Raw genomic sequence first — 134,689 nt, forward strand, 5'->3', positions numbered from 1 at the left:
TCAAATAGCCCTAGTCATTTTGTGGAAATAAAAAGTTAATTACTACATCACACTGTGATTTGGAACCATTATAATCCTATAACAACTTTTCTACATGGAGGATAGAATAGGCTTTTAAAAAAGCAGTTTCTTGGTAATAAAATTTAAAACCTCCTGGGGAACACAGATTTCTGTTTAGTGCACTTCCTCTCCTCTATCAGTTACCTCAGAGTTGTTTTTATTATCACATTTCTTTTACAGTGTAAGATTTTCCTTCCCATCTGGGCTTACGATTGCTAGTTATTATCAATGTTGAGACAGAAAAAAGTCATGTAAATTACTTGGTCAGAGGACCTCTCAAAGGACTGGAAAACAGATTTAGAATGGAAAATGCCAGACTACTTTAAATTTAATTAACTTGCCATATAAATGTTGAAAAACAATTACCAGATCTTTAAAATTTCAAGATCAAACATTAAACCACTTATGTGTCAGGTGCTAGATTAAAGGTTTAAAAGATTCATTTTCTTTGTTACACAAAATTAATTCTCCTTTAATGTGCTTTGTTCTTATAATTTTGTGATTTATCCATGTGCATTTAAACTTACCATAATTTTTTCTTATTTTATTGTAATCTCTTTTGTGGGCAGGGACCACTGCAAATCTTTAATTGTGCCAGATGTCTCTGACAAGTGAATAAATATTAGTTGATTGAGCCACGAGGACCTGTTTTCATGATTGCCATCTTTCTTTCTTTCTTTTTTTTTTTAAAATATATTTTATTGATATTTTACAGAGAGGAAGGGAGAGGAATAGAGAGCTAGAAACATCCATGAGAGAGAAACATCGATCAGCTGCCCCCTGCACACCTCCCACCGGGGATGTGCCCGCAACCAAGGCACATGCCCCTGACCGGAATCGAACCCGGGACCCCTCAGTCCGCAGGCCGACGCTCCATCCACTGAGCCAAACCGGTTTTGGCAAGCTGCCATCTTTCTACACATAACAATTATTACATTTTTATTCTAGCTTTCTATCTACATGGGCATGAGTGGTCTGAATGTGGGCTGGGAAGTGTGTATAGGTGTGGACTATGACATCACTCTATTTTTAAAATACTTATGCCCCTTTTTACATATATATCATACATATATATGACATATACACATACACATAAATATACATACATACACACATGAATCTATATGTATGAACCATGACCCATACATTGTTCATAGTAGTAAATATATATATATGTATATATATATGTATATATATATGTGTGTGTGTGTGTATTTTTTTTCTTTCTTTCTTTAAGTGCAGGGATTGTCTTTTACCACTATGAACGATTCAGTGTATGGGTCATGGTCATACATGGGAGTTGTTCAAAAAATGTTTGTGCCTCTTGAATAGATGAGAGGACTCTGCAATTTATTTTCTGTAATCTCCATGGAACTGATTTGATAATAGTTAACATCCTAATAATAAAAGTTAAAGACCTAAAATCATCCAGGTCCTCCTTGAACCTAATGTGTGTCTCTCCAGAATCCAGTGATGTTCTTCACCAAGCCAAACTTACTGTAACCATAGAACCAACCCAAACTGCTCCTGTCCTGTTTCTAACAAGACCCGGAACCAAAGTTTAAACCTTAGATACACCACTTAGGAGCAACACTTGTGAAACACCACTCAGGAATAACTCTTGTGAACCCTTAACTGCTACCCCTCAAAACCCTGCCCAAACCCTGGATTGGGGTGATGCATTGGAGCCTTGGATGTGAGACTTGGATGTGTCACTTGGATGAAGAGCTAGAGAGTACTTAGTGTCTTTGCAGTATGCGATATTCTAACTTAGAAGCTGTAGAGCAATTAAAGAAGGTCTTACCTATTATTTTTTGTGTGGTTGATACCCTGCCTCCTTTTTTGAAATGTTTGAACGTATTGGATCTGATGCTAGAAGGAATGCCAGCTAAGTTTAAACCTTTCTTAGCTTGTCCATATCCAAGGAACTATCTTTTGTTAGAGGATTCTTTTAAAGTATAAGAAATCAAAAAAGAAATGGCAGCTCTGCTGGAATCGATCTAAAATGCACTGCTATCACCAGTCCTACCCCTGTCAAACATTAAATTAAGTTTATGCCTTGATCTATCTGCTATTTTTACTTGTCTACCGGACATGAACTTTTGGATGAGGAGTATATAACACTCACTTGAATGTACAATGCTGGGCCTAGCATTGGACTTGGAAGAGATGGAGATGAATGATTTAAGTGGAAGTCTTTGTAAGTCTGGTGTACAACAAACCACTTAGCATACAAAGTATATACAGAACTATGTCTGAATGGACCTAATTTTACCTATAAAATCTTCTACACCACTAGTGGTTATGAGTGGGGCAAATAGCTAAAGTATACGTTTACTCTAAGTATAAAAGAAGATCTAATGAAAACATTTACCTTCTAATCAGAAAGAAAATACATTAAAAATGAGAAGAATGTAAGAATGGTTACATGTACAAGATTTTAGGACAATATCTCCACCTTATCACTATATATTTCCGCAAATAGGTATCACTTATCTCATGGGAACATCAAATATATAAATTAATTGAGATTTCAGAGGTTAAATGCAACATAAAATAAAATATCATTTGAAAATTATAAATCCATGATTAACTGAACAATAAATAGTTGTCTAATTTTTGCATAAATTAATTCAATAAATAAATAGCATAGCAGCAAGCTAAAGGCCTGTGATACACTGATTAACAAGCTTATGGATTTTTTTCTATATTCCTTATTTAGAAGAAAGATGCAAAAATATTAGGTAAAAATGCCTTCTATCTCAGGTATTACTTTTACACCATATTACTTTTATAACCACTGTTATAGTTCTAACAGTGAATAGAACCAAACAAATGTTAAATGATATTTACCATATTATTTATTCACAGTCAGAGAAGTGGCCTCAGTCACTTAGGAAAGGATTTTGAAATGGAAGGTTGAGACTTAAGTATGACGTGTCTGATGAACTTACTGTGTGTTCCAAAGTATTAAATTCATTATATACCTTATTCACACAAAGTATAATGGTCAAGGGAGGAGTATTTATCCAATACAGTGAGGTAAAATATACAAAGAGTGGCATATGGTCTACTGAATAATTGAACACCTTTTAACTTGACTTGGCTTTTGTTGAACTGACCTATGTGGGCTACCTTCATCTGCTACTTTTCTACACAAACAACTGAAACCCTAATAGCTGACTCATTTGTTGGGTTAAAGCTGAAAGGGGTCATAGGTTTAATTCTCTCCCTCTCACACAACTGAAGAAAGTTAAGTCTATAGATGTGAAATAAAATTATTTTAAATATGCATTGCAAGTTAATAAAAAAGGCCATAGCTAAAACCTAGTTTCTTTACTTCCAATCCAGTGTTCTTTCCATGCTACTATCCTGCTTCTCCCAAGCACTTTGTTACAAAATGTTAAAACTGGGCAAAAAAATTTTCCTTGAGTTCCACCAGCATGGCTCAGTAGTTGAGTGTTGACCTAAGAACCAGGAAGTCACGGTTCTATTCCCAGTCAGGGTACATGCCCAGGTTGTGGGCTCCATCCCTATTGTGGGGCGTACAGGAGGCAGCTGATCAATGATTCTCTCCCATCATTGATGTTCCTATCTCTCTCTCTCGCTCTCTCTCTCTCTCCCTTCCTTTCTGGAATCAATACAAACATATTTTAAAAAATTTTCCTTGAATTATCCAGACCAGTAATTTCTAATGTTTTTAGAGCAATCACTTTCTTATTATGTTAATTATGCTGAGGCCTTGCAAAATATACATGCTACCTGTTTCTCTTACCTCTTTGTTTTTATTTTCTTTGTTTAAAGATGACACACTCTGAAATTAATTTGGTTTTGAGAACTGAGAAGTTTGAAATATTTCCAATGAAAGGTAAGCTCTTTTTGGTAGAGATCACATTTTATCACATGGTGCATAATAAATGTTCTCTGAACTGAAATAAGCTTAACCAAGTTTATATAATTGACAAAGACTTAGTGAAACATCTGCAAAATCACCCACTCAGGGAGTGTTTCAACTTTCCACTTTGGGTGGGTAGACATGGTCTAAATCGAAAGTAAACTAATCTGATTTATTGAACCAAGAATGGCATTGCTAAACAGGAACCTATTTATGGTTCTATCCTAAGTTAGGTTTTTTTCATTATTTGTGTTGTAATTGTTAAATGTAGTTGTGATACTGTCATGTTTCCCTCATTTTAATATAGCTATATTTTACATGATTTATTTCTGGCTGTCCTCTGGGAAGACTAATAATTCAATGTTTTGAATTACTTTACCTCGTCTCTGTTTTGATTCATCTTTTTGTGTCTTCAAAGTCCTTTCGCCTTTGAAGATACTGCAACTTCAAAAAAAGCTAAAATAAATAGAGATATACAGGCTCAATGCTAAAAACTTGGATAAAATGGTTATATTTTTCTTTTTCTTTTTTTTAATAAGTATTATATTCACAAGACTCTTATTGAGGAAGTCCATCCCTGTACTTCCTCCTTCTTTACCCCTCCGGATCCAGTGTGTGTGTCTGCTACCTATGTTTGATGATGTTGCAAATGAAAGGACATTTCTTTAAGAGAACAGTCTATCAGATGGGCCTTGAGACAGAGTTTGAGTAGCTAAGAATCTTGAGAACACAAGAAAACAGCCAGAACTCGAAGTCTTAGTGTTGGCCACAACTCTTCCAGGCAATTACCACATTGGGGACAGAAACATGTGAGCACTTGTTAAAACAAATCTCCCTGCGCCTCCACCTGAGCAACTTCACTCGGGATTTTATTGTTTGCAGATAAAGCTGTCCAAAGCAGATGCTTTATTCAGACAAACAAAGAAAACCAAATAAATGATGTGTTTATCTTTTGTACTCTTCCATTTTTATTTTTGGAAAGCACACGTTTTGTTTCCTAGATACATTAGTTTAAGTGATATCTCTCTGTTTATACATTGCTTTGTTTCCTGGTATTATTTCTTGCTAAGTCCTTATGGAAACATATGTAGGTTGTAATGCCTTATCTATGCTTGTTGAATGAATGAATAAAAGAAGAACAGAAATATGCCATGCAGATCTGAAACATTTCTGAGAAATAAGTCATCTAGTCCCATCCCCTAATGCTAGCGAAGGAGGAAATGAAAATCTGGAGAGGCTGCGTGACTTCTAACTTGATACATAGAAGGGGGCTAGTGTCCATTTTCTTCGATTTCCACTACCATATGTTTTCCGTTGGAAAAATACAACTACAGCTAAATTGATAGACTTTTTAAAACTCTTGACTCCAGGATTGAGGAGGTTCTTCCTTTAGTGCCTGAGCCTTTATGACCCTGTAACTGTCTAGACAGAAATATCTCTTAGCATAAGACTATGCAATAACCCAGAAATTCTACTTCAATATCTACCATAGAATAACACATGCATATAAGGATTCATAAAAACAAATATTTCAGCAATGTATATAATTAGAAAATCCTGGCAAGTACCTAAATGTTTCTGAATGTTTCTTTAATAAGTTTATTAAATAAACCTTAATATTTTTATTCTATGAAATACTATGCAACAGCTAAGAAGAATGAGTCAGACCTGTTTGGTAACAGCAACACAATTCTAAGACATTGTGCTATAAAAAATGAAAGTTGTAAATAGTTCTGGATCCATATCACATTTACGTAAAAGGCATTAACAAAGGGTGGAGAACGAATATGATGAATTCGTAATAGAAATAGTTACCTCTGGGGATGGCAGTGCTAAAAGTTGAAGGTGGCTTTCAAAGGTGGCTTGATTTCATCTCCATGTTTTAAACCTGTAAAAAATAGGATGCATTCATGAATTATTTGTGTAATGTAAAAAATGTTTCTTCAAAGCTCGCTATCCAGGCACATGAGAAGCGTGTCACTGTTTCCGGGCCGGCCACCAGCATTATGAAAACAGAGCTTACATACAAGGGGCTGGATCCTGAAGACCGCAGGGCTCTGAAGTGCTTGGAAGCACTGCGAAGAACGCTTTGTGCAACTTTTAGCAGGAATGGGGGTTTGCAGGACTCAGTCAGCCTGGGGTAGGGCCAGAGATCTTACATTTCTAACAAGTTCCCTGATGGTATGAATTCTACTGGTCTGGGGAATCTCACATAACGATGTACGTAATACTGATATTTAGGGTTAGGTAAGGTTAATATTTTTATTTGAAATCTGAGAATGTTTAGAGGTCACTTTCATCAACCGTCACAGACTAAAAGTATGGATGGTGAAAGTGTGTGGTACCATGCTAATATTTTCATCCATAAATTGTCCCTTTACTGAGAGGATTTGTTTACTAGAGTGAAACTAAATCTTCTAACAAGCCAGGCCGACTGTGTCTACTAATCTATGTTCATGGGTTTTCGGGTAAATACAGAATTCTTTCACGGATCTGTGCTTTTTAATTTTCTGTATGTAATTTGGATGCCCCAGATGGCTTGGTATGAACCTGAAGACAAGGTGGGAAAGAGTTGAATGCAGAAAGTTTACATGCATTTTCTTTTATAATAAAACAGAAATTTGCAGAAGCTGTTTATATATAACTATCATAGAAATGGTTTGTGGGGAAAAGGTAACATGTACCGTATTAGTTGTCTTTTAGTTCATGTAAAAGCTGAGATTCTCACTGATGAACTGAGAAATAATTTTCATTTGTCCCCTTTTTTGAGATGCAGCCTCAGTGTTGCTATTAGTGGTGACTTGGTATTAGATCCCTTGTTGATAATGAATAGCTTATAAAAGATAACATTGACAATTGTCAAGGTACTTCAAAAGCAAGAAGTTAGATTTCCATTTAATCCTAATTAAGTCTGTCCTTGTTTGAATCTAATGTAAAAAACCTTTCTTAATTTTAGAGAAGAATGTCAACATCCAGTACCATTTTATATGAAAATTTAGGTGTAAAAAGTTAAGGCAATAGAAATTGTCAGATCAGAGCTCCTCCACTAAGTTCTCCAGGCAAGTTTTCCCCTGAGAAAAATGTAAGTGAACAGAATTTCCCTTTTTTCTTTAAGATGTACTTCATGCAATCCAAAGTATTTACAAAATGTCCCTTATGTGCACTGAACTATTACTAAGTGTTTTTTTGGAAAAGCATTTATATGAAAAATGGAACAAAACTAAAAGGCAAAAACAAATTACAAAACGGACTTCTGCTTCTAAGCAGGAAGGTGGAATAGGGACCAGATTTGACCTCCTGCCTGAAATTACTTAAAATCACCAGTACAAGAAAATCTTAACAGATAATAAATGTCATAGTTTGTACATAGGACAAAGTACAATAACTTTTTTTAAAGTATTGAGGGGAAAATCCTTTCAACTTAGAATTCTGTATCAAAATCCTCTTTTTTACTCAAAAGGTGTGCGGAGCCAGCACAGCCATAGGTGAATGGTGAAGGATTAAAGAAGACAAACAAGATAATAAAGCTGGGTTTAGGTGGGACGCTGCTCTCTGATTAGAGAGACAGCACCACGGCCTGCAAGCCGAGTCTTTATTTTATAGCCAGATTCCGCAAGGCAAAGTAAGGGCGTGGTCAATACGTTTACAATGTTCTCATGGGTTTTGAATCTACTCAATTACATGCACCTGAACTCTATCAAGCCCACATCACTCAGCCACATGGGACCACAGATTCAGACCATAAGGTCAAGCTTACAACTATAGCCTTTGGCTATAATTGTGCTGGGACTTGCACGTGGCTTTGCCATGAGAGGATGGGGTGCCCTCTCATTAGTCCGAGGCTGGAACCTTTCCAAACACTCTAGCTGCTGTCCACAAAAAGGAATCTTCACTATAGAGTTTGGAATAAGTGAGGAGAGCATGGGCCTTGTCTGGTAAAGCTTCAGTCATTCCCTCTTCTTTCCTTCCAAATTTCTCCCTTCCTTACCTTATCAATATCTTATGCATATGTATTAATTGGTAATGCTAAGGTCTGACATGTAAAGGGCCTTTGAAGATGTAATGACCATCAGGAGCTCCAGATGAGATCATACTGAATGAATGGGATGGATCCCAAATCCAACAAGTGTTTTTTTTTTTTTAATTTTTTTTTTTAAAATATATTTTATTGATTTTTTACAGAGAGGAAGAGAGAGGGATAGAGAGTTAGAAACATCGATGAGAGAGAGACATCGATCAGCTGCCTCCTGCACGCCCCCTACTGGGGATGTGCCTGCAACCCAGGTACATGCCCTTGACCGGAATCGAACCCGGGACCCTTCAGTGCGCAGGCCGACGCTCTATCCACTGAGCCAAACCGGTTAGGGCCAACAAGTGTTTTTATAAGAGGAGAATACAGACAATAGAGAAGAAACACAGAGAATATGGGAAGGTGTAGCCTTCGCCTAAAAAGGAATTTGGGAGCAGTCAGTAGTAAATTGCAGCTATCCGGGGCTCTGAATAGGAAGCCAGAGCATATATCAATGATCACAATGGTGTTAAGAAGACTTTGAACACTAAGAAGGACACCAGAGTTCTTGTGAGGGAGGACAAGCCACCTTCTCAGGAAGCAGAGAAGAGCACCTTAATTTTTGCAGCAGTATCTTATCCATTCAATATGGGGTTTGAAGGACCTCCTTTTCCTTGTGAGAACTTGCAAGGGAAACTTGATAGGCATTGGTTTCTGCTTTGCTTTGCCCCAAAGTTGTCAGCATTTGCATGTTGCTTCCCCATCTGTTGATTCCAGGTGCAGATGAGAAAATTATGCAATTCCCACCTTCTCCAAACAGCCACCCTTGGATCGAAGGGCAACCTTATGACTCTTGGAGATCAAAAATCTCGGGGAGCGCGCGCATAGGTCGCAGGGTCAAGTTGCAGCGTCTGGGAGCAGGGAGCGAAGCGAAATTCCCGCAGTCACATCAAGCAAATTCTTAACAGAACCTGAGCAATAATCACCCAGAGAAACTGAGAATGGCCGGCGGACGGGGGAGGACACGGGTTCTGCGATGATCAGGGCTGGTTAGTTGTCTGTTAATGCGCTCGCAGGAAAAAAGAGTCCTGCACGAGGCGCCAGCAGGGAAGAGCTACCGCTGCGCCGGCGGTGAGAGCTCCTAGCGACCCGGGCCGCAGGCAGAGCGGGACTCCGCGTGGGAAACCGCGCTCGGAGCTCGGGGGCGGGTCCCTGCGGCCGCTCCCTCCGCCCCCGGAGTCACCGCCACCGCCTGGCTGCGCCTCGGCCCCACAGCTCAGACGTCGCCGCATCCCCCCCGGCTGTAGAGGCGGCAGCGAGCTGGAGCCCGCGCCGCAGCTCCGGGCCACCGAGGCTGGGCGAGCCCGAGCGCAGGAGGACACCTGGCCCCGGCTCGGCGGGAAGCTCTGCGCGCAGCTGGTGCGTACCCGGTGCAGGGGCGGCGGGAGAGGGTGTCGCGGGTGCAGGTGCAGGGAAAGGACTTGGGGAGTTGGGGGGAAACGGAGCCAGCGGGAAGGTGGTAAGTGCAACTTTCCATTTTTGCGCCCGTCGGCCCTGGCACGGGGGGAGGTGGGGGGGTGGGGGGCCGGAGGGGGTTCACAGCCGATGCCCCTTTTGCTTCGGGGACCACACCATTCACATGCACTTTTAGGGCACTTTTAGAGTGAAAGGGGGCGCTGGGGTCTAGGAACATAACTGGGGAGGTCTGGCCACCTACTGTTCGCCCACTCTGACCTGAAGGGGGACACTGGTGACCTCCTGTCCTAAGTTGCTGCGCCCTTCGCCCCTCGCGCAGGCAAGACCACGTCGTTTTCCTGGGGTTGCGCGTTCCCACCCCCAGGCAGCTGCTCGCGACTGCGGGGATAGCAGAGACCTGCGTGTCTTTAGCCAGGTCACCTCACCTCACCGGTGTGCTTTCGTTCTTTGATAAAATAGGGGGGTGATTAGACTGGATGATCCCCAGGGTCCCCGGCAGCTGTGGGATTTTACCGGAGCCTAGGACTCCGGCTGGCGCCAGGGAGACACGCGTACGTAACGTGGCCGCAGAGGCTTAGGAGAGTGGGGGGCTTGGGTCCTGACAGCTGCTGCTACCCCCCCCCCCCCGCCCGCCCCAGGAAGCTCCTGAAAGTGCCTCCCGGGTGGGGGTGAGTGAGGGGGTGAATGTTCCTTACCCGCTGCCCTGGCTGCGGCTGGCAAGTCCCTGCTGCGGGAGGCTGAGACCGACCCGCCAGTCCCATCTTCCCTGAGCTTATCCTAGGAGCGCAGCCCAACCCGGTTCCTTTGGAAAAGCGCTTGGCCTGAGTGCGGACACACGGGAAACATTTAAAAGTAGATAAAGGAAGAAACCAAAACACTGCAGGTGTTGTTGTTAGAGTCTGTCCCGGACTGGAAGGCGGAGGTTCGAGCCTGAGGACCACTTAAACATTCACCTGGGGGAGGGAGAGGGGGGGGCAAAACAAAAAACCTGGAAACTTATATTAATGCTTCAGATGCTGAAAAAGTATTGGATTAGATTTACTTTGAGTATTGCATTTCACTTTGTATGCATGTAGATTCAAAATCCAAGATGCCTTCTTTATTGACATGGCTTGCTACACATTTAAAAAAATTGTTCTGGGATTTACTATTCCAAAGCTCAGAATTCGGATTATTAAAATGAGATCTGATGGCCATAAGCTGACAAGAAGTAAGGGGTAGGTTCTGAGTCAAGGTTGGTTAAGACCAGCATTGTGAAAACCCCGTTTGTTTTCTGTTAGTATGTCCCCTGCTGGTCAATGATAATCAGAAATGTCAGAATCGTATTAAGAAAATAAGTTCACCTATATTTATTTTCACCATTAATTATAAAATTTTTTGCTTTATCTGTAGTTTTTATTAAAAACAAAAGTAATGTCATAGATATGCTTTATTTCCCAATTAAGAAATCATCTTAATATATCTTTCATAGAAAATCATACTTTTAATGGCTGTGTGGTGTTCTATTAAATTTTTAACTAATCCCTTTTGGTAAGTATGCAAAATTTCTCCAAGTTTGGTTTTACACACAATATCATAGTAGATAACTATTCATAATTTTATACACTGTACAGAACTATTTGATTATTTTCTTTGAGTAAATTTTCATAGAATTGCTATGTAAGAGCATATTCACTTTTTAAAAACTTGTGATACATTCTGCAAATTTTTTTCAGAAGTCCTATAGCTATTTCTACTCAAAATACCATTTTTATTAACATACTAATACTATGTCAACATTTTAAAATTTAGAAATCAGTGAGAAAAGAAAGCTCTTATTTTTATTTCTTTGGTTGCTAATGAGGCTGAATATTTTTAGTTGGCCAAAATGTTTAACAGATATTTTGGATTTACTTTTATGAATTGCTTTTCTATATTCTTTGCCTATTTTTTAATCCTTTTTTGTTTATTTGTTTCAAGAGCTTTTTATTCATAAGGATATTAACTCTGTATATCTATTATGTTGCAATTTTTGAATCAGTTGATTTTTGCCATTAACTATTTGGTGCACATTGCTTTGCAGGATACTTAAATTTAATTGATGTCAAAGCTGCTGTCAATTTCTTCTCTCATTCTGATTTTGTTAAGCTTGAGAAGGACTTTCCCACTTGTAAAAATATTCATCTACACTTTTTTAAGTACTTTTGATGTCTTATTTAATATTTTTACCCTTTGGAAGTTAATTTAGTAGGTTATCTAACTTTATAATTGCTATTTTTTAATGGCTAGTCATCTCAAATCCACTTGTTCCATAACTGATTCCTTCCCCACTAATCTATATATATAAAAGGCTAAGTGACCAACCGTCCATCTGACCATCCGACCAACTGACCACCGGTACATATGATGCGCACTGGCAATTTAAAAATACACGTTGACTTGCACATGCATGATATTTGTCCCCGTCTGACCTCCCATTTAAATTAATTCGAAGACAGTTTCCTGTGATGACAGCATTTGTGATGACTGTTAATAAATCACATGGACAAATTCTAGACAGAGTAGGGATATTCCTACCTGAACCCATTTTTGGACATGGTCAGTTATATGTTGCTTTCTCTTGAGTTCGAAGAGCGTGTGATGTTGAAGTTAAAGTTGTAAATACTTCATCACAAGGGAAATTAGTCAAGCACTCTGAAAGTGTTTTTACTCTTCATGTGGTACACAGGGAGATATTAGAATAAGTTTAATCAATTTCTCAGTCTTTGTTTTTATCAATTTTTTTTTTATGTCATGTTTTTGTTTTTATATCATGTTTTGTTCTTTTTATATCATGCCTTTGTTGTTATATCAGGTTGTTATTGTTTATATATTATTTTCATATACATTTTACTAATTTTCTTTCATCTCTGACACTTCTACAGTATTATAAAGGGCGAATAGCAATATTAAAATATTTCTTCTAATTAATTTCCTTTCAAGGTGCACAAATCTGTGTACCTCCTGTGCCCCTCACCCCTGCATCTCCTTGAAGCTAAACTCACTCATAGCTGCCCCTACCATCGTGAAGTCCCACAGACTTTCCACTCATAAGCTTTCCTGGCTGCAGCCTCTTTGATCGTCTCCCTACAATGCCTTGACATGCATCTGTCACTCACACCTTACCCCAGAAGTAAAAAGTATGCCATGTCCCATATCATAGCTGGTGGCTCTCCCTAAATTCCCACGTTACCAGTTTTGGAACATATCATATTGTTAGCACATGCATGATATTTGTCCCCGTCTGACCTCCCATTTAAATTAATTCAAAGACAGTTTCCTGTGATGACAGCATTTGTGATGACTATTAATTAATCACAAGGACAAATTCTAGACAGAGTAGGGATATTCCTACCTAATTTTCTAATGATTAAAATCTGTTTTTATCATTTGTCTACTAATTTTTCTTCTTTGCCTTGAAATATTATTATCCTTTGTGCTGCTTCTTTCTGATCTAATTTCTGCTCTTTACTCTTCCTTCAAAATCATTCCATCGTGCCTTTTGGAACACCTATTCAAATCACAGTACACTCCTCTTAACCTCCACTGTTTCCCCTAGTCCTGAAACTTGACTCTCCCCTGGGCATCCCACTTCCTCCTCTTTCTTGGTGACTGTTTATTATTTCATAGTTCATGAATCTCCGGGTTGGTCAAATGCCTTTCATGCACCTATATCCCATCTGTAGATCATTATTGCTCCACCATTTTACTCATCCCTGTTCCTTTGAGCCATCTGACTACACTATCCTCTACCATTGCTCATTCCTATTATCTACTCACCACTTGAAGAAACCACTCCTTCATTGAGCACTCCAGGAATTGATATACAGTTTTCTTCTCCTGTCCTCAATCTGGGGGACTCCATATCTACATCCAACGCCACAACCTATCAGTCTTTGACCTCCACAACTCAAGCAGTGACCTTCTCTTTTACTGCTCACCCAACCACTTCTGTAGCCACACCTGGGGCTTGCTATCATGTGAAATTGTTCCTTCCTAAAATTTCAAATTCAGAAACTCTCTGGGCATAGCATCCTATATATATTTTTGCACCAATCCAAAGATTTACACCTACACTTGTTCATTGGATTGGCCAATACTTTGACCCACCCATGCTCTTATTTCTTGAAGTCAGATATTTCTCAGTGGATTCCATTTTCATTACCACAAGTCAATAGAGAACCTAAGAATTCTGTATGCTTCTGGAGAGTCCCTTACCACCTTCTCCCTTACAACTACAGTAACCTCAGTCTCACCACCACCTGCCTTGATTCATCTATGACCTTATGACCCCTATCATCTTGTTTGTGCAAATTACTGCAAAATCCTTATACTTCCAAGAAGCATGATCAACTGTTTTGGTTTCCCTGGGACTGGGGTGTGTCCCAGGATGCCAGGTGGAATAAGTCCTTTACATAAAGACTTCAAATTTTTGAAAAATTTGAAATTCATTATTTTTTTACATGTCACCTTTCAAGCTATAAGTTATTAGTTCATCTACCGTAAAGTACAGAAGATCCTTGAATAATGTTATTTTGTTATAACTTTGATGAGATACTGTAGGATCTTAATTCTTACATCAATTATTGTATGGTAAAATTAGTTTCATTATACTGTATGTTGTCTTGCTTAGTCTCAGAACCTATCTATGATGTTAAGTGAGGATTTATTTATGTGATGGCTCTTACTGTTCCTCCTCTCCCCCCCCCCATCTCTCTCTCTCTCTCTCTCTCTCTCTCTCTCTCTCTCTCTGTCTTTCTCTCTTGCCCTTTTAATTTAGTGTGGCTTGAGAAACTCAGATAACCAAGTGCATTACTTAGGAATGTTATAGCTGCCTATGATAGAAAATCAGCATCAAATTGGCTTGAGGAGATAGGGAGAATTTATCAGATTTATGTAAACCAGACTTCAGTCACAGGTTGATCTAGAACTTGAAATTATTTTGTAATGACCCGATTTCTTTTTACTTTTTGGCTCTACTTTCTTTCAATTTGGCTTTATTCTTAGGCCCTGCTTAGTGACAAAACGGCTATCACCAGCTCCAGGTCTAACTTCTCAAGTTTAAATTCAAAGAGAAAAAAGTACCTTTACTTAGTAGGTTTGGCACCAGTCCTAAGATAGACTAACTTGCATCATGAACCCACTCTTTAAGCATTTGCTGGGTTGGAAAAACGTCCTAAGCTTGCTGGGATGGGTTTGAGTCACACACCACCTCTGAACTGATCACTGAGGCTACGGGCATATATGGAACTGATTTGTCAGGTCTGGCTCTCAACTTCATTCTGGGAAACAAATGAATCACATGGAGTGAAAATAGGAGGGTTGTCTCTTCAAAAGGGAAATGGATGTCGGGCAGGCAAAGTTTTTTAAAAAAATATATTTTTATTGATTTCAGAGAGGAAGGGGGTGAGAGAGATATAAACATCAATGATGAGAGAGAATCACTGATGGGCTGCCTCCTGCACGCCCTCTACTGGGGGTCGAGCCCGAAACCTGGGCATGTGCCCTTGACTGGAATTGAACCCAAGATCCTTCAGTCTGCAAGCCGACTCTCTATCCACTGAGCCAAATAGCTAGGGGCTGGCAAACTTTACTACCCTCCAAACTGGTGACAAACAGGTTAAAAACAAAACAGAGTCATAAACAGGCTCTGACTAAACCTGTAGCAATGTCTTATGAGTAAATAAGGTGAACATGATTAGTGTATAGGTTTTATGACATTTATTGTAACTGAACAGCAGTATTTTTTAATATCTTGATTCTTGACTATATTCTTTGTAGTTAAGTTGCAAAATAAGTAAGCTCTGTGTAAATAAATTTTGTTCAATATAATTCTGTTTAATCACTATTAATGGATTTTTTTTAAAAATTCTGGCTATTCAAATAATATTTTGAAGATAAATAATAAATAAAAAGTTAACATGCATATAAGCATAACCAATGGATAAAAGACACTGGGGGGGAGGGCAGGTAAAGGCATGTACTGGGGGGAAGGGGAGGGTGGAAGAGGTCAATGGGGGAAAAAAAGAGACATATGTACTACTATTTTTAATACTTCAAACAATTAAAAAAATGTAAAAAAAATAAAATAAAATAAAAGTAAAAAAAAACAAAAAAAATAAATAAGAAGTTAATCTTTCTTTTTTACATAAACATTTTTGGAGCTAACATTTATAAAAACATATCAACAGATGATTTGAGTGGTAATAGTGGAACAGATAACTAAAGTAGAAATTTAAAAACTTTGTCATGAGGCCAATTCAACTTTTAAGTAGTCATGTGAATCTGAAGTTTCCTAATCTCTTGAGATTCCAGTTTTTTGTCAACACAGTTACACCAGTATTTCTGAATCTTATTTCAGTTCTTCATCGTTAAATCAGTACATTGAACAAAGTACTTGCATTATTCTAAATAGAGTCTACAACTCCATATTTTAGTGCTATGTGTGTTCATTTATTTTTAGGTTCATTTCTGTGGATGCTTACAGATGTCCTTTATTTAAGTTTTTAATGAATTTCCGAACTCTATACATACCTATCTGAGATGAATGGTTACCTAATTCAAATAAGCAAATACTTATTTAAAAACACCCTCCTGAAAAAAAAAAAAGAAAAAAAAGCACCCTCCTGGATTTGGGTACTCATGTTAGTGATATGGTGCATATAAGAATGATTGACACTCCATCCTTTCTATAGGAAGCTTAGAATTCTATCCATTTGGGAGAGATGAAGGAAGATATTACACATAATAACATTTCTGCCAGGCTGACTGTCATGGGTGCCACAAAAGAAGTAAAAAGTGCTGTGGGATTTCAAAGGAAAGAGAGATAAACTTAGAAATTGATCAGAACGGTTTTATAGAGGATGTAGTAATTAGGATGGTCTTTGAAGGACGGATGGAATTTCAATGAGTGGGGGAAACATTCCTGATTGGAAGAACAGTGTGAACAAAGGTACAAATACAGGAAAGGAGGAGGCAGAGTTGTGTAGAATTTTAGAAGTGGGAGAAGATAAGGGTAGAAAGGTACATTGGAGCTGTAGTGAAGAATCTGAAACGCTGGGATGAAGACTTTAATGTTAAATTTGTAGCTAATTTGCATTCTTGAATGATTCTGAGTAGGGAGTTACATAATCAGTGGTGTACTTTATGAGTCAAAAAGTATATGGGGAAACAAGTATTTTGACAGTTTATGTGTAAATAAATACAACAGTTGTATACGTTTTTTGCTGATCTTATTTATTGCATTATTTCCTATTCATTAATTTCTCCTCCTATATCTAGCATTTTATTCCTTCAGCTTTGTTTTTTAAATTTTATTTCTCATTTACAGTTTACACTTAATATTATTTTGTATTAGCTTCAGGTGTATAGCATAGTAGTTGGACAGTCATATACTTTACAAAATGTTCCCCCTGTTATTTCCAGTACCCACCTGCCACCATGCATAGTTATTCCGATATTATTGACTGTATTCCCTATGCTGTATGTTGCATCATCATGACTACTGTGTAACTACCAATTTGTACTTCTTAATCCTTTCACTTTTCTCACTTGTCAGCTTCTCTAAAGATCCAAGGATAGAGTTTAAAGTAAGGATAATTCAAGGGTATCCCTCAGGGTAGGAACTAGCTCTGGTCTGATTTTTATTTAGTGACAGTGGGGGAGCATTCCGAGGAGAAATGTGTCTAAGTTATGTAACTAGTCACTTAGGGCCCTTGGCCTCCTGCTAGCCTGGCCCTCTTGAGAGGCCGTGCTCTGGGAGCAGCTGGGTCAGACTCAGTGCTGTTGCCTAGCAGTCCCTGAGGACCAGTCATAAGGGGTTGTTGCTGAGCAACCAGGGGCTCATGGTGGCACATCATCCCCCATGCAGCTTTATAGCAGTTTCGGGCCTGCCCCCATGGGAGAAGCAGTACAATCTGGCAGGGGGCCAAGCCTCCCTCAGAGGTACAAGGGTTGCTAGCAGTAAGTATTTGACCTCAGAATCTAAGTCAATAACTTATGCTCTATGAACCTGCAAGCAATGTATGGAATTATTGATGGAAATTCAATTAACAGTGAACTTGGTGCAAGGCAGGTAGTTGTGGCAGCTAGAGTTCTCATTTCAGGTCCTTTTCTTCCAGTTTCTTTCTCCTTCAGGCTGAGCTGCAACGTAAATTTTCCGGGTCAATGGAAAGTACTTTTTCTTTATGCCACATTAAATATGTAACTTTTCCTATTAACATTATTTAGCCAAAGCAAATATTTACATTTGAGAAAAGCCAGCAAGCTAACTCTGGCCTTGTCAAGTGGGCTTACAATGGCAAATTATTTGACTCAACATCAATGCAAGCACTTGCTGCTAATATTTGAGATACTGCTTTGAATTTTTTTTCTGTATAGAAAAGTCAAAAGATAACTCACGAGGACCACATCTTATTTTGTTTTTAATATTTAACCTAGTCCATAAATGACTCTTCGGGAGAGTTGATAACATGTCGAAACTAAGCAGCTCTTAAAAGGGGCTTGAGCTCTGCCTTAAGGACTCGGAGCTGCCGGTGTTGAGCAATGGCTTCTCCTGAAGATCTAGGCACATATTTGAGCAGCCAAAATTGAGCTCTTTCAGTATCTTGGGAATAGCACACAGCTGCATCTGAGGCTAAATTGTAAAGCAGAGAAGCATGCAACTGAGAAATAATGAACAATGGCCAGCTAGAGGGAAGTGGTATAGACCAGTGGTCCGCAAACTGCGGCTCGCCAGCCACATGCAGCTCGCCAGCCACATGCGGCTTGCGAGCCGCGGTTTGCCGCTCTGTTGACTAATGAGTTTGCCGACCACTGCTGTAAGGCATTACCCTTACCCAGAAGTTTTGACTTCAGGTTAAAGACATTAGTACATTATTAAAATGTTTTTTAAGTGTTTTTCCCTAAGACCTTTCTTATCTTCTTCCCTCCCACTACCTTTTCAGCTAGTACTTCTGGCCTTGGGTGGTAACTGTCTGCTGATCCAAAGGGTTTGGGAGCCATGACTTTGTGAGGGTACAAAGGGGAAGCTTCTTTGTTGGCACTGGATCTATACTCTTGTATAGGGACCTATATTCTTTAAAAAAGAAAAATTAAAATTCTTCTGAAGAAGTACATACAGGTTTTTGTTTTACACACACATACGTGCATACCCGCTCATGTACCTAAGTCATTCAATTAGAGTACTCCTGAGAAATCTAATAGTAATGGAACATTTAAATGTTTCTCTAAGATGCCTTAGTCAAAGCTACTTAATATTTAAAAGTGATTTCTTTACTAATTGTAATATATATATATATATACATATATATATATACACACACATATATATATAAAATTGGCAGGAGCATCCATTTACTGTTGTTATTTAAGAGTATGAATAAATCTAAAACATATTAAGTACAGTATGTGTCAGACATTATTCTGTATGACAAAGCATGTCATTTAAGCCTCCCAACAACTCTATGTAATAGGTACTATTATTTTACTTATGGGGAAGTCTAGTCCTGCCCAGAAAAGTTCAGTAACTACACAGTAAAAGATTTATAATCAGAAAGTGGACATAAATCTCACTTTTTTGAGAAACAGGTTTCTATGTGCTAATGACATATATCTATATATCCTTCTATATATCATATATATTTTATAATACAGGGCAGGCAAAAGTAGGTTTACAGTTGTGAATATACAAAGCAGTTTATTCTTGTATTATTATTTATTTGTAAATTATTATATTATTTGTTACTATTATTAACCTACTTTTGCCCACCCCTGTATAAAAATGGCATATATGTGACAATGATATATATAAATGACATCCATTGTGGAGGTGAATATGAATATGAATATAGATTTCTGTTTATACTTACATGTGAATATACTACGTATACTATATAGACTATATGTATATAGCATATATACAGGGTGGGGCTAAGGTAGGTTTGCAGTTATTCATAGGGAGAATAATACAATGATACAAGAATAAGCTTTGTGTTTTTCCATACTCACAACTGTAGCCCTACTTTTGTGCCCCACCCTGTATATACACTTTATATTGCACACACAGTATATATCTGTGTGTTTATATAAACCTGAGGCTATCTTCATGCGGCAGTCTTAATAATTCACAAACATTGTATTATGTCGGTAGGATTTGTATATGAGGCCACCCCAACCCCTCCGTGCTGCGTTCTCCCGCCTGGAGTGAAAGACTTGCTCCCCTATTGCCTTGTAGATGAGCTCAGGGAACAGAGTAAGCCTCAGCCTGGGTAAAGGCACTAACTCTCCTCCCACTGTCCGATTTCCATGACAACAAAGCTCCAAGGCAGTGGTCGGCAAACTCATTAGCCAACAGAGCCAAATATCAACAGTACAACGATGGAAATTTCTTTTGAGAGCCAAATTTTTTACACTTAAACTTCTTCTAACGCCACTTCTTCAAAATAGACTCGCCCAGGCCGTGGGATTTTGTGGAAGAGCCACCCTCAAGGGGCCAAAGAGCCGCATGGGGCTCGCGAGCCGCAGTTTGCCGACCACGGCTCCAAGGGAACAGGAAAGAGTGGAAGACATTAAATTTGGTGTCGGCTCATTGCCTGGTTTTCTCAAAACAGTACAACTTTCCTGTTAAGCCACTGTGATTTCATTTAGACAATGGCAGTGGGTTCATTTTCATGTGTTATCAGAGCATTTCCACTGTCATGTCAACTTTTACATTTATGTCACTAGAGAATGTCTTAATTGAAATCTATCTTTTATTATGAAGCAATTTCACATAAATAATTTTATCAGCAACATATTTCTACATAACTAAAATATCCATACTAAGGAAAAATAGCAAGTAAATGATAAACATTAATTTTGTATTTATGGAAAATAAAGCTATAAAATAATTTATTGAATCTATTGCAGGTGAAGTGTATAGTAATTTATAAACATAATCTCATGTAATCCTCATAATAACTTTGTGAGGAATGTAAGGAAGGTATGGCTGTTCTCTGTGATAAAAATGCACCTTGCCAAGTGCACACATTTAACTAGTGGGTGTGAAGTTAGGATTTGAGCCTAATTTTGTCTGTCTTTGATCAGTTTGGATAGGAAGATTTGGCAGGAGCTGAAATACTCTGTTTAGATGAGCAAACTATCTTTGTTTTCATCAGATTTTTATAATAAGTGATTTAAAAAATATATCTTTAAGGAACATATTATTCCATACTCTATAAACTCTACATAGAGATGGAACATTTTTATGATTTATTTAATGAAAAGCATAATACTAGCAAACAAGGAAAAAACTAATAAACGTAGCACAAAGAAGAAAATCACAAGAAATTCATTGAAATACTAGATACCCGGGACCCTTCAGTCCACAGGCCGGTGCTCTATCCGCTGAGCCAAACTGGCTAGGGTGCAATTGTATTTCTTTTAAGAAAATACACACACAACATATTAATTTAGGAATAGAGAAATGTTATGAAATTGTGAAAAATAAATTTCAAGAAAACAGAAAAATGTTAGAGGCTTACTATATGCCCAACTCCATCATTTATAGTTAGCATTCTATAAATTCCAGCCAATGCTGTACATTTTTAAAAAGACTAACATTTTAAAAATTCTTTATATCCTAGAAACAGTTCTAAATACTTGACAAATATTAACTCACTTAACCTTCACAACAATCCTGGAGATATGGACTATCATTCTCATTTTTCAGATTAGAAAGCTGAGTCCCAGAGAAGCTAATAAGTGGTAGAGCTGAATTAAAACTCAAGTGTCTCAACTTGCGAGTCTTTAATCTTTAAGAGTATAATATGCTGCCTCTCAAAAGTTACAATTATTTGAAAATAAGTGGCATCTTCTTTTTCTTAAAAAATGTATTTTTTACTACAAAATTCCAAGAAAATCAACTAAAGAACTATTAAAATAAGAGACTTCAGTTAAGTAGCCATACGAGAAAATAAATGTGTTTAAATCAATTGACTTTCCTATTACAGCTACAAACTGAAAACGATGCAGAAATCCCATTTATCATAGCAATGAAATATCACATGTATATGAATAAAATATGTAAGAAATGTACAAGAATAACTAAAATAAAACATTTTTCGGAGAAACACAAAAGATTAGCTGTAATGGAGATATATGTTGTATTCCTGGATGAGAATAATAAATATCGTAAAAACGTAGTGTCCCCAAATTAATTTGTAAAGTTAATGGAAGTCAATTTGAAACCAAAAGAGATTTTTATGGAGAGGTTGGCAAAATGGCTATTAAGATGCACCTGGAATAATGGACATCCTTATGTGATATTTCATTGCTGTGATAAATGGGATTTCTGCATCGTTTTCAATTTGTAGCTGAAATAGGAAAGTCAATTGATTTAAACAAGTAAGGGAAAATAAAATTTTGAAAATAAAGATTAATGGCCCTAGCCGGTTTGGCTCAGTGGAGAGTGTCGGCCTGCGGACCAAAGGGTCCTGGCTTCCATTCTGGTCAAGGACACGCACCTTGGTTGCAGGCTCCTCCCCGGCCCGGACTCTGATCTGGGCTCATGCAAGAGGCAACCAATCAATGTATTTCTTTCACATCACTATTTCTCTCTGTCTTTCCCTCTCTCTACCACTCTCCCTAAAAATCAATGAAACATATCCTCGGGTGAGGATTAACAACAACAAATAAACAGAAAATAAAGATTAATGAAGAAGGAACTTCTAATTCTAAGTATTAAAAATATTATAAAGTTACAATCACTAAGACAATATGGTACTTTTTGCTAAAATAGAAACTTAGGGGAGCTAAATCAGCTTGAAAATTCCCAAAACAGATTTAAGCAAAATAAAGATAGCATTTTATTTTACATTACCTGTATATGCGTGTTATTCATATGATATACAAATACATATCAGATTAATTAATTAAAAAAGAAAACATAATGAAACAACTGAAGGAAAATATATATTGGTGACTAATTTTATAATCGTGTCTAATATGACAGTAAAGGCAGAAACCATAGGTGAAGATTGTTAGATTCGAATATGGACATATTAGAACTTCTATACATAGAAAGGAGACTCAAGTTGCATGCCTAACAATGTGTTTGAAAGTCCTTGATGTTTGGGGGGATAGAACTAATAAACCATAAATTTCTGACTAATATTCCAAATGCACTACATTTTGAAGGCTTGCTAAGCAAAGCCCTTCCTGGGCTAGGACTCATGTGGTATTGTACCTGCTGCAGGCACAGAGCATCGCAGAAATGTCTGTAGGGTGAATATGTAGTATGTCCTTGTTAAAAATAAAGGTAGAGTTCGAGAGAAGACAATGTCTTAGAAATTAGGATTGTTTCACCTAAAAAGGTCAACTAAATTTGAGTTATAACATCCAGGAGAGTAAGGGATTTCAACTAGAGAGTTTTATACTTCTGACACGTGCCAGAGCATCTCATTTCAGTAGAAGTTCTTTACAACGTCATTGAGTAATACCTGAATTTTTATAATGCCTTAAAACATGTTATCACTAATAAAAATGAAATAATTCCAGTTTTCTGTCTTCAATTATGCAGTGGATACTTGGAGGGGAGTGCCACAATGATAACATTTGGAGAGAAGTGTTTCCCGTTTTAAGGTAGAGTATGGTGCAGGAAAGATTGTTTTCTTAATCTCCCAGCGTAGCTCTGCTTTTTTAATGCTGGGACCCCAGAACAAGTGGGACAGGAAAATGTATTATGGTCAATGAACAATGAAATGAAGAGAAAAAGGTGGTTTTTGTGTGTGTGTGTGTGTGTGTGTGTGTGTGTGTGTGTGATATATCAGCATGGACTTTGACAATTCACATGAACACTAACAAAACAGTGATTTTTTTTTTTGTCTTGGGCTCTATTAGGAAAATTACTAGACTCCAAGTCCCAAAATAGCTCGTGAAAAGAGTAACCAGCAGGCCCATGAACTTCCTAGTCTTCTTGTTTATATCCATTCTGTCTCCATGTCCATTGGCAATGGGTTGATTCGTGGCCACTGCTGTTCCTCCTGAGGCCCCTCACTCTGTTCCAGGTCTTTCTGCTAGTGGTCCCTCGGCGGACATGGGCCATTCCCACCCCTGCCTCTGTCTCATCTGTGATGCCCTTTAGTTCCCACGATCAAATTGCCCAATGTTCTGCATTCAGCCACGGTTCCCCTCCTCTCTAACCTGACCATTGTCCTTGGATCAGGTTTGTTTCTTCAACTCTTTACCCATCAACTCCAAAGAGGTTCTTCCCCCTCTGGCACAAGGACCAGGACTCTTAATAGGTGGCATTTTATCATGAAACTTAGAGGTCTTGGTGCTGGGTGTTGGCTAACAGCCATCATCAATGCTCTTTTTATAAGAATTCATGAAGTTATATCCTCTGCAGATCTATCCTGCTGGCTCATGAGACATACCTGGAAATGTCTGAATTTAAATAATAATAAATATTATTATAGAGTTTAGGCCCTAGCTTCAAAACCCCCCTAACAAATACTAGTTTAAGCATGACTCTTTATTTGTGCATAGATATATATTTAGTTTATATATTATTGACCATCCAGAAAAAAGGCCTAGAGGGAGCCAAAAGAAATGTGCAAAGTTTTCTTCTCATGAGTAATAAAAGCAAAAGAGAGGCTTAGACATTTTGTGTTAAATAAGAATAACAAAATCAAACAAGCACAAACCTAGAGATAAAGAAATAAGTCTTGTTAATTTTCATGCTAGCCCGGCTGTCACTTTCTGAAGACTGTTAAAGAACTATTTGAAAGTGCTGAGTTCTGGAGGGTACAATGGGTGACAAAACAAAGAAAACAACCAACAAAAGAGCAGAACAGACAGCCCTTGCAAAGGAGAGGAAAAAATATATACGAAGAATGGAGGTGGTCATTGACAGTGTACACTAATTGGTAGTGATCACAATAGAATCTTAATGTTCACAGTGTCTGCAAACTCTTTCTCTTGCCTTCGTTCAGTAAGTATTTATTGAGCACTTCCCCCGTTTATCCTGTGCCGGCGCCCCTTCCCTCTTTCAGCCTGTGCCAGCACCCCTTCCCCCGTTGACCCTGTGCCGGCACCTTTGGGAGCACTGAGGATACAGTGTAGATGCTTTGCACTAACCCAGGGTTTGTGAACTGGAGGTGCGGACCAGGAAGAAAACACAACTGACTACAGGTCTGTGAGAGACTGAAGAGAGCATCATGTCAGGAGTGGCTGACTGATGGTTAGCACTTGGGGAAATCTTAGGGATGATATGCTAACTTTGTTCCATTATATGAGGAATATCACCTGTTCGGTGTGGTTGAGAAGGTAAAGCTTGGTTGAGTGGATGGGAATGAGAGGAAGACACATTTTTATTTAATCAAAGAAATGGCTGCCTGTAATGATAAGAAGCTACCTCTGGTAACAGAGATGGTTCCAGAAGCTTGGTACCACTAGGAAGGAATGTGGCACAGGGGATATCTATGGGGTGGTGACAGGTGAGGATGGAAGGTTGGTAATGAACTCATCCCTGAGGACAAAGGTTCCAGGTTATGTTATTGAGCTCATTCATGGGAGGGACTCCCCTGATGAGAATGTAATGAAGGACTCTCAGGTGCTTTGGAGTTAAGCCGACCAGCTTTGCACTTAACGCTTAGACCCAGGCCAACGTTCTCATCTCTGAGTCTTAGTCCCTACATCAGAGAAATGGGGATAGTAATAGTGTATATCTCACAGGACCATAGTGAGAATTGAATAAAATAACGAGTGTAAATGAACTAATGAAAAATGTTTCACCTATAATAGGCATGCAATAATTGGGACTGTTATGGGGACCTGGAGTCTCATCTTGGGAAACACTTAGACTGCCTCAAACAATCCAGAAAGTTAAAATGATACCCATTAATGTAGTAAGTCCCGCTCTCCCTGTCCCGGGGTTTGTAAAAACAAAATCTTTCTAAAACGTGCAGTGAGAAATTGTAAGCACATGACATTAAAAAACAAATTGGGCCGCCTGGCCAGCGTGGCTCAGTGGTTGAGGGTCAACCTATGAACCAGAAGGTCACAGTTCGATTCCCGGTCAGGGCATGTGCCCAGGTTGCAGGCTGGATCCCCAATGAGGGGTTGCAGGGGGTGCAGGAGGCATCCGATCAATGATTCTCTCTCATCATTGATGTTTCTATCTCTCTCTTTCCCTTCATCTCTGAAATCAATAAAAATATATTTAAAAACCCCAAAACAATTTGGGCCAATTGTTGCATTTTGTTAGTATTTGCTTATTTGTCTGTTCTGTTGTTGGAAAGATTCCCTTTTTAGCTCAGTCTGTATCTCTGAATTATGCTAGGGGACCTATATTGTCACCCTCCATTTGTTATACCAGGAAGGATATGGGACAGTGTGCAAGGACCTGTTCAAAGAAAGCCTGCTCATGCACTTGGATGAATTTGAGTTGCTGGGGCTTTGGCTGTGACTAAGTATCTGTGTTGCAATCCGTTTCTGTGTTTTAGACATGTTGTTGGTATTGACCATTGAAGAATTTGAATTAGCCATTAAGAAAGCCAAAAGGACCTCCGGTGGTTGTGCTATAGCCTGGTTATGCCAACACGAGCCAATGAAACAATTTGTGATTGCCTGTAACATCAACTCAAAGGACTGGTTGACTTTACCAGCTGCAATAAATGAGCCATTTCAATACTCTGCTCACTTTCCCAGGTCTTTCTTGATTAGCTCCACCTTCTCTTTGATTCACTAGTCCATGTTCTGTTTTATATTATTGTATTTATATTTCAGACATTTAAACAAGACAGAAGAACAAAGAATAAAATCAACTCCCACCTCTCAGAATTGACACTCATTTTATTTTATAATATTTGCTTAAAGTATTTTTAAAGAAACAAAATCCTACAATTAGTTAAGTCTCCTTTCAGAAGCATCTATAAATTAGTGTATATTGTTCCAATTCATTTTATACGTTTGCCCATGTATTTATGCAATCGTTTGAATATTTAGTCCTGGTTGTGTTTTAAATTTTACAAAATATCACATTGCTTTTTAACGACACGATGTTTTTGAGATCTGTGTAGTTATATATAGTTCCAGCTCTGTTCTCCCTGGTGAAATGTCTGTTTTCCTTGATAAGACATTTGCTATTCACATCTGGTGATCATGGATGACAGGATGTTATTGCTGGAAGAGTTAGGAGAAAACATCATTCTAATTTATGTCTTTATGTATTGTCAACACTGAGAACTTTTGAAAATGACAAAAACTAAGCCAAATGGGAAGTTGGGAAAATGTAAGTAAATTAGGACTCTCCCAGGATGTCACAACGGAGGATTAGCCTGCATCTGAAGAAAACAAGGTTGTGGGAGTGAAATGACTTGCTGAGTAGCACAGTGGTTTAATGCAGTCCTTCAAATACTCAGCCCAAGTCTCTAAAGCAAACAACTGCTTGGGGTAACATCCAGAAGATATATATCTTTCCAGCCCATTGTTTTTTTCATCATGCTCTTTCTTAAGTTTAAAAATGATGTAGAATATGCATAGCCCATGGACATGAGCAGTAGGGTAGTGAAGACCTGGTTGGCGGAGGGTAGAAGAAGCTAGGAGGAGAGGGGTAAAGGGGGGAAATTGGAGATATCTGTAATACTATCAACAATTAAATAAAATATTTAAATCCCCCCCAAATAAAATACTAAATATATATATATATATATATATATATATATATATATATATATAGAGAGAGAGAGAGAGAGAGAGAGAGAGAGAGAGAGAGAGAGAGAAGTAAGATAATGGATTCTTAAGGATACCTCATCAAGGAGATGCCTAATATCCTGCCTTCAGAATGTCTAGTTACAGTATGGCTTTAATCCATCATATTTTTCCTTATGCTTGCTTTCTCCCTGCTCAGATAAATCTAATTACTGCCTCTTTCCACTGGATAAAGTCCCATTTGTTGCAATAGGTAGCAAAGTGTGGCCAGGTAAGTCAGGTTTCCTTGGTGATCAGAAGTCATCTTTTTTCCACTTATTTGTCAGCTTAGCTTTGCCCTAGTTGTCTTGATAACAGCTGGCTAGCTAATGAATGTGACATATCTGTGTCTGCAAGGTTTGGGTGTGCCAAGATTGTATGGGAGACAGAGAACTGACTCATTCATTAACCAGGGGATTTGGTTCCAACTCAGGTCTGCAGTTTCCTTTACCAGGCCCAATCTCAGGTGTTTTTCATAGGAGGGTGATATTGTAATTATGTCATTTATAGTACATGGAGTTAGTGCAAATCAGTCATCATTTCATTTTTATTTTAAATTTCTAATACAGCTCCTAGGATCAAAAGCCTTGCAAATAATTTTGAAATTTCACTAATTTCAAATTTGTTAATATTTTTTAAAGTTGTTTTATACATTTATAAGATAAACAAAACCAGTATTCTTGACTGCCTGCTGGAAATATAATTTAATTGCTAAAGTACTCTATGTAAGATAAATAATACATTGAAAGTAAAGATTTAGCATGTGTTAAGTATCAAGTACCTAATTATGTACTTATAAAATTGGGGTAATTTGATTATTTTACAAATAAATTCAGCCTGTAAAATCCTAATGTACAGAGGGTTGAGAACACGTGCTATTTTTGATTGATGTCAACCTTTTATTCTACATTGTACATAGCATAGAAATTGTAACTATAGTCATAAAAAATAAAAATCCGTTGGTGGGGGAGTATAGGTGCTTGTGGTTTTTTTAAACACAACCCTAAAAGTCAAGAATATAACATTTGAAAAGATGAAACCATTGTCCAAAATCTGCACATGAGCTGATTTTTGTTATTTGTCTCTGATGATGCATCTTTAAATTTCTGGAAGACATCATGAATACTTTAGCGCTGATTATTATTAAAGCCATTAGTGTATAGCAATTCCATATGCGGAGGCCTGGCTGCTGCAGGGGGGTTGAAAGGACGATGTCCCTCAAAGTCATATAAACATTGTCTGTCTGTGAACGCTCCCCTTTGGTTTAGTTTAGTTCGTGGTTGTATGTTATTTGTGTGTCATGTGCAACATGGCTTCACTTTGTGAGCTGCCCGCTAGGGGGTCACTGAAAATGAGCCACTTCACTTAAAATTTATCCTTTATATTAGCTTTTGGTGTTTAAGTATTTAAATGCATAATATAGCTTAATCACATCACATCAATTTGTAATTTCAACAAGTACACTATTATAGTTCTTTGACTGTTTCTCTTATGGCAGTTTACTAGCCCATCATATGGGAGTTTGTAGAGGTGAATGTTTGAATGACAAAAGATTTTGTTGAAAGAGCACTGAACGATGTAAGTTTAATCTCTGTTCTATACCTTGCTTCACCACATGAGTCTTATGAAGTCATTCAGAGGTACAGAACGATGCACTGGATCGAATCACTGATTGCCACATTTGAGTCCCACTTATTAGCTGTTTAATAAATGCCATTTATTAACTGTTGGTCCTCAGGCAAATTACTTCACCTCTCTGTCTCCAGGTTCCCATCTGTAAAATAGAACTGACAATAGTACCTACCTTATAAAGTTATTAAGAAGATTAAACCAGTCTCTATTTGTAAAGCACTTAGCACAGTGCCTATATGACTGTTTAATAAAACTTTAATGTGATGGGATTTCATTGGATTTGATGTCTCTAAGAGTCCAGTTTGAAGATTCCATTATTTTAAGTTTCTGTTTCTTGCCTTTGTTTTGAACACACCTTTAACTTACTAAACTTACGCTGGTGAAGACATTGTTTCTATGCAAAGTGGTAGTGGCTATATGTTTAACCATTGATACTTTTTTGTCATTTGTTTTAACTTAAGGCTCATGTGTAACTAAAAAATTGCTTTGAAATCTAGGCTAAAATCTGTATATGGTATCTTATAGTTGTGTAGATGTGAGAAACCCATAACTGGGCTTGGAACTTGTTTTCACATTGTGTGGACATTTTGTTTACCTTCTAAAGGCTTAATGTCACTTATTGCATTTTTCAATTTCTGTCTTTATAAATATTCTATTGGATGGCAGTCTGTTTGGAAAACAATGCAATGATTGCTTTTCACCTCTGTAGTGTCAGTGAAAATATTTCACTGTTTATCAGTTTTCTTTAGAACAGGTTGGTACACGACTTCTATCTTTTTGTCTTGTCACACACCCATAACTCTTTGTGAAACAATCCACAGTCTCTTTTACTTGAGCTTGATAGCTGTGAAGTTGAAATATTTTGTAGGACATATAGCAGTCTTACTTCAGAATAAGAGATTGGTGGTAGATGGATGGATTCGTTTGTTTGTCAAAGACAGGACGTGCCCACCAGCGTGATAGAGACCATTGAAACTGGAACTCATTCCAGCTGATGGGAGAAAGTCCAGCCAAGATAGTGTGCTTATTATTTAGAGAGAATGATGACGGCAACAGGAGGAGGCGGTCCTGACAGGCAGGGGGTAGGAATCCGGGAAAGCCAGCAAGGTATAACAGATGGTGTCCCAGCTTGTGGGCAGGCCCTGGTGACACAGAGTCTGGAAGCAGGCACTAGATATCCAGGCAGATAAACAGAGAGTCTGATCACAGATAGTGGGAGTCCAGGGTTGGGACTGGGGCTGGGGCCTGATATTCAGAGGCCTATTTTGGAGGGAGTTGGAGAACATGGTAATCAGTGAACGGGCACGGACTTAATTTGGTGTGAAGTGAGCCCTTTGATCAGAGGCAATGCTGTGTGGAATACCATGATGATGAATTTTGGTATTCTGTAAATGTGTGGATGGTAGTTTTGGCAGCAGTAAAGAAAATTGATATCCAGAGTGTCTGCTGCAATACGAATAAAACTTCTCCCTTTCCATGATGGAAGCAGTCCAGGATAATCAATCTGCCACCAGATAGCTGGCTGATCATCCTTGTGCATATTGGGAACTCAGTGTTGTATCTGCTGCTAGCAGATTGTACACTCAGCGGTGGCTGTGGCCAGATCCACCTTGATGAGAGCAATTCAGCGTTACTGAGCCCATGTATGATCTTCACCTCGGCCCTGATGACTATTATTCATATGCCCATTGGGCAGTGACAGCAGTGTCTGGGGAAAAGACACAGTATGCACAAAATAGGTCTTTCCATCCATTTAATTATTAAAATCCTGCTGTGCTGAGGTGACCGTTCGGTGAGCATCCACATAGGACACATATATGTTTATATTCTTTGCGCATTAAGAGTGGTCTGTTCACATCTACACAATGGAATACTATGCTGCTGTAAAAAAGAAGGAACTTTTACCATTTGCAACAGCATGTATGGAACTGGAGAGCATTATGCTAAGCGAAATAAGCCAATCAGAGAAAGATAAATATCACATGATCTCACTGATATGTGGGATATAATGATCAACATAAACTGATGAACAAAATTAGATCCAGAGACAAATGGCAGGGGAGGTGGGGGTGTTAGAGAGCAACCAAAGGACTTGTATGCATGCATGTTAGCATAACCAATGGACACTGACCCTGGGACAGTGGGGGCTTGCCCGGGGTGGGAATGGCTGAAGGCGGGGCGGGGTGGGGGGTGTCAATCAGGGAAAAAGAAAACATATGTAAAATTTCTGACAATAATAATAATAATAATAATAATAATAAAGTGGTCTATTCATATACTTTGTCCCCAAATTTTCACCAAATTTCCAATTATTTTCTTTCCAAATTACTGACTGTCCAGTCATGTCATTGGCCACAGCCTGTAAGTTAATACAGTTTTGTACCTCAGGCCATTTCTCTCTCCAGTCAAATGAACAGCTAGAATCATTGTCCAAAGTTCTGCCCCCTGGGAGGATTTCCCTTCACCATTGTCCTTCAGGATGTATGACAAAGGGCTGGAATGCAACAACTGTCCACTTTCAGGTGGTGCTCACACATTGTACAGAACCAGGCTCAAGTTTTCTCTTCCTCGGTCAGCTAGCTTTAGGGAACTCCCCCTGAGGCAATAGTATGGGCTGGTAGAAGGCAATGTAGTAGGAGAAGGGGCCATGGGCATTTGGGCCACTGTGATCAATTTCCTTTCCCCAGTGCACAGTGACCTCAGTAAATAGTTGTTGCAGGCCCTTTTGGAGAAGGCTAGGAGAAAGGTCAACAATGTGAATTTTTGGCAGTATGGCAGGTTTTCAAAGTGAGCCAGCTTTCCCTTCATTTAAGGGGCTCTGGGTCTATAAATAAGGTCAGGTCTATGAATTGACTGAGAGGTTGTGACTCTGTTTTGATCATTCAAAACAGGCATCTGTTCAGTTGTTCTGAAATTCATATGCTTATACAGACCAAGTAAGAATTTTTTAAATTGCCCATCTGATTATTTTCTAGGGACACCATAATCAACTAGCCATACCCTTGGTCTCTCTTTACAAGTCAGACTATTCTGATTATTGCTTTGACTCTGCTGTCCATTATAGTAACCACATCTACCTTGTCTTTGGTGATTAAGGGCTGCAACTTGGCCCCTGCCACCCAATTATCCCTATTGCATTCAGAAATCCAAGTTCAAGGCAGCGATTTTTTACTGTAATTTCTGATCTGTAGAGAAGTGTGACCACAGAGCTCCTCAAGGATGCTGGGGCTCTCTTCACAAATTCATTTCTTTCAGGATACTCTAGAGGTAGGTGAACAGGTCTAACATGATAAAGCCACTTTAGCATCTATTTTAAAGTATACCAAGGTGCTCAGTTTTGGCATTTTGACTTCCACAGTGATCCAGCACCTTTAATATCCATGTACACACTTATTCCCCAGATAGGTTTCTGTCTGTATAAACTGGAAAAACTATGCAGGTCTTCTGGCATTTAGCACACTTCCTCATGGACTATGCATCTCACCCTTTCGGATCTACCAGACAGAGTCTAGCTGTAATTCTAAAAGCAAAGAGGGTGGCACTGTTAGCTCCCAAGGAGACTCAGCATTGTCTTTCAAGGTAGGGAGAGGCTAGTACAAGTTCTTCAGGCAAAGCAAGGGTTAACCTCCTCAGACAGAAGTGAAAAGGTGCCTTTTACTGGCAAAGATGACTCAGCAGAATTTAGGGGTTTGATATATTCAGCTTCTTTGGGATTTTTCAGATGTCTCTATTCCAATTTTCAGATCCAATTCTTTCCCACCCAATGCCCTCACTTTAACAAAAGCTGTTCTGCAAGATTGGGAATTCAGTTTGTGTTGTAATTCAACAATTTAGAGGATAAGTTTGGGGGTTTGAAATCTCAATTCTGCAGCTACAGGAAATACAGGCTTCTTTCTAGTTGGACATAGAAGCTTTCAGTCATTTATATAGAGCTTGAGCTGAGAATGTCAAGCCTTGAGCTCATTGTTTTAGTTCCCTTCTTCTATAGCATAGTTAGGAGGAACAGGCCAAGGAAGACATGATATGATTATGGTTTATGTGATAATGGAGGCTGGTTAGGCAAGTCCAAAATCCATAGGACAGGTTGGCAGGATGGAAAATTCTGGCAGGAACTGAAGCCACAGTTGATAGGTGGAATTTCTTCTTCCTCAGGGAAACCACTGCTCTGTTCTTCCCACTGATTAGGTTAGGCCCACCCAGATTATTGAGGATAATCTCCCGTATTTAAACCAATTAATCACATCTGTAAACATTTTTTACAGCACCATCTAGATTAGTGTTTGAATAACTGGGGACTAGAGCCTAGCTGAGCTGACACATTAAACTGACCAGTCCAACAGCTAATCTTGTGACAACCAGCACTTCCCTCTTTTACTAGGTGCCTTTCCCTGCTTCCATTTACCTCTGTCTTATTTTATTTAAAATATACTTTATTGCCAAAACCGGTTTGGCTCAGTGGATAGAGCGTCGGCCTGCGGACTGAGGGGTCCCGGGTTTCATTCTGGTCAAGGGCATGTACCTTGGTTGCGGGCACATCCCCAGTGGGAGGTGTGCAGGAGGCAGCTGATTGATGTTTCTCTCTCATCGATGTTTCTAGCTCTCTATCCCTCTCCCTTCCTCTCTGTAAAATATCAATAAAATATATTAAAAAAATTTTATAAAATATACTTTATTGATTTTTTACAGAGAGGAATAGAGAGCTAGAAACATCCATCAGCTGCCTCCTGCACACTCCTTACTGGGGATGTGCCCGCAACCAAGGTACATGCCCTTGACTGGAATCGAACCTGGGACCCTTGAGTCCACAGGCTGATGCTCTATCCACTGAGCCAAACCAGTTAGGGCACCTCTGTCTTATTTTAGAGCAAATAATTTTGGTGCCTTCGGCCAAATTCCTTCTGTTGCCTCTCCCAGGCTTTCCCAAACTCTAATCCCAAAGATCTGAGGATATGGAACAAAAATGGAAATGGTACTTGCTGTCATGGGAATTAATAGTCCAGTAGAGAAGACATATAATAAACATAGAAATAGCTGCTAATTGTTATGAATATTATGGGGGAGGGGTAATGTGGATTGTTTGAAAGCATAAACTTACTACTTATAGTGCTAACAAAAGTAACTTAATTTAAAAAAAAAATTGGATAACCGATATAAGAAAATTCATAGGAAAATAGTCATTTCAGGTTTTACTCTTCTATTTATAAAACATTGAGAAACATTTATGTCTGTCCAGCTATAAGGCCTTGAAACTTAGAAACTAAAGAAGGTGCTTGAAATTGCAAAATTTGAGCTCAATGACATAGTATTATATTTTTGTATTTTTTGTCTTCCCTTGATAGTAATTTATCTTATATGGCATTGTGAGTTTTTTGTTTGCCTGGGTTTGTAATATTCTTAGGAATTGGGTTTTTTTCTTTCTTTTTAACTAGGAATTTCTGGTTTAGCACCTGCAAATATTTATACCTAAAAACAATTGGTTCTTGAGCTATTGTGTGTGCCAGCAGAATCTGACCAGTGTAAGGCGTATCGCCATTAAAGATAACAGATCCAGAAAGTCTGATGCATAAAAGAATATTGTGTTGCAGAAATCATATCATCAAGCTTTAAATGATCTTTTTAAAAATAGCAACAATAGCATAAATCTCATTTTTATTTTCAGTAAACCAAATACTAAGACTTTAAGCATATTTTTGAATAATTGGCAAGTATCAGTTCATAGGGAATTCAATGAAATTTGTTTACTTAAATAGATTTTATTTTTATTTTTATTTTATTTTTTTAATAAATCTTTATTCAGATTATTACAATTGTTTCTCCTTTTCCCCCCCATAGCTCCCCTCCACCCAGTTCCCACCCCACCTTCTGCCCTTACCTCCCCCCCCACTGTCCTCATCCATAGGTGTATGATTTTTGTCCAGTCTCTTCATGAACCCCCCATACCCCCTTTCCCCCTGAGCATTATCAGTCCACTCCCTTTCTATGCCCCTGATTCTATTATATTCACCAGATTATTCTGTTCCTCAGGTTTTTAATTCACTTGATTTTTAGGTTCACTTGTTGATAGATATGTATTTGTTGTTCATAATTTTTATGTTTACTTTTTTCTTCTTCCTCTTCTTTAAGAATACCTTTCAGCATTTCATATAATACTGGTTTGGTGGTGATGAACTCCTTTAGCTTTTTCTTATCTGTGAAGCCCTTTATCTGCCCTTCAATTCTGAATGATAGCTTTGCTGGGTAGAGTAATCTTGGTTGTAGGTTCTTGCTATTCATCACATTGAAAATTTCTTGCCACTCCCGTCTGGCCTGCATAGTTTCTGTTGAGAAATCAGCTGACAGTCGTATGGGTGCTCCCTTGTAGGTAATTAACTGTTTTTCTCTTGCTGCTTTTAATATTCTCTCTTTGTCTTTTGCTCTTGGCATTTTAATTATGATGTGTCTTGGTGTGGTCCTCTTTGGATTCCTTTTGTTTGGGGTTCTGTGGGCTTCCTGGACTTGTAAGTCTATTTCTTTCACCAGGTGGGGGAAGTTTTTGGTCATTATTTCTTCAAATAGGTTTTCAGTATCTTGCTCTCTCTCTTCTTCTGGCACCCCCATAATTCTGATGTTGGTACGCTTGAAGTTGTCCCAGAGACTTCTTACACTATCTTCAACTTTTTTTTTTTTAAATAAATCTTTATTCAGATTATTACAATTATTTCTCCTTTTTCCCCCCATAGCTCCCCTCCACCCATTTCCCACCCCACCTTCTGCCCTTACCTCCCCCCCACTGTCCTCATCCATAGGTGTATGATTTTTGTCCATTCTCTTCATAAACCCCCCATACTCCTTTCCCCCTGAGAATTATCAGTCCACTCCCTTTCTATGCCCCTGATTCTATTATATTCACCAGATTATTCTGTTCCTCAGGTTTTTAATTCACTTGATTTTTAGGTTCGCTTGTTGATAGATATGTATTTGTTGTTCATAATTTTTCTCTTTACTTTTTTCTTCTTCCTCTTCTTTAAGAATACCTTTCAGCATTTCATATAATACTGGTTTGGTGGTGATGAACTCCTTCAGCTTTTTCTTATCTGTGAAGCTCTTTATCTGCCCTTCAATTCTGAATGATAGCTTTGCTGGGTAGAGTAATCTTGGTTGTAGGTTCTTGCTATTCATCACATTGAAAATTTCTTGCCACTCCCGTCTGGCCTGCATAGTTTCTGTTGAGAAATCAGCTGACAGTCGTATGGGTGCTCCCTTGTAGGTAATTAACTGTTTTTCTCTTGCTGCTTTTAAGATTTTCTCTTTGTCTTTTGCTCTTGGCATTTTAATTATGATGTGTCTTGGTGTGGTCCTCTTTGGATTCCTTTTGTTTGGGGTTCTGTGGGCTTCCTGGACTTGTAAGTCTATTTCTTTCACCAGGTGGGGGAAGTTTTCGGTCATTATTTCTTCAAATAGGTTTTCAGTATCTTGCTCTCTCTCTTCTTCTGGCACCCCCATAATTCTGATGTTGGTACGCTTGAAGTTGTCCCAGAGACTTCTTACACTATCTTCAACTTTTTGGATTTTTTTTTTTTTGCTTTTTGCTTTTTCGGTTGAGTGTTTTTTGCTTCTTTGTATTTCAATTCTTTGACTTGATTCTTGTGTTCCTCTATTCTGTTTCTGGGTCTCTGTATAATATTTTTTATTTCAGTCAGTGTATGTTTAATTTCTAGTTGGTCCTTTTTCATATCTTCGAGGGTCTCGTTATATTTATCGGCCTTTTCTAGGATATTCTTAAAAAGTCTTATAACCCTGCCGAGACCGGTTTGGCTCAGTGGATAGAGCGTCAGCCTGCGGACTGCAGGGTCCCGGGTTCGATTCCAGTCAAGGGCATGTACCTGGGTTGCGGGCACATCCCCAGTAGGGGGCATGCAGGAGGCAGCTGATCGATGTCTCTCTCTCATCGATGTTTCTAACTTTCTATCCCTCTCTCTTCCTCTCTGTAAAAAAATCAATAAAATATATTTAAAAAAAAAAAAAACATATTAAAAAAAAGTCTTATAACCGTGGTTTTGAATTCTATATCCAGTCGTTTGTTTTCCTCCATTTCTTTCGTTTGTGATCTGATTCTTTGACCCCGCATTTTCACTGATTCCCTGAGTTGGTAAGGTAGATATTTGTGCTAGGTTTCCAATATGGCCCAGTGGGTCTGCTTCCCCAGTTAACCTGAGGTGGACACTCTTGGTGCACCCCTTTGTGGACTGTGTGTACAGCCTTGTTGTAATTAAGTCTTGATTGTTGTTGGTATCACTGGGAAGAATTGACCTCCGGGCCAGTTGGCTGTAAGGATCAGCTGTGTCTATGCTGGGAGAAGTTCGGTGCTGGAGACAGCCTTATAGGATTAGACTTGCCAAATTGCAATAGCCTCTGTGCTCAGCTTGGATGGGGTGGAGTCTCAGTCTTGGCTTCCTGTCAGCCTTGCCCTTGCGCGCATGTGCGCTTTCAGTCCTCCGCCTTCCCCAGCTCGAGTCTCCGCCTGAGAGTCCAGACTCCCCCCACAAAAGCGTGGGTCCCCAGGGGCTCGCCTGGAACTGGGGTTCAGTGCAGTCAGAACTGGGGTTCAGTGCGGTCGGGGGCTTCCTTCCCCCTTCCACCAGAGAAAGTCAGGCAGGCTCTCAGCCGCCCTTCCTCTCTGCGCGCACAAAGACCATTTGCCATACCTCCAATTCTCTGTGAGCTTTTCTCTTTCCTTCTAGTTGTAGAATTTTCTCTCAGCCAGCTTTCCTGTGGTTCTGGGTGATAGACGTTTTGTCTTTTAGTTGTAGTTTTGAAATTGTTGTGCGAGGCAGCAGTTTAGGTGCTTACCTATGCCGCCATCTTGGTTTCTTACTTAAATAGATTTTAAATATAGTACTTGAATTTGAGAAAAATAAATTTGCCTAGCTATTGTGGTAATAAATTGTTCCTATAACATCACAAAAAGCTTCTTAGACAAACTGATTTATCAGTGCTGAGATTTGTTCCTGTGTGTGTCAGCTGGCTGGTCTCACTCCTTTGACCCTGGCCACATGATGCAGCAGGACCACCCAGTTACAGCTTTATACATGCAGCCTGCCAACCAGAAGCCCAGCTGGGAGGAACGAGGGAGCAAGGAGGTTGATGGAGATGTTGGGACTCTTGCTGGTGGAAGAGAAGGGAAACAAGAGCATCCCAACACTGTAAGATGTGATATTGAGAATGTAGAGGTAGAAATGGCATGTGGGTAAAAACAAATCATTTATCAATGAGGACAAGGTCGCCGGCGATCCACATGTTTGCTCCAGGGCACACAATGTATTTGCCATGTATAGCTTCACTGGGTTCACCTCTTCAAATAGGCTGTCTCTTATCTCTTCCCTAATTTAGATTGTTCTTGAGTTCTCATTATTCTCTAGCAACCGATTTACCCCTTTAATAGCCTTCATGAAAACTGTAAAATATGTATTTGATCACTTATATATGTTCTATAATCTCCCTTAGTCTTTAGGTTCTTGTCTTTTTTGTTTACCACATTACTCCCCCCGCCCTCCCACACACACTAGCTTCTAGTTGTTCAGTACAGAGTTGTTAAATAAATAAATGACAATGAAAGCTTTCATTTGGTTGCTCTTGGCTTTTCCCTTTATCCAACTTAAACGTCTAACATTGCTGCTCTGGGCTACTTAGTTTTCTGGAGCTCTCATAAAGGTCACCCAACTGTTCAGAAATGCTTGTGTTTTTTTGTTTCATTTCATTTTCTGGAGTGGTTATTCAGTTCACTTGCAATAGGTTTTTGTTGGTGATTGTTTACACCCAAAATGAACCTATTCTTCATAATTTAGTACCTTGATTTGTGTTAAAGTCAATAGTTACTTTTTATTGATACCAATGACAGATGTTAAGATGATATTTTGGAGCTAATTTAGCGTTAGTTTTCAGGGTAATGTGTAGAATGCATAATGAGGGGAATTTATGAGAGGATGATTACGGAAAGTATTTGGATTGTCTCTTGCTTAGGGGATATCTGCAGGCTGCTTCCTTTTCTATCATAGCGAAGCAAGGGCTGCATTGGATCTTTCTTACACTGGTGTTTCCAGCAAACTGTATTGATATTTATTGAGCTCGCTTCAGCTGTGTGTTTCTAAGCTTTGAAAGATTAAGGAGTAATTAAATTTAAACATTGGCTCTCACCCACATCTTAAAGTATTTTTTTAAATATATTTTATTGATTTTTTACAGAGAGGAAGGGATAGGGAGAGAAAGCTAGAAACATTGATGAGAGAGAAACATCAATCAGCTGCCTCCTGCACACCTCCTACTGGGGATGTGCCCGCAACCAAGGTACATGCCCTTGACCGGAATCGAACCTGGGACCTTTGAGTCCGCAGGCCGATGCTCTATCCACTGAGCCAAACCGGCTAGGGCCACATCTTAAAGTATTTATACAACCAGTAAAAGTCCTCTCACTACAGGCTCACAGATACAGAAACCATGCAGCTCTTGCTAGAGCACTTAAAGGGCATAACTAAAGATAAGGGCTTTGGGAATATCCAGTATGTGCTAGTGTGCACGTTAACCTTAAAAAAAACACTCACAGCTTCTAGTTCTCTGCTACTGTCCCAAATCTCTAGATTAAGTTCTTTACATAATGTTGATTAGGATAGGTATTAAAATTAAATTTACTCATCTTTTGGACAAATTTTAAAGAAAAACTTGCCAGGACCCTTAGTTTACTAATTGGGAATAATTACAAATATTATGTACTTTTTATCTTCTAAAGGTCTCTAAAATGTTTTTGGAATAAGTAGGTTTTGTGCTATGCTGGAGTACTTATTAGGATATTAGACATAATATTAGATATTATATGTGCAAAAGTGTTTTGGGTGAAGTCATTTATTATTATGCCTTGACAACATCTGCACATGTGGGCATTGGATTAGTTACTATATAATTATGGTAATTGAATGATCCTTACTAAATGATGAGTCAGTTTCAATTTATAAATTCAGAAGAGTAATGATATGTATGATATTTATAACTTTTGGCTACCTACTAACTCTAAAATGGAGTAGGAAATATATTGGCTTGGCTGAGTGCTTTAAAATTATGACTTAAATATTATCCCTTGAGGTATAATAAATCCAATCACCCAACTTTTATGTTTCACTAATTTCCTTCATTCATTTGTACACTCATTTCACCTTTTTATCAAGCTTACAGTTATTATTCTCATGATATAATGTGCACATCACTATGGAAGTTTAATGAAGTTGAGTTCCTTAGTGCTAGGGGCCTTCTGTGTGAAGCACTCTTTATAAATTAACTAGAGGCCCAGTGCACAAAATTCATGCACTCAGGGCGGGGGGGCCCTCAGCCCGTATTGCGAGAGGGTGCAGGCCAGGCTACGGGACCCTACTGGTGCACGATTGGGGCTGGGAGGGACACGGGAGGTTGGCCAGCCAGGGAGGGACTGTGGGAGGGCTCCAGGGCGTGTCCAGCCCATCTTGCTCAGTCCCAATCAGCTGGACCCCAGCAGCAAGCTAACCTACTGGTTGGAGAGTCTGCCCCCTGGTGGTCAGTGCACATCATAGCAACTGGTCGACCAGTCAACTGCCTGCCCCCTGGTGGTCAGTGCACGTCATAGCGAGTGGTTGAGTGGCCTTAGCATATCATTAGAATACTAGAGACCCGGTGCACAAAATTTATGCACTCAGGGAGGGGGGTCCCTCAGCCCGTCCTGCACCCTCTTGCAGTCCAGGAGCCCTCAGGGGATGTCCGACTGATGGCTTAGGCCTGCAGGGAGTGGGCCTAAGCCAGCAGTCAGACATCCTTAGCACTGACGTAGAGGAGGGAGAGGCTCCCACCACCACTGCTGTGCTCGCCAGCTGTGAGCCTGGCTTCTGACTGAGCAGCACTCCACCTGTGAGAGTGCACTGACCACCAGGGGGCAGCTTCTGCACTGAGTGTCTGCCCCCTGATGGTCAGTGCAGATCATATCGATGGGTCATTCCGCCATCAGGCCAAAACCAGCTCTCCGACATCACCCGAGGGATCCTGGATTGTGAGAGAGCACAGGCCAGGCCAAGGGACTCCACGGGTGCATGATCGGGGCCAGGGAGGGACCGCGGGAGGGCTCCAGGGCGTGTCTGGCCTGTCTAGCTCCAATCTGCCAGACACCAGCAGCAAGCTAACCTACCAGTCGGAGTGTCTGCCCTCCTGGTGGTCAGTGCATGTCATAGCAAGTGGTTGAGCAACCTTAGCATATCATTAGCATATTACACTTTGATTGGTTGAATGGCCAACTGGACGACCGGACACTTAGCATATTAGGTTTTTATTACACAGGATGCCAGGAAAGGGCCTCATGTTCTTGTCAAGAGCAGACCTGACTCAGGACCATGGCTGGCTGCTACATCTTCTTACCTTTAATCTGAACCAGGGGGTCACTGACAACAAGGTGTCTGGAGGAAACAGGAGTCTCTTCAATAGGGAGGCTTCAGCATTCATTCTAATTGTGCCTTTGCCTCTTCACAGTTCATCACAAAATAAAGAAAGGATGTAGTGTAATCTCAGAAAAGTTGTGGGAATTAAGGAGATATTCCCATGAATGGATTTGGTCACCTTGGGATGTCATAAAACATGAACAGTGCAGTATCAGAACCATAAGGCACAAACATTACTAAAGGCAAATGGGAGGGTTTATGTTCTATGAGGAGTTGGAGTGAAAATAAATCAGATAACCATTAATAGATTTCTTATCCAGGAACCATTATTGAAATGGTCCCGGTGATACGTGCCCCTTCTGTCTTTGTTGCTTTGATGTGCTATTGAAATCACAGTCGCAAGGCTCAGAGAGAAAAGGCTGCTTTGGGGAGCCGTTTCAGGAAAGCAACAATTCTAGTTTGCCAAAGCTCTCAGAAAATCCTTATCTCCAGAAAATAAGAAGTAGCAGTAATAATTGGTTAGTGTGTTTGAATTGGACTCAACACCTGAATTTGAGTCTTGATCCTAGCACTAACCAGCTTGTGGCTTGGCAACCGCTCCCAGCTTTAGCTTCTCATCAGTGAAATGAGGATAATCATATCTATCTTGAGAATGTTATTATTATTACTATATTGTTGCTAGTACTAATAATACTATTATTGTTCCTGTAAAACAGGGATTAAGCTCAGGCACTGCGGTCAGGGAGAACTGGGGTTAAATCCCCAAACTTTCTAAATGGGCAACCTTGGGTATTTACTTAGCCTCTATGAATTTAGTTTCATCCATAAAAAGGAGATGACACTGGTTCCTCCCCAATAGAGCTGTTTGAGGATAAAGACAACAAAAATAGAGAGTTCCTGGCTCATTTGAGGCACTTGGTAATGCTAGATATTTATTTTAACAATGGCAGTTATGAATTTATTTAATATTCATTTGATGAAGTTTTATTAAGCACCTACTTACCATCTGCTTGGCACTCTTCTAGATACTGGAGACATAGTATTAAGTACAACAGAATCATGGTCTAATGGAACTAACATTTTATGAAAATATTAAACAGTAGGCTTGAATTTTTTAATCAAAATTATTTTTTTATGAAGAAAAAAGCTAGACTTTACCAAATAGAAGCCAGATGGACTTTTCAAATGAATAAAGATGTTTTATTTGCATATTATTTACATGGAAATGGATGCACTTCTAAATACTTTAAAATAGTTTTTTCTTGATGTTTGAAGATCTCTACCTCTCAGAATTTTATTTACTCTATTAATTTAAATAACAAAACTATTGAGGCCTTATATACACACATAAAATACATCTGGGTATTTTTTAATTTCTAGCCAGAGAGTTAGTACATATTTTCAAAATCGTTGGCATCGGAATATTGAGCCCCTATCATGCTGTTTCCCTCAGGGAAACATTGGGAATGATGAATCTATTAATAAACCAAACTAAGTACAAAATCATCCTGCAAGGCCCTTTGGATATTGCATGATTTATCTGTAGGTACCTGATTTATTTCCCCACACAAGCATGGGATAAGCTTTAAGGAGAATATTATTCTGCCATCACTAAGGCTCATGGCAAGGATTTTACTTTTTAAAATATATTATATTGATTTTTTATAGAGAGGAAGGGAGAGGGAGAGTTAGAAACACCAATGAGAGAGAAACATCAATCAGCAGCCTCCTGCACACCCACTACTGGGGATGTGCCTGCAACCAAGGTACACGCCCTTGACCGGAATCGAACCTGGGACCCTTGAGTCAGCAGGCTGACGCTCTACCCACTGAGCCAAACTGGTTAGGGCAGTGGTCGGCAAACTGCGGCTCGCGAGCCACATGCGGCTCCTTGGCCCCTTGAGTGTGGCTCTTCCACAAAATACCACAGCCTGGGCGAGTCTATTTTGAAGAAGTGGCATTAGAAGAAGTTTAAGTTTAAAAAATTTGGCTCTCAAAAGAAATTTCAGTCATTGTACTGTTGATATTTGGCTCTGTTGACTAATGAGTTTGCCGACCACTGGGTTAGGGCAAGGATTTCACTTTTTGAAGGAAGACATTCTTTTTTTTTTTTTTTAATATATTTTATTGATATTTTACAGAGAGGAAGGGAGAGGGATAGAGAGCTAGAAACATTGATGAGAGAGAAACATCGATTAGCTGCCTCCTGCACACCTCCCACTGGGGATATGCCCGCAACCAAGGTACATGCCCTTGACCGGAATCGAACCCGGGACCCTTCAGTCCGCAGGCCGACGCTCTATCCACTGAGCCAAACCGGTTTTGGCTGAAGGAAGACATTCTTAATCAGCGTTTGAATTTCTAATTTAGTAAACTCAAGTCTCAAACCTTTTTGCTTAAAGTTGTCTATGTATGTGACTAATGTTGATTTAATGAAAGTAGCAAGATGGGAATTTGTAAATGCAAAAGTAGAGTAATTGGCAAATCTATTAGCCGAGATATTTCTGCTTATGCTATCTTGAGATGACACAAATAAAGAAAAAAAGTAAAATCCAAGAACCTTTTACATAGAAAGACACAGAGAATGACAGTCAACAATAGAAAGAGCTGCACAAACAAGGAAAAATGAAAAACATTTATCCTGTGCAGCAAGATATTAAAATATTCTAAAGGACATGAAAATTAATCATCTACTTTAATTTGCCTTGACAAATGAGTTGGAAATGTCAAACAAATTTCTGGATGAGTGAGAAGACTAAGCACTTAGTCTTATTTAATGCCAAAATATTCATGCCTGTTAGGGATTCCAGTGATTACCATTCTAAACATATAATAAACTCTCTTGGCCATGAAGTCTAAGCAAAGAGGACATGACTGTGTCTATGGTTTAGTTCAGTGGTCGGCAAACTCATTAGTCAACAGAGCCAAATATCAACAGTACAACGATTGAAGTTTCTTTTGAGAGCCAAATTTTTTAAACTTAAACTTCTTCTAACGCCACTTCTTCAAAATAGACTCGCCCAGGCCGTGGTATTTTGTGGAAGAGCCACACTCAAGGGGCCAAAGAGCTGCATGTGGCTCGCGAGCCGCAGTTTGCCGACCACTGGTTTAGTTTATAAGAGAGCCAGCTGATCAGAGCTAGAGAATGCTAGAGTTGGATTGCGCCTTTGAGAAGAATACATTTAACTCTTTAATCTCAGTCCTCTAATTTCAGAGGTCCTATATGCCATCGTCCGAATGAGTTGCCAGTGAAGAGCAGAGGCAGAATTAGAGCCCAGGTCTTCTGAGATCCGCCCCAGTGTTCTTTTCACCACATCATATTGCCTTTTCAATGCATAATGCAACATGGGCTTCTCTGCTCTTGCCCACATTCTCAACATCAATGAATGTGCATACAAGCGTGTTACACCCACCATGTTTCCTGGGGCTTTCCTCATGCATGTTGGAATCCACTAGGTTCTGCTGTGTTCAGAAAACATATGAGTCCTCCACCTTTGTTATTTTTTAAGATTGCTTTGGTTACTTTACGTTTCTTGCATTCCAGTTGAATTTTAGAATCAGCTTGCCAATTTCTGCAGAAAAGCAATCGAGAGTTTTGATGAGACTTGTGCTTGAATTTGTATATCAGTTTGGGGAGTATTGCCATCTTAACCATATTCAGTCTTCAGATCCAAAATCTATCTATAAAAATCTACCTTTCTTTCTTTCATGGACCAATTTTGAGGTAGAGGAAAATCTCTAGTGACATTCTCCATAGCACTGTTCTTGGCAGAGCTTTGTTAAGTATCAGAAGGCATTCTTTTCCAACTTTACTAATGATGTAATACTGGAAGGGACGGCATTTGTAGAATTGATACTTAGTCCAGATTGATGAACTGAAATCAACAATATGAAATTTGTCAGCCTTAAAAGTAAATAACTATATTTAGCTTCAATATTTTAACTGCTTAACAACAGATTGGAAAAGGTTTTGAAAATACAAAATTATGGATAGTCAATATTTATTTTAGTTTGAGAAGCATGGAGGTGAGTGGAATCATTCTGCTGAAAATCAGGCTCTTTACATTAAGCATGAATGCTCCTTTCATTACTTCTTTCATCCATGGTTGTATTGTCATGATTGCGTGGATTTACTCATATGTGAAGGTCCACAAGATGATGTTATTTCAACTAGCGCAGTCTGCTATGACAGCAGTAATCCTGCAATCCAAATATCGGCAACCACAAAATCAACCACCCGAGCAGATGATGTGACCGAACTAGCTGCGGCAATCAGCAAGTGATTGATGTGTGGAGCAGAGCTTCAGCAGCAGCTGCTTCGCTGAGAGCTGGTTTCTGTGAATCACCCCCGCAGCTGCCATTTCTCTCGGAGCCAGATAAATCCTGACATGAACAAGCTGCTGTTATAGGAGGTGTAAATTCAACTAGTAATTGAAAGTCACTGGCGTGTGAGACATGTAGTCATTCTCAAATTCAAAGAAGATCATTTTGGCGTTCAATCTATTTCTGTTGAGTTTTTGTCCTGCCCATAATCTTTCTGTCTTGACGTAAAGCACATCTAAATAAATCAAATCATCTCTAAAAAGCAAATCTATTTAGTGTAAAGAACTTAGCGTGCCTAATAAACAACACTCTAGGGAAAAATACATCCTTGTAAAAAGTATGTTAAGACTTCCTTTCATTCTAAATTTAGATTTTAATGACGTGAATAGTTTTTAAGTTCAGCTATGAGTGAGTGTCCCTTGGCCGACCATGTGGATGGCAGTTGTGAAGTGCGCAGTCTGTACGGCCCAGAGCAGTGGCCTGCTATCATTGCCTCTTTGGCTCTAAAAGGACATGGATTAGAAAAGCGAACCCTCCCCCCCTTTTTTTAGTTGACCCATTTACCCGGATTTTTAAAAAATCCTCAGAATGACTACGATGACAACAACAACAACAACAAAAAGAAACAAGGTTGGGCTGCATCACTGATGAAGACAAACAGGAAAACCAGGAGTGAGCATTCTGCCTGAGCCTCTTTGTTGATGAACTCAGTGTGAAATCTTAACTCCCTTTGCTTCTCAGAGAGTGTGCTTACAGATAGTGCCCAAGGCTCACTCTTCAACAGGCCCTTCAGATCTTTTCTTTATGTGATTCAAAATCTGAAACTAACAGTCTGTATCTTATTTACAGAGACACACCTATATACACAGCATGTTAAATAGTTAGCAAGGAAATATGCCCCTTTCTCTCTCATGTCTGCTTTCTTTAGACTACAGGAGAAAGAAATAGCAGTGACAGAATGTCAGGGCAAAGTAGATTCAAGAGCCTTCAGTCCAAGAAATAGCAGGGTCAAAACACACAGGAATTCAGAGTTAGTTTAGAAAGGAAGTGGAGGTCAGGAAAAGTGAAAAATGTCGGCTGTAAAGTCAGTTCTGTTAAGGAACAAACAAAAAAAAAAACATTACAGAGCATTTGAAAATTTCACAGACCTCTTCTGGTCCTGTGTTGGTAACATTATTTAGAGGCAATCTGGTTTCAGATGAAGCTGACTTGGGACTCCCTATTCCCCAATAGCGAAATGGCCTGTGATCCCAAGCTAGACATTTAATCTTCTAAAGTGCAGTTTCTCCTTTAGTACAAAGAACATCCTCATAATGATTATTGTTTATCAAGCACCGTGTTAGGCATTATACTAAGTGCTTTTCAGGCATTGTCTCATTTAATCTTTATAGCACTGTGAGGCTGAAGTTTTATTTCCACATTATAAATAAGGGAAGTTGGGCTGAAATTGCCCAAGTTATAGCTGTTACGCTCTAGCACCAATCCTGGCCCAAAGCTCCAGTGTACAGCATCACACGATCTGTAGTGTTAGAATCTCTCCCCGTTTTAGCCTTCTCTGACAAGACCCTAAGGAATGTCTGACTTCCTTTACCCAGTGTTGTCACCGTGGACACTGCCTCTTAACCAGACTCAAGAAAGTTAACCTTGCAAAAGCCCTTAAAGCTCCTACAGGCCGTCTGTGAAGGCACGGAAATTAAAGTCCAAAGCGTTCAATGTTTTGTGAAAAGGTCATTATGTCCATTTTCTAAGAGCATCTTGCCCTACTCTAGAGGGCACCACACTGTAATAATCTGTATTTTGAAAACAATTTTAAAAATTGGGGATCTAAGTTATCTTGGTATTCCTCCCCACTGCCACCTCTGTTCCTCACAGGGGTCCTCCAACTTTTTAAACAGGGGGCCAGTTCACTGTCCCTCAGACCGTTGGAGGGCCGGACTATAGTTTAAAAAAAAAAAAAACTATGGCCCTAACCAGTTTGGCTCAGTGGATAGAGCGTCGGTCTGCGGACTCAAGGGTCCCGGGTTCGATTCCGGTCAAGGGCATGTACCTTGGTTGCGGGCACATCCCCAGTAGGGAGTGTGCAGGAGGCAGCCGATCAATTGTTTCTCTCTCATCGATGTTTCTAACTTTCTATCCCTCTCCTTTCCTCTCTGTAAAAAATCAATAAAATACTAAAACAACAACAACAAAAAACAAACAAACAAACAAAAAACTATGAACAAATTCCTATGCGCACTGCAGGCCCGGGACGAGTCGGCTGCTAAGCAGGACAAGCAGCGGCACCCGGCGGGCTGGATAAATGTCCTCGGCATGCCGCATGTGGCCCGCGGGCCGTAGTTTGAGGACGCCTGCTTCTGGAAAATATGCAAGATGACAACACATTTAATGCTAGTCCTGAACTGCTAGCCTTCAAGGACATGTCTGTACTTTTTAAACAATCCTGCAATTGGACAGGTTTCTGGTCTTATAAAGGTGGGTGGGGATGGAACATCTGGTGTTAACATATAATGCTAATAGGAAGTCTTGTAAAAAACCACTTAGAAAAAAATGTGGCATGTCCAAGGTGACCTCTAAAGTAGAGTCATCAACTCTGCTTTCCCTCATGTTTGCTCTTTGCTGCTCTTATGGGTTGACTTATCGAGCACCACTGGCGTACGGAGTCAGTATGACTTTGTGTCAAGCAGACCTGGGTTCCATTCCTGACACTGCTGGGCACTGGTTCTATGAAAACCTCACGCTTCCTCAGGCAGCCCATGGAATGGTATTACTGTTTACTTCTTAGGGCTTTTGTAAGGATTCAGTGAGAGAATAAGACAGTAAGACATCTGGAAAACCAGGAGCACCCAGCAAATTGTTTGCTCCCCCTACCCCTGCCCCCCCCCACACAAGTTGGTATAGTCACTTTATTGTATAGCAGTTTTCATTGGCTTTCTTTTGTGAGCATAAATGTTTGAACACCAGATCTAAGTCTGCTGGTAGGAATATACCAGCGTGAGGCTTAGTACTTGAAACCTAACGCTATTTTATAATTAACATAAAAATTCCTTTATTAACTGTGATGCCTAACAGTTTTCTCTTTAGCCCCAGATATACCTATTAAACTGTTGTGAGTCACATGGAACGTATCTGAGGCGTATGAGCTGATTTCCTGGCGCTTGAGGATTATGATATAAGCAAGAAAGGATTATAGGCTAAGAAGTTTAATAGTGTTGGGAAAATGTTAAAGTTACTTCCTTTATTGAAGCCTTGCAAACAAACATTAAGAAGCAAGGAGTAGTTTATAATAAATGTTCATTTGATGCTTGGTGCTGTGGTTTTTATATGAAACATAGTAAGAGGGTAGAGAAAGAGGCTTTCCTGAGTGATGAGAGTGGCTTTCAAATTATATGTTAAATGCCAGGAATTTTAGAACCTCACAAACCACCCCAAGGAGATGGGCAGGACAGATGGGTGAAGCATGACAATTTTGCATGTCGAGTACTAAGTACCCAGAAACACCACACCTCCTTTCCCCACCCTGACACCCAGACACTCTTCCCTTATACTAACTTAAAAAAAAGCTTTTTGTTTTTTCTTTCTCAAGCTAGTTGGATGGTGTACTGTAGCCTCTGTTAAGGTATGTTACAAACATTATAAAGGGGAGGTCATTTTATTTTTATTTTTTAAAATATATTTTATTGATTTTTTTACAGAGAGGAAGGGAGAGGGAAAGAGAGTTAGAAACATCGATCAGCTGCCTCCTGTACACCGCCTACTGGGGATGTGCCCGTAACCAAGGTACATGCCCTTGACCGGAATCGAACCTGGGACCCTTGAGTCTGCAGGCCGACGCTCTACCCACTGAGCCAAACCGGTCAGGGCAAGGGGAGGTCATTTTAGAGCAGAACTTCCCACCCTGATTTACTTGGAGGAATGGATAGTGATGTCTGGTCATTATGTTAAAAAAAAAAAAAAAAAAAAGAGGGGGTGTGGAATTCTAAAATTCAAGTCAGTATTAATAACTTCAAAAAGGAGGGATTAGGAAACTCAAGTATAACACTCAAAACAAGGACAAAAATTATCTCCAAAGCAGTTTAAAGACCACGGGTAATGCAATCACTCTGTGAAGAGGAAAAGGAAATTACTAGTACTAACAGACTTCTTCAAAGGAAAGGAGGGGAATATCAATTTCTCATACAAATGAATTACTGTGATTAGTTTCAATGAGTATGTAATGGTAAAGAATCCTAGAATTTTCCCTGATGTCTGTAGGATGGCTCTAATGTACACTCTGCAGGCTAAAGCTAGAGAGAAAATAATCTTAAGAAAAAGCGAATATGGTAGGCTTCATCAGTCTGTAGTGGACAGCGGGATGAAAAACAGAAATCTTTGGTCTGACTTTGTCCTAAAAAATGCCCTCCTGGTGGGGTGGATGAGGCCAGGGAGAACAAGGACTGTTGGAGGGCATGGTACAGCAATGTTACCTGAGTATTTGGGATGCTGGAGACCTTCCAGTATTAGTGATACAGGTGAATGCATCTGGCAAGGGATACAGATTTCCAAACTCTTGCTGCTGCTTCTTTTTAAAATCTCTTATTTAATAATGGTTGTTTTAACTCATTCAAATACAGGAAATGTTGGCACCAAATTGAAGCTGCTATAGAAGGATCATAAGATGTTCTGTGGATTATTGAAATTTCCATTTCTCTAGAACCTTACCCTTACACGGTCTTAATTGTACAAATTTAAGTGTTAAGAAGATGTCTAAATAATAAGTACAATTAAAATATTTATCTGTAAATTTTATTCAGAATACGTTTTATTTTACGACAAGAAAATGGGAAGAAGAGCCATTACCGCTTTCTCTGTTGGAGATGGCCACTTTTCTCTGAATCAGAAGTACAAACCAGTTGAGATTTCCTATGTTGGAAAGGGAGAATTTGTAGCTAAATTAAAAGTGTTGTTACATTATTAGTTCACTTGGATACTGGCCATCTGCTAAAGGGTCATTTTAAAAAAATTCCTCAGCTAAAATATCTATAATAATAAAAGCATAATATGCTAATTAGATCAGACGTCCTTCCAGATGACCTTCCGGAAGAAGCCAGGGCTGCCAGGGCCAAGGTGTCTGCCGTGGCAGGTGGGAGGCGAGGCAGAGGCGGTCGCCGCAGCAGTGGGGGCTGAGCCCCTTGCACAAATTTCGTGCATCAAGCCTCTAATATATATATATATAGTATGAAAATCACTGGACTAGATGATTTTCAAGATCTCTGTTAATTCACAACTCCAAGTGTGCGTGTGTTTCTGATACGATGAATTTCTACTGATCCACCCACATCTTGCAAGGCACACACCACCCTTTGGTGAGACCATTGGCTTTTTAACCTTGCTGTCTTGTAGCTGTCATATAGAGAAACCAGGTTTTCTTTAGATTTAATTGTAGTTCCAAGATAATGGAGAGAGAATTAGACCTTGTGAAGTAGCAACATCTTGCAAATTCTGCATTCTGTGTTAAAGTTCAGAAAGAACATATTAGAGCACGTAGTTATATTTATTGCATATTAAGTTTCTGTTAATGTATTTAATATATGACAATTATAATGTAACATTAATTATATTAGCCCTTTAGTATAGTAATACTTATATAAAAATAAATATTCATATATAGGAGATGTGTGCCCAAAATGTCATTTTTTGTTGTTAGGGGCATGGCACTGTTGAAGAACTTTCAGAAATTACTTTTTTATCAGTAAAATTTTTCGGTAACTGATCATTTAAAAGCTGAGTAGACTCTCTGTCTTTTAATCTTTAGCATATTTGGGTTTAGCGTATCTAAATCTAAATTTTGATGTATGTGAGTAATCAAAATTATGTATGGAATATTATTTTCAAAGTCCATTGCATAAGTATATTTGGGTATAATATAAGTACAAAGAAGTGGAGAGGGAAAATATGTTATTCTGTTTTTTGTTTTTTGGTTCTATTTCTATGAACAGGGTTAGGTGGAAATTTATAAAAGCAAAATGAATTTAATCATAGACTAGGTACCACAATTGTAGGGATTTTTTTTAAAAACACGCATTTTAAAGACACAAATAGCAATGCTTAGTTTTATCTAACTTTAAACTAGATTCCTCTTGGTTGTCTCTACTAGAGTTTTGACAGGAGTTGTATGCAAGTGTGAAAAAAAATTAAGACTATAAAATATGTTTTCTTAATCTTGTTTCTTAGGGGTTGCATATTTGCACTATATCACATAAACTTTGAAGTTTATAAATTTTTATTTTTACTACTTCCCATGTGATTTTTTTTTCATTTATTTTTCTCTTCCTCTTTTCAGTTCCTTATATTCGGCCTGAACAAATAGAACTAAATTTAAGGGAAACAGAGTGAGAGGAACAGCGAAAACCATATGGGAAGCTGGGTAGGAATGAGGTTAAAAAATATCTGCTTTTGATTTTAAATTCTCCTAAAATGATAGAGTGTGCATTCAGGCAGCTCAGAGTCTGAAAAGCACCTTGAAACTCAAACAGATATTTATTGCATTCCTCCCACCACGTGCAAAACACTGTGCAAGGGGAATGAGTCATAGTCCATGCCCTTAAAAGGCTTAACAAAAACTTACGTGAGGTGGGGCCAGAAGGTGCAGGCAATAATCAGAAACTTATAATATATGTGATAACTTCAACAGTAGAGATATATCAGAGTATTTTAGAACCCGGAGGAGGGTACCTACCTAGCCTGTGGGGGCAGAGAAGGCTTCTGGGGAAGGGATGCCCAAGTTAACCCTGAATGGATGAATCGATGTTAGCCAGGGGATAAGAAGGGGGATGAGGGTGAAGAACTTCAGCCACAGAGACAATATAAACAAGCACACGGGTGCCATTGACTGGGTGTGCCTGCAGAGCTCCGGGATTAGTGCGGGTCGGGCAGAGGTGAAGATGAAGAGAGGTAGATGGATGGGGTGGGGGCAACTCCTGGCACCATGCACCCTGTGAAGGAGTTTGGGATTCACCCTGTGATGGGGAGGCTGTGAAGGATTGATCATAGAATGATCATGAGCATATTTACTTCGCAATAATTCCACCTGCAATCTGTGGAAAGAAGGATTTATAGGAAGCAAGAATGAGTGCAAGAAAATCATTTCAGGATGTTGTTCAGTAGTCCAGGAAGAATGAATGGCAGGCTAAACTAGGGCAGTGGGAGTGTGGGGGAGAGAATTTGGGAAGTGCCCTATTTCCCTGAGGGGCTAATGTGAATACTTTCTGATGGTTCATACTCCTAGTATTTTTCACCCTTCTTGTGTCGAGTGCTAAGCCCTGAGACAAAGGGTTCATTCTGTGAACAAAAATTATATCTGTTCAGTTTATTTTGGTTTCTAGGAGCAAGATGATTGGATTTTTTTCCACATGGTGGTTGTGGGTGCTGGGAATATTGGCAAAATGCCTCAGGGCATTGAAGGAAGATGCAACAAATGCAGAAATTCTCTAGAGTCGAATTCCAGAAGTGGGATGTGTTTCTACAACCTCCCAAATGTGTAGTCATGTCAAGTATTTTCTTTTTTTATATAGTACAGAATTACAAAATTTTATTTTCAATAAACAAAATATCTATTGAGCCCAGTATTTTCTTAGAGTCATTTTTCTATGCCTACAAATGTTTGCTGTAATGGTCAGTCATTTTTAGGGAATGACTTTCTCAATTTACCCTTAATCCCTAAAAGGATTGATGAAGTAATTATCCACTGCATTTTGTAGTTGGTAATTCTAGGTACTAACACCTGTTGCTTGAAATGAAGCCCTTTCGACTTTTATTAGAAAACTAGAGACCTGGTGCATGAAAATTCATGTACTGGAGGGAATGTCCCTCAGCCCGGCCTGCCCCCTCTCACAGTCTGGGAGCCCTCAGGGGCGGGAGGTGACCTGGTGATCAGGGGAAGGTGATGCCCCCATCACACCTCTGCTGCTGCTACTGCCGGTAGCGCAAGCCTTGGTTACCTGAGCCTCAGGCAGCCCTGGGCAGCTGGGCAGCCACCATCCAAGGCTTGCCTGCGCCTTGGGCTGGCCCTGGGCAGGTGGGGGACTCTGGGGGCAGGCGTGCGGAGCAGCCAGGCCCACCTGGGGGCGGGCCCGGCCTTGCCGCACGTCTGCCACCCCAGTGGGGCTGAGAGGACTGGGCGCCACCATCTTGTGGCTGTGGGTGCCGCCATCTTTGAGAGCATGGCAGTCAATTAGCATGTTCCCTCCTTATTGGCTGTGGGTGCCACCATCTTTGTGACAGTGTGAGGGTAATTAGCATATTCCCTCTTTATTAGATAGGATTTTAGTGTAGAATCAGGGATCCTGCTTGTCCCAAGAAAGTCAGGCAAGTCATGGTTTTTACCTGTTATAACTCAATAAAAACAACAATAACAACAACAACAAAACCAGACAAAATTATTAAAATTTTATAATCTAATTAGGTTTTTACCTTTTCTGATTCTTCATAAATATATATTTTTATTTGCAGGAAAGAAAGTTTATCAGAATTTCTTCCTAAACTGTCTTTTAAATAACGTATTTTAATCAATGAATTTTAAGTATCCTTTTCTTCTTTATTGGGAAATTACTAGTAAATACTGATTTTTGTGGAAGAAATAGCTCCTTTGTAAAACACTCAACAGGATATAACTATACAATCTTGTGTTGGTGTGCAAATTTTTTCTTGAGGATAAAACATACAAAAATCAATCATTCAAAAGCAAAACAAAGAAATCAAAGCTGAATCAGAAAACCTTCCCATATCTCTTCAGCTAGTGAAGGATTGATTTATTTTTTGGCACATTCGCTTCTAGATGTCATTTTCATTACTTCTTTCTCTTTGTGAAAATGTGTCCACATATTTCAGAAAGCCTGTAACATCAATGGGGAGAAAGAGGAAAAGGGCAGGGTGTGATCACAGGAAAGGAAAACATTTGTATTCTGCTAAAACTTATATGGCTTTGGGCAGCTTTGTATTTCCATTAACACTTTCAGTGAATTTTTTTAAAAATTAATGCTTGGTCTCATAACTAAGGTCCATTCAGTTTCATCATATTTGTGAAATACCTGTTACTATGCTAAATCCTCAAATGGTCAGCTCAGTAATGGGGAATCTGGGAGACCCTTTCTATTTCAACTTAGCAAGAGATCAAGGAAGGGATTTTTCCACAAACAGGCATTTTATTAGATGAGTTGAGAAGAACCAGTGAGGGGAAAAGAAAGGTTTGCTCTAAAAGTATATCTGGTAAAATGATTTGTTTTGTGATTTATCCTCCATGTCCAGTTTGGTTAGCTTGTTATGCAATATAAGTGAACTATCAGGTTTTTACTCTTGTGCTCTTTTATCATTAAAATTAACACAAGAATTGCAAATAACTAACTAAATAAAATAAAAACGTATCTGTAGTAATAGCATTTTTATATTTTATCCCTTGAAACACATTTCAGGTGGGATGTAGTCCTCTTCTAGCACTAAGCAGAGGCAGTACATTGAGTTGAAGAGCATGGAGTCTAGGGCCCATGATGTAAAGACAGATTAGGGAAGCGGAGTTAAGTAACTAACATCTGGAATTGGGTAGTTCCTCACTAGGTGAGTAAGAGCTTAGACAGTTCTGGGCTTCTCAACTATCTTACCTAATAATAGAAAAACATGTAAATTAACCGTACCTCCGCTACGCCCACAGCCAATCATGAGTGAGTATGCAAATTAACCCAACAAAGACGGAGGGTTAATTTGAATATGCAGGTGGGGAGCAGCCTGAAGGGGCGGGATGCCTGCTATGGCGGGGGCGGGGGGTGGCGGAGGGAGTTACAGGAGCGGTGCTCTGGCCGGGAGCGAGGACTTGGTGGCTCCCAGGTGGCCTGGGAATGGGGACTTGCCGGCTCCCAGGCGGCTGGGAGTGAATCCAGGGGAAGGAAGGCCTATTCTTGCACGAATATCATGCAACAGGCCTCTAGTAATTAATATTTGTGTTTGAAAGTTGTTGACTAGAAATGATGACTCCCTTAGATGATTTTATGATTCCAGGAAGTCCCTGAAACATGGTTGCTTAGTAGTTAATAGTTATTTATCTTGTTTAATATGGGATTATTATAATGATATTAATATTTGTGTAGTAGCTAATAAAATGAACCAACAGGAACTCAGGCAGGATTCTAATATGCTTCATCAGATAAGATCTCAGAAAATGGTTTATTTGGAAGGTGTACTGAACTCTTAAGTACACATTCTATCAATATACTAGTAGGCTGTTTCTTAGCTATGTGGCATTAGTTTTTTGTTCCAGTGCATTTGCTTGTGAATCTTGTAGTTTTGGGCAAGTTATCCAAATTCTCTAATACTTCAGTTTGTTGCAAAATGAGGGTAAAAGTGCCTATGTTATCGGGCATTTTTGTGACTGTGTTAACAGGTTTGTTATGGGGATTAAATAAAATGATGAAACAATATAATGTAATAATAATGAAATAAACCTATGCTACAATCAAAATTTTTTCTCTTTACTGTATTGTTTCATAGATTTAATGTTTTGTCCAAATGATGATCTCACTTGTTAGCATACATAAGCTATTTTATGGGTGAAATTGATATTTATTAAAATGCAGATTCTTGGCCATATTCCCAGATATTTTTAACAAACATCTTAGATAATTCACATGAAAGTGATCTACAGGTTACCCATTAAGAGACACTCATTTTTCTTTAAAAAAGATCCCCCTGCCCTACTGGTTTGTCTCAGTGGATAGAGCGTCGGCTTGTGGACTGAAGGGTCCCAGGTTCGATTCTGGTCAAGGGCATATGCCTGGGTTGTGGGCTCGATCCCCAGTGGGGGGCATGCAGGAGACAGCCAATCAATGATCTCTCTCATCATTGATGTTTCTCTCTCTCTCTCCCTCTCCCTTCCTCTCTGAAATAAATAAAAATATATTTTAAAAAAAGAAATTACAAGGTTTAAAAAAATGATCCCTCAATTGCAGAAGTTGATTATCAAAATCACACACACACACACACACACACACACACACACACACACCCCTAGGGCTTCTCCTTGGAGATTCTGATTTGGTAGGCTTTGGAACTTGTGTTTTCAAAACATTACCAGGCTGATTTTGATATTTGCAAACCACTGCTTTGCAGCCTCACTGTACCTCTAACATTCTGTTGAGAAAGCTTTTGACTGTACTTACCGTATATGGATGAGGGGAAATCATTATGGGTATGTGTTTTAGCTAGTCCAGATGAAGTTTACAGGTGTCAAAAGGATGAGTTTGGATATTTGCAGAATGACAGTTTTCTCACCCTTGGTTGTGTCACAGCTTTAAGGAAATATAAGTGCCAAGCCCATAAATTGAAGAATTCTTGAATAAGAAAGGGCTCTGAGAGACCATCTCTTTCAAACCTCTTCCTTCACAGAGGAGGAAAGAGTGGCTCCTAGATTTGCCCAAGACCATAGGACAAAACCTGGAATTATACTGGGTTTCTGTCCCTAGCTCAGTTCCATTTTAGTACAATTGTTTGGCTTTAGTTCTGACATTTCAAGCACCTGCAGCACCTGTGAAACCAGCTTTTCCAGTGCTGGCTATATCTTCCAGGCAGGCGTAGAGCTTCCCTACTTCATTGTCTAGCTGTCTGGCTGTGAGAGCTTTTTCCTTTCCAACTCCATCCAGTTCTCTGCCACGAAGGAAAAGAGGCAGGGCGAAGGTACTAACCAGGAGAGGCAGCCTGTTCAAGCAGTGGCACCATTTTCTTCCTCACCTTCTTGATTGTTTTTCTTAGCCAGAGCTGTCCATGCCTTTTCTCAAATTCCATGTTTCTCAATGACAAAGCCATCTTCATTTTAGTCTGTCTTCTTATTCTTGCATCGTTTTTTTCATGGTGTTCCTTATATCACTTTACTTGCTCTTATTTTATTTTGTTTATTTTATATTTTTATTGATTTCAGAAAGGGAGAGAGAGATAGAAACATCAATGATGAGAGAGAATCATTGGTCAGCTGCCTTCTGCAGGCCCCCCAATGTGGATTGAGCCTGCAACCCAGGCATGCGCCCTGACCAGAAATCGAACCTGGGACCCTTCAGTCCGCAGGCCGATGCTTTATCTGCTGAGCCAGACTAGCTAGGGCTTGCCCTTATTTAGACACTATTCATCTCTGAGTGCCATTGAGTTCACCAAATATTATGTACTATTTCATCCCAAGAATAGTCTTGGGTACCAGAGATGTCAAATGAATCCAGCATGGTCCTAGTTTCCGAAGAGTTCACAGTATCATGGGGACGGCGGGGGGCGGGGGCCGTGGAGAGACTACTGTGGAAAATGCTGCAGGAGCACTTGGTCCCCTGGGAGCCTTGAGCCACTTCTTAGGGGAGTCAAAGAAGGCGACAAGTGGTCTGTTTTGGATTCCGAAGTCAAAACCCACAGTATACCTGGTCAATGTGTAACATGTTGAAACCACATGCAGAACATGTTTCTAAGGCTTGATGAAGGCAACCGATGCAACTGGGATCTATAAGGCAGGTGTCACCCTGATGGAGAGAGACACTGCAACGTGTGTCAGGAGACTGGGATTTCTCCTCATGCTACCACCTCCATGCTAGGTGACTGTCGGCAATGCAAGCAGACCCTCCAGGCCTCATTTGGCTATTCGTTCAATGTATTCAAATAGTGAAATTCATGTTATAGGCTGTCCTATATACAGACTCGGATGGAGGAAAAGTGCATCCCAGACAAAGTGCTGTCTGGACGGAGGCCTCCGTTTTGAGAACTTGTTGACCTGGGGAAGAGAAGCTTCGGAAGGAGAGCGCTCCAGCCAGAAGGAGCTGCAGCCACCCATTGGCCTGAACCTGAATGTGAACAGGTAGCAGTTTCCTTCAACTACTGCATCAGAAGGGGGTGAAGAAGGCGAGCCTGGGAAGCAAGCAGAGTGTAGATCGTGTAGGGGTTGTTAGGCTAAGGAACTGGGCAACTTTTTCTGGCATATGGAGAGTGAACGAAAAACCAAATAGTGAAATTGCTCGGCTGTGTGAAATACGGCCTGGAGGGCAACAAGACTGAGGCAGGGTAGTCAGTGAAGAGGATAATTATGCAGAGAGGCTGGTGACTTTAACTTGGATAGAGAAAGAGAGTGAGTGGAGCAGTTGGTCCATCCGCTGAAGAGCTGTTTAGAGAATAAAGTTTGTATGACTTGGTAACTATAAGGAGTGAGGGAGAAGGATGCGTCCTGGGCTTTTGACTTGTGCATCGGGGTGGATTATACTGTTGTACACGGAGAAAGAAAACCAGGAGGAGGACCAGGTTTCAAAAGGAAGATGAAGATCTCTAACATGAGTGGATGAGTCCAGCTGATATCTCCTGGGGTTGTTCGATATTAACTCGCCTTCCACATGCTGAGAATATCACATGTTGTCATCCTTAATCTTCTCAACTGTGGGAGATATTATTATGTGGCCCCAAAAGACGTGGAAGCTGAGACTCAGAGAGCTTAATGCCTTGCCTAAGGTCTCTTAGCTAATAAGTAGCGGAGCCAAAACTTCAGACCAGTGTGCTGAGCCACGTATATTTCCTTCTACTGCACCTATGCCTTTAATTATATCACTTTGCCTTCTGTTTAGCCCTGGCACATATAATTCTGTGAAAATAGGTCACTTGTAGAACTCAAATAACTTTAGACTTTCTGGAGTGTTAAAATGAGGGCATAAACTCTAATTTCTAATTTTTCATTCTCTCTCACTTGGAATACTGCAATTGCCTCCAAACTCATCTTTTGAATCCTCTCTTCTTATTTTCCAAAGCTATCCCATTTGTTGCAGCCAAAGTGATCTTTTTAAAATTCAATTTTTATTGTCACGACATAACTTAAAAACTTTCAATGTCTTCCCAGCTACTATTAGGACCAACTCCTTAGGACACCTCAGTGATGTGGCCCCTGCTAACTGATATGCCCCATCTTATGCCATGTTCTACCTTCTCTGTGCTCACGACACACTAGTCTTCCTTCAGTTCCTGGTCTGTCCTATGCTCTGTTTCTGTCTCTATACTAGCTAATGTCTTTTCTTGCTTTCTATCTCAGCTCCTATTGTCAATGAGTCAGGTTCTGATCACTCACACAACACTTTGTAATTTCTCATCTAAGACTTAACACAGTTTGTATTTATATGTGGATTTGTGCCAGGCACATAATTGGTACTCAGTAGATATATTCCAAGTAAATTAATACATTTATAAATGAATGAAGGTGATTTGGAATTAACTAATTTATATCTGTTTATTTGGTAAATTCCTGTTTAGAATTGAAAACGGAATATTTTTTTTTATTCCTGTAAAATAAACTGACTTTCAGTCGTATACAATATTGTTTTTTAATACCTCAATGTTATAGTATTTCCCCTGGTATTATGTTGTAATTGTTTTCCCTTTCTGAAATCAATTTTGTTTTGCTCGATAAATGAAGCTAATTCCAACACCATAAGGGTAATTACCGAATTGACATTTTTTGAATTAAACCAAAGCAATTAAAAGTTGGAAATGGCAACTATAAAAGAACAATATGTCATCATTTAGTGTACCAATGAAGGATGGAAATGTGTTCTAATTTGTTTTTAAATGTCACATCTTTATTACACTTGCTAATTAAATGAGACTTTTCTATCGTAGCCTTACTGAAAATAATTTATAATTAAATCAGGAGTGATATTTTGTGTTTTCTTTTTCAAGAACGATTCTCTGTCATGTGGCTATCAGAGTCTAACAAGTGATGCTTGGATAAGGCCTAGGGAAGGATGCCACTAATGTGTCAGCCCAACCCCTAAAGCGAAGGTGAGCTGTCAGTGCTTAAAATTGGCTCCCAGGACTGTGGACTGAATAAATCTTTGGACTGTGGGATGGAATTCAGCGTGACATATTTTTGTATTCTATTCTCTTAAGTAATATTGCGGACACCCCCTTGGAACTGTCTATGAACATTGACCATCGTAATTATCTAGTCTTCCAATCTCTTAAGAGCCAACAGAGGGAATTAAGCAATTTTTTTTAGCTTGAATAATTTATAATTCTAAATGGATAACGGGGTGAATTAAAAGTAGGTGAAAGAAGGCTTACTTATTAGAGTTTAAAGTTACGGTTGTTACAGGGGACAGGATGCTGGCCACTAGGACCACGGTTTATGCTATAGTCCAGTGTTTGCCAACATGGGGATCCTGGTCTCCTAGGATTTTGTGCAGTTATTAGAGGGGTCCACAAAGCCATGTATCTGTCTTAGTAAATATGGTCACATATCATATATACTAGCACTTTAAAAATACAGATTATTACTATAAAATAATAACTAATTTTTAAAAATATTTACTTCATAGTAACTTTTCACTTGTTATATATATTCTCAATCAACAGATATCTAAAAAAATAGGTTCTTCAAACTTTGAGGGTGTCATATTGCGATTAAATCTTAATAAACATAGTTATGGCTTCCATATCAGAATGTACATATTTTTTATCTTCTCCACACCTAGTATTTCTGAGAATCCCCAGATTATAATGCAGAAATGAGAAACCTAGAATTGGATATTCAACATCATTACTACTAGTGTCTGTTAATTGTGCCTGTGCACAGGGATCCCCTACTGGTTGGCTCTCTCTTTAGCATCCAGCCTATCACCTTGTTTCATGTACCTTCCCACCTTCCACAGGCAGGGTGGCTTCAATCTTGTCATGTCTCCCTGGAATCTAGGCTAAAATTCCTCTCCTTGCACATAAATAAATCAGTATCTGTTAATAACTATTATATTCTGACAGTTATGCAATTCAGATTCTAATGAGCACAACTTTTAAATCACAACAGTAAGTAACTCTTTTTGTATGAATTGCATCATTACAAAGTGGGATTCTCATTTCACCGACTCCTCCACCTCAACAATCTACTCCTAAATAAAAAAGCTTTGCCATGCAAAGGAGTGATTTTTTTCATAAAACTTTAGAACACTGGTTGACTTCTCAGCAAGGCTCAAGGTCAAGATAATGGACATGTCTTTCCCTAGTAGACCTCACAATCAGAAACCTTCCCCTAAGCACATGAATGCCTGGCAGGACTACCCTTCCCCCTCCACCATCAGAGACTGGGTCTTTTTCCTTTACAAATTATATCCACCATGTCCACATAAGTGATCTGCTGTTAAAAAGTGATTTTTAGCCTTAAAAAAATTATAACCATTATTGTGGGAGAAGTCCTGACCCAAATATCCAATGACATGATGTTTAAACTTGATTCAGAAGTTAAGCAGATCTCTAGTGAAGCAGCAGTCTGGTCTCCTTTTCCTTATCTTTAAAATCAGGGTTGCTTTGTTTGTTTATTAATATGTTGATGAGTAAAGATTTTTCTAGCTCCAAAATTCTCAGATATCTCCAAGTTACTTATGGATTGTCAATTGTTTTGTTTTTCTCTTGACTTTTTAATGGCATTGATTATTTTGACTTTGCATTAATTCCATTAAATTGTGAAATAGGAAAAAGAAACTGGATTAGGTATGTCTTGGTCAAGGTCAAATAGACATTTGAGTTGTGCAAAACATTACATCTCAATCTTAAAAATTAGTCTATTAAAATATTTCTATACAACTTTTTCTTAGTCTCTTCACCTTTTCTACTCAGCCCCCTAACCTCCTCCCTCTGACAGCTATCAGTCTGTTCTCTGTATTTATGAGCCTGTTTCTATTTTGTTTGTTAGTTTATTTTGTTCATTAGATTCCACATATAAGTGAAATCATATGGTACTTGTCTTCTTCTGACTGGCTTATTTCACTTAGCATAATACTCTCCAGGTTCATCCATGCTGTCGCAAAGGGTAGTACAGGGGGGATAAATGGTGATGGAAGAAGACTTGTCTTGGGGTGATGAACACACAATACAATCTACAGATTATCCCATCTAATAAAAGAGTAATATGCAAATTGACCATCACTCCAATACACAAGATGGCTGCCCCCATGTGGTCAAAGATGGCTGCCCCCATGTGGACACAACATGGCCACCACAAGATGGCTAGCAGGGAAGGGCAGTTGGGAGGGACCAGGCCTGCAAGGGAGGGCAGTTGAGGGCGATCAAGCCTGCAAGGGGAGGGCAGTTAGGGGTGACCAGGCCGGCAGAGGAGGGAAGTTGGGGGCGACCGGGCCTGCAGGGAAGGGCAGTTGGGGGGGACCCAGGCCTGCAGGGGAGGGCAGTTAGGGGTGACCAGGCCTGCAGGGGAGGGCAGTTAGGGGCAAACAGGCTGGCAGGGGAGCAGTTAGGCATCAATCAGGCTGGCACGGGAGTGGTTAGGGCAGCCTTGGGCAAACTACGGCCCGTGGGCCGGATCCGGCTGTGCTATCCGGTTCTTTTGCTCTCCCCTCTGCTCCTTTACTTTGAATTTATATTAGTTCACACAAACACTCCATCCATGCTTTTGTTCCAGCCCTCCGGTCCAGTTTAAGAACCCAGTGTGGCCCTCGAGTCAAAAAGTTTGCCCACCCCTGGGTTAGGGGGTGATCAGGCTGGCAGGCAAAAGCGGTTAGGGGCAATCAGGAAGGCAGGCAGGCGAGCAGTTGGGAGCCAGCAGTCCTGGATTGTGAGAGGGATGTCCGACTGCCCGTTTAGGCCTGATCCCGGTAGGATCAGGCCTAAACGGGCAGTTGGACATCCCTTGAGGGGTCCCAGATTGGAGAGGGTGCAGGCTGGGCTGAGGGACCACCCCCCCCCCCGTGCACGAATTTCATGTACTGGGCCTCTAGTATATTATAGAACTGTACACCTGAAACCTATATAGTTTTATTAACCAATGTCACCCCAATAAATTCAATTTAAAAAATAAAATTAAAATAAATAAATACAAATATTTCTATATCTTTTTAAATTCAGAAAACCTATTTGTTAATCTTCACCGAGCTACTGAACTTCACAGGTCATTAAAAATGTGTTATGAATAGCTAGTGACTTGCCCCCAGTTATAGATGGTGTTAGGAGCTGAATCATATGTTTCTGTCACTATCCTTAATTTAAAAAATGGAAGTCACCACTAAAATAAATTAGAGGGAGAGATTGTACCAGAGTGCAGATAATAATTTAAAATTGCAGTTTTAAAAAGACTAAAAGATTCTATTTGTAGTTATAGTTACTACTATGTATATGGAAAATAGAGATGAGAATGATTCAACATATGTTTCCCAGACATATGTTTCCCAGATAAATCTGGAGGCAAGGTATAGATAGGACTAAAAGAAAGAGATGATTCTTAGGTTCAAAAAGTTTACCTCGTGTATAAACACTGCAGCGAAATGGCCAATCTGTATGGCCTCAGTAGAACAAATGTTTACCAAAACAATACTCAGTGAAAACATTCTGCTAAGCTCATATTAAATTAAGAGTGCATCCAGGGAACATGGTGTTTTAGACTACAGAAAGCCTTCTGACTTACAATTTACTGGAAAACTGGGTTTGAATTTGAATCTTGGCAATTAATAATACTTTAAAATATAGAGGCTATTCAAGTTAACAGAAGATAGGCATCTTTGCTCTCTCTCCATGCTCCACTGAGATTTCCTGAGTAAATCAACGCAAATAGGTAAAAAGAAAACCTATGAACATCTGTATCATTTTAAAATTATTTCCACACCCATAATAGAGGCTTCTGAAAGTGCCAAAATGCTCCCCTCTCTGGACCCTGTGATGTATGATGACTGCTCAGAGTTTTTAATGCAAGTAAAACATTTTTTTTTTTTTAGTAATTTTTACTCATCTAGCTAAGGAAATTCAAAGTTTTGAGGTTATTGTAATGAATACACATAGTCCGTAAGTCTTAAAATTGTGAATCCAGTAGGCTTTTAAATACTTAACAGATGAATTAGAATATGCTTGGATTTATTATTTTCCTCCTTAGTTTCTGGCTATTTTTGAGGAATGATTGGGAAATTTAGATGGGGTTGATTTAAGCAGATTTGTGTGTACAGTAAGAGGAGTGAAAGAGGTGCAAAGCTGTTAGTCTGGGAATCTGCAGTTGACTAGAGGATGAGCCTATTGCTGTAATGAAATTGTGCTCTAAAATGTGTTCTAGAGTGATCATGCAGTGTTGTCTCCCTTATTTCAGTGCCTTTGTTATACTCATTCTCAGTATTTGTCCTGTTACCAATAGCTGTTGTACAATGATTGCATTTCAAAAAATTGCTTCTGATTTTTTATTCAGAAGATGAACGTCTATCAGTGATGCCCCCAAATATTAGTTGAATTAAATGAGATTTTCAATCCTGCCTTTTTCTTAGTTCTTTCTTTTTCTTTTTCTTTTTTTTTTTTCAACAATCTCTGAGATACCCAGAGAGGTCTTAGTTTATATCACTCAGGCTATTCTGGCCTCTCAGGCCCACTCTCACAGGTAAAAAAAAAAAAAAAAAAAAAAGCCTGAGTGAGCAATCCTTTCTGCTTTTTTCAGTGTACCCATGCTTACTTTTCTCCTTACCTTCCCTGCTAGTGAGGATCCCTGAGAATGTCCGCAGTTATACTAAATTTTTATTATTACAAACTGAATCAGTGTTTTGGTATTTTCTTCAGTTATTTTAATTATGATGGATTTGGGAGAGTTTTTCCAACTGATGTTCTTCAGCATCCTTAATCAAATGTCAAAGAATAACAATGAGAAATTTGATGTGACGTGAATAAGAGTGGCAGGATGACTTGTAAGGACTTTCCTCATTCAGGCATACTGCCAACCTAGGGTATTTGCTTAAAATAACAGACCTCTTTTATCCACTTGGATAACATAAGCTTCCTATCCACACAGACAGGATCTGCAAATGATGTGGATTGCACGCTCAGTTCCATATGAAGTTTATTCAGAAAGCACTCATTGAATACCTACTGCCCATTGTCCATGCCTGGAACCTATTAACTCTTGCCTCCCAGGAGATATGGCCTTTGGGGAGGGGGGTGTTTAAAACAAGTCACATACATAGAATGTTTAGTGAACAACATATTAAACTCTTTTAGTGGTGAACTTCAGGGTTGGTTATCAGAGTGAGAGTCTGTATTGTTAACAGATGTCCTAGGTGAGCCTTTGAGCAGGCAATTTTGGGAAACACTGCTCTAGTTCACCTGGAATAAGATTATAGGCTTTTTATCCACCCCTGCTCACTTTTTCTATTTCTCTCCTACTCCACTAAGATTTTAAAAAAAAATCTTTGGAAGAGCTAATTTGCTTTAAATTCACACTGTTAGTCTGCAGGTGGACAAAGGTGAGAACTTTTTCCAGAGACCTCACTTTTTTGTCTTGTGCTTTCCACATTTTAATCAAGTGTTAAGGTGAAAAATCTAGTTTTTCTCGGTAGCATGGCTCATAAGACAGAAGAGGAATTAATTTACACTGCCTGGTGTCAGGATGTAATATGATTATGTTGGCAAAGCTATAAAAAGAAAATATCCAAAGCTTATAAAAAATTTGAAGGAGGTCACCGTTAGAGCAGATGGATGAAGCTGAGTGCCTGATCATGTAGCAGCTACTGAGCTAAAAGGATATTCGGGCCAAGGTGTACATAGCTAGGGCAGCTTGGAGAAGGTCACCAAATTGTAATAGCTTTCAAAGGGAAGGTTCAAAATTTTATAATAAAATGTGAATTTATTTGTCTTACTCTACAAAAATAACTAAATGGTATGGCAAATACAATGCAACTGTCAATTACCTCCAGGGAGTCTAATAGTGGGTTTCCCTTGCTGCATTCTTTGGGGTCTTTTCTCCTTTGTTATTAGATACTAGAGGCCCAGTGCACGAAATTCGTGCACTGGGGGGGATCTCCCTCAGCCCAGCCTGCACCCTCTCCAATCTGGGACCCCTCGGGGGATGTCCGACTGCCGGTTTAGGCCCACAGGGATCGGGCCTAAACTGGCAGTCAGACATCCCTCTCACAATCTGGGATTGCTGGCTCCCAACCACTCACCTGCCTGCCAGCCTGATCACCCTCTAACCACTCCCCTGCCAGCCTGATCGATGCCTAACTGCTCACCTGCCGGCCCGATTGCCCCCAAGTGTCCTCCCCTGCCAGCCTGGTTGCCCCTAACTGCCCTCCCCTGCTGGCCTGTTGGCCCACAACTACCCTCCCCTGCCAGCCATCTTGTGGTGGCCATCTTTGACCACATGGGGGTTGCCATCTTGTGTGAGGGTGTGAGGGTCAATTTGCATATTACCTCTTTATTATATAGGATGTCTTTCCATCAAATGCAAACTTCTATCTATATAAAAGCCTAATATGCAAAGTGTTCCCTTGGGAGTTCGACCAACTGGGAGTGTGATCGCTCGCTATGATGTGCGCTGACCACTGGGGGGCTGTGCAGAATGAAGGAAGGCCCCAGCCGGCAGCCGGCAGCCGCTAGGGACCCTACCCGTGCATGAATTTTGTGCACTGGGCCTCTAGTATTTTCATATTTAACAAAAAACTGCAAAGATAAAATTTAGCAATAAATAAAGTCTAAAATTAAACCAAAAAAATCTTAAAATATTTATTTAAACAATAGTTCACATTGACATCTTAAATATTTTCAATGCTAACTTCTGTGTCATTGCAGATAAGTTAGAAGTTAAAACTATTATACCTGAAAATATCCATAATTAAATTACACATCAAATTATACCACCAGCAATAGGACTTTGCTTCCATGTTATTCTGTGAGAGAATTTTAAGGCATGTTAATGTATGTTTTCATAGATTATATAGTTATACTGTCTATGTATATTATATAATAGTTAATGAGAAATGTAAAGAAAACAAAAATAATGTGTATTCAAAGTTATACTTATTTTATTCAGATGCTCTTCATTTTTAAGATTCAAAATGGAATGTTTTGAGTTGGTTCAACACTATGGAGAATATGTGGTTCAATGAAAGAAAATATTCTTGCTGGAGTGATTCGAGCATATGGTAGATGGCATAGTAAGTAAGTTTTAGGTGGCTTCTGAGTCCCTAAGTTTACACATAGGTATTTCTATGGTATTGTAATCTCTTCTAAATTTATAAGTGTCTAGAAGGAGAATAATGGCGGCGGAATAGACAGACGTGTTCCGAGCCTTGTCCCGGAGCAGAAAGAAAGAACAGCTGAGGGTCGCGCAAGGAGTGTTTGTTGGTTGGTTGGGAGACAGCTGAATTCCAGAAGGAGGTGGGGGACTGCTGAACGGGGTTCCCCTGACCTGGCAGCAAGAACTGCGGCTGGGTCCCCTCCCGGAGCTGCGGGCTTGGACGCGGAGTCTGCGCCATCTTGATCCGGAAAGTGGAGCTTATCTGAAGCCTGAGAATCCACAACGGCGGCACCCCAGGAACAGCTGCGAGCCCCAGAACAACGCTCCCCAACTGGCGCAAGCACACGGGTTCAGAGAAGCTCTACACTCCACTACGGAAAGGTCAGATTTCGCCTGGGATAAGGTGAGGTCTCTGGTCCCGGCGGGAGAGAGGAACGCGCGTTTTGCGGGAGCTGGAGGACCAGGGAAGTCTGTGCCTAGAAAAATCCGTGGCTGTAGGGGCTGGCGTGATCTGTGACTGTGGAAAGGGGTCCTCAGAGCTGCTAAGAGAAGGGCACTCTAAAAAGCAACCCATTTTGATCTGAAGTGCAGGGACACCCTAAGAATTTCAGGCAGTCCAGACTTACGCGCAGCCCGTGCGCTCCCTGGGTGCCTGGGCTCACTCGCAGTCCCGGAGTTCGCACACTTGGGCTTTTTCCTCTTCAAATCCTTGCTTCTGATTACTAAGCCCAATACATAGGATCACCCAGTTGGGGACACCCTGGGAGACTGCAGGGGAAGGTTGTTTTTCTGGAACCTGGGGATCGGAGCGGGGAGTGACCATCAGAGAGTCAGCTCTGAGGCAGACCACTCCCACAGGCCCGAGTGCCACAGGGAAAGAAGGCTCTAACACTCCCTAGAGAGGCCATAGATAGACCCGGAAGTCAATCCAGAAACACTGCCACCCAGGGGCTGAATCACAAATTGACTCTTGTGTAATCAAAAATAAAGGAATACGAGAAATTAAGACACACCGCCTGCTTAAAATCAGGACTGGCTTACAACACCGAAGAGCAGTGGATCGCAGGGAACTGCAATACTGTCTGGACTGAGAAACAGGCGTGCCAAACAGAAAAACAGAGGAAGTGAATGACCTTCACTACTCCACATTTTATTTTTACCTTTTATTTTTTTTATTTTTTAATTTTTTTTTAATTTTCATTTTTTGCATCTTTTAATCAAGAAACTTTTTTTTCTTTTTTCATCACTTGATTTTGCCTTTTTAATGATTACATTTTTATTTTCAATCCGTATTATTACTACTGCTATTTTATCTTTTTTTTTTTTTTTTTAAAGTGTCATTTTATTTTCTCTTCATTTTATTTTGGGATTAGGGTTCTACATTCTATTTTTTATCTTTCCTTTAGCATCGTTTTACTCTATCTCAACTCTACCTTTAGGCCATCACTCTCTTCCTAACCTCCCCCTTTTCAGTGTCCTGTTTGTCTTACCCTTTTACTGCTTTAGATTTTCCCTATTCTTTCTGTTTACCCCTTGTTAAAATTTCACCCTACTTACATATCTAATCTCCAATCCCCTGCTCCAAGTCCACATACACCTCTCCCTTCGCTGTCTGAGTTATCCATAAACTTGTCCTTATCTCTGTCCTTTTGTTGTTGTTTGCTTGAATGTAGATTATATCCAATTTTTATGCTTTTTTTGTGAGATTGTTTTGCTTATTCTTCTTTTGTTTATTCTTTTGTTTGTTTTGTGCTTCAGCTTAACCTTGCCTCACTCCATATTAGTTGGTGTTGTAGTTTGTACTAATCCCCAGGCACTTGTTGCTGGCATTTTCTGGGATTAGTGATTGTTCTATTGGAGTTTTATCCCCAATATATATAGTCTGTTCCCCTTTCTCTCTTAGTCAATTTCTTGTCTCTTACTTTTTTTTTTCTCTTTACTTTCCCTTTTCCCAATTTCATTTTCACACTCCTTTTTTCTTTTTTTCTTTCTTTCTTTCTTTTTTCCTCTTCTTCTTTCTCTCCTATCACCTAATTTGCCTTTCTCTGGTGGTCACCTTTATTGGAGGTTATTAATATCGTGAATACATTCCTGCTCAGTGCCTTGTGAGTTGTACCTGGTAGTGCTGTATTTTGTGCCTTTAAATCAACCCAGGAGAGAGAGAACTACATAACCAGACACCCAGAGAAGAGAGACCATGGGGAGACAAAGAAGCAGCCCGCATATGAAAGAAAAGCAGGCATCACCAGAAAAGGAAGTAAACGAAATGGAGGCAAGCAACCTTCCAGAAAAAGAATTCAGAGAAATGGTCATAAGGTGGCTGAAAAGAATGGAAGACAAATTCGACAATATGAGCAAGAACCAAGAGGAAATGAAGAAGAACCAAGAAGAAATGAAAAATGACATCGCTGCTGTAAAGAACTCAATAGAAAGCATCAAGAGTAGACTAGAAGAAGCAGAGGACCGCATCAGTGAGCTAGAAGACAAGATGGAAAAAAATACCCAAGAAAAGCAACTTCTAGAAAAAAAAATTAAAAGGCAGGAGGAGAGTCTAAGGGAACTTTGGGACAACACGAAACAAAACAACATCCGCATAATAGGGGTTCCAGAAGGAAAGGAAGCTGAGCAAGGAATAGAAAACCTCTTTGAAGAAATAATGACAGAAAATTTCCCAGATATAGGGAAGAAAAAACCCACACAAATCCAAGAAGCTCACAGAGTCCCAAGCAAAATGAACCCCAAAAGACCGACGCCAAGGCACATTATAATTAAATTGGCAAACACCAACGACAAAGTAAGAATCTTAAAAGCAGCAAGAGAGAGACAGAAAGTTACATACAAAGGAACCCCCATCAGACTAGCAACTGATTTCTCAACAGAAACTCATCAGGCCAGAAGGGAATGGAATGAAATATACAAAGTCATGCAAAGGAAGGGGCTGAATCCAAGAATACTGTACCCAGCAAGGCTGTCAATCAAAATTGAAGGTGAAATCAGGAGCTTCACAGACAAAAAAGGACTAAGGGAATTTATTACCACCAAACCAGCAATGCAAGAAATGCTAAAGGGTCTACTGTAAAAAAAAAAAAAAAAAAAAAAAGAAAGAAAGAAAGAAAGAAAGAAACAGGAAGCGAAAAAGTAACACAGGGGTAAAGAATAGGAATGGCGACAAAGAAGTACCTATCAATAATAACTTTAAATGTAAATGGATTAAATGCCCCAATCAAAAGACATAGGGTAACAGATTGGATAAGAAAACACGACCCATATATCTGCTGTCTACAAGAAACCCACCTCAGAAAAAAAGACGCACACAGACTGAGGGTGAAGGGATGGAAAAAGGTTTTCCAGGCAAATGGAACTGAAAAAAAAGCTGGGGTAGCAATACTTATTTCTGACAAATTAGATCTCAAACTGAAGGACATAACAAGAGATAAGGAAGGCCATTTCATAATACTAAAGGGAGCAATCCAACAAGAAGAAATAACTCTGGTAAACATATATGCACCCAATACAGGAGCACCCAAATACATAAAAAAACTCCTGGAGGATATCAAGGGAGACATTGACAGCAATACAATCATAGTAGGAGACTTTAATACCCCACTATCACCATTGGACAAATCCTCTAAACAAAACATCAGCAAAGAAACATCAATCCTAAATGACTCACTAGACCAGATGGAATTAATTGACATCTTCAGAACATTTCACCCCAAAGCCACAGAATATACATTCTTCTCAAGCGCACATGGGTCATTTTCAAAGATAGACCATATGTTGGGACATAGGCAAAGTCTCTTCAAATTCAAGAAGATAGAAATCATATCAAGCATCTTCTCAGACCACAGTGGCATAAAACTGGAAATCAACTACAATAAAAACAACCCAAAGAAATCAAACACATGGAGACTAAACAGCATGCTATTAAACCATGACTGGGTTACCAGAGAGATCAAAGAAGAAATAAAAAACATCATGACAACAAATGACAATGAAAACACTACAATCCAAAATCTATGGGACACAGCGAAAGCAGTCTTGAGAGGGAAGTTCATAGCTCTACAAGCCTACTGCAAAAAACAAGAAACAGGGGTAATAAATTACCTAACCCAACAACTCAAAGAGCTAGAAAAAGAGCAACAAGAAAAGCCCAGTGTAAGCAGAAGGAAGGAAATAATAAAGATCAGAGCACAGATAAACGACATAGAGACCAAAGAAACAATACAAAAGATCAACAAAACCAAGAGCTGGTTCTTTGAAAGGATAAACAAGATTGATGAACCTCTAGCCAGGCTCACCAAGAAGCAAAGGGAGAGGACCCAAATAAACAAGATCAGAAATGAAAGAGGTGAAATAACAACAGATCCCGCCGAAATACAAAGGATTGTTAAAAAATACTACGAACAACTCTATTCCAACAAACTGGACAACCTGGAGGAAATGGACATATTCCTAGAAAAATATAACCTTCCAAAACTCAATCAGGAAGAATCTAAACAGCTCAACATGCCAGTAACTATGGAAGAAATTGAAGCAGTCATCAAAGAGCTTCCGGCAAACAAAAGCCCGGGGCCAGATGGCTTCACAGGAGAGTTCTACCAAACATTCAAGGAAGAACTAAAACCTATCCCCCTCAGACTATTCCAAAAAATTCAAGAGGAAGGAACACTTCCAAGCTCCTTCTATGAAGCCAGCATCACCCTAATACCAAAACCAGATAAAGACAACACAATGAAAGAGAATTACAGGCCAATATCCCTCATGAATGTAGATGCCAAAATCCTCAACAAAATTCTAGCAAATAGGATCCAGCAGTACATCAGAAAGATCATACACCATGACCAAGTAGGGTTTATCCCAGGAATGCAAGGATGGTTCAATATCCGCAAATCAATAAATGTGATACATCACATAAACAAATTGAGAGATAAAAATCACATAGTCATATCAATTGATGCAGAAAAAGCATTTGACAAAATCCAACACCCTTTCTTGATAAAAACTCTCAACAAGGTGGGAATAGAAGGATCATACCTCAACATCATAAAAGCTATATATGATAAACCCACAGCTAACATCATACTCAATGGGCAAAAACTAAAACCATTTCCCCTAAGAACAGGAACAAGACAGGGATGCCCACTCTCACCACTCCTGTTTGACATAGTACTGGAAGTATTAGCCACTGCAATTAGACAAGAAGAAGAAATAAAAGGCATCCAAATTGGAAAAGAAGAAGTAAAGCTGTCCTTATTTGCAGATGACATGATATTGTACATAAAAAACCCGAAAGACTCCATCAAAAAACTAACAGACTTAATAAATGAATTCGGCAATGTAGCAGGATACAAAATTAACACCAAGAAATCTATGGCATTTCTATACACCAACAATGAACTTACAGAAAGAGAGACTAAAAAAGCAATCCCATTTTCCATCGCACCAAAAAAATTAAGATACTTAGGAATAAACCTAACCAAGGAGGTAAAAGACCTATATGCGGAAAACTACAGCACACTGAAAAAAGAGATAGAGGAAGATGTAAACAGATGGAAGAACATACCATGTTCATGGATTGGTAGAATCAACATCATTAAAATGTCCATACTACCCAAAGCAATCTATAGATTCAATGCACTCCCCATTAAAATACCAACGGCGTATTTCACAGACCTAGAAAGAACTCTCCAAAAATTCATCTGGAATAAAAAAAGACCCCGAATAGCCACAGCAATCCTGAGAAAGAAGAATAAAGTAGGAGGGATCTCAATACCAGATTTCAAGCTGTATTACAAAGCCACTGTCATCAAAACAGCCTGGTACTGGCACAAGAACAGACATATAGATCAATGGAACAGAATAGAGAATCCAGATATCGACCCAAACCAATATGCGCACTTAATATTTGACAAAGGAGGCATGAGCATACAATGGAGTCAAGACAGTCTCTTTAATAAATGGTGTTGGGAAAATTGGACAGATACATGCAAAAAAATGAAACTAGATCACCAACTTACACCATACACAAAAATAAACTCAAAATGGGTACAGGACTTAAATATAAGACGGGAAACCATAAAAATACTAGAGGAATCCACAGGCAGCAAAATCTCAGACATTTGCCAAAAGAACTTTTTCAGTGATACTGCCCCTAGGGCAATGGAAGCCAAACAGAAAATAAACAAATGGGACTACATCAAAATAAAAAGCTTTTTCACAGCAAAAGAAACCATCAACAAAACAACAAGAAACCCCACTGTATGGGAGAACATATTTGCAAATGGTATCACTGATAAAGGTTTAATTTCCAACATCTACAGGCAGCTTATACAACTTAATAAAAGGAAGATAAATGATCCAATAAAAAAATGGGCAACGGACCTAAATAGAAGCTTTTCGAAAGAAGACAGAAGGAAGGCCAAGAGACACATGAAAACATGCTCAAAGTCACTAATTATCCGAGAGATGCAAATCAAAACAACAATGCGATACCATCTCACACCTGTCAGAATGGCTATCATCAACAAATCAACAAACGACAAGTGTTGGCGAGGATGCGGAGAAAAAGGAACCCTCGTGCACTGCTGGTGGGAATGCAGACTGGTGCAGCCACTGTGGAGAACAGTATGGAGTTTCCTCAAAAAACTGAAAATGGAACTCCCATTTGACCCAGTAATCCCACTCCTAGGAATATATCCTAAGAAACCAGAAACACCAATCAGAAAGGATATATGCACCCCTATGTTCATAGCAGCACAATTTACAATAGCTAAGATTTGGAAACAGCCTAGGTGCCCATCAGCAGATGACTGGATCAGAAAACTATGGTACATCTACACAATGGAATACTATGCTGCCGTAAAAAAGAAGGAATTACTACCATTTGTAGGCACTTGGATGGAATTAGAGAACATTATGCTAAGTGAAATAAGCCAGTCAATGAAAGAAAAATACCACATGATCCCACTCATTTGGGGATAATGAAAAACATTATAAACTGATGAACAAAAAGATAGTTACAGAGGCAGTAAAGCATCAAACAGACTGTCAAATTACAGTGGTAAGGTTAGGGAGAGGTGGGGGAAATAAGAGATCAACTGAAGGACTTGTATGCATGTATATAAGAGTAACCAACGGATGCAAAACATTGGGGGGTGAGGGCATGTATGGGAGTGGGGTGGGGGTGGGGGGCAATGGTAAGATATGTACACATATAATACCTTAATAAAAATTTGAAAAAAAAAAAAAAAAAAAAAAAAAAAAAAAAAAAAAAAAAAAAAAAAAAAAAAAAAAATAAATTTATAAGTGTCTATGACTCTAGAAGAGAGGCCATGTAATGAAATGATTAAAATCCCATGTCTTGAAATCACACGTAGAAGGTCTTAAATCCTAATTTAAGAGCATGTTCCTAATACCTAGAAGACTTAATTTGTCATCTCACTTGAATTATGGAGAAAATCCCCCCTACCTTGTGTCTCTGACATTTGTGGTAAGGATTAAATAAAAAAATAATGTATCTAAAATAAGGGTACTACTTAGCTAAGTAAGGGCTCTATTAAAAGTAGCTTTTAAAATGTGTATAGATGATGAATATTTTCATTATCAACTAAGAGTTAGTTTTATGTTTCTGGGAGGGAACTGAGTCATTGACTAGCTGGTGGGAGTAGAATTCAACCTGTGATGAGGCCCAAGCTTTGTTTGAGTCTCTGGGAAGGTGCCCAGGACCCAGGTTCATTGGATTGAACCAGAGGGAAAGTAAATACTAGAACTTTGAATGCGATTAGGAAATTCAAGTGTAGAGAGGACTATGCCTTAATTCCCAGGAAAATGAGCATCTTAAAGAAGCTGCATGTCTGATACAGCACTAGGAAGATAGAGAAGCAATGGTGAGGAGAAGTCCTTGGCATATGGGCCTGAGTGATGGATGCCTCGGGGGCTCCCAGGCCCTCAAAGGAGTGCCAGCAGGTGACTGAAATGACCCCAACAAGAGCAAAGAGTGGTTTAAATAGACCATGGACCCTAAATATTCTAGGGTTGTAACAAATAAGATGCAGATGCACATACCTGAGATTATACGTGAAACAATAGCTGTGAATCCCAGTGCATGAAGATGAAACGGAACAGCCCTCATTGCATCTCACTGGACACAGGACATATGTAAACCTAATGCTTGTCCTCCTTATACTGAAGCTCCCTTTCAGGAGAAAAAGGTAAGGAGTACTGGTAGTAGGATGTTATAATTGCCTCCTATTTGCCTCATTGATGAAGGAGGAATTTGCAGCCTAGGGTTATGAGGAGGCATGACACCTGTCACTGGACAGGTGAGATCAGATGAGATTGACAGCCATTTATTAGTCATGTATACCTACAGCCTTGGGGAGGAGGACCCCATGCAGGGCCAAGCACGGGCTGCAGTTGGGAACAACCAGGGCTATGGGAAACAGACTTTAGTATTAAGAGGGTGGGGCATGTCTTGGTTCCTGTGGGAGAATACGATTGGTTTGTTTAAATAACTCTGCATACAGGCAGGGAACTGAACCTGCTACTCAGGGATGAGCAGGAACTCGGCCTGGTGACTTTGGTGAGGAGGGTTGTTTGCTAAGGGACCTTATCCAAGAGGGGAAAAGTTGGGGTATTCAAGGCTTATTTTATCAAATGTCAAGGTACCACATAATCCTTAATGTGTGGCCTTCTGCCACAGCTGACCCCTTGAAACATCAGTTTAAACTGAGATGACTGAGACTTTTAGGGTGCAAAGTAGGCACTTGACCAGGAGGGTGAGGGCTACAAGGAGAGATGGTTGTCAAAAATATGAACTGTAGCCCTAGCTGGTTTGGCTCAGTGTATAAAGTGTCAGGCTATGGACTGAGGGGTCCCAGGTTCGATTCCAGTCAAGGGCATACGCCTGGTTGCCGGCTTGATCCCCAATAGGGGGCATGCAGAAGGCAGCTGATCAATAATTTTCTCTCATCATTGATGTTTCTATCTCTCTCTCCCTCTCTCTTCCTCTCTGAATCAATAAAAATACATTAAAAAATATATAAACTTTAGAAGTGTCCCAATTTACAGCCAGTAAAGGCAATTGAGAGATCTGTGTGACATTGCTGTAGGAAGTGGGTATCCCCAGGAGGTAGGCACTGCTTGGTACTGGCTGCCTGGGGCCTCCAGGGGAGATAGAAGTTTGATTGAATGCCTTCTTCAAGAGCCAGCACCACACATTCTGAGAAGTAAAATGAGCACATTGGTCACTATTAGTAGTGTCTAGAACTCCAAAAGGGATGCAGGGTATCCTAGAGAGGCCATGTGTTGTGGCCATACCATGTATAGAGAAATCCGTTACCTTGATTTATATTTTGGATATCTGTAAAGCTAGAGATTCCCAGCGTTCTTTACCCTAAAGTGGGCAGCTCTTAGGCAATGGCCTGAGAATTTGTAATAATATACAGATGAGGCCAGTTGTTGATTGAAGTGTGCCAATTGTGCTGACCCTCGGATTCCAAGGATAGCCTTGTGTGTGTACCTTGAGTAATAAAGGCAAATTGTGCCTGAGAGGTGATTGAAAATAGGCATTGAACAGAGCATATGAGACAAATTTGTAGCAGCAAAATATTTACCAGTTGTTCATTGGATGGAATCAGCAACTTCAGTAATTAAGTTGTTGGGTGTAAAGCCCGTATGGGATAGGACCATGGTGTTAGGTTGCAGCAGTTCACTATGGGACACCACTGATTTGTTTAAGAACAGGCCCACTTGGGCTGTAGAAACAGTAGGGTTAATTACCCTTTACACATTGCATGTTATATAACACTTTTTAATCCTTGAAGAACCTGTTTTAAATTACACTGAGTCATGTTACTAGTTTAGCCTATTTTAATGAGAGAAGGGGGAGTGTCATATCATTTTGTCAAGCCAAAAATGTGTCAAAGACTTAATTTAATTATTTATTTTTTATTGGGTCAGCGCGTCCATGCCCACTATAGGATATTTTAGGGCAATGAGTGCTATAACCATGGGTAATTTAAGCAAGAAGCGTTCTGACAGTTAAAGTAAGGCATACCGCTCAGGCCGGTTTGGTTCAGTGGATAGAACATCGGCCTGCAGACTGAGGGGTCCCAGGTTCGATTCCGGTCAAGGGCATGTACCTTGGTTGCGGGCACATCCCCGATGGGGCATGTGCAGGAGGTAGCTGATCGATGTTTCTCTCTCATCGATGTTTCTAGCTCTCTACCCTCTCCCTTCCTCTCTGTAAAAAATAAATAAAATATATTAAAAAAAAAAAGTAAGGCATACCTATTTGTCCTCTATTCAGTAGTTTCCATTATGGAGAATGCCACTTTTAAATATGGTAGGATCCCTGATATAACAGTAATTTTAGCCCTAGTATTGGTTAAGGCCATGGTGGTTTGACAGTTGGTGGATTTTAGCAGATATTCAAATTAATTCAGAGCCTATGTTGTAGATGCACAAGAGACAATCAGTATTCTTTCTTTGTTTGCTGTATAAATTATTTTAGTAAATTTTGGATTTCCAATTAGGTCAAATTATGAGTATTTGTTTAAAGTGTTATTTGTTGGTTTTCCCTCCTTATATCCAGCCTTCTTTCTTTTTATATTTTATCTTGCTATTGTTTTTGGTCACTAGATATACTTGGGGGGGGGAGGGGGAGGGGGTCTTTCTACTGCTATCATATTTATAAGTTTCTTCCTCAGAGAACCTCAGATCAATATTATCAGAGTTAGGGGTCCCTCCCTTACCAATGGCTGATTTATAAAGTTTAAAGACCCTGAGCCTAAGCCATGTTTTAATTAACCTCTTCCTGGTGCCACCAGGTGCCATGGGCGTTCCCCTGTAATCCTGAAGATCAGGATCTTTGTTGCAACAGAGGCGTAGATAGCAGAGTGGTGCAAAGGAAGAGTGCGGGCCCACCACCAGCCTTGACGAATCAAAACCATCCTCCCGCTACGGACCCACCTTTTCTGTCATATAGTCTTCCTTTTATTCCCCCTCTCTGCACAAATCCCTGCGCGTATTTAGAGCTTACTAGCCAGAGTGGCAGCTTTCAGTCTCTGTCTGCACAATCACCCGTGCTTGTGTTTATGGGGAAAGGTTCGGGAGCTTCGTAGCCCCTCTTGCAGGTGGCAGCCTCTTCCTCGAGGGAATGCCAGTCTTCCGGGGTCAGGGTCCACACTCAGTAACTCATTTTGTCTATGGCTTGGGTGGAGGCCTCAGACAAACGATGGCAAGGTTAGCACGTTAGTGGGCAGGGAAGCAGCCGTACTGAGCAAAGCTTAGGTGCATTGACTGTGGAATTCGCCTTCGGAGAGCAGTTGAGTACCAAATGCTCCTTCCTCCCCCTACCCTTTTTGTTTCCATCAGCCCCTGGGCCACAGGCCACCATGGATGTGCACCTCGGGGGTCAGGAGAACGCAAGCAAGAGCAGCAAGGGAAGCGGCAGCAGAGATCAGCAAGGTCACTACCCTTGCGTGAAAAGCAACAACTGGGATGTCATGCTTAATTCTTGATGGGGTGGCGGTCTCCTTTTTTTCCCCATTAGCCTCACAAAGAACTGCCTCTGGGCCTGTTCCCAAAGGGGCACAGTTACAAACAATGTCTGTACAGCTTCCCCAGGCAGCCAGGGATGGTCACCAGGCTAGATGCAGTGACCTAACCTAACCCTCGGTGAGCAGGACTGAAGCTCTGACTGGTTAAGTCACTGTGTTTTCACTGCCTTTGCATGTGTGAGCCTCAGAGACCACTTGGCAAACACAGGCTACTCCTGACAGCACCAGGTTAGGCCAGGGAATATCAAATAACAACCATTCTTGTCTTGGGGACACGAGGGTTTTAGGGTGGAAGGAGATAGCAATGGCTGACAAAGACAACAGAATACCACACAGGACATAGCTCAAGCCTGCACAGCAATTAGTGGTTCCATCTCAGGCAGCCTTCACCATAGCGCAAAACCTGTTAAGTTAGCCAAGGGCTGTTAATTAAAGCTGACCAGGTGTCCTTGTTCATGGCTGGGCGTGTCATGTGGTTTGTGACACCAGTGATTTTTATTGGCCCCTATTCACCCTGTTGGTAAGGAAGAGATTCCTGCCCTGGGGATACGGAGTTGGCTAAACACACAACACTTGACACTGGACAGATGAGATTGACAGCAGTTTATTAGCCACAAATATTCACAGCCCAGGAAAGACATCGATCATGCAGGGCCACTTGGGGATTGTACTCAGGAGCAGCGTAAATAACCAAGGGCTGTGGAAGGCAAATTGCATAGTAACAAGAGGGTGTGGTGCCTCCTGGCTCCTACAAGAATAATTCCACAGGCTGGCATGGAACTGAAAACCACAGCTCAGAAATAAGCAGGGACTGTGCCTGACGCCTTGGATACAAAAGGGGTTATTTAGCTAGGGTAAGTTATTCATAGGAGAACAAAGAGGGAACTTTTATTATTATTATTATTATTATTATTATTAAGATATATGCTTTTTAAAATGTATTTTGATTGATTTTGGAGAGGAAAGGGGAGAGAGAGAGAGAGAAAGAGAGAGAGAGAGAGAGAGAGAGAGACAAAGATAGAAACATCAATAATAAGAGAGAATCATTGATCGGCTGCCTCCTGCACACCTACTGGGGTTCAAGCCCACAACCCTGGCATGTATCCTAACTGGGAATTGAACCTTGACTTCCTGGTTTATAGGTCAATGCTCAACCCCTGAGCCACACTGGCTGGGCTGGAGAGGGAATGTTTGAAGCACTCCCAATTTTACTAGATGTCAGGGCAGCATGTAATATTGCACCCTAATTGTAGGCCGTACTCTACATGGAGGAATGACTCTTGTGGATTAATGTGGAAGTGAATGATTTTTTGAATCACAAGACTGCTTTTTGCTATGAAGGAAAAATGGGGCTCTGTGAGTTGAAGTAAGTTCTGTTGAAGAACAACGCAGTTACATTATTGCACATTGTTTTCTGTGACTCAAGGAAATGGATATCTTAAGTCTTGGATAAAAAAGTATTGAACCTAGCTAGAACTTCCTTTCCTGGTACTATGGGAAACTTAATGTCCTTTAAGAACTTTAGTACACAACACACTAAAATGCAGGATAACGTATTTTCAAAACTTTTAAAATGAATGTCTGTATTGGCAAGTAACTAAGAGAATACTGCATAAACCCAGGACAATAAGAAATCCAAAATCTAGAGGCAGGTGAGTGCTATATTCAGAGGCTTCCCTGAGTTCCCTAGTGTCTCAGAACTGCAGTCTTAAAGAGTCATGTTCTTGGGACAAGGGAAGAAACTTAGGACCCACTTAAGATAGGGAATCAGCATAAGACACAGAATGCTGAAGAGTGACATATTCAGCAAAGGATAATATGGCAAAACCCTAACCTTCAAAGAAAAACAGCAAGGTTTTTGGGTTTTTTTTTTGCTATTTTGGCCTTGCCTTGGGTGGAAAAAAACTCTACTCATCATTTATTACCAGAGGTAGAATCTCAAATGTTTGAAACTACAGTCTGTGTAGTCTGGAGAATTTCATGTTAAGAATTTAAAGCTAACCAATTTGGTAGTGGCCCCAGACACCCAGTAGAGGCAAAATCAGAGCTCATGTAGATGAAAACACTTTATCTCAGATCTCAAGTAACTTCAAGGAAGTTTAAAAAAAATAAGCTCGCAACCCAAAATATATTTTTTAAAAATGCAAGGAAATAAGCTACCACAAGAGAGATTTTACAGAAACAATAAATAAGAGAATCAGACTATAAAGAATTCACATGTTGGAATTATATGAAATTTAAAAACGTAGGCTTAATATACTTGGAAAAAATAAGTGAGGGTATTTTAATTATGTATGACTAAAGAATTAGAAACTATAATACAATGAGGTAGACTTGAAAAAGAGCCAAATTGTCTAGAAATGAAAAATATAATTAGAAATATAAACTTGATGTATACCTATGGAGCAGATTAGACACAGATGAAGAGAGAACTAGTGAACAGGAAGATAGATCTGAAGACATTCTACACAATGCAGTACAGAGGGACAAAAAGATGGGAAATACGGAAGAAAGGTTGAAAGACATGGTCAATAGAATGAGAGTATTTATCTCATATGTCTACTTTGAATTTTCCAATGAAATAATAGAAGAAAGGATAGAAAATAATATTCAAAGAAATAATACCTGAAAAATTTTCAGAATTGATTAGTCTCAAATTTAGAAATCCTACCAAATACTAAGAAGAAGAAGAAGAAGAAAAGGTATCCAGGTACCTTGTAATGACATTCAGAAACACCAAAGATATTAAATCCTCAAAATATACCAGAAAACAAAAAACCCTCTATAAACCACAAAAATGACATATCTCAGTGTATTAGGGTGCTCCAGAGAAATAGATCCAATAGGATATATATTTATCTACTATAAGGAATTAGCTCAAGCTATGATGGAGACTAAGAAGTCCCAAGATCTGCAGTCAGCAAGCTGGAAACCCAGGAGAGCCAATAGTATAGTTCTTTTTCAAGTCTAAAGGCCTGAGAAACAGGACATCTGGTGATGTCGTTTGAGTCTAAAGGCACCAGAAGACCAAGGCTCTAGTTCTAAGACAGGCAGAGAGAGCAAATTCTCCCTTACTCAACCTTTTCTTCTATTCAGGACTTCATTGGATTGGATGATGCCCATCCACATTTGGATGTATAAATCTTACTTGTATAACTCCCTTGCAAATATTAAGGCCCAATATGTGTTCTATGGCTTCTGTGAAGTCGCTCTTAATTGCTCCCAAATTCAATAACTCCTACATTTTATAGCATTTTTGTTTATAATACTTATTTGAATATATCATATGTTGACTCCTATTTTTAGACTTCCTTTAATATGCATGTATTTAATTTGTACAATTAGGTCACACAATTTTGTGTTTCCCTACTATGTCCATCATATGTTTAGTCTTATTTGGCACTATTTCTCTATTATCTGGCAGAGTGAAGGATGTAGTAGAGCTACTAAAAATTAGTTGAATAAAGACTGAGTCTTTTTTCAACAGATATTTGCTGAGGTATGCAAATTAATGAGATCAGATGAAATGGGTTCTAGTCACATCTCTGTCACTTGCTAACCTGGTTGCTTTAGCCAAACCATTTCATATTGATCATCCTCAGTTTCCTCACGTTTAAAATGAAGATAGTAATGACTTCCCCAGTGTGGAGAACCACATGAGCTAATTCTCATTAAAGTGCTTTAAACAGTATGTACTCAACACATGCTTATGCTATTTTTATGTATAAAAGTCTTTATTTTAGAAATTTGGAAGACACAATAATGGTCAGAGAAGAAAATAAAAATAATCTATAATAACACTACCAAGAAAGAACTACTGTTAAAATTTTGGTATATTCCCCTTACCATGTTTTTCTGTTCATATATTTTTAAAATTAATATTATATGTACACTCTTATATTGAACTTTTTAAATCTGATAACATAAGTCTGTTGAATATATTTTATATATCATTTTTATTGTGTCTCTTTTTTTCTATTCAGTTTATGTAATAGTAAATAAATACAGTAAGAGAATTTCTTATTTTTACAAAAGGAATTTATAAAAGGTAAATGCATTCAAATCAATAATTTCACTTTGATTAACTTAATTATAGGTTAATACCAATGTACATCATTTGCTGAACAAAAATATTTCAATGTCTTTTCTCTCTGAAGTTATTTTTTATTTGGTTGGGAATATTTTAAACTATATGACCCAGAAGAACCTCAAAACAACCTTGAAATTTTCACTACTGTAATTTCAATTGAATTTTGTGCTTGGCGAAACACTAAAATGATTAATTTTCTTCAAAGGAAAAGAAAGTACTGAAGAGAACTTAGAAAACAAATCAGAGCTTGAAAGGCTCAATAATTTCCCCCCTTTTCTGAAAGAAAAAAAAATGATAAAAATTAAATCCATTCAAAAGAGGGATTAAGGGATATCCCAAAGCGTTTTTCTTTAAATTAATGAAACAGAAGGAAAAAAGACATTACTGGAACTTTTTAAGGGGTACACAGTCTTGTGTGTTCCTACTGCATCTTACCTGTACATTAACTTTACCCAATTTAACTCCGGAAAGGGTTGTGAATGGTTTCGGTTCTCAGCCATGTCCCTTACTTTTGTCATTGCATTTGGCCTTTGGCTGCGTATATTTTACATAGTATTTTACCCTGAAATATTAGCTTTCGAGAAAAATTTTTTTCAAAGCTTTCATTTAAAATTTAGAATTACCTTGGTCTGAAAAAGATTGTATTTTGAAGATATAATGAAATGATAGAAAATAAATATGACTTAGCTTCGAAATATGTATGTGTAAGATATGTATGTGATAAACTTGCTTATGTGAACACTGAAAAAATTCTGGAAGTATATGCACCAGGATGATACCAGTGCTGTCACTAAATAATGAGATATGAGGCAATTTGATTTTTTTCTTCATTAAGCCTTTTGGGATTGTCATCTTTTTTTTAAACAATGAGCATATATTACTTTCATATGCAATCAGGAAGGAACTCATTTTGAAAAAGAAAAGTGGAACAGTAATTATTTCATTCAGCAAACACATTCTATGGATTACCTGCTGAGGGGGTGCCATGCATGGCTTTTAATGCAACGAATATATCAGTGAAACAGCCTACAGAAACCTCTGCCTCTGCGGAGCTTACATTCTAGTGGAGGGAGACAGCTAGTAAGCAAACAGCAAATGCAGTCATAGTAAGTTATACGTGTTGAAGCTACTAAGTCCTGGGGGCAAGTAGAGCAGGTGAGGGGGATCAAGAGCTCAGGGAGGAAGCACTATTTTAAATGGGGTGGTCAGGGTGAGCCTCACTGAGAAAGCAGAGCTCTCTAGAAAATTCTGTGACCCTTCTTTCTTCACCATAGCATGTCATTATGTTATTATTCAAACTAAGAATTGTTGTTCAGGAATCATGAAGAAATTGAGAATTTCAATCCCATTTTAACTATGCGAGGAACACTTAAATATGGTTTTTGTGCAAAGGTTCACCTTTAGGGAGAAACTGTGATGAGTGTTCAGGAAGATGCGGTCTTCCATGAACAGAAAGGCAGGCAAGTTTGTGGAGAGTGTGTGTGGGCTCTTTTGAGCCCACTGAGAGCTGACTAGTGGTTTTAAAAATATCTATATTCCTCTAGTACTCCATTTAGCTTAACCATCTTTGTCTGCTTCAGTGGTGCAGCCATAGCATTTTCAATATTTCAGATAGTGAGAAGATGCTGGAATGTGTGTGTAAACATGCCTGTGTAACAGTGTTTTGGTAAGCCATTCTAAAATTTGTGTATTTCAAATTTACAAGATGGAAGTTTGTCCCAGTGTGTGTGTGTGTGTGTGTGTGTGTGTGTGTGTGGTGGGGGGATTGTAAATGATTTTTAATGCTCTTTCCGCACCCCCCCACCCTGAACACAACATTTCTAGCAATGTCTCTTTGTGAATCTATTTTTGTCTTTATAACTCTTAAGCCACATCAACATCAGAATTTAACAAGATAATTGATGTTCATAATGATCATCTATTGTGGTGCCTATAAATTAATAAGACTGATTTCTAAACAAATTTCATTTGTGTGGTTGTTAACTAAGCACATTTATATCTGTTTGTTTGATTTCAAGGTAGTAAAATAGGTAATATTAGTGTAATATTAATCTCACTTTTGATAAATGTGGAACTTAACTAACAGAGAGATCTCATTGGAAATCACAAGTCTGTTAGAAGGCAATGCAGGGTCCAACTTCAGGAATGTTCGCTTTCAGTCAACCAGACTACCTGTTGCTCCATCCACGTAGATTGTTGAACACACACGAGGACTAATTTAAAGGCCGTCATCTCAGGCTGTGTTCATGTAGTACAGTAATCTCACTGCTCAACTCTCTGCTTTGACCTCTTCACTTGAAAACGTTTCTTCTGAATATACACAAGTCTAAATTACTCATGGAGGCTTTGAAAAGAACCTGAAGTTATAACTTAGCTCAAAGAGATAGTCGTCAAATGAAACATACAGTTTTTAAAAAATTATTTTTCCAGTACAGTTGACAATAAAATACAACATTTTATTACTTTCAGGTGTAAAACAGTGATTAGACATTTATATAACAAAGTGGTCACCCCAATAAGTCTAGTACCCACCTGACACCATGCATGACACCATCTATGGCAGCCGTGGGCAAACTACAGCCCACGGGCCGGATCCGGCTGTTCTATCCGGTTCTCTTGCTCTCCCCTCCGCTCCTTTACTTTGAATTTATATTAGTTCACACAAACACTCCATCCATGCTTTTGTTCCGGCCCTCCGGTCCAGTTTAAGAACCCATTGTGGCCCTCGAGTCAAAAAGTTTGCCCACCCCTGATCCATGGTGATAACGATGTATGGTGTTGGGACATACAGTTTTTAATTAAAAACAGCTTACTGTAAAATATAATGTTACATTTTAAATATAGTGTTATTCTTCCATTATGTTATCTATGAATATAAAGTCCATGTACCAGACAGAGACATTTCCAGCGTGACCACATTGGTCAGCGTCAACTTCCCCTTCTCTCCTACCTTCTGATGTCATTTTAAAACCACCGTCTCATGAAAAAAGGAACCGACCTCTCAGGCCTTGTGTCTAAACCCCCCTGCATAGGCAGGCTGTGCTCACTGTGAGAAGGGAAGGGTGCAAGCAAGCCACATGAGCCTCAAAACTGTAGCATTTTCTCACTAGTGCAAACTCAGTTCTTGGGCTTTTGTGAGCTTGGAGAATATTTGAGTTTCTTTGAACTCTAGGAGCACGGTGTCCTAAACAGTTGGAAAGGGGCAGAGATGAGAGAAATGGATGGTTTGAGAGCACTTCTCCCTGGAGTTTGCTTACTCCTTCTCTGGGACCACTCTAATGCCATGTTCCCTGGGCAGCCCTGCCCATTTCCCCGTGGAATTAACCACTCCCTCCCCTGTGCTGTGAGGAGCTGCCTGGCACACAGCTTCCCAGCTGTGCAGTTGAGGCAGGGAAGTCCTTCCTCATGGTGGCTAATTCCATAGTAACTGGCACCATGTTGTGCACAGAGTTGGTGTTAAGTACTTTTTGAGTTGAATCCAAATACTTCTTTTCTTAAGCTCCAGGAGCTTAATCAAATAAGAACATGGGATAATGGAGTCAGTGATGGGAAAGGATACTGTGAGAAATAAATGAGACTGGGGGAACATTCTCAAACAGGAAGGGCTTGAGGTAGGTGGGGAAAAACAAGAATGGCTCCTTCTAATCCACGCCAACGCCTCTCAATTCTGATGACTCAGAAAGATAGAAATGAAAAGGTGGAGGGTGAAAGGGCAAAACTATGTAAGGTGTAAGCAGGAAGGATGCTTTCTATGGCTTACAGCCTTTTAGGATTACGCTCATTTAAAGGAAAACTGAAAATTTTACTCTGTATTCTGGAGACCACCCACTACACACACACACACACACACACACACACACACACACACACACACACACAAATATAATGTACTAATAAATAGGGAAAGCTGTTTTGGAGATTGAGCAGGACGAGTCATGCTCATGGCAGAAAGAGTACTGTGGGAACTTAGGAAAAACTTTTGACACAAACTGGCTGTGCTGCGTTAATGTATTCCTTAAGTATTAGGGTCTGGAAGGTTGCACTACAGGGTCCTTTCAAATAAAAAATCCTGCAATAATGGGAAAAGTTTTACGGTCCTTTAAGGGAGTTGCAAAAGGTCAAGGAAGCCCTGTGACAGCCTAACTGCCAACAATTCTTTATGGAGGGTGTGGATTAAAGACGTTTTTCTAGCAGGAAATTAAAGTAGAATGACCAGTTAAGTGTGGCCCTCATACTCAAGGGGGTTACATAGCATAATGCAATTAATTTTTTCCTCATCTTTATTCACAGCAGTCCATATTATCATCATTCTGAGTGCCTTATCTTAGTATAACAAGTGTCATTGTGGGAAGATATTCAGATTTGTTCATTACTTTACCTGGAAGATTATGGGAAAATCAATGGGCTTTGCAGTTTGAATTTTATAAGTTTAACCTGTCAAAAGCTTTCTGTGGTAAAAATAACATCCTTGTATCTACCAATTACATGTTGAGGGGTCTGTTTAAGTTATCAAGCAAGAACCTAAGCATGGAAAAAAGAATAGGTGGGTTAACAGAAAAAATGTAGGATTTCCTTTGGCTTATGCTTGAAGCACAGCAATGCCATACATGAAGGGATTTTTAAAAAGAGGAAGGTATCCATATTAAAAAATAATTTCTATAGATGTACACACATTCTATGTAAGCTCTATCTAGCCTAAAATGGCCTCACTACTTTAGTGAATAAGAGTTGGGTTAAAGGACTCCCATTTTAGAGTGGATACTTTTACTTGATTTGCAAAGGATAGGTTTTGAGTTCAAGAAAGGTCACAATGTGTTTGATCTCACCAGACTGTGGGTTCCTCTTTGTAGCTTGTGAGTCTAGCACAGGGCCTGACACTTAATTTTGTAGGAGCTTGATAGATGGTGACTAGATAAGTAAGTAATTATCTGTTTCTGTCTGTATTAAGAGGCAGTTGTTACAGGGTTTTTTTTTGTTGTTTTTTTTTTTTTTTTTTTAGAGGTTTGTATGTTCCAAAGAGAAGATCATTCAGGAGAATGATCTGTAGGCAGAGAACTAAAAAGTAAAATAGCATGTAATATTAAGATGTTAAAAGCTGGAGAAGCAGTTATCAGCTGAGACCAGTGTATTCTTTCTCTCTGTCTTTTGGCCACGAGGAACACTGACTTTCCAAGATGCATGTTTTTTTCTTTATTTGTTACTTTAGTGTTTTTTCAGATAGCCTGACTTATACCCCCAGAGAACTAATTTAGCAGGTCAGAAGTTTATTTCCAGTTCTACATGCAGAATAAGTATTGATTTCACTGTGGGAGATGGGATATGTGATATGGATCCAGAGACTAGGAAAAGAGGTATCCACCTCCTTGCAGGCTTGGCTTCAAGTAAGAAAGCTTCAGAAAAGAACTGGTGCGAGCACAAAGGATGGGCTGTCTCCGTGGGGAAGGAAAGAGCTTGCAAACCCTTCTGTTTGTTTATAAGTATGCTTATCACTTAATAACACACTCTTTTCTTAGCAGGCTCTTTTGAGCCCACTGAGAGCTGACTAGTGGTTTTAAAAATATCTATATTCCTCTAGTGCTCCATTTAGCTTAACCATCTTTGTCTGCTTCAGTGGTACAGCCATAGCCTTTTCAATATTTCAGATACTGAGAAGATGCTGGAATGTGTGTGTAAACATGCCTGTGTAACGGTGTTTTGGTAAGCCATTCTAAAATTTGTGTATTTCAAATTTACAAGATGGAAGTTTGTCCCAGGTGATGTAAATCACATTACCTTGCTGTGAGCGTCCGAGGACTTCTGCAAAATCTCCAAATGTCCAAGTGGTTTCAGCTCCTGTAATCAGCCACAGCTGACAAAGCAGAACTCATTCAAATTTCTCTGCTAATTCCGTAGAAGAAAAAGGAAGAGTTGTTAGTGAGTCAGCTGCCTTGGTTAGCAAACAAACATAGCTTTTTAAGCCCAGAAAATTACAAGAACCTGCAAGTAATCTCTATTTTGTTTTTCTTATCAGTGTTTCCTCATCTTTCTATATGCTATATACTTTTTCAATGTCACAAAGCACTTGACTAGAGCAATTCTCATATACATATATATCATCCCTTAAAAAAAAAAAAGTCAAGCATAGGCAATTACTGTTGCATAGGATAATAACAGACAAGTAAGATGAGTATTTGGAGGACAGAGAAGCTTTTAGTTAGAGATACGCTATTTTTTGTTAAATTGCCAAAATGTTATTTATAGAACCTTTCCGTGCTAGAAAACCTGTGTATTCATAATTTTGCCAGGTGAATGTTTTAATTCTTTGAAGTACAAAAAGTAACATATGCTCATTATTACAAGCTAAAATATGTAAGGAGGTACTGAAAAATTGTTAATATTCTCCTTGTTCTCACATTCCCAACTAGGATTTTTATTCTTTTTACGAAGTTGAAATTACATTATATTCATGACCCCTTCTCCCCCATGCCACACACACACACACACACACACACACACACACACAGAGTAAATATTACTTTTTAAATTTGCTTTGTTTTACAAGGTGTCAAAGACACATCTCCGTGGGTAGATCTAATTGGATTTAATACATTCCTTACAATGGCGGGTAATAGGATTCATACAGCTTTTTCAGACTTATTTTTCCTTCATGGACTTTCAGATTATTTTCGATGCTGCGATAAGCCTCCTTGTAATGGAAAGAGCTCAGTTTAGCATCACCCTGTGGGTTCTAATGCCCCTGCCAGCGACCTCTAAATCACAGATATGTTCTGTCAGGGAGGCCAAGTGGTTGTCACTGTAGCGAGCTTCCTCCCTATAACCCTGTGGACTGAGCTGGCCAAAGTGCTCGTCTTGTGGTGGAGCATGGCATCCTGGTCACTCAGTCCGGGTGGCTCTGAGAGGAAGATGGTGCCAAGTGGGAGTTGGGAGGTGACCAAGGATAGCTCCAGAGAAACCTGCCTGTGTCTTGGCCTCCCTGCATGTCCAGTTCTATTTTTTTTTATCTGAAAAGGGTCGTTAGTGAGTTAACTTGGACAAACATTTGGTTTTGTGATGAGCTTATTTTCTAGCATCTAACTAATAAAAGAGTAACATGCTAATTGACCGTGCCTTCATGACACCCACCAGCCAATCAGGAGTGTGTATGCAAATTAACCCAACAAAGATGGCGAGTTAATTTGCATACACAGGCGCCCTGCCGCTCCGGGCCTCTGGGCAGTGTGGGAAGGCAGAAAGGTGGCTCCAGGCTGGCACAGAAAGGCTGCTCAGGCCAGAGCAAAGGTGGTGCCGGCAGCCAGGGGAAGGAAGGCCCATTCTTGCACGAATCTTCATGCATCGGGCCTCTAGTCAATTTATAAAAAAGGACTAATTTAGAAAAATAATAAAGGCAAAAGCAAAAACTTCCAAAATAGCAGCCAGCAGCAAAGAAACCTTGACATAAACTTGGAGGCCAGAATCCCTTCTTCCGTGTGGATGGCCTATTCCCAGCCACCTTTTGGAAGTTTTCTTTCAATGCACAAATGCTAACTCAGTACTCTTTTAACATATCCCCTTTTGCTAAAAAGAGTTTTCCCATTTTTATTTAACATAAATTATATAGTATATAATTATTCATCTTAATTTATTATATTTGTCATTCTCTTCAATTTTTTTTAAATATATATTTTTCTTGATTTCAGAGAGGAAGGGAGAGGGAGAGATAGAAACATCAATGATGAGAGAGAATCATTGCTCGGCTGCCTTCTGCACACCCCCTACTGGGGATCGAGCCTGAAACCTGGGTATGTGCCCTTGACCGGAATTGGACCCAGGACCCTTCAGTCCACAAGCTGACGCTCTATCCACTGAGCCAAACCAGCTAGGGCTTATCTTCAGTTTTAAGATTGGGACTACCAGGCCAGTAAAAATCAAGGTGTTCAAGCTCAGCATAGTTCATTTATTTCTAGTTATGCAGGAAGATGTGTCACAGAAATACTAGTACACATTCAGTCATGGTCATGGCTTCTGATGTGATGGGAATTGCTGAGGACAGAGTGGAGGGAGGCCTGCAAATGGTCTGTTTCCAAACTGGTGTCAGGTGCTACTCACAAGGTAGAGATCTCACAGGTAGAGAAGACATCTCTAATTGAAATTCACGCATCATGGGGGTGGTCACAAGGTAACTAAACATTTATATATATAGTAGAGGCCTGATGCACGAAATTTGTGCAAGAGTAGGCCTTCCTTCCCCCGGCTGCCGGCACCGGCTTCCCTCTGGCACCTGGGACTCGGGCTTCCCTCTCAGCCTCGGCTTCATCTGGAAGGTCATCCAGAAGGACATCTGGAAGGATGTCTAGTCTAATTAGCATATTGTGCTTTTATTATTATGGATTTTTCCTATTTAAAAGTAATGAAGGACAGAATCTAAAGTAGCTGTTGTGTGGCTATTTATACATATCTCAGAGACTTGTAAAGCTAATTCTGTGGTAACCTACATCGTCTTGTTTTCAGAGTAAGCTGAAACTAGATGCTAGATTAGCAGCTGTGCAACTCTAAGTAAGTCACTTAACGTTCCTGTGCCCCAGTTTCCATATCCACAGAGTGAGGGTGATTCCTCACTACCTCATAGGGTTAGTGGGAGGTTTAAGTGAGAATAATAGACATGAAAATGTTCATGCAGTGTTGAATGAATGCTGGTTTCCCTCTTAGAAAACTTAGGAGGTTTTCCAGGCGTAAGATATTTCTTGTTAGGATTAAAGTGGGCATACAGGAGAATGGTAGAGTAAATAAAACTTAGTGAGACATGAGCAATGATGCCAGTAATCAACCATATGGTTTTGTAGTTACAAAGAGTTTCTATACCCTTTATCTCGTTAGTTTTTCTGCAAGAATTCTCTGAATCAATCAGGCCATTTTTTTAAATAGTGACTCAGATAAATTAAATGGGTTAACCAATATAACTTTGTAAGCCTGGAATGTTCTGTTTGAATAATAGTCCAGTGCTCTTTACATTAATCTGTACTGTCTTTCAATGCCAGACAGTTGGTGAATACTAAACAATTATAAGTCTAATTGAGCTCAAAATTATGTCTTAAATTCTAGCATTGCTCTCAAATTTTTCCCAATTCCTAGAAAAATGAAACTATCTGGAGAAGTAGCCTAGTTACTCCTGGATTCCTCAGGCCAACACTAAACTCAATGTACATGCTATGGGCCAAAAAGAGTTGCACTTTTAATATCAAATGCACATACTTTGTGACTGTTTCCCTTCATTTTTAGCATTTCCTGAACTGAAGCCCACTGATTAGAAAGGGCTCTCTTCATGAAAAGTTTGATTTGCTTTGTGTATGTAGGCCAATATTCACCAATTTCTACCCTCAAGTGCCACAAATGATGAGTATCTCCATCCTTTGGTTGATACTCAGTATATTCTGTGTTGTTATCTGTGCCTCCATGTTTACCTTCTTTCTTCCCTTTGAGAGTGCAAGTCCCCTAAAAACAGAGACTGTATCATTCCTCTGTACTCTCAATGCCCAGCTGAGAACCTAACATGTAATAGCTTCTCAATAACTTGTTCCTGCTCCTGCTGCATTTGCGATACTGTTCGGTGTTGACTTCTTAGGAAAGATCCATTAGGAAGCATCATATGATATAGAGAACATTTTAACGGTTGCCAGAGGGGAGAAGAGTTGGGGGGGGGGAATGAGTGAAAAAGGAGAAGGGGTTAAGAAGTACAAATTATAGTTACAAAATAGTCACGGGGATGTAATGTACAGCATAGGAAATATAGTCAATATTGTAATAACTATATATGGTGTCAGGTGAATACTGGACTTATCAGGGATCACTTCATAAGTTATATAAATATATAATCATGTGGCTATACACCATGAACTAATGTTATTATATGTTAACTGTTAATTAAACATTTTTTAAAGGTGAAAAAAGAAAACATCATATGAAATAGTTTTAGAATAAGCAATATCTGCTACCTCTCTCCCTGTATAGTGAGTGACCTCTTGAGAACCTTTTGGTAGAGACCAACAATTGCTGGGAAGAGGAAGGATGCTTTAGGAAAGCACTAGGAATTACCATGTCCATTTGAAGGCAAGAAAAGATAAAACGAGTCCTACTCTCCCCAACAGAACATTCGGCAATGAAAATTAGGTCTGAGAAGAGCACAGAGAGAAATACACAGCTGTCACTGGGGGTGGTGGGCGGCGTGGGGCGGGGGGGCCTTTGAGATAAAGTTGAATTCCTTATTTCTAAAGAGCAGGAACAGCGTGTATTTTGTTTGCTCCTCACAGATTATAGTGATTTGGTTTTAGGCTGAACAAACACTCAAAGCAAATCCTGGCAGGCAGAGTCTGCTTGGGAGTGGCCAAACAAGTCAGTGTTCATTTCCTTCCCAGCCCCCTTTGGCTGATCCTTCCATAGAAAAGCAGAACAAAAGGCAAGAGATTGCTGCACCCTAAAACATCCAAGTGGCTCTTTTGGCTCGGGTTATTTTTAGCAATCTGGCTCGCACTGAGAACTTCCTGCTCCATTCTGTGCAGATGGAAACTCTGGGACCAGCACAGTAGACATAGATGCAGAGTGTGAGCAGTGATTAGATTCCCAAGCCTGTTGTGTTTTTGAGCAAGCCATGCCTTTCAGCCACCATTGTGAGTGTTTACCTCGGAACAGGCGCATCCCCTTCTTCACGTGCACATTCTATTTGTAGATGTTGCTATGAGGACAGATTCACCGGAAATGACTGATGTGGAGCTTGGGGTCGACAATTTTGCATCTTCAGCAAGGGCAGGCCGCCGGAATGCCGTCCCAGACATCCAGGGTTCAGCTGGGACAGGTGGGACTTCTGAGTTGCCCCTCAAACTGGAGACCCTCTCCATAAAGGAAGGTAACAGTAAATTTCTCTTAAAATCAGCAGCACTTCTCTCTGAATCAGTTCTTTCCTCTGCAACAGTCTCCCTGTTAAGTACTGGTTTCTCCTACTGTTTACTAAAACCTTTCAGCTTTTGTGTTTATGGTTAAGTAGATTTTTCAGGCTTTCTGAAAGTGGACAATTTCATCTTTTTGTCTCATGGTGTTTTGTATGTGGAAACTGAGCATTTATATATTCATTGGATGTGTATTGTCACACACAGTGCTGGTGATTGGGAGTAAAAGGACAGCACATATTATCCTTTCCCTCAAGGAGCTAACAAAATTGATTGAGAAGTACTCAGAAAGAACATAATTTCTCTTCTGCCACCCACTGACAAATCACTTTAGGAGGCTCTGCTTCACTAATTTTTTAAAATATATTTTTATTGATTTCAGAGAGGAAGGGAGAGGGAGAGAGGGATGGAAACATCGTTGATGATAGAGAATTGATTTCAGAGCGGAAGGTAGAGTGGGAGAGAGATAGAAACATCAATGATGAGAGAGAATCACTGATTGGCTGCCTCCTGCACACCCCACACTGGGGATCCAGCCCGCAACCAGGGCATGTGCCTGACTGGGAATAGAACCTTGACCTCCTGGCTCATAGGTCAAAACTCAACCACTGAGTGAGTCACGCCGGCCAGGCTCACTGCAGTATTCCATAAGCTTAGCTATTTCTCTTAGAGGAAGTTTATTATCAACTAGAGATGAGATCTTTAAGGCATTTGTATAAAAGGTGATCAGACTTCAACCAGTAGTTGAATTAAGAAAAAAAAAAAAAGAGCTGTCAAGCAAATGAAGGAAAATCTTGGGTCTTTCTCCCATGGCTTACATATAGCCCATATAGCTTTTGCAGAGTTTAGTTTTCTGAGACTAAATATAATAATAATTTCAATAAAGGTTTTTTAAAGTCTCTTCACTTAAAAGCATTCAAAGAGGTTAAAGATAATTTCAGTTCCAGGTCATTACCAAAATACCGGTGCCATGTGACCCATTTTATTTTTTAATTTCTTTTTTAAATTGAATTTATTGGGGTGACATTGCTTAATAAAACCATGCAGGTTTCAATCCGCCACCATTTGTTTTCCCCTATACCCTCTCCTGCCTCCCTCACCCCACTTTCCCTCTGGCTATCACCACACTGTGGTCTGTGTCTGTGTGTGTGTTTTTTTCTTCTTAATCTCTTCACCTTTTTTACCCAGCCTCCAAACCATCCTCCCTCTGACAGTTGTCAGTATGTTCTCTCTATCTATGCTTCTATTTCCATTTTGTTGGTTAGTTTAATTTTGTTCATTTAATTTTGTACCATATGAATGAAATCATATGGTACTTGTCTTTCTCTGACTAGCTTATTTCACTTAGCATAATGCTCTCCAGGCCCATCTATGCTATCACAAAAGGTAAGATTTCTTCCTTTTCACAGCCAAGTAGTATTCCACTGTGTAAATGTGCCACAACTTTTTTACCCAGTCATCTACTGATGGGCACTTAGGCTGCTTCCAAATCCTCACTATTGTTAATAGCACAGCAATGAACATAAATGTGCATATGTTCTTTCAAATTAGTGTTTCAGGTTTCTTCGGATATATTTCCAGAAGTGGAATCGCTGGGTCGTCCCATTTTAGATGTCAAGGTAGACGTGTGTGTGTGTGTGTGTTTGTGTGTGTGTGTGTGTGTGTGTGTGTGTGTGTGTGTGTAGAAATGTATTCCTGGTGACAGTGAAGAATGAAAGAGCTAGAAGCTTCTTCACTTCTATCCCATTAATGGGAGCCCCAGAGAAGGCTCTTGTTTCTTTGCCTAGGGAGGTTATTTACAACCTGGTAAAGTTACAAATGTTCCTGGTTTGATTCCCATGAAATAAACATGCCATTGTTAGGCCAGGGGCCATGGACAGATCCTGGAGTCCCTTGGTTACCTCACTTTTTCCCAAAGGTCATTGCATTTCTCAAATGGGACTCTACAAGTAAAAGTTACAAAGTATACACATAAGCCCTGCCCAGTTGGTTCAGTTGGTTGGGTGTCATTCCATGCATGGAAAGGTTGCTGGTTGCACATTCCCTGGTTTCCAGCTCAATCAGGAGGCAGCCGATGGATGTTTCCCTCCTATGTGGATGTTTCTCTCTCTGCCTCTTCCTTCCTCTCTCTCTGAAACTAAATAAATCTTTTTAAAAAAAGTATACACATAAGATGAAAAAAAGATGGAAGAAATAAAAATAAAAGAAATAAAGCATATATAATGTTTTTTGGCTTTTTAAGTTTGAAAATGCCATATACAATGGACCTCCCTTATCCACAGGGGATATGTTCTAAGACTCCCAGTAGATGCCTGAAACCGCAGATATTACCAAACCCTACATATACTATGTTTTCTCCTATATATACATACCTACGGTAAAGTTTAATTTATAAATTAGGCACAGTAACAGAATAACAACAATGACTATAATAAAATAAAACAATTACAACAATATACTGGAATAAAATTATGTGAATAGCTTTGAGGCCATTTTAAGTAAAATAAGGGTCACTTAAACACAAACACTGCAAAATTGCAACAGTCTATTTGATAACCAAGACAGCTACCACATAACCAACAGGTGGGAAGCGTATATGTACAGCCTGGAGACACTGGACAAAGGGATGATTCATGTCCCAGGTGGAACGGAGCAGGATGGCATGAGATTTCATCACAATTACTCAGAAGAGTGTGCAATTTAAAACTTAGGAATGTTTATATCTGGAATTTTCCATTTAATATTTTTGGACCATGGTAACTAAAACCGCAGAAAGTGAAACCATGGATAAGGGGGGACAACTGTATGATTATCAGAACATGATGTAGCTGTTGAATGGCCATCCCCAACTAATGAGGTAGAGAAGTTACTTGTTAATATAAAAGGTCTAATTAAAGTTTATAAATACACACACACACACACACGTGCACACACACCCCAAAATACATGTTGACATTGTTCAGTTAAGGAAAAGAAAGCTAATATACTGGAAGAGAGTTAGTAGTCTTCATCATTTTATATTCTGGTCACCAGAGAAACTATTATCTGAAAGAATATTGCTACTATTTTTATATGATTCGTTAAATCGTTTTGAAATAAAGTCAAGGGCATCAACTAAGAAACTTAAAGTACTAAAAACACAGTCAAAATGTAACACCAGGTGTTAAAGAATACGCAAAAGGAATCACATTTACAGAGGCAGATGGCATAGACAATGTTTTATTAACAGAGCTATAAATAAGTGGATTTAAGGCCTATTTTCTTTTTAATTAGCTAAGTACAAATATTATTAAGTGTTTAAAAATTAATAGTTTCCAATTGCTAATAAAAAAAGTTGGAGTCTGACTTTTCTTTGTGTAGTTTTTATGTCTGGACTGATGGCAAAGTATGTCTTAGGTAGAAAATGACTAGGGTGCATAAAGGAAAATCTTAATATATTACATATATGAATGAAAATTATTTATTTTTTTAGATGTAAAAAAGAAAGATGAAGGAAAAACACAAGACCAATCGGAAAAGCCCCCAAATGAAGGAAAATGAAGGCTCACAACCTATCAAGAGTGCTGAATTTCTGCAAGGTGAAAGACTTTAGTGGTTCTGCTTTCCTGAGGTGTTCGATCTGGTAGTAACCATGGTAACATTGCAGCCCTAAGCAACATGTGTGTACTAGATAATTTTGTTTTGATGCTACTCACTTGGATTGCAACCATGAGGTCCAATGTAGGTCATTAAAAGGCAGATTACATCCAAATTGCACCCAAGGAACAGATTAAGAATGTATGGTCATTTAAATACATACCATTGTCTATAAACCCAATAAAATCCACTATTCTCTTTTAGACTTATTTAGCCAGATGTGTTTTTAATTCTGTTTTTATGGTAGTAGATAAAACATTTAAACCAAATACTACTAATGTATGGAATTTGGAGGAATTCGTTGGTTTTTTGTTTTTTTTTTTTTTTTTTGGTTTGGTTGTTTGCTTTGGTAAGAAGGAATAATAGGTCAAAACCACAAGGATAGAATGTTTGTTTTTAACTAATTTTTTTTTTGGTCCCAAACCCTAAAAAGATTTGGAGGAAAAGTATAAACCTGACAACCTAAACATCTCCAGGATGTTTTTGTCTGATATACATTGCTTCTAGTCTATGTATACTGTGATTTTTCATGTGGACTCTAAAGATGCAAAATTTGTGATAAATTGTTTATATGTAATATGCCTATTAAATGAATTTTATTATCTTAACTTGGGTGTGTGTATGTGTATGTTTTTATTTAATGTGAATTATGCAAAAATACTTTATTAGTTGCTTTATAGTCTTTTCTTATTCTTAGGGCTTTTGTGTATATATGACTTGTTTCTAAAGTAATTTTCTCAGGAATGCAGACTTTAATTTTTATATCTGTCCTAAAATAGGTAACATAAGAGTAGGCACTTAAATATTTGAAGAATGAGGTGGGTATAAATAGCAAAATACTTGCTTTTAATATACATTTAAGTATGTTTTAAAATAAACAAAACCAAAGCCTTAGTAAATGTTGATTTATTAGACATTTTAGGAAGAGAATAGAATTCTGAATTTAAAAAAAAATTACCAATAAATTACTTTTATTTTCAGACATATATGCATGAAGTTTTACCTTATTTGATTGTAACTTAGGCCATGTCTGTATACAGTAATCAAATAAACTCTTTCACTCTTAAATCTGTTACCCACACAAGTCTCCTTCATTTTTATCTTCTAAAGTATACCAGGTGAAAAATGACAACACATTTTTTAAATTTTTTGACAACATATTTTGAAAGAGGAAATTAATAGCCTTTGTGATATAAAACACCTACTGATTATTATTTATGAAGTTTATATTTATACTAGAAGCCTGATGCACGAAGATTCGTGCTAGAATGGGCTTTCCTTTCCCTGGCTGCCGGCACTGCCTTTCCACTCCGGCCCCAGAGCCGCCTCTTTCCACTCTGGCCCCTCCTTCCCACACTGCCAGAGGCCTGAGAGACTGGGGGTGGGGCAGATTAACTGCCATCTTTATTGGGTTAATTTGCCTATCACTCCTGATTGGCTGGTGACGTAGTGGAGGTATGGTCAATTTACATGTTTGTCTATTATTAGGTAAGATCCAAAATACATCAAAAGGGTAGATTTCAAAGAACTTGATTGTTTTAAATTCTCAAATACAATTTTTTCTTTATAAATTAATTAAAAGTACTATTTTAGGTGTAGCACTTATTTAATATTCAATAATATATATTTTAGCCATTAAAATGATATTTCTGAGTTGTTTAATAACACAATATTATATAAGGTGTCCCAATGTATACTTGGTACACATTTTAAATGATTATAAAGTCAGTGTTTATTAAGATACAGTTCATTTTCAAAATTTTAAAGAATCTACAGAAATGGATAAATTTTTTTATCAATGCCTGTTTTCAAACTGATGACCGTTCTGGTGCAGGCACTGCTGATAACGGGAAGCAATGGAATCACAAACATCAAGAATCACTTCTTACGGTATTTGTGCACTCTCACTTCGTCAACGGTTGCCAGTTTTGTACCGTAAACTTTATCTTTTATGTATCCCCATAAAAAAGTCTAGTGCATATATTTTCTTTGCTCAAAGCTTAGTCTGGCTTCAACCTTTATTTCAAATCAGTTAAACCTAAAAAGGAGTGAAAATTAAGTGAGTTATCAGCTGTTAAAGTGTGTATGCATGTTTTTGGGATACCCTGTGTAGTCGTTATAAAGATGGGTGAGAGTAGAACAGTGGTTTTCATCCTGGGGGAAGGGGCAATTTTGCCTCCTCAAGGACATTGGGTAGTGCCTGGATACATTTTGGGCTGCCATCAGCAGGAGAGTGGGCTGAGGAGAGAGGGTACTACTGGCATCTAGTGGGCAGAGGACAGGGATGCTGCTAAACTGCTAAGCATCCTGCAGCCCTACAGGGCAGACTCTTAAAGCAAAGAATGATCTGGCCGTGTCCGTGGTGCTGTGGCTGAGAAACCCCGGAGTACAGTTTCACCAGTAAGCACATGAATTTTGGAATCAGATGATCGGGGTTTGAATTCTAGTTCTGCTGCTCACAACCTGTGTGATCTTGGTCAATTTACATCACGTCTCTACGCCTCAGTGTATTCCTCTTGGAATGGCATTACTAATAGTGCGTATGTATAGGGCTAGTGGAAGTAGTAAACAAGACAGTACAGCAGGACCTCAAATAAGGTTGTTTTGTTCAACGTTGTTTTGTTACAATGTTGTTGAAGAGAAAAAGAATTCAATTCCAGGCCAGGGCCACTGCCTGTGGAGTTTTCTCTGGGGACTCCCACCCCCGAAGGAGGTGAATTAGAGTGGCTGCCTTGTCCCACTCTGAGTGTGAGTGCGTGGCCCTGCGATGGGGCGTGTTGTCTGGGGTTGGTTCCCACCTTGTGCCCTGAGCTGCCGGGATAGGCTCCAGCCACCTGCAACCCTGAACTAGAACAAGCGAGTTGGAAAACAATTCTTACTTGTTTCAATTGCTATTTGTTAAGTTTACGTATCACTCACATTTATTTCAATGTTTAATGTGAAAAGTGTTTTGGGTCTTGATATAGAAGTTTGGTGATATGTTTGTGACCAGAACTATGCCATTAAGAACGTTACTCTTGTTTCTATCAATTAGCCTAGGGGTTTTGGTGGTGTTACACAGAGTTTCACTTAAAATTGCGGTTTCCAAGAATCTATTGATGGATGATGTTAAGTGAGGACTTACTGTGTATGTAAAACACTTGACTAATTCTGGGCAAAGAACAATTCAATAAATATTAGCTGTCATCACCATAATTTTTTATTCCAGATGCTTTGCCATTATTCTCTGATAGTGAAGGTGGTGGGCAGCTGAATTTGTTCATTTTGCTGTCTTCTGCCTTCCTCTGCAATTTCACAAACATTCCCAATTCTTGGTGCTGGGAGAGGACACTATGATAGAAATTGACAATTCATGGTAATTACTACATGAGTGCCAATTCAATCATGCTAATGAGCTGCTGACATCCTTTAACGATGAGTCACTAGTGTTATGACAGTTACTGCAACAAAACAATTTTGTGTCAGTATCTAAATGAGTAACTTGTTCCATGAAAATGTGAAGAAAAAAAAGCAACCCATCTCTTGGGTCACAGTATTATTGGGTGCTTATCTCTCGTTTAGAAGCCAGAAATGAAGCCATGTTCTTCCTTGTTATTGCTAGTGATATATTCTGAGAGCTGTATATGCTAAATCACTTATTCATCACAATGCACACATAAATGTCCCATCATATACATATTTATAAGTATTTTTGCATTACAGAGGGTATCAAGCTTGTTGAATATTTGCCAACAGATTTTTTTTTTTTTCTGAGAAGGAATTCAGACAAAAAACAAGAGATCAATAGTTTAAAGACAAAGTTGAATCCATCTATCAATTTTTAAAAAATCAAGCTATTTGGGGGAATGTATAGTAAAGTATTTTGTCATAGCAAGTAGACACTTTCAACAACGCTACCCACGTGGAGCTCATTAAGGAAAGTCTCCATACCCATTTCGCCATCTTTTTACAAACCTCTTGCTTTATTGAGTGGCTGTAAAGTCTTAATTAATACTGTAAGATAAACCAAGACAAAAGGGGACAATTACGCAGCTGTCTGGAAACTTGATTCCATGCAAAAGAGAAGAAAGAAGAAACAAAAAGAAACTGTTTGTGTCATGCGCCCAAAGATATTTTTGTGGTCTGGCTGCAAAGATTTGAACCTCCTTAGAATGTGAGTGACTGCAGGGGGAGGCAAAAGGAAATGGTGCGTTGGCTTCAGTTTTGCTAGCTCAGGGGATTGAGCAGCTTGGGTAGGTGGTGAAGAGAGAACAAGAGGAAGAATTACCAAAGCACACTAGCCTGATGCCTTATCTGTGGAAACTGACTCCTCAAGTTCAAATTACAGCTTTGCCCTTTGCTCTCATGACTTCGGTTATTTTACTCTATGCTTCAACTTCTTCAATGTGCAAAATGGTGAATTACTGCGGAAATTAAATTGGGGAACACTGATAAATTGCTAAGGAAAGTGCCTGATACATAGCAAAAGTTATTATTATTAATTTTCTGAGAATAAAGTGTGGTGGTGACTTTAAGGTGAATGTCCTACATTTGTTGATTTTTTTCTATGTTATTTGCCAATAACATTTTCTGTGTTATTTTTCTATAGATTTTCCTTCTATTCCTTTTCTTTCCACAAGCAGCAACTGCTTAGCTAAAACTAGGATTGATTAATGAGAGTGGGTTTTTCCCCCGAGTTATTGATGACAACTCTAAGAACAAAAATCTGCAGCTATTTAAAATATAACAAAGGGCTAAGGGAAGGTTCTGTTGCTACCTGTTAAAAACCTAGAATAGATTTCTTACTGAGCACACACCAATAGGAGTAATTTTATTATTATAGCCACACTTTGTGTGACTGGTGATTACTCAGCACCCTAGTAGATCCTTTTGAAGCTTCATAATAATAATCATACAAGATAGTTGTTAATGTTTCTCATTTTGTTTGGGGCAAAAGTAGGATAGTGGGGGACTAGCTTTGGTTATGGGAGATATTAATCATGCTCTGTTAACCATGATTGCCTTGTGTTGGTTAAAGAAAGGACATTCTGACCTGGCTGGGAGTTGTATGCCCCCAGCACCTGGGAGTCAATCTTGGACCTGGGAGTCAACCTTGGACCTAGGAATCAACCTTGGAACCATTCTCATTCAAGAACTGCCTATTATCATGGAAAGATTAACAACCTTGTTGCCCAAACAATGGAGTCCCACCCCAGCCTCCTACTTTCCCATGCCTGTAATCCCTACTTCCCCATTTAATCCTTGTCCTACCCTATATAAGCAGCTGGCTTATGGGGGGCTGCAGAGCAGATTTTTGTGAATGACCTAATTGTCTCCCATAATGCCAGCAGTATTGGAATAAATACTCATATATGATTCAACTGTGTCTCTGCTTAATTGGCTCAAGTAGTGACAGGCAGCACGAACCCATTGATTGTCCAGTTACAACTTTACAGATGAAGAAAATGGATTTAGGGATCGCCTTTCAGAATTCACTCAAGAAAGTGGCAACCGTTATCTGAGACAGGGTCCTCAGATCCAGGACATGCTCTGCCTCGCCTGCACCAAAAGGCCCTCTGCCCCAAACCATTACATCTATGAGCTTTGTTTTTGTGGGTTTTTAATATTTCAATTTTTATTGAATTTATTAGGGTGGCATCCTATATAATAAAAGAGTAATATGCAAATTAACCATCACTATGCTACAACCACAAGCCATGCCCACCAGCCAATCAGGAGTGAGTATGCAAATTAACCCAAGCAAGATGACTGCGGCCATGGAGCGAGCAGGAGGCTTGGGTTTCCCCAGCAATGGAGGAAGCCAAGCTTTCTGCCTGTCCTGGCCTGCCTTGGCCTCTGCTCAAGGCTACAAAGTTTCAATTGTAGAAGATAAATAAATCCCAGATACCAGGGCATCCGCTTGGGTCACTGGGGGGCGTGGCCAACCTTCAAACCACCACAGGCCCCTCACCCTGGCCGCCCCATGCCTCAAGGGAACCCCCACCCTGATCCGGGACACCCTCCAGGGCAAACCAGCTGGCCTCCACCCGTGCACCAGGCCTCTATCCTATATAATAAAAGTAATATGCAAATTGACCATCACTCCAACACACAAGATGATTGCCCCCATGTGGTCAAAGATGGCTGCCCCCATGTGGACACAAGATGGCCAGCAGAGGAGGGCAGTTGGGAGGGACCAGGCCTGCAAGGGAGGGCAGTTGGGGGTGATCAAGTCTGCAGGGGAGGGCAGTTAGGGGTGACCAGGCCGGCAGATGAGGGAAGTTGGAGGCAACCGGACCTGCAAGGAAGGGCAGTTGAGGGGGGACCCAGGCCTGCAAGGGAGGGCAGTTAGGGGTGACCAGGCTGGCAGGGGAGCAGTTAGGCATCAATCAGGCTGGTAGGGGAGTGGTTAGGGGGTGATCAGGCTGGCAGGCAGAAGCAGTTAGGGGCAATCAGGAAGACAGGCAAGTGAGCAGTTGGGAGCCAGCAGTCCTGGATTGTGAGAGGGATGTCCGACTGCCTGATCCTACTGGGATCAGGCCTAAACGGGCAGTTGGACATCCCTCGAGGGGTCCCAGATTGGAAAGGGTGCAGGCTGGGCTGAGGGACACCACCCCCCCCCCCCCCCCCGTGCATGAATTTCGTGCACCGGGCCTCTAGTTGTTTAATAAAATTATATATATTTCAGGTGTACAATTCTATAATACATCACCTATATATGGTATTGTGTGTTTGTTAGGGGCAAAAATAGAATATTGGGGGCTAGCTATGGTTATGGGAAATATTAATCATGCTCTGTTAACCATGATTGAACTTGTGTTGGTTAAGGAAAGAACATTCTAACCTGGCTGGGAGTTGTATGCCCCCAGGACCTGGGAGTCAACCTTGGACCTGGGAGGCAATCTGGGACCTGGGAGTCCACCTTGGAATGTGGTCCAGCCTTATTCAAGATTGATTATCATGGAAAGATTAACATCCTTGTTGCCCAAACAGCGGAGTCCCACCCCGGCCTGCATTGCCTACTTCCCATGCCCGTAATCCCTACTTCCCCATGTAATCTTTGTCCTACTCTGTATAAGCAGCTGGTTTATGGGATGACTTTAACAGAGCAGATTTTTGTGGATGACTGCTCTCCCAGACTGCCAGCAGTATTGGAATAAATGCTCATATCTGATTCAACTTTGTCTCTGCTGAATTTGCTCAAGTAGTGACAGGCAACCCAGACCCATTTCAGGCGTCCTCAAACTATGGCCCGCCGAGGACATTTATCTGGCCTGCCGGGTGCCACTGCCTGTCCTGCTTAGCAGCCGACTCGTCCTGGGCCCGCAGTGTGCATAGGAATTTGTTCATAGTTTTTTTTGTTTGTTTGTTTGTTTTAACCATAGTCCGGCCCTCCAACGGTCTGAGGGACAGTGAACTGGCCCCCTGTTTAAAAAGTTCGAGGACCCCTGCATTAGATGTTCCATTTCATGTTCACTACCCGAAGTCAAGTTTCCTTCCGTCACCATTTATCCCCCTTTACCCTCTTCTACTAGCCCTTCCTGCTTCCCTCTGATAAACCACCATACTGTGCTATTGTCTATGACTATACAGTTTTTTTCTTTTAATTAATCCCTCCATTTTTTTCTCCCAGGCCCCCAACCCCCTCCCTTTTAACAGCTCTCAGTCTATGATTCTGTTTCTATTTTGTTTGTTAGTTTATTTTGTTCACATATGAGTGAAATTATATGCTACTTGTCTTTCTCTGACTGGTTTATTTTAGTTGTTAAATTTGTCTAGATTCCACTCAGGATTCCTGGGAAAATAGAAAAGTGTTATATAGACAAGATACCACATAAACTATTACGAGGCATTTGTGTCTTTGCAGAGCAATTTTATTTATCTGTTTTTTTTTCATTCATTTACTCATATTTTTACCTTATTCCAGAAAAGATTTTCTGTGGTGAGTACAATTTGCCATTAACTTGCAGGACCCCGAAGGAATGGCAAAGTGGTGGGAGCCCGAGGATCCCCTGGGTGGGAGACGGTATCCAGAAGTGAGGCCAAGGGGGTGGAAGCTGAACTGGAAAGAAGAGATGCACTGCCAGGCTTGACTCCTCTTACAGCGGCCTGGGTCCTGGCCATGGCCGTGAAAAGAGCTCACTGAGGTTCTGTGGGAAGCACGAAATGAATTAACTATAAATATCTTAAAAGGAGGGCCACATAGGCAAACATAATGCCTTTTGTTCCATGTGTTACAGAAGTTGAATATTACAGAGGTCAAATACTGTTTGGCAGTACCGATTAGCAGAGAAGTACCGGAAGTACTAGGTGGAGATTGCCTCTTCTTCTCAAAGCAGGAAACCAGAGAACAGTGTTGCCCCACCTTACAGCATGTGAAGTTGACTTCGGCACTCTGTGAAGGCTCTCACAGTGCTTGACATTCAAATATTCCTGTTTTATAATACAATTCCCACCTAAGTTAAATTTCTATTAGTAGAAGGGATTTGCTTTTTAAATATTTCCTTCATTTGATATTGTAGAGAATAATAATAATAATAATAATAATAATAATAATAATATAATAATAATAACGCCAGGAGTCTCTCAGTCAATAAATGTGGATTTTGGCCTAAATTTAACCTAACCTGACTCTGTGCCTTTGGGTAAATTGTTTTCCTCTTTAGTTTTCATTTTCGAGATTTACTCAAAATCGACACTAGGTGGTGCTAGCATTACACTTCTTACTGACATCGCCAAAGTCAAATTTAATCAGATTTCTTGTTTCCAATTTGTTTGTTTTTTTTAATCTTTATTGTTGAAAGTATTACATATGTCCCTTTTCCCCCCTTCCCCACTGACTTCTAATATGCCCCCACGACCCGCCCCAGGCCTTCACCACCCTATTTCTGTGTCCATGGGTTATGCATCTATGCATACAAGTTCTTTGGTTGATCTCTTCCCATTCTCCCTCTTCCACCTTCCCTCTGAGATTCCACAGTCTGTTTTGCTTTACCAGTTCTGCTAGATGTGTTGACCAGGGTTATTGTAAAAAACAAATAAAAGAAACACAAACTATAGTATTTCAAGCACAATTTTTCTGAGAGGCAGTATGGAAAGGAAATTGTAATAGAAAGTGATAAAAAGTGTGCTAATCTTTGGCTTTTGATTATTTAGAATATCCTAGGCTCTTAGACCAGAAAAGAGAGTGCTCTAATGCATTTTTAAAATACATTTCTTAGGAATACAAAGATAGAATGTTTACTTCCATGTGACAAAGAGTTCTTTTTTCTGTATAGCAGGGTTGACCGGATTTCTTTCCTATTTTAATTTAAAATAATCATGCGCAAATCATTAAAATCAAGTTAAAAACAATTCTGAATTTTCTACAATCTTAGATTTAAAATTGGCCTTTGATGATTTTCAATTTAAAAGTACTCTTTTCCATTGTGACCTTGAGACTTTGAAAAGTCCTCCCCCCGCCCCCCTCTCCTTGAGCCCAAGTAAATGGTATGTGAATGTATAGCTTTATTCTTGATTTAATTTAAATACCTCCTATCACTTAACAGTTTCCCCTTTCACTTTGGAGAAAGACGGGTCTCATGAAAACAGAATGGGAGGTAACTAAGTGATTATTCCTGGTCTTCCAAGGGCAGGAATAGAAAATAGGGAAAACTTTTCCCACAAATCCTGCTGTTTGCTGTGTGGGAAAGTTGAGTACACAAAGGAGATGCCGGCCAAGTAGTCTTGGCAAGGTACCTGTTGGGGGCAAGAAGTCCTGAGCTTCTCCTATCTCTGAAGTGCTGTCACTGAACAAGAAGTCCTGTATTCAGTGATGGACCACATGTGGTGAGTAAGGAGGGGAAGGGGATAATGCTTCTTATGCACTAATGGCTATCACTTAATATGCATTAAAGATGGTTTCAAGTACTGAATGTGTTACTTATTTAGCCTCACAATAGCCCTACACATGGCAACACAGGCCCAGAGAAATCTTTGCCCAAGGTTGAATCAAGAATCTGTGCTTTTAACCATTAACCTATATCATCCTATCTAATAAAGAGGGAATATGCTAATTGACTGTCACACCCTTACAAAGATGGCGGTGACCACAACCAATAAGGAGGGAATATGCTAATTGACTGCCATGCCCTCAAAGATGGTGGCACAAGATGGCAGCGCCCAGTCCCCTCAGCCCCGCCGGGGCAGCAGGCACATGGCACAGCTCTGCGTGCCTGCCTCTGGAGTCCCCCAGTCTCTTCAGCGCCCCCAGCCACCCAGGGCCGCCCGAGGCTCAGGTAATTAGGGCTGTCCGAGGCTTGTGCTGCCAGCAGTGGCAGCAGCAGAGGTGTGATGGGGGCGTTGCCTTCCCCTGATCACTGGGTCCCCTCCTACCCCTGAGGGCTCCTGGACTGTGAGAGGGGGCAGGTCGGGCCAAGAGACCCCCCCCTCCAGTGCATGAATTTTCATGCACCGGGCCTCTAGTCTCCCTAAATAAGAGCAAATGCATCTATAGTGACTATTGGATGCCAGATACTGATACTGTGATATGTGCTTTACCCATATTGATTCTTTTAATTCTCACAACCCCATGAGGTAGGTATTATTGTCCTCATTTTATAGCTGAGAAAACTGAGGTACAGATCAGTTAAAAGGTTAAGAGTGATGGAAGTTGAGCGAGTAATTAAAGACTGAAATAAAGTTCATTTGAAAGATACACAGCAGGTATGGGATTCAGCTCTGACCTCCTCCCCCTTCTCCTCTTCCTGGAGGTTCTCTTACTTCCATTGATGGCCCCCTCCAGACTGCCCCCGAGCCTCACTGCCTCTCTTTGGTGGCTTTGGTCTAAGCAGGAATGAGCTTCTTCTCTTGGTGCTTCTTGTCAAGGATGGGATTTAAACAACAAAAAAGAACAACAAAACACTAAATACAGAGGGAGAACAGAAAACTAGCTTCCTCTGCACTGAGCACTAAACCCTGAGATAGGGCTACTTTAGCAACAAGGTTCTGGGGCAAACCCACTGAAGCCTGCCTGCTTCTCAGCACCATCCTGCCCTCCAGGGGTACACCTCTCTACCTCTCTTCAGCTCCCCCCACAGCCACGGCCTTGGACTCCTCAGTCAATGTTTGCTCCCTCTCCTTTAATTAACAACATGAAGTCCACTCTTCCAGTGACAACACCTGCCTCCCTACAGCAATGGGTATTTAGATGGTTGGCAGGAGATAGTGTGAGGGGAAGGTTGCTCCCCCAAAGGTCAAAGACCCGGGGAGATAACGTGTTAGTTCACCTGTTAGCAGGAAACAAGGCCAAGGGGCCTGATGGGTCTGTCACTAGCAGTGACAGAAAATCCAAAAGAAGAGTGTTGTTGGTTATTCCCCCCATTCACAGGATCTTTTAAAATAAAAAGCATTTTTTATTTCTTGGGACTTTGGTTTTCTTATGTGTAGAATGACATTACTGAAAAACCCTCTTAAATCTACCTGATTCTGATAGTCTCTGAGTTTTGGACTAATTTTAAGAGATATTTTGAGAGAATAAAATTGAGAGAATAAAATTGAGAGAATAAAAATAGTAGCATATGTACAAATTCTTTTTATTTTGTTTGTTTTGTTTTTAATATATTTTTATTGATTTCAGAGAGGAAGGGAGAGGGAGAGAGAGATAGGAACATCAAAGATGAGAGAGAATCATTGATTAGCTGTCTCCTGCATGCCCCTTACTGGGGATCGAGCCCGAAACCCGGGCATGTGCCCCTGACTGGAATCAAACCCAAAACCCTTCAGTCTGCAGGCCAACATTCTATTCACTAAGCCAAATTGGCTAGGGCAGTGGTCGGCAAACTCATTAGTCAACAGAGCCAAATATCAATAGTACAACGATTGAAATTTCTTTTGAGAGCCAAATTTTTTAAACTTAAACTTTTTCTAATGCCACTTCTTCAAAATAGACTCGTCCAGGCCGTGGTATTTTGTGGAAGAGCCACACTCAAGAGGCCAAAGAGCTGCATGTGGCTCGCAAGCCACAGTTTGCTGACAACTGGGCTAGGGTAAACAACCTTTAAAAAAACACAGCCCTATCCGTTTTGGCTCAGTGGATAGAGTGTCAGCCTGCAGACTGAAGGGTCCCAGGTTTGATTCCTATTAAGGGCACATGCCTGGGTTATGGGCTCAATCCCCAGCGGGGGGCATGCAGGAGGCAGCCAATCAATGATTCTCTCTCATCTTTGATGTTCCCATTTCTCTTTCCCTCTCCCTCTCCCTTCCTCTCTGAAATCAATAAATACATATTTAAAATTTTTAAAAAAATTTGTTTTCTGTGCTACTTATTTCACTTTCCCAGCCAAGAAGAAACAGACTGGACATTGTGTGTGCAGTCTTCACAACTGCATCGTCAACAAGTGGGTGGCAATATAAATTCTCAGTATTAAGTTGAAGAAATGATGAGAATCTGCACGGCAAGTAATGCAATAAAAACCTTTCACTTACTCAACTTAATTAAAGTGTGTTCTCTCCTAATGCTGTCCTCACTCTCCTCTCCCTGCTTCTCCAAGAGGTAGAAATAGGCAGCTCAACCCTGACACCTGTCCGACCCCTATATGTCCTGAAACACCATGGTAAGGAGCCACCCCATCTCAGTGGTCAGTGACCATAAGGACATTTCTCTCCACTATGACTCACATCCCTCGAAATAATCTTCTTGTTCCTCTTCATCTCATCATGTCCTTATTCTTAGTGGCTCTGGAGTTACCACATTTGAGGTCTTCTGGAAACAATGGTCAGAAAAGGAAGGAAGGGAAACTACTGTGGCTACCTCTCTGGGTGCTCTCGCAGAGTATCTGCTTCCTCCCTGAATACAGGCCCAGCTGCAGGTGAGGGACTATTAGTGAGACTGAGGAAGCATTTCAGATTGGACTAAGGAGCTGAGAGGAGGCAGATATGCCCCAGGCATATTCGGTAAGAAATGGGCTGGTGTGGTTGGCATTAAGGTGCTGAGAGAAGTAGAGGGAGATATGGCAAATAAGACAGAAATGAGATTCAGAATAGATTCTAGAGATTTGAGAAAGGCAGGTGAAGGCATCTGGACCTCATCTGTAGGCAATAAGAAGGCTTGAAAAAATGGTTTTGAGTAGTGAAGCAATGAGATTGAATCCATCAAACATCTATAGATTTTTAAGTTATATAAATGAAAATATTTCATACCTTAATCGTAGTCAATAAATGAGAAATGGGTGGCACCTAATAAAAATTAGCCAACTCCATCAAAAAGATCTTTACTTCAGAGAACAAGGTCTGGATGCTGTGAGAAAGCCCAATCCATATAAATGACTGGTCAACATTCACACATTCCCCTCTAAGAACACTTGATGTGTTTCTTACATATCTGACTGGCCTTTGTTGGTAATCTGCTAACAAAAATGGTCTTGCCTCAGATAAAGTTTCTTCACTCTTTCTGTTTTGTTTGTTTTAGTGTTGTTTAAGAAATAACATTTCAAATGCCTTCAGTGTTCAGAGAAGCAGGTGGATGTGGAAATTAGAATTTGAACCACTTTGTCTCTATCACTAAGACTTCTGCATTTTAATAAGCTAGTTTTTAACCATTTTAACAACAATGCTCTGGTAGCATAAATGAGCAGAATTTCCACAGTCACAAAGGATTGACTGTTGATTTTTTAAGATGGGACAAATCAGTAACCAGGGAGTAGCTGACAAGCCAACTTTAAAGACAAGTATTTGTTTTGATATCTTTCCTAAGGGGAAAAAATAATTAATAGAAGAAAAGATGCTAACGGTGAATGGCACCAGATGTTACTGGTTGAGTTAGACCTTGAGTTCAGCTAAGAAAGAATTCAGAATCAAGAACTCAAATACAAGCAAAAGTTTATTTAGAAGGTCACAGGTGTGGAAGAAGTGAGCCAGCTGGGCTGTGTAGACTCAGGAATCAAATTACAGAGGCGAAAGAAGGGCCCTTGGAGCTTAGAAAAAAACAAAGGCACACACCTTTGGGGAATAAAGGGGAAGAAAAGGCACAGGCATGCTCAAGAAAGAGAGAGAGAGAGAGAAACCAAGATGGCGGCATAGGTAAGCACCTAAACTGCTGCCTCGCACAACAATTTCAAAACTACAACTAAAAGACAGAACGTCTATCACCCAGAACCACGGGAAAGCTGGCTGAGTGGAAGTTCTACAACTAGAAGGAAAGAGCAAAGAGCATTGAGGGGTGCACAAGCGCTGAAAAGCTGAGGTACAGAGACGCGTGAATCGGGCTGGCGACGGGTGACTGAAAGCGCTGCTGTTTTCAACCCGAAGGGAGATAAGCTCCCGATTACTCCGAACTCGTTTCTGGGGAGACACGGGGGACCCAAACTCCTACGGGGAGAAGCTGGACTGTCTGCCGTGGGGTCGGAAAGTGAGGGAGGCTTGCTTGCAGGGCTGCACGCTGGAACAATTGTTTATTGTGCTGGGGCGCGGGACGCGGGGACACGGTTGGAGACGCAGAGCCACAGAGCCGGCTTACTGGCAGCCATCGCTGTTTGCCACGCCCTAGCCTAGTCACGCCCTGAGACCCCGCCCTGCACAATCTACGAACCCACCCAAGCTCCAAGCAGCGGCTTTAGCATATGAATGGCCTGCCCTATCGCAGCTTAACCTAGCAAACCTGCAGCCCGCTTCAGACAGCTCCAAAACCTCCAAACCCCAAGCAAAGAGGAGAAAACTGTAGTTCTTGCTGTAGCTCCTGCTGGGTGGCCTCAGACAGTAGCTGACCTGCACCCCATTGGAGATCCAGAAGCCAGTGTACCTAGTGGTCAGTGTGAGACACCAGATTTCAACTCCTCACATCCATAAGTGATACATTCAAGAGGCAGACTCAGTGAGCACCAAAGCCTCACTGAAACAAGTCCTGTACCATAAGCGTGTCTCCAGCGCAGCAGTTCTTCCATTATAGACACAGCGGGTCCTCACAGCCAATTGGCCTGGAGGTCAATTCCTCCCAGTGTACCAACAGCAATCAAGGCTTAACTACACCAAGACTTTGCACTCAGCCCACAAAGGGGTGTACCAAAGGCGTCCACCTCAGGTGATTGGGGAGGCTGAGCTACTGGCCCCTACTGGTCACCTACCACACAAAGCCACTCCATCAACAGAAGGAAGCAGCAAAATGCGGAGACAAAGAAACATGTCACGAATGAGAGAAATGGAGGAAAGCAAACTAATGGATGACATAGAGTTCAGAACCACATTTATAAGGTTACTCAAGAATCTTCTAAAAACCGCCGAGAAACTTGATGAGACCTCCGAGGAGCTTAGTGAGACCTTCAAGGACCTTAATGAGAATGCCAAAAAAATGGAAAAGGACCAGTCAGAAATTAAGCATACACTGTCTGAAATAAAGAATATACAGAAACTCAACTGTAGATCAACGTACCCCAAGAATCAAACCAAAGATCTGAAATATGAGGAAACAAAAAACACCCAACCAGAAAAACAAAAAGAAAAAATCCAAAAATATGAAGATAGTGTAAGGAGCCTCTGGGACAACTTTAAGCGTACCAACATCCGAATTTTTGGGGTGCCAGAAGAAGAGAAAGAGCAAAATATTGAAAACCTATTAGAAGAAATAATGACAGAAAACTTCCCCTACCTGGTGAAAGAAATAGACTTACAAGTTCAGGAAGCACACAGAACCCCATACAAGAGGAATCCAAAGAGGACCACACCAAGACACATCATAATTAAAATGCCAAGGGCAAAAGACAAAGAGAAAATCTTGAAAGCAGCAAGAGAAAAATGGTTAGTTACCTACAAGGGAGCACCCATACGACTGTCAGCTGATTTCTCAGCAGAAACTATGCAGGCCAGAAGGGAGTGGCAAGAAATATTCAAAGTGATGAACAGCAAGAACCTACAACCAAGATTACTCTACCCAGCAAAGCTATCATTCAGAGTTGAAGGTCAGATAAAGAGCTTCACAGACAAGAAAAAGCTAAAGGAGTTCATCACCACCAAACCAGGATTACATGAAATGCTGAAGGGTGTTCTTTAAGAAGAGGAAGAAGAAGAAAAAGGTAAAGATAAAAATTATGAACAACAAAATGACATCAAATACATACCTACCAACAAGTGAATCTAAAAATCAAGTGAATAAAAAATCTGAAGAACAGAATGGACTGGTGAATATAATAGAATCAGGGACATAGAAAGGGCGTGGACTGACAATTCTCAGGGGGGAGGGGTGTGAGGGGTGCGGGAAGAGACTGGACAAAAAGCTTACACCTATGGATGAAGACAGTGGCGGGGGGTAAGGGCATGGGGTGGGGTGGGGAATCAGGTGGAGGGGAGCTAGGGGGAAAAAAAGAGGAACACCTGTAATAATCTGAACAATAAAGATTTATTTAAAAAAAAAAAAAAGAAAGAAAGAAAGAGAGAGAGGGAGTGAGTGCACTGGGTCCTTGTCTTAAGGATTTCCAAAGGCGGGGACTTTAGGGGAGGATTCAGGGAAGGATCGAGATGCAATATCCATCAACTTTCTAGGTATGTCCTGTCAGAGTCCTGGTCTCTATGATGGGTTGGTGATAGGGGAGAGGGTCATTAGTTATTGCACTTGATGTCTATCAGCTGTGGTGTTGCTTCATCTGGTTTTACTGTTTTTTCTGGGCTTGGAGCTAAAACACAACTAAGGCCTAGATGTTAACTTTAGTTCGACCAAAACACTGTCTCTGTGGTCAACAGACCCAAGACTTTGTTCTTAAGATTATTTGATGTGGGCCAGAACCTCACTGTCCTGAGGTTAAGGAAGTGGTTGTCCAAGGGCTTGTATGGGAGTCATATGATGCTATAATCTGGCCCCCTTGCTCCTCCTCTGAGGGGGTCTACCACATGCCTAGCAACATGCCAGGGGAAGAAAGGTAAGGGCAGGGTCTGAACTGCATGACCAACAATATGAAAGGTCTGGAGGTCTAAACCAAATGAGTAACGATATGCTAGGCGAGGAAAGGTCACCTTGGGGGTGAGGTCCCACCTTATAATATTTGTTTTCCCAGTTTTGCTCATTGCTAGGCACCCAAAACTTTCCACTCTGGTGACCTTCTGTACTTGGCTTATTGTTTCTACTCTGCTTATATCTGTCTAACTGCCTACACCAAGCATGTCAAACTTGCGGCCCACGGGCCACATGCGGCCCACAATGAATATTTTTGCGGCACAGCCAAAATTTTTTTTTTTAAATTTTGTAACTTAATTTTTACAATATCCTTTATACAAAATCATTAATAACAAACTACAATGTTCGCTAATGACCGTTTACTATAATCGTGTTGCATTCATTTCCCTGACGCGCCTTAGGCGCAGGCGCACCATTTCTCTCCACTAATACTGGCAGCGAATATTCTAGTAGCCCATTGCCGTGTCATTAGTCTTGGACTGACTTGTTTGGTGTGCGCAACAGGAAATATTTCACTTTTGGAGAACAAGAAAAATAGGTTTATTTGCATTACGCTTATTAATTTGTGCAGTTATTCAATGTCTGGTAAGTTAATGTTCAAGAAAAAATATTAATTTTTATTAAAATGTTCTATTATTTTATGTTAATGATTACTCATTTACTTCAGCCCTTTGTATTCAGCATGTCTCTATCAAAATAAATCTATGTTTCTATGAAAATTGAAGCTTTTGTTTTTTTGCGGCCCACGTAAACTTAAACCCTGTTTATTTGGCCCATGTTAGCCTTTGAGTTTGATATGCTTGGCCTACACTAACAAAGAGACTAAGAGAGAAAGCAAAAGGAGAAGAAATACTAAAGATAATGTATAGAGAGAAATGTGAGGAGGAATGGGTATTAGAAAATAAGGGGAACATATTAGTCAATCTAGAAAAATAGAAAGTGAGAGAAAAAATATAACTACAGATTTTTCACCAAATGGTTGCCTAGTAAACTTGACTAGGAGTGGTTCTCTCTTTCTACTGAATCATTGTTGAAGAACACTGTATTTAGAGTCTGCTGGCTCTACCATTATCAACTGGAAAACAAACACATTTCAGACGTATTGGTTGTGAGCACCATATTTTCCATATCACGCTTTTCCCCTAACAGTAGAAGTGTTTGATTTCACCAATTTTGGAGGGTAATAGGAATGGATCGGTAAGATTGAAACAGGCATGGTGACATTTTTGAAAAGTCAAATTAGTCTAGGATGGCACATTAGTATGTGTAATACTGAGTAACAAACCGTGGAAAGAGTAAATTAGGAAGCAGCTCAAAGTCCATTTGGCAATGTGAGACCATCTTTAGAGTGTGACAATATGCCATTGGAAACCATTTTTCCATGTAAAGAGGTTGGTACACTTGGGGTCATGTAGTGTAGAGGCAAAAGAAATTTTACATTACAAAGCAATTTTTTTATCTTCCATTTTCATGCAGTTCCTATGGATTCTATTATCACTGTTTTCCCTTTAATCAAAGGATTTTAAAGAACAAAGAACATTAAAAAATGCTTGACTGCTCCAATTTGAATTTGTCTTTCTTATAATTTACTGTTTTTCTAGAAAATTGTAATATTACATTTTTATAAATAAACCTATTTCTATTGCATATCTTTGGCAAAATTCTTGTTCTGTGAGTGCGTGTCTGTGTGTATGTGTGTGTGTTTAAAGTGGTGTGGAAAGGGGAGGGGACAGGGGGCAACAGGATTTAGAGAGATTATTATTCAGAATGAGTAGTAAAGCAATGAGATGAAAGCTATCAAACTCCATTATTTTTCTCACAGCATCTCTTTTTCCTTAAAAAAAAAAAAAAAAGGAGTTAAGCATGTGAGAATTTGTGCCATTCTTTGGAAACATACTTTGGTTATAGCACTCTATTTTCCTTTCACATTAACACAGGTTTCCTATAAGGGAAAACCATGTTCTAATCTGTGGGATAGAATGAATCATAAATCATAAATATTTATGCTTATAGACAACAAATTAGAAAGGCATAGCATAAAACAACAACAAAATCTTTATCCTTTGGCAAATGTTTGGATTTCCTCCTTTGAATTCATTTTGTCAATCATTTACTACTCCTTACTTTCATCTAGCATAGAACAAAATAAAATCTAAGAAGTTCACAGCAAGACTAGTAGCAAAGCAAATATAATACTCAACCTTTGGCCACCTATCTGGACTAAGGCCAAGATTTTTTCCAAAATAGGAATAGGGCAGAGAAAGCCAAGAAAAGTATGGTGGATTTTTGTCCTGGTTATATTTATTTATTTTACTGGATCTAGGTAACACTGAAAAAAGTCAGGTATACATATTATAGCTCATATATTTTAAACCACTTAGGCATGGTTTATATATGTATGTATATATTTTATGGGTCTTTATGTTTTAAGTGAGCAAGACAGTCACACATTATAATTTTAATAATTCTTACAAAAGAGCAAAAAAATAATCTAGTTCAAGAATAAAGATTAAAATAAAACAAATAATTTAAAAAATTCCAATCAAATTTTTATTATAATGTTAATATAGTATATTTCTTAGCTACTGTCTTCTAAGTTATATCTGGAGATTAGCAATTAGCTGAGTTTGTGACCTTGATTCTCCTCAAATATTACATGAGGAAATTGACCAAAATGCTCTTCTAATCATTTTATGCCAAAAAAGTTCTGTAGGTACTACTATGTAAAAAAGAATTTCTTACATAAAAACAAAGGAAAGATCAAAATTGAGGGACATATTGACAATTGCTGAGACAAATAAAACAATAAGAATAGCATTTTAGTATTTAGATTAAAAAGTAAATACGGGACAACACCAGAAAATAGTTCACAAAGGAGGAAAAAAAATGTTTGAAAAAAATAATAAGAGAATGTGACTAAAATACAAATCTAACTTTTGACTGTTGAATTAGCGAAGATAAAGCAGTATTCATGTTGGTTAAGAGCATGAGCTCGGTGGCAGAGGAAGCTGATGGGGATTGCTGTATCTCTCACCGACTGCAAGCCTTGGGCAAGCCTCTGCTTTCCCAGTGTAGACTGGGAATAACCTTGGCATTTAGCCACAGGGTGATTAATGATGATTTAAACAAGATTACTTTAATGTGCTTAACACAGCGCCTAGCACAGATTAAGAGTTTAATCTTAACAAATTATTGTTGTTCTCATGCTGGTGAAAATGTACAGTGACACACATCTTAATAAGCAATTTGACTAATGTATTGATGAAATATTAAGTAGTCCTTAACATGCTTTCAATCGTTTTTAATAACACTGGAAAATGGATCTAGCAGTCCCAGTTTGGAAACCACAATGAATTCAGTGTTCCTAGATTGTCCCTTTAGCAAAACTGTTAACATCAACGTTCGTTAAAGGATATGTTTTCTATCACCATTGCATAATAAATTCTTCATGTTATTTTGAAAATTTGAACATGAGATTCTATTCATGGAAATAAAGAAATGTATTTCAGGTGTATTTTTCAGAGGTATAACAATTTTTTTAAAATTGTCTCTAAAATTCCTAGCTATACAGTTTTAAAAGCACAACTACTTGAAAATTAATGCTTAAATTCAATAAACTTATTTATTTGCAAAAATATTGATATTTTCACTAGTCAAATAACTATTATTTAACCACATTGCTTTTTAAATATGGAATTCTTAGAGAATCTTCTAGTTTATTTAATACTAGAGGCCCAGTGCACAAAATTTGTGAACTCAGGGGTCCCTCAGCCCGGCCTGCGCCCTCTCTCAGTCTGGGAGCCCTCGGGGGATGTCCGACTAACAGCTTAGGTCCACTCCAGGGGGAGCAGGCCTAAGCCGTCAGTCAGACATCCTTAGTGCTGCTGCGGAGGTGGGAGAGGCTCCCGCACCGCCGCTGCGCTTGCCAGCCATGAGCCCAGCTCAGGGCTTCTGGCTGAGCAGCGCTTCCCCTGTGGAAGAACACTGACCACCAGGGGGCAGCTCCTGCATTGAGCATCTGCCCCCTGGTGGTCAGTGTGCGTCATAGCAACCATTCATTCTGCTATTCAGTCGATTTGCATATTAGCCTTTTATTATATAGGATGTTTACAATAAGCCTATAGCTACTTATATAGCACCTAATCTTCAAGAAATATAGAGATATTAGGCATAAAACATTTTTAATCAAGAAAATACTTTTATACTTATAAGCTTTTTAAATATTTGATAAGAATGACAGCATACTTATAAAAAGCTGGCTATCATAATGCCGTCTTACGTAAAACCCTTCTTATGGTAGTTCTTAATTCCTTTCAAACAGTAAAAAGACTTAATCTTGATTTCCAATATAATGTCACAAAACACTTTAATCTTATCAATTAGTGTTTTCCTCTGGCCTTTTGGTAATGAACTCATTCAACTTTGTTGTTGGAATTACAAAGGCTTTTAGGCAACTGATTATCAGGTTTTAAAATTTTTATGACTTATTATTCTAAACTTGCTGCTTGTGTTTTGAAAAGGAAAACTGACTTCTCATTTAGGTGTTTGCCCCTGTCTGTAATCAAAAGGGTGAGGACCAGTTTCCAATACAGAATTTATTTCACAAGAGGAGTAGCTTTCTCGTTACACAATCAACAAAGCCCGTGGTTCTCTGGCTGACATTAGCTAGTCCTCTCCAGGGTTAAGCCTTAACAGTAGGATCCATATGCAACCTCCTTGACTAGAATTGCCTTTAACTGCTGGCCTAGGCCTCTCCCATCCTTTCTTAGCCTCCTGTGGGCACATTGGCCACGATGCAGGCTAAAGCTGACCGTGAATAATCCCTGATGAAACCTTTTGCACAAGTGGCGAGGAGTTGGCTTTGCTTATAGATAGGGTGCTTTGTACCCTTCGCCTTAGTTTCTGACACTTTTGAGGGTGAAAGGAGACACTGTCAATTATTATGCCAGAACAATAAGTGTGATTTGGGATATTCTCTCTCACACCCGACCAACCAAGTTTTATAGCATTCAGAGTTTATAGACAGCGTATCTGGTTATGCAGCCCAAGGTTCTAATCATATCTACTCGGTCTTTATGGTGACTGCGTAGTCTTTTACCATCAATTGTTCACTTCCAGAAAATATTGGCTGAGCTTAGGCTACATAAAGTCAGTGGCCCTCTCTGACTTGTTGAGTCCTCCTAAGACTGTGTGGTCTCTGTTGTTTTTAGCTTTGGTTTCTTTTTAAGAGTCAACTAAGAACAAAATGTTGTTTTTATAAAGGAAAAAAAAAATGCTTACTTCAGACTAAATGTTTTGTCCCAGCCAGGTGTGGCTCAGTGGTTGAGTGTTGACCTATGAACTAGGAGGTCAGGGTTCGATTCTCAGTCAGAGCACATGCCTGGGTTGAGGGCTTGATCCCCATTGTGAGACGTGCAGGAGGCAGCTGATCAATGATTCTCTCTCATCATTGATGTTTCTATCTCTCCCTCTCCCTTCCTCTCTGAAATCAATAAAAATATATTTTTAAAAAATGCTTAGCTGTCTAGAACAGTTTTCTTTCTTGGACTAAGTGGTTCTCTCTGGCTTTCCCACAAGTCCAAACTCTCCTCCGTAATGCACCCTCTGTCTCCCAATGCAGACCCCAGGCCACTGCTTGAAGTTAGCTCTACAAGGTAGCTGGGGCTCTTTGTCTTGCTGTGCTTTTATAGACAGCTTTTTAAAAGAAATTAGGAATCTAAGGAATGGGCTCTAAATATAACTTTCACTCCTTCCTAGGTGCTGTCCAAGGATTTAGAGAATTGAGCATCTGTAGCAGCATTTCATAAGACTTGGTTGACTCTTGTTTCTTCCCTTGTAAAGATCCCTATGCATCTACCTGGAAAATTTAAAGCATTCAGTAATTTGCTCACACCCAGTGATTTATCTGAAATAGTATTGACTTTGGCGCCTGCCTCATCCCCACATGAAAATCCCCTCCCATCAGTCACCTTGAGATGATTCGGTTCTGCAGTGTACATGTTTGTTATTGAAAGGCTCCTACATACAGTGTCTACTACAAATAACCCACAAGACTCAGCTGTATAAAAAAAATGTAACTTTATTTTTCTAATTTCAAATTTAGTTTCTTTTGATGTAAGAAATGTTCAAACATGTAGAGATTTTTTTTAAAGAGGTTATTTGAGCCAAACTGATGACATATGCCAGGGAACAGGATCTCAAATGCTTCAGAGAAGTATAGTTAGCGGTTTGTTTTATCCATTTGAAAATTTTTAAAATTGAATTTATTGGGGTGACATTGGCTAATAAAATTATATAAGTTTCATGTATACAACACTACAATGCATCACCTATATATTGTATTGTGTGTTTACCACTCCAATCCAGTTTGAAATTAAGGTGAGAATGCAGAGGATTACATAAAGGTGGGAGAAAATAAGGTGGGGATTGGATTACAGGATAGTTAAGATTGTATGAGAAAAGAAACCTTAAATGTTTTATAATTCTCATTACGTGAGAATGAAAAGGGGCATTTCAAAGATGTGTTAATATAGACGCACAGAAACAGGGCTTGCTTTAGGCAAAGACTTCCCTTGCAGACAGTCATTAGGAATAGTCTTACTGCTCATGATGTCCAAACCTCCCTGGTCATCTTTTGTAACTCAGATTCTTATCCTTTATGGCTCTTCTCCAATCCCCTAAACCGTCACTGTGCCAGCCTGCAGGAATTCACAGTCCATCATCAGCAAAACCCTGATGAACTCCACCCTCTTATCTAACAACCATTTATTTTCTTTCTAGTTCATTACTTCTAATACTGCTGACCCAACAATCCATTGAGCCTCCAGGGATCTCCAATCAATTCACTCTACCATTTCTGGGCCTTATCCCTCTCACTATCAATACCTGCCTTATGCTCCATGATTTATTGCTATACTTCCTATTATGTATCATAAACTATATCCCTGGTCCTACGTCCTCTTGCTTACCTAAGTGCTTTGTTCCTACAATTATTCCCTATCTTCTGCACAATTCTCATTAGCACACCGACATGCTGTAATATCACTCATATTAAAAACAAAACAAAAGAAATAACAGTTCCCATAATTCCACATAACCTTCCAACCACTTCCCCAATGTGGGTTCTTCTTTATGAAAAACTTTTTAGAATACTTCTCTGTACTCACTGCACTCAACTTCTCTCTTGGTTTCTCTTGAGCCCCTTGTCATCCAGTCTACAGAAATCTCTCTATCAAAGGCATCCATGACCTCCAGGTTACCCAATCAGAAGATAAACTCTGTCTTTATCTCTCCAGATTTCTCATCCACATTTACAAACTTAATCAGTTCCTCATTCATGAAGTGCTTCTTCCCTTGGCTTCTGATACGTGACACTGCCCTTGTTTTCCTCCCATTTCACTGGCCACTTCTCAGTTTTCTTGTCTGGAACTTCTGCTGATTTATTAATGAATCACTTATCTATGTTTCCACATTCATTCCTTGGAGCCTAAAAGTTAGATGATCCAATTCAGTCCCGTGATTTAAAGATCAATTATATGTGTCTGATGCTCCTAAATCTATATCTTAACCATAAATCTCTCTTCTGAGCACTAGACTGCCATATTCAAAAGTCTACTTGATGTTTGCCTTAAATGCACAATAGACACCTTAAACTTATCATTTCTAAAATATAAATGCTATTTACTTCTTCTAAACCAGTTTTTCCCTCAGTTTCCTTAATGCACAAACTGGAATCACAATTCAGTAAGGTGCTCCAGCCAAATGTTTTGCAATCTTTCTTGACATTGTGCTTTCTCGCATGTGGGACAGGAAATACCAGCATCATAAATGCCATATTCAAAAAAGATGACTGAGGACCAGATGTTGTGATACCATCATAAGAGCCAGTGTCTTTCTGGTCCCTGGCTCTTTCATCTCATCCTCTGTCTTTAGATCTTAGATGACATCTCTTGGAGGAAAAACTGAGAATCCTTGACTTGACTTAGTGAAAACTTAAAATGCCTCAATAATCACAAACTTCACCAGAAAAAGTGACTATATAAATTTTTTTCTGTTAGTAAAATATGGGAAGTTGAGTTAACAATCAAGTTCATTTACAGAAAAACAAAGATATACATTATGATGTGTAGGTCTGGACTGCAAGTCCATACCCACTATCCTTGAGGTTTCTCTTTTTCTTATGTGGCTTGTGGGACTTCTTTTCTCATTGTTTTCTGAAAGAGGGCACACAAATCCCAGTGAGTCTGCAAAGTGATCCACTGAGGTTCCGGAAGAAAATACTTCATTCGTATTTAATTTTATATAAATGAGATATAAATTAATTTATATATGGAATGACATTGGTAATTTACTCAGGCATATGTCAGACAGCCACTTGTCATGAATTGTCCTGAGGAAAGTGTACACGATAGTCAGTGGCAGTCTCATTTTTCATCCTATTTCAGCTTATTATGACTTGCTCTCTTGTATACGGACCCAATTAACTGAATTCATAAATAGTGTTATAAAATGAGATAAAAAGATTGAAAAAATGTCTTTACAAAACTGATGGTTTATAATAATGCTAATAATGTACAACCTAACAACAAAAAGTGAGTGCTAATATGTGTTCTATTCTTAGTGTAAGTTGTCAGCCACATTCTAATGCATAAATTGGGAACATAAAAATAATTTTGACAGAAAAACATTGGCTAAGGGTCACAAAGTTTACAAGAACTACTTGAAATGTAAGTTTACATCTATTATTATGAGAAATGGTCCTCAACCCAAAGTATATATATTTATATTTGGCCTCAGAATAATAATTAACAGTAATATGGGGCAAGGCACTATATAAAAACATTATCATCTTATCCTCATCTCATTGTCTTCAATTTCATTTTACACGTGTTGTACTATTCATACTATATTAATAGGATTATATTTGCATATAAGTTATGAATAAATAAATACATATATATATATATATATAAGGTAGACAAACATTTTATTGATGGGGCACAAAATAAAATATATTTAGTGAGCATCACTCAATATGACAGCAATTAGATCAGCAGAGGTGCTTCTAAATCTTATAGTGGAAAAATATTAGTGCTGCAGAGTGCTTTAAGAAGTTTCTTAAAGAAACAAACTTCATTGGAACCAATATCATATTTTGTTCTCTTCTTGGAGTTTTCCTTTATAAAGTTATAAAGCAGGGCCACTAGTGTCAAGTACTCAGAATTACTCCCACACCCTCTCATTCATTAATTTATGCAAACATACATATTAAGCACATCCTATGTGTAGAGTGTGACAAGACAGAGCCCATGGGTTCCTCCTGAGAGTTTCTAAATCAAGTAACAAGAATTCTTGGCAACAATTTTAAGTTGTATTTGGTTGCCATCTTTCCTCATAGGGTGTGTGCCAATTATGCAAATCAAAATGACAAGAAGAGGTCTGTCATTGCTCAAGCTAAAAAATCTGGGCATGCAAATTAATTCTAGTTAATTCCTAGTTTAAAAACTGATTTCCAGTAAAGAGGCACTTTTCTTACTCCTCCTATTTCCCTCCTTTCTCTGCATTAAAACAATATTACAGATTGTAAGAAGCCTCCACTGTCAATCAGGATTAAGCAGAGGATACAGAATTAGGATAATAGTTAACATCTATTGAGTACTTGCTGTGACACTACTGTAAGTACTTTATTTATATCAACTTGTATAATCATTCTACTGACCAATTATTTATGACAGTGCTCATTTTAAAGAGAAACTGAGGCACAAAAATTTTTTTAGCTATGCCATTTCATTTTTTGACTACAAAAATATGACTGTTGACTAATTTACATTAATGATTAAGTTGGTCAATGGAATAATTAATATTTTATAAGTGGCCCTTTTTTAGTAATAATGAATAGCTTAATTTATTATAACATTACATTGGAATAACTTTATCTAAATTAAATAACATTGTTATGTTATGGTTGACATAATGGATATAATAAAAGCAACAAAATACAAGAAATGAAAAGATGGATTTTCTTTTGAAAGATGAATCTGTAAGTGCGGCTTCCTTAATGTACTACTTTTTCCAAAATTGATGTGAACAATAAAATTAGTCTTTGATGAGCATTTTCTTGATGTTGACTAGGGCCACTTTGTTAATCATAATACTTAAAAGAAAAGAGTCAATTGAGCAGATATCACTATGACAACTAAAAATGAATGTTTTTGTAGTTTTGCAAATGATTAGTATACAATTCCTTATTAACTAAATAATCAGATTTTTAATAAAACTCAATTGAAGCAAAAGTTATGATATTTCCAGGTTAAATCTAGCTTGATTTACCCAAGAAAATCAAACATAGCTATTTAGTTTCTTTTCCCTTTCCCAATTCCACCCTCATATAAACATTTAAAGTGTTTTCTGTCTCAGAGTATTACTTCAGTAGAATTGTTTTGTTTGTCCTGAATTAGAATTAGATTACTTCATGAGGTACAAGGTATGGGACCTCTTCAAGGTGAGTGGGTGATGATTAACATCTGAAAACAGACCAACATAATGTAGAAATACCAAAAAGCCCTAGGACATTACAGAAGAAGGAACATAAGTGATGATCCAGAGTAACAACCATCATTTCCAGACTATGATTCAAATGCTAAAGTGATTAGATAATTTAATGATAAATATATAAACAGTTGGTGGAAGAAACCCTGTGTTTTGAATCTAACTAGTAATCTTTCAAAGTTAAAACAAGAAAATCTTCTCATAATAGTATTATAATATAGGGCAGCCAAAGATTATTATATTAATTTATGTAAGTATTGGATTTGAACAGATTTAAGATTAAGAATGCTAATCCCTTTGTTTTTGTTTTAATTTTTTTTTGAAATCTAAGGCTATGTTGAAGAGAGTCTAAGGATTAAGAACACAGAATTATATATAGAAAGTAAACACATTACTGAAAGAAGTATCACATTTTTGAATAATTGGAGCTAAAAACTTATGGTCTCTAAATTGAAAGACTACATGTAATAATGAGTCAGTCCTCTCTGAAAATAGTCATAAATTTTAACTCAATTCTGATCTGTTAAAGTTTAGAAAGAAAGATGTTCAAAGAAACAGGACAATCCTCTCTTGAAGGATTCCCCAAGAAATGCTGAATTGAGGCATTACTTCAAACTTTACAACCTATTCTCTTTTTGATAAAAACTTCCTGTTTTTGCCAGCTGGCATGGCACAGTGGTTGAGTGTTGACCTTCGAACCAGGAGGTCACATTTCAATTCTGGTCAGGGCACAAGCCCTGGTTGTGGGCTAGATCCCCAGTGTGGGGCATGCAGGAGGCAGCTGTTTGATGAGTCTGTCATCATTGATGTTTCTATCTCTTTTTCCTCTCTGAACTCAATAAAAAAAAATATTTTTTTAAAAAACCTGCATGTTTTCCCTTGACATTGTAAGTCAAAACAAAAGCAATTTTGACCATGGTTTCTTAAACTGAACACGTCCACCCATCCTGCACCCAAGATCTCCCCTCAGGGAAGGGATGTGCATGTGTATCTTTCCTATGAGTTGAAAATCAGTAGCTTAAAGTGCTTGTTATTGTTCACAATCTGTACTTGATCCTGAGGATTTTGAAACATGACTTGACTGCAAAGTTTGATCTCATCTCAGCGGCAGACACAAGGCTGTTAAGACTGAATATGCAATCAGAATTTACTAATTTGCAATAGAAATATCATTGTAGACTAAATTTGGTTCTCAGGTCCATTGCTGAATGTATTCTTTTTCTGCAGACAAGCAACATATAAAAACAATATCATGAAAATGCTGGTTCATTTTCAAAGAGCACATCTCTTCTACATTTACATAAAACAAAAAAACATTGAGCCACGGTTTGTTTTGTGTGTGTGTGTGTGTGTGTGTGTGTGTGTGTGTGTGGTTCCCCCCAAAAAACTCTGTGACATTGCTCTATATTTAGTTGGTATCTAAATGCTACAATGGTCAGCCATACTTCTTATAACATTTTATGCATCTTTTTCTGACTGAATGCTTATTTGATTTTTCCTTATTTTAGATTTATTTCTTTGAATTACATTTGACTCAAAACTACCACTAGAATTAGAGAGTTTGGCTCTCTTTTCATTCATTATATTAAACTAGAGGTCCAGTCCATGAAATTCCTGCACTGGTTGGGTCCCTAGTGGCTGTTGGCTGCTGGCTGCTGGCCGCTGGCCGGTGCCTCCCTCCCATCCCCCGGCCGGCCCCACTCCCAGTTGAGAGGACAATTTCTATACTAAGCTTTTATTGTATAGATGGTGTGGCCTTTTGGTCCATGTACTAATACCTATTTTCAGCTGCAGAAAGTTTTCCTCAATTATAGTTTTGTTTATTACATATCTTATTTCAATTGTTTCGATATTTTCCTTAGTAATAGCTATATTTATCAGGCAGTATTTCCAGTCTCTTCATGTCTAAAATTTTTACTTTCACTGTTCATAATGTCTCTGCATTCTGAAAATTCTCTTCAGACAATATCTTCCTATTTATTACTGTCTCCTTGGTTGATCTAATTCCTTCTATTTAGTTATTTCCTTGAGTCTTTTGATCACATCCAGTTTATTTTTGAATCTCAGCCTTTTTAAAAATGTTCATCTGGATCATCTTTTTATTTCAATCTATTTTATTCTTACAGCTTTTTGCACCTATTATTATGCCAAATAGATTTTTTGGGTTTTTTTTTTTTTGTTCTGTCTGCTTTGATAAGTCATTTTTCAAGGATATACTCTTATTATTTATTTTCAGATAATGGTTCTCTACTTTTTTAGTAGATATGCCCACAGATTTCATTCCACATGTGGTTATTATTTTCTGCCTCTCCTCTTTAAATGAAGAGAAATATTTATACAGACCTGGGATTTGTTACAAACAATGGTAGTATTTTTAATTTTTATAAAAACTTCTAAACTTCTTGCCTAGATGATAACTGGTAGAACCCTCCTCTAGCTTGGCTTAGCTAGAGGGTGCTATGATCAGCTACCAGTTGTGAAACAACTGTGAAGTGAGATGGAATACATATTCTTCTCTGCCCTACTGCCTACCTCTCTGACGCTTTTGACATATAGTAAGTAAGAAGAACTACCATATTCATTATTTACTGCTTTAACTGGTTTTTAAGTATATGTTCAAGATGATAGTACCTTGTATATAGAAACCACACTTACCAGGATACAATATGCTACTTCTGATCCTTCTGTAATTTCAAGGGGTTGGGTGAGGGGGGGAGGAGAGAAGACAGAAAGTACAGGAAAGAGGGAACAGAACTATAATAGTCCAGATAGTTAAAAACTCAAATGTTAAAATTGTAAAACTCCTGGTAGAAAATATAGATGATTATCTTTGGGCCTTAGGTAGGCTGTTTCATTAAACAAGACATGAAATATATTGGCCATAAAATGAAGCACTGATAAATTTGGCAATATTAAAAGGAAGAAGTTTTGGCCATCAGAAGCTACGTTAGAGAAAGTGAAAGTCACACACTGGCAGAAGATATTCATGACACCCACACTCCAAAGTGATTAGGATCAATAATGCACAATAAGAAAAACACAACCTAGGTGAAACTGAGATGATAGACAGACATCTCACAGAGAAAGAAACCACAGGCCAATCAACGCATGAGGAGATGTTTACCTCATTATTGGTTAGGAAAGTACAAATCAAAACAAGATTAATGATCAGTTTATGTGCTTCTGATTGGTCAACATTAAAAAAGCCTGTCGATACTGTGTTGGGGAAGATGTGAATCCTTTGGTAGAGGCCTAAGTGGGTGAATCCAATTCAGAAAACAATTTGGCATTATCATTTAACACTGAAGGTTAACCTATGACCCAGCAACCCCAATTCAAGCTAAGTGCCAACCCCCCCAAAACAACAACAACAACAACAACAACAACAACAACGCAATAAAAACAAAACAAACACACAAAAAACTTATTGCAGATGTAAAAGTTAATACCCAGGACATTATATAATCATGTAAACATTTTTATAAAGATAAGAAAACTACACTACTATATGTTTTAGAAAAACATATAGATACACTAAAATTAAATAAAGCAAGGAGAAGGTAAACATGACATTCAGGAAGATGGGTATTTTGATGGAAAGAAACAGGGAAATAGATGCAGAAAAACCATGTGGTTCTGTCAAAGTCCTAGGCTTTGTTATGGATGAAGGGTCCACTTGTGTTTGTTTATTATATTAATGAAAATAATTAGTTATATAACTTATAAAGTAAAAGCAAATTGGCCCTGTATAGACAAATGATAAGATTCTGACATTAACCAAGCAGTATAATTAAACAAACTCAGTATTCCAGATAATAACCATATTGCATCAGAATTTTCTCTTAAGGAAGGACCTATCTTTTGTTGGGAAATACTTTAGTAATTAACACTGCAGTCATGGATTGGCAGGTGTCAAAGAAATAAAAGAGGTGGCTAATGTCAACCTAATAAATGGCAATAAAAATGTTAATGAACATAAAAAAAGAGAAATGAATAGAAATTTGGTTGTAGGGGGGAAATGAGGGAAGGAGTAGGGAAAGGAGTAGGTGGAAATACAGGTTTTTGCTATTTTTGCAATGTAAACAGTTGTCTTCTCAAAACTTTAGGAAAATGTGCCAAATTTGCAAATTTCCTCTTTCAGGTTGGTTTCTCTATGTAAATGACAGAAAGTTCCCCCACCCATGTGACAGCATACAAAACACATTGAGCACATGAGGATTGCAAGGCCATACCCTGAAATTTCCCATTGCTGACAGCGACAGGAATCTGGAAGTGACCCATGAAAACTCATCTCGGGACATTTGAAGACATGATGATGATGTGGACTTCCACAGGACATGGAAAGGCTGTCCAGTAATGTAATCTAGCCACCTTCAATTTTGTTTTAAATATTACAGATTAGGGATATGAGCAGCATATACTCCCCAAGATTCAATAGTCTTTCAAAATTGCTGCTTTTTATAATTTATAAATTGTATTTATAAGAAAAATTATAATGCATAATTTATATAATTATATTATTTTGTAAGCCCTATTTGTAAAAACACGTCAATGTCTATGTAAAACATTATTATATATGTTTTACATAGACATTTCAGTTTCTTCAGTAATGAGCACTTTTCATATGTAGCAAAATGGGAGAAATAAGATATATTGGGTGAGTGTATTTAGTTTGCAGAAACAAACTTACTGCAATTTCTCCATAGAGTCCTTCATATTTATTTATGTCACAATGTTATTATTTTTAAAATATTAAATGTTTCCCAAGTGGATAAAAAGTTAACATAGAAAGCATTAAATTGATGAAATTCTGGCATTTTTTAAAAACAATCTCAAATGAAGTCTCATGTTTCACTAAATTGATGAGCACTAACATTTGTAAAGTTACTTCTATGTGCTTAAAACCAATAATGAAAATAACAATCATAATAATGGTTTCAATAGACATTTCCAGCTTAAAAACTTGCTTTGGAAAGGAAAAAAATAGAAATTATTTCCTCAATTTTATTTTATTTTAATTGTATATCACTAGCATTAAAGATATGCTTATAACACTATGCTTTCCAATAAACTATTGGGTGAAAAATACCACAAATCTCAATAGCCCATTTATAATTTGTAATGATGTTATTTATCACACTGTCAAGAGCTGCTCCAGCCCTGGCCAATAGCTCAGTTGATTTGAGTGTCATCCTGAAACCGCAAGGTTTCCAGTTCAATCTCCAGTCAGGGCACATGCAAGAAGCAACCAATGAACACATAAATAAGTGGATCAACAAATCAATGTTTCTCTCTCTCTCTCTCTCTCTCTCTCTCTCTCTCTCTCTCAAAAAAATAAACAAAAATTTAAAAAAAGCTGCTCCAATAAATTATCTTGAAAATAATATGTTGCAAAGAGTTAAAATTTAGGTCGAAAACACTTACTTAAGGATTGTGTTTCTTCTATAAAATGAAAATATCTTATTTATCTGAAGGTGCAGGTTGACCATATGCTCTCTTGAGATAAGACTTTTCTATGTTCTCAGAAATGTCTCAGTATAAGTGAACAGAGACCTGATTAAATTTATGAATCCTGGAAATTTGTATTATCATTGAGGGTATGTTCCACTGCAACACAGAACTTTACATGTTAGATTGGCTTAACATACTTTACCCTTAAGATAATTGGGTCATGTTTCTTCTTTGCTGAGTATCATATAATACATTATTTTTACGGTGGAGGTACCCTAGGTAGGAGTCACACACCATTTCTGGAATCATGGGTAGGGTCAAGGAACTAGTCGCACTACTGGTCTTTTATACTTATTTTTTATTTAGCGTTGAATTCAAATTTACTCATATGATTCTGACAGGCTGGAATATACTATTTGTTTTGTAACTCATAAGTCATTGAATGCATAGAATTTTAATTTAAGATTTTGTTTTTCACTATAAATTCTAGCCTTACCCCAGAACACCTATTTCAAAATCTCTTGGATAACCTTGACGTCTGCGTTATTATGACTCTCCCCAGGTGATTCTAATGATCATTCAGTTTTAGAAACTACTACTCTAGAATGCTTCCAGACATAGAAGATCTGTCTTCTTCTTTTTTTTTTTCTTCCTTAAAAAAATGCCCTTATTAAAGCATCTTCAATCATCTCTGAGTAGTGGATGGGGTGTGGTAGATTGACTCACCTGACCTCCGTTCCCACTAGCTTCTGTGGTCCTCTCTACTTTGCAGAGATAGCAGAGAGTAAAACATTTCCCAAACTTCCAACCCCTAACTTGATTTAGGTCATGCCTGTCATATGTACTTGTGTAGGACTTGAAATCAGGATTCAGTTAAGTGGTGAAAGAAAATGTACCCAAGACATCTATTTTGCTATTTGAGATCTGGCCCAGGTGGCTTGGCTCTGGAATCAATATTGCTGAGTGAAGCTTCCTCACTCCTGGAAGACAGTTAAGGCAGGGTATTCCTGGAACCAGCAGATAGAAAAACAGCTTCCTGGCTCCTCAGCTTTGAAATTATAGTAGAGATAACTGTTTCATTCACAGCTCAGTTTCTGTGGTGTGGTGGTGTATTCGGGAGTATTCCCAAAAGCTCAGCTCTGCATAAAACCTAGTTCTTCAACTCTTCTAAGAATTTTGTAAGGATTGAGTTCCCTATATTTTTTCCTGTTAAAAATAGCTAGAGCAGTTTCCTTAATCTTCAACTAATCCCAGATTAATGCCTTCCTTTTATAGCTGCCTGTCTGGTAATCCTTACTCAAAGCTTATTTTGACATTTCATATGCAGAGTTAACAACAGAGATCTTCAAAGATTTTAAGGCCTCCACTCCTCAAAAGAAAAGAAAAGAAAAGAAAAGAAAATCTTATAAATATTTGATTTATAAATTATAATAACCCTTAATAAGCAGACTTAGGGTCCATTGAAAGAACAATTTGCATGCATACTAATTGGCACTGGTTTTCTGTATATAGCATGTCACAAAAGTCTCCTACTCTTGCATTTAGTAAATCCATCATGCATTTGGATGTTTTCTGAGACTACTTACTCTATGTGCTTTTATTTCAAAGAAAAAACAATGAGCCTTCCTCCCAAAATTAACATGACAAATGAGAAAGAGGTTTAGATATTCTTACTGGGGAATTATGTATGTTGCAAAGGGATAGAAACTTGAAAAAGACCATATGTACAATAGTTTAAATTCCTACCTTTTAAAAAAGTCATCTGATTCTGTGTGTGCACTCTATATATTGGTTCATACCTTTAACATTTGTTGAACAAACACTGTGGACTTTATATTGTGCTAGACAATAGAGATAAAGCACAATAGAGAATAAAGAACATAGATACTAAAATAGATGCCACAGGAAACTTATGTTATAATTAGGGAGAAGATATTATACAACTAAATAAAAAAGTATTTAATTAAAATAGCAGTATGTTTAAAAAGACATAAAACCGTAGGGTGACATCATTGGGATCCTGATCCAGTCTTCCTGGAGGGAGTAATATTTGAAATAACTTATGAAAAGCAAGGATAAATGAACTAGGGGGCTCGAGAGAGGTGTTTTCTTGGTAGCGTTGTGGAATATAAATGGCTTGCAGAGAGCAAGTCAAGGACTTCCTGTACATTTTATGCCCAAGAAAATATGGAGAGTGGAATAGCTAGCCAATGGGAGATAAAAAGAGGACAAACTGCAGAAGATAGAAAACAATGAGAAGGACATAGGGAAGATAGTCAGTACTTCATCTTACTGTCTTTATTAGCTTTTCGTTCTCCAATAGACAACACCCCTTTTTAAGAGTGTGCCACTCCAGGAGGTGCACCTTCTCTCCGATCTACTCCACATTTGAAAAAGTGCAATAGCCCTGGAGTGTCATCCTGATACTCCAAGGTTGTGGGTTTGATCTCTGATCAAGGCCTATACAGGAAGCAACAGTAAGTGCATAAATAGGTGGAACTACAAATTGATCTTTCTCTCTCTTAAAAAAAATAAATTAAGTGCAATAATATAAAAAATTCACAACACCAAGAGACATATCATTCACACAATTCCTCCCCACATACACACTTTCATCAAATTCTATTACTAATATCACATTACCCTCTCCTTGAAGGGTGGAATCTTCATCACTCCTGGCACCGAAAGCTGATTTAGCTTGTTGATTGCTTGGGGGACAGGGGTATGATAACTGTACACATGACAGACAGCTGAGCACATAGGTAACTTTGTACCTCTGTTTCAGAAAAGAGGGCTGTCTGATCTTACCTATTGCCTATCATGAGAGAGTTGCAATCACATTGTGTAATTACCTATTTCCAGCTATGGAAATGTTCTATTACCATTTTTATTGTGTAATTTAGTAAGAAAAAGAACCTCAGGCAAGTACTTTGAGTGTCATTCAGCCTCTCTTGGTACAGATCCTTGCATATTTTATAAGAAATAGTGTTGTGGCCTTGTTTGGCTTAGTTTGCTCAAGAGCAGTGATACAAATTTATTAATACCCTCTGTTTTCTTAAAAAGTAAAAATTGCCATTATGCAGGTGCCAAGAGATTCAGCCAAATTTTGCCAAGATCTGCCAAAGCAACTTCTCTTTATTTATTACTTTTATTTCACTATTAGAACGTATTTACAATGAATTACTTAGAGTCCTTCTTTCTATTATATCATAATCTCTCCTTTTCCAAGCCTGTAGATACATTTATATTATACAAGCCACAGCAAAATCATAAATTGCTCCTAGATTTAGAAAAATTGGGGGGAAAATTATTAGTTTAATCCTTCTTAGCACAACACAGTCTCTTCTCTATTATTTCACTTGTTCTTTTATTAAAATCTTCAATAATCAGAACAACCTACAATTTGAAAGCAACCATTTTAGGTATGAATCTATTGCCACATAAATAATTAAAAATAGTAAGGTTAAATGTGTCATTTCAGAGAATTACAAAATAGTTAAGTGGCTTTTTCTAAAATTTCTACTATAGAAATCTGTATAGCAAAAATTTCTTCCACTTATTCCTAAATTAACATACAACAAAACAACTGTCTCTGAATTGCTGGGGTTTTACATTTTATATAAAGTATGAAAGAATCAGAATTACAGGAATATATGCTTTAAGTTAGGATAAATATATCATCAGCTCATGTTCCTTATCTAAAGAGTAAAAGAAAGAAATGAATATGAACAAATATTTCAGCACCACAATCTATAAGGAGCTAAGATGAAAATTTCTATCAGATGGGTCCTATTCTTGACAATCTTACATTTTTGGACTATGAAAAATAAATAATTTATTATATTTTAGAATAATACTTAAATATTCTAGTTTAAATATGTTATATTAAATAGAACATATAAGAATACTTTGATGTAACAAAATGAATTGGTCTGAGAACCTCTGGCATAGAGAATGGGCTGCATAAATGAATTAGTTAGTCATCTAGATTTAGCAAAAAAGAGAAT

General features: G+C 39.1%; 1 protein-coding gene across 1 annotated transcript; it reads left to right on the forward strand.

The window, feature by feature from the left end:
• The first annotated feature begins 9,242 nt into the window (after positions 1-9,242).
• PKIB (cAMP-dependent protein kinase inhibitor beta) lies at positions 9,243-98,864 on the forward strand. The gene is made up of 4 exons (XM_080666230.1): positions 9,243-9,383; positions 78,960-79,052; positions 93,934-94,110; positions 97,623-98,864. The coding sequence occupies exons 2-4, from the start codon at positions 78,980-78,982 to the stop codon at positions 97,688-97,690; spliced, it is 318 nt and encodes a 105-aa protein (XP_080522356.1). The 5' UTR covers positions 9,243-9,383; positions 78,960-78,979; the 3' UTR covers positions 97,691-98,864.
• The last annotated feature ends 35,825 nt before the right edge of the window (positions 98,865-134,689 follow it).

Source organism: Plecotus auritus (genome assembly GCF_963455305.1).
Source record: "Plecotus auritus genome assembly, chromosome: 4".
Classification (NCBI taxonomy): Eukaryota; Metazoa; Chordata; class Mammalia; order Chiroptera; family Vespertilionidae; genus Plecotus; species Plecotus auritus.

Coding starts and splice junctions, on each gene's coding strand:
- PKIB (XM_080666230.1), top strand. CDS start 78,980: ATGGATGTGCACCTCGGGGGTCAGGAGAACGCAAGCAAGAGCAGCAAG. Junction 79,053..93,933: donor CGGCAGCAGAGATCAGCAAG/GTCACTACCCTT, acceptor TTCTATTTGTAG/ATGTTGCTATGAGGACAGAT. Junction 94,111..97,622: donor GACCCTCTCCATAAAGGAAG/GTAACAGTAAAT, acceptor TTATTTTTTTAG/ATGTAAAAAAGAAAGATGAA.